The 142856-nt window shown below is 49.1% G+C and overlaps 2 protein-coding genes across 7 annotated transcripts; one reads left to right on the forward strand and one right to left on the reverse strand.

Moving 5' to 3' along the window:
• The first annotated feature begins 1852 nt into the window (after positions 1-1852).
• LOC143834851 (uncharacterized) lies at positions 1853-11248 on the forward strand. Of its 2 annotated transcripts, none has more exons than XM_077331709.1 (5): positions 1853-1889; positions 3208-3401; positions 4537-5347; positions 9408-9621; positions 10686-11248. In XM_077331709.1, the coding sequence occupies exons 3-5, from the start codon at positions 4558-4560 to the stop codon at positions 10891-10893; spliced, it is 1212 nt and encodes a 403-aa protein (XP_077187824.1). In that variant the 5' UTR covers positions 1853-1889; positions 3208-3401; positions 4537-4557; the 3' UTR covers positions 10894-11248. The 2 variants fall into 2 exon arrangements, with proteins under 2 accessions (XP_077187824.1, XP_077187823.1); XM_077331708.1 differs by lacking the exon at positions 1853-1889 and adding an exon at positions 2014-2221.
• Positions 11249-14948: 3700 nt separating this feature from the next.
• CERS4 (ceramide synthase 4) lies at positions 14949-92117 on the reverse strand. 5 transcript variants are annotated; one of them, XM_077331712.1, is made up of 11 exons: positions 92019-92117; positions 44499-44672; positions 40010-40127; positions 35076-35194; positions 32670-32727; positions 31973-32023; positions 30188-30280; positions 26048-26176; positions 21912-22018; positions 20250-20406; positions 14949-16876 (listed from the first exon to the last, which is right to left on the reverse strand). In XM_077331712.1, the coding sequence occupies exons 2-11, from the start codon at positions 44669-44671 to the stop codon at positions 16670-16672; spliced, it is 1212 nt and encodes a 403-aa protein (XP_077187827.1). In that variant the 5' UTR covers position 44672; positions 92019-92117; the 3' UTR covers positions 14949-16669. The 5 variants fall into 5 exon arrangements, with proteins under 5 accessions (XP_077187827.1, XP_077187828.1, XP_077187825.1 ...); XM_077331713.1 differs by lacking the exon at positions 92019-92117 and adding an exon at positions 86087-86236; XM_077331710.1 differs by lacking the exon at positions 92019-92117 and adding an exon at positions 77612-78156.
• Between the last annotated feature and the right edge of the window lie 50739 nt (positions 92118-142856).

Here is a 142856-nt window from a genome sequence, read left to right on the forward strand (position 1 = left end):
GAAATAAATTACTATTTCTCTTTTTTTAATAAGGAGTTATGTATCTGCTTGCATTTGTTTCTTATCATTCTCAAACAGGGTTTTGTGAAACCTTAGGGTTTCTTGACTGCCCTGGAAGGGTTTCCTGAATGGGCGGGAGTTTTTTAAAAATATTTTTAAATCTGTTAAACATTTATCATGATATGACCATATATCACACTGACCCCCCTCCCAAAATGGCCAATGATGGGCCTGGAGGGGGTGGGAAGGGGAGGGGCCCCAGGTGGGCGTGTCCACAGCTCTGCTTCCCAACCATAGCCTGCCCCATCATGCCACTTCTGGGGTTTCTCAGAGCCTAAAGGATGTTTCAGGAGTTTCTCAGTGATAAAAAAAAAGTTGAGAAATGCTGGTATAATGCCTTAAAAATAATTCTGAAAAATTGAATATCTTCCTTCCCATCCCTTCCCTAGCCCCAAAAGATGTGCCAGTTTCATGAAGACACACAGAAAATAAAATTTCCCACATGCCACCCCATGAGCCCTGGAGAAGAAATTAAGAGAACTGTCTTCTCTTGCAGGGAACCCCCACCTCTTTCTGATGAGACACCCCCCCCCCACCTCCAATGAAAAAGCCCTCAATGTGGTTGTCAGTAAACCTGGATCTATGTGGGTGGCAACCCATTTACAGATGCTTCCAGGAAGTGACCACAAGCAAGGCTCAGAGGCAAGAGCACTCTCAGGTAGACTGCCTCTGAACATGCAAGTTCCCTTTAATTATGATGGCATTGTGCTCTGTGGGAGAGAGGGGCCCCTGCTGAATTAGGCCAAGGGTCTTATTGATTAATTATATTTGTATACCGCCTTCCCCTGAGGCAAAAAGCTCCAGTATGTGGGGCTTAGTTTTTCAGAACATCGGATATCCTGCTTGCAATAGTGGCTAAAGCTTCTGTGGGTTGCAGGAACTGGGCACATCTGGGGAAGCAGCTTCAGGCAGGATGGAGCTTTCTTGCATTCTCTGACCCCTCGCAGCTCCTCTTTGGAGGTAGACTGTCTCTGAACTTGGAGGCTCCATTTAACTGGGGTGGCAGACAGCTGCAGATAGCTCTGCTTCCATTCGGTTTGAACCTTTACAAAAAAAAAAAAGCTTGCTGGCTCAGTCCTGAAGGCTCCCCTTCATTAGGGGAGGGAGGGGTCTCATTGTGATGCTTTTGAGAAACTGGCCAGTGGGAAGGGGCCCATTTCACCGAAGCAATGATGGCGGCAGAAAGGGGAGGGTTTGAGGAAGGGAGGGAGGGCTCCCCCAGCGCCTTTCCAAAGCGGCCTTTCTCTCCAGTGCCCGTTCTGCGCACGTTGAAAAGCACTTTAGAAACCGCTGATCCTGCTCCGCACAGGAAAACCCCGCTGCAAAAGTGCATTGACAGCGCATGGTCCAAGACGTGCAGGAGGGGCCCCGGAGAAGGGATTTCTGCTGCTGGCTGGAGCGCAGACCTAATGGGGCTCCAGTCCGACCCCTCCACTCTGGCCTTTCCTCCTAGGGCAAGACTCCCAGCCCCCCTCGAGCCCCTTCTTCGTGCTCCCAAGGCCCCCGCCCAGGGACGATGCTCCGGAGCCGCGCTGGGAAAGCCCACCGGGGGCTCCGCGGGGTCGAGGTTGAGCTGGTCCCCGAAGAAGGGGGCCGCCCACCGAAGCTTCTCCCCTGCATCAGACTGGAGGGGGGGGGTCTTTGCACCCATGCATGCACTCAGCCCCCCTCCCCCTGCCCGGGCTCTAGACGGACTTGGGGGGTGGGGTGGTGGTCGTGGGGTGGGCATGCCAGGCCGGAGCCGTGGGTTGGCCGCTTGTGGGGCGGGGGCGGGGCGGGGCGGGGCGAGGGGCGGGCCGTGGGATCCGGAGCCGGGCAGCGCTGCGGAGGTGCGTGGGGGGGGGGGGTGAAGAGGGAGGGGGCGCCCGACGCCCAAAGGGGGTCTCGGTAGTCTTGGCGGGGCAGGGAGGGGGCAGAGGAAGAAATGGGGGTGGGAAACGAGGACCACTTTGGGAAGGGGGGAAGGTATGGTTGCCAGCTCCAGTTTGGGAAACACCTGGAGCTCGGAGGGGCGGGCCCAAAGAATCCGTGTTCTCCGAGGGAGCCGGTCTCTCCTCTTCGGAGATGAGCTGTCATTCCGGGAGATCCCCAGGTCCCTCCTGGAGGATGGCATCCCTGGCGGTGGAGCGGCGAAGCGGGGGCACCTTTGGCCAGGTCGAAGGTGGGAGTTCTTGTGGGGGGCCCGCTGTGGTGGGAGGGGGAGCAGGTGAAGGGCAGAGGGGGACTCGGGGGCGGGGAGGTCAGTGGGGGCGAGCCAACGGGGGGGGGCGTGGGGCAGGTCTCATGTGGGGCCCAAAGAAGGCCCATCGTCTTGGAGGGGGCGACAGGGGCAAGCAGGTGCAGTGGATGGGGCTGGCCAGGGACGGGGACCCACTCCCTGTGGGGCTGGGAAGGGAATGGGCACAAGCAACGAAGAAATGCAGAGAATTGTTTTTTTTGGGGGGGCAGTTTATAGGGTTGCCAGATCCAGGTTGGGAAACTCCTGGAGATTTGGGGTTGGAGCCTGAGGAGGACGTGGGCCTCAGTGGGGTCTCATCCCATAGAGTCCCCCCTCCAACTCATCCATGTTGTCCGGGGGAACGGGAGACGAGCTTCGATTCCAGGGGATCCCCAGGTCCCGCCTGGAGGCTGGCATCCCTCGTGCTAGAGGATGGGGGGCAGGCGAGGGAGGGGGGCTTTGGGGAGCATTTGTGATATTGATTGGGAGATCTGGGGCAGAACTGCAGGGGGGGGTGTATCCCAGGAATGCTTGGGATGAAGGGGGTGCTGGGAATAGAACCAAGATAGTTTGGGGGCAAAATGGGGAAAGGAAAGGGGAGAAGACAGGGATGGGAAGAGCTATGGGTTGGGAGCTCAGAATGGGGCCAGTGAAAAGGAGCTGATTGGCAGCGAGGGAAGGGTCGGTTTCGTGACTGAGATGTTTGAGGGGCTTAGCTTGGAGTCTGCTGCTGAGTGGGGCTAAGTTGGATTTTGGGGTGGGCTAGGAAATGGCAAATGCTGTCCCCCCCCCAGCCTCTGTTAGCGCCCCCCAGAAGCAATGATTCCTTTGAAGATGAAGAAGAGGTGTTTTTTTAATGTCACTTTTGACTATCCAAAGAGACCTCAAAGCGGCTTACAAACGCCTTTCCCTACCGCTCCCTACAACAGACACTGTGTGAAGCAGGTGGGGCTGAGAGAGCTCTGAAAGAACTGTGACAGGCTCAAGGTCACCCATCTGGCTGCCTGCGGAGGAGAAGTGGGGGATCAGACCTGGCTCTCCAGATTAGAGGCTGCCTCTCTTCACCACGACACCCAGCTGGCTCTCAAGAGACGGTTCTTGAGCCATCGTGCAAGGTTACCGGGTAGGTCACTGAAAGGACGAAATACCCTTTTTGGCACTAATTGCTAGAAAGTTCAACCTTCTTCAAGGGAAAGAAAAAAAAAATTACCTAAGCCATTCTTTTGTGTGCACTTAAATAAATAATAGATAAATAGATAAATAGATAATACAAAGAATGCATACACTTGTTTTTTGTCGAATATTCTAGAAATGAAATTCAACCCCTCCAAGGCGGAAGTCCTCTTTGTGGGTAGAAGGGGGGCAGGACCAGGAAGCGTGCCTACCCTGCCTGGATGGCTGTGCCTGAGGCAAGGAATTTTGGGGTGATTTTTCGGCCAGCTGGGTTTTTTAGCCTTGGTTGGGTATTGTTTTATGTAGGGTTTAAATCTATGTAAACTGGCACGAGCTGGCTGTGTCAGGAGTGGCAGTCAAGAAATGTAATAAATAAAGAAATCTGTCTTGCCTAGATCTAAGAAGAGTTAGGTTGAGTATAGTTAGCTTACTCTTAGCCTAGGCCTTTTTGAGCCTCGCTCTTTGCCCAAATGGCCAGCCTCTTGCCAGGGGGCTGGAGAATCTGAGAAGACCTCCTGAAAGGCCCGCGGCCAACCCCCCCCCTCCCTGAGAATAGCTGCCCCAGAATGCCGACAAACAGCGTATTTTGTGGTTCAGCAAATAAATGGTACATTTGGGGTGTTTTGGGGTGGGGAGGGATATGACTGGGATATTTAACATTGGTTTGGCAATATATATTAATACTTTTATAGAGGTTTAAAATGGATATTTAAAAGGAGGCAAAGGCAGCTCTAAGGCAGCCTTTCTCAACTTCTTCACCACCAAGAAACCCCTGAAACTTTCTTCAGGCTTCAAGAAACCCCAGAAGTGGCACAATCATGCAGGATATAGTTAGGAAGCAGAGCTGTGGACACGCCCACTCAGAGGCCCCTCCCCTTCCCACCCCCTGCAGGCCCATTATTGGCCACTTTGGGAGGGAGGGAGGGTTAACATGACCATATATGGCCGAATGGAGCCGAAGCGTACAACCCTTGTAGAAACTCCACTTGATGGATGATTCAGCCCAATATTTGGCCAGCAAGGCTCTAGTCCTCTTTAAGGGCCAGGTTCTCCAGACACCCTCATGAGTTTCTTTTCTTCTTCAGCTCTCTCAGGTCCCAGCCACGATGACGGAAAAGCGTCCCGTCGGCCGGCATCCTCTCAAAGAGCTCAATGGCGTCCGCAGCTCCTTCACGGACCTCACGGGCCAGCTCCATGACATCGACCCCGGCCGCCTCTCGCTCTCGCCCTTCCTCGACCTGGACACCCTCATCTCCTTGTCCCCCATCTCCGACAGCCCCGAATCTTCGGTGGAAGAGCTGCACTCTACGGAGGACGAGGATGTCCAAGAGGAGAGTGCTTGCAGTCTGGTCACCGTGGAGGTTCCGGAAGCGGTAGCCGTGGACCTGACGGGTCGGCCTCAGATTTCGGTGGTGCAGGAGAACTCTGGGCCGCCAGAAAGAGTGGAAGGAACCAGCCACGTGGTGCAAGGGGCTGTTTTTCATGATGGGATCCAGGCTACAGCTATCTCCATGCCTGATGAGACGTCATTTCTGGATACCATCCAGCCACCATCGGGAAGCCCACGGAAGTCCATGGGGCAGCCGGGGCGACTGGAGGCCCGAGATGAGCTTGACCGCTCCGAGCATCAGCCCTTCCTGGAAACGACAGCCGCAAACCCCATTTCCCACCACGGTTTGGGGGGTCTGTCCCCTCCTTCCAATTGTTGTCACGGCTGCTCCAGTGACCACATGAAGGCCGTGGCTTCTGCCTTCGTGGCCCTGCTGCTCGCACCTTGGTTCCTCTACGGGTTGTACTCCTGCCTGCCTCTCGAAGCTCCTGCCTGTCCGGATCTCAGCAGCCGCATCACCTTTGCCGTGCGCTCCCTCTTGATTGCTGGCATTCCTATCCTACTCGGTAAAAGAGGGAGGGGAGCAGGCCAGATGTGGACTGGATAGCTGGGGGGGGAGTCCTAAGGGGGGGGAAACTTCGGTGCTTTCCAGTTGGTGAATTCCCAACACTGTTCTTGATGCTGTCATTTGTTTTCACGCCTGGGAAAGATTCTCTGGTCTGTTTGTGTGCCCTTTCCGCATAACTGGTGCACAAGAAGGTGAGAAAAGACCACCTGATTCATGGGAACAATTCACCTCGAGGAAATGCAAAAATCAAGAACTTGTTTCTCCTGAGACCATTCCATCCAGCCGGACAGCTTGGAAAATTTGCTTTCTTTTTTTTAATTTTTCTTGCCGCTCTTCGATGGGCGTTTCTCAAGGTGTGAACAGATCCTGCATCAGGATGGAGGGTCCTGATCCCTGCGATTCTTGGGATTCACTTGGCTGACCAAGTTGGTTGCGTCGATTATAATGTTAGTGGTGTACCTAGCCTATTTGGCAACCCTAAATACAATATAGGAAATATAAGTTGGCAGCCATGAGGATGTGCCAAATAGCTCAAGCAGCCAATCCCAGAAGCTCTAGGGTACTGATGGCCACTCCATGATTTGGCCACTCCTGCTCTAGGATCTCACAGCTTGCGTATATATGAGTATTTTCAAGGTTGCTAACTAGCAAGGAAGAGGGAATAGCTGGTCTTCTCAGGCATGTAATTCTGATGCAAGTCCTAAATACAGTATTTGCTGGCGTATAAGACTACTTTTTCCCCCTGAAAAACATGCCTCCAAGTGGGGGGGTCGTCCTATACGCCAGGTGCACTTCAGTTGGGATAGACATAGCTGCCCATAGTGGCCCATAGTACTGTAATGTAATGTCACAAACTCTATATTTTGAGTGGAAATGTTGGGGGGTTCGTCTTATACGCCCAGTCGTCTTATACGCCGGCAAATACGGTAGTTCAATAAGAATTGTAGCATATTGCCTTGCCCTTCCGTACTCTCGGGTTCGATTCTGCGCTCCCCCACATGCAACCAGCTGGGTGAACTTGGGCTCACCACGGCACTGATAAAACCGTTCTGACCGAGCAGGAATATCAGGGCTCTCTCCACAGGGTGTCTGTTATGGGGAGAGGAAATGGTAAGTGATTGGAAGCCGCTTTGAGGCTCCTTCGGGTAGGGAAAAGCAGCATCTAAGAACCAACTCTTCTTCTTCTTCTTCTTCTTCTTCTTCTTCTTCTTCTTCTTCTTCTTCTTCTTCTTCTTCTTCTTCTTCTTCTTCTTCTTCTTCTTCTTCTTCTTCTTCTTCTTCTTCTTCTTCTTCTCAGCCCTGCTGGACGTTAGCACTTTCTCTGGAGCAACCGGTACACGATCCAGGGGCACAGATTGTTTGGTTCCCATGCGCTCAGCTCTCTTACTGGGATATACAGTTTCCAGCACTGGGTTACTGGAGATCTCCAAAGCAGCCATTTTATCCAGGGGATCTGATCTCCGTTACTGGAGATCAAGTGGTAATTCCAGGCTAATCTCACGGTCCCAGCTGGAGGTTAGGGACCCTACTGGCAAAGTACGGGGTGGGGGTGGGTCGGGAAGCAGTCCGGATTCAGTAATGCGTACGCTTGGCACAATTCACCCGTGAGCAGAGACCCAAACATGATTTGGACGCAAGGGACTAAAAAAAGAAAAGGAAAAAAAAAGATTGCGTCGAGTTCAATTTTGGAACCCAGTTGGTCATTCCAGGCTTCGAAACCTGCCATCGAATTCGCATGAGGAGTCTTTGGGAAGGGTTCTTGCTCGGGTTCAGCAATTAACCTCCATCTCTGAGAGTTCCCTGTGCTTTTTGGCCGTGCATTCTTCGACCTCTTCCTTTCGTCCGGCTGGGCAGCTTGAATTCTTCCCCTCCCCCTTTGCCCTCCTCCGTTTTAATTAGACAGATGCCATTCTTTTGTTATTCCTCAACGGCACAGACAGGGAAGAGCAGGCATTGGAGAGGCCGTTGAACTCCCGGAGAACTTTCGTCAAGCGGAGCGTTCCGTTCTGGTTTGAAGGGAACGTGTGCAAGAGCAGATTCAGAATATTCTGAAAGTTTGGCCTTGTTCCTGGTGGGGGGGGGGCTTTCTTTTGTTCATTAGATGCTTGTGTGGGGAGCAGCAAGAAAACCTCCCAGCATCTTTTATCTCACCCCCGTGGAGCTTTTGCTGTTTGCATATTCTAATTCATCCCTGGACGTTGATGTTGTGAACAGGGTCATCGGCTCTGGGTAGGCAAATATGCAGAGACCTGGGTGAAGGGGCCCGAGGAGCGTGTAGGTTGGGGAGAGACACCTTTGGAATAGAGTGCTGTGGGGGCTACCCTCCAAAGCAGCCATCTTCTCCAGGGGACTGATTTCGGCCAAACAAAAAACAAAAGGTGGGGAAAAAACCTAGAACTGGAACCATAAAAACCCAACTGATGACCGTTAGGGCCTTCAAAAGCTGAATGTCTGTATTAATGTTAAAATTATATCACTTTTATTGTACACAATTTAAAAACCTTTAGGAAGTAAAAACATATAGGCAGCCCATAGGCAAAACAGTGCACTATGCACTATTCAGGGGTAGTCAAACTGTGGCCCTCCAGATGTCCATGGAGTACAATTCCCAGGAGCCCCTGCCAGCGAACGCTGGCAGGGGCTCCTAGGAATTGTAGTCCATGGACATCTGGAGGGCCGCAGTTTGACTACCCCTGCACTATATGAACCAATAGACCGATGGGTTTCGGCCCTTATAGGACCTTCTTTGAAGGTCTGGTTTTAATACACCCCAGTTCATTACATATATGTATAGAAGCCAATAAGAGCTCCAAGGTAAGAGCTGTAAAGTATCAGAGTCATTTAATGAATTAAGATGTCTATTTATCGGTCATTAGCTCTCTTCCAGAGGCTGCCAGAAATGTCAATGGTGTGATCTCTTATTGCATTGCAATGGAAGAGAGCTCTTGGGAGCACTGGGAAAACACTGTCAAAAGAAAGCCGTCTCAATATGCCTTATAAAGATTCCTTTAGTGCTGGGGTCTGTGGGCAGGAGCATGTATGCATGTTGGTGAAACACTGCACAGTTGTGCGTGCAATTACTTCAGGTCAGTCGCCATGTTGTTCCGAAGCAGCAGAACAAAGTTTTCATCCAGGGACATGTTTAAAACCAACAAGAGAGCCGGTATGGTGTAATTGTGAAGAGCAGCAGCTTCTACGCTGGCGAGCTGGGCTTGATGGAGTGTGGTGGGTGATCTTGGTCTTGTCACAGCCCTGATAGGGCTGTTCTCACCAAGCAGTAATATCAGGTGTCTCTCAGCCCCATGTCCCTCACAGGGTGTCTGTTGTGGGGAGAGGAAAGGGAAGGGAAGCCACTTTGAGACTCCTTTGGGTAGAGAAAAGCGGCATATAAGAACCAACTCTTCTTCTTCAGTAATATCAGGGCTCTCTCAGCCTCCCCTCCCTCACAGGGTGTCTGTTGTGGGGAGAGGAAAGGGAAGGTGATTGGAAGCCACTTTGAGACTCCTTTGGGAAGAGAAAAGCGGCATATCAAAGCTTATGTCATGATTAAGACCTCTTGTTTACCTTGGTAATTTAGGAAGCCAGAAACTCTAGCAAAATGTACACTATGCCATTCCAGAAGAAATTTCAGATATCCTCCAAGGTAAACCAGAATTCAGGAGGAGCGGAACACTTGGTGGAGCAAAAGTACCCTATGAAAAATGCCACAAATGATATCACAGAGTTTGGCGCAACAACTACAAAAAGGCGTCTGACAACAGCCTCCAAAGGCTAAAAGGCCCCACTGATACACCCCTAATCAATAAAAACCTCCACGGATAACATGTAAATACAATGTAGCAGAAAGCCGTGGCCCAAGAAGGAAGGAATAGGGGGACAGATGCAAGAACTTGTTCTGTGGATCCCGAGATTCTATGCTCCTCCCACAAATATTCCGGTTTCATTTTTTAAAGTAAGTTTCTAGTCCCTTGCACTTCTTCATCAGTCAACATGCTGCTGCTTTTAGTAGGGAGTTGACAGCTGTCCCAAAGAGTGATTCTTCTCTTCTCACTCTGCAGGTATCACCTTCAGGTCCCTTTCTGCCTTGTGTCGGGAGAGCCTTGACCCGCTGTGTGCCGACTCCCGATCCGTCCTGCTCCACCAGGTGTTTGTCGCCGCCTCCGTGGATCAGTTTGCCATCTTCAGCCTCAACCTGCTAGTGACGGCCACCTTCCTCCCTCAGGAGCACCTCCGCCTCATCCCCATCTTGTCAGGGCTGTTCTGCCTCAGCAGGTGAACCACCAGCTCTCTTGGCTCTCCAGCCTGATTTCCCACTGCGGAGCCTGCAGGGACAACCCAGCACTCAGTGGCCCATCAAAGTCCGCCCTCAATTGCTGCCTCTCTTTGCCACTGGTACCCTGAGCTCCCGAGATGGATGGGCCAATGGCCTGTGTTCAAACCTTGTGTGGGTGGGCGGAGCCTAACAGGGTTGGGCGGAGCTGATAGAAGACACACCGAAGTGGGGCAAAAGTAGCCCCCCATTTTTATGAACCTGCAATCTCTGCTCAACATAAAGCTCTTTCACGCGGTCCTTGTGGAAGTTGTGGAAGCTGGGGGGGGGGGGCGCCATAGTTTTGTTGCTGGACAGGAAATCCCTGCCCATTGTCTCTTCTTTACTGCCGATCCTCTTTTAATGCAAGAGGGCGGATTATTTTACCTCCATGTTGTGTTAATGTTCATTTTAATGGGTTTTTAATTGGGGTTTTATCGTCTGCGGAGGTTTTATCGCTTAACCCACCATGAGCCGGCGGGTCGGGAGCAGCAGGAAACAAGTCTAATAAATAATATTAATAGAATAATTAAAAAAAAATTAAAATGGGCGTCGGGTACCGGAGTGTCATCACTGGTGGGGAAACCCAGAAGTCCTAGCGATTCACTCTAGGGATTCCCAGAAACTCTGTGGTTAAGCTAGAAAATTTCTAGAGAGGTGTGATGTGGGATCAGAGGAGACCCAGCAGCTTGGCGGTTGGGGTCTTGCATGGCATGCAGACAGTGCTGTGTTCAAACCCCCAAATAAAAAGATCTCTGGTGACAGGAGTTGGGCCCTGGAGAACTGCTAACCAGAGGACACCTTACAGCAGGGGTAGTCAAACTGCGGCCCTCCAGATGTCCATGGACTACAATTCCCATGAGCCCCTGCCAGCGAACGCTCACAGGAATTGTAGTCCATGGACATCTGGAGGGCCGCAGTTTGACTACCCCTGCCTTACAGGGCTGACCACAGCAAGGCTTCTGGAGTGATCTGCTGTCGTCCCAATTCACCCCTTCCTCTCCTTCCTGTCTCCTCTGCCCCACAGGTTCTGCTACTGGGTGGCCTTGCTTCTTTGCAGCTCCTACCGAAGCTTTGGATTTGGACTGGCCTTCTTCCCCAGCCTCTGCCTGACCATCTACAATCTCTACTGCCTCTATGCTATGGGTTTTGGTTTCCTTTTCATGCCTGCCCCATCAGGTCACGGACACCCCACTGCTGCCCCGACTCTACCCCAAGAGGCAGTTTCCAATTAGCTCTGTGTGTGTGTGTGTGTGTGTGTGTGTATGGGGGGTGATTTAGCCAGAGTGAACTGCTTGAGAGGAGGCGACTGGGATCTGAACACCAGCGTCTACAGGGATAAGTCTTTGAGAAGTCTCAAAATAAACAGGCGGTTTGTTCAGATTAACAAGTCTTTTTATTAACAAGGAAAATAGAGGGAAAGAATGGTCCGTACAGCAAGAAAGGCAATATTCAAGAGCCAAGGGGGTGGCAGGTTACAGAGGATGAGCGAGAGGGTTGTGAGTGTCTTGCACAGTGCAGGGGGTTGGACTAGATGACCCAGGAGGTCCCTTCCAACTCTATGATTCTAACTGGAAACGGCAGGGAGGAACGGGGAAATGGCGTTTTAGGAATAGGGTGATATCAAGCAGTTTTGTCTGCAGAAGCACCAGTGCTAGAAACGGCCAGCGTTTTATTCTTTGATGGAGAGAAAGAGACGCCTGCAGAGTGCGTCTGTATGTGGTCAGCACCAGGAATGCACACACAGAGCAGGTTTTTAGGGCTTATTTTTCTAGGAAAATTGTGCCCTGAGGCGGTGGCAAGGCATTTGCGCCCCTCTTGGTGAGGAACTTTTCAAATCTATCGGGACAATCGCTTTGCTGGGGTGGAACAAATGTTAACAGAGAAGAGACTGGGAGGGACAGTCCTGGGGGGCAGCAGCAGTGTCCCTAAAGATGTCCACAGCCTAGAAGCTGCCACAGCTAAAGAGAATCATGTGGTGGAAAAGTCACTTCATCAGCTCTATACTTAGCATAGAGAAGGCAGGAACTTCATGATGATTTTCAAATTCTCTCCTCCAGATGCGATGGGCTCAACAGGAAACTTCCTGTCTTTTTTAGCACACTCCCTCCCTGCTTGCCTCCAGACCAGCAGTTGAGCAGAAGAATGTCTATAGCTAGCTAGCGATGACACACAGGATGCACACCGTAGAAATCAACCGCTGACTTGGTGTCGCGGTTAAGAGCAGTGGCTTCTAATCTGGAGAACTGGATTCCCCACTCCTCCTCCACATGCAGCCAGCTGGGTGACCTTGAGTCAGTCCCAGTTCTCCCAGCGCTCTCTCAGCCTCCCCTGCTTCACAGGGTGTCTGTTGTGGGGAGAGGAAGGGTAGGCCGCTTTGAGACTCAACGATGACAACAATAAAGCCTTTATTGTCGTTACAGAAGGAAAGAATAAACAGAAATAAAATACTGTACAAGCATGGTGTGAACCAGGTTGGCCAAACAAAACAATGACAGACCATCAAGTTCGGTTACAGCAGTTTTCAGACTCCTTCGGGCAGTAAAAAAACAGGATACAAAAGATCATCTTAGATCATGGGTGGGCAAACTGCGGCCCTCCAGATGTCCATGGACTGCAATTCCCAAGAGCCCCTGCCAGCGAACGCTGGCAGGGGCTCCTGGGAATTGTAGTCCATGGACATCTGGAGGGCCGCAGTTTGACTACCCCTGTTCTAAATGATTGTGCCGGGTGAGACCTTGCAGGGGCGATTTCCGCGGCGTAGAAGTCTTTTTTTTTGCTGCTTTCACCGCATTCTCATACGCCTTCATAAGCGTGCAATGAAATAGCCTAGCCGCCTCCTCACAACTGTTCCTCCACACCCACTCTAGCCGTCTCACTTCCTTCTTCCTCTCCTGGAGCTCCTGGGAATCCCAGGGACCTTCTTGGACGCTTAGGAGCAATCTCGTCAACGGCAGTCTCATCTGAGGACCCCTGACTTTAAGGGGATCTTGCAGCAAGGAAATAAACCATTTTCTCCCTTTCAAACCTAACAGATCAGGGGTGGCCAAACTGTGTCTCTCCAGATATCAATGGACTACAATTCCCATGAGCCCCTGACAACTTCAGGGGATCATGGGAATTGTAGTCCATGGGTATATGGAAAGCCACTTTGGCCATCCCTGCTATTTCTGTATCTGATTCCTTTCCATTCGCCACTTTATTCCCAAATCACCTTTTCTTTGCCCACTTCCCCTGAATTATTCCCAAACACTCCTCAGTATACCACCCTCTCAGATCCTAAAGACCCCTTCTAGGTATTCTCAGGCAACACCATAAATATTACAACAGAGGCTGCCCCATACTAGTCCCGTCCTTGAAAACCAGCTTGGTGCAGTGGTTAAGAGTGAGTTTGATTCCCCAATCCTCCAAATGCAGCCAGCTGGGTGATTTTTGGCCAGTCACAGTTCTCTCGGAGCTCTCTTAGCCTCACATATCTCACAGGGTGTCTGTTGTGGGGAAGTGGGGGGAAACTGATTGTTTAAGCCACTTTGAGGCTCTTTCAGGTAATAAAAAGCAGGGTACAAAAAAATACTACTTCTTCTTCTCCTAGCCTCCCCCATCTCTTCATGTTCCCATCATTCAACTACTTTCTCACCCTCACACCGTGTTTAACCAGCTAGTATCTCTAAGACCCAGGTTCAAATTCTGCCTCATTCCCTGGATGCTTTCTGAGTGATCTTGGACTCTTTAGGCTAACTTGACTTCTAGGGTTGTTGTGAGGTCAAAATGGAGAAAGGAGAAGGAGGTAAGCTGCTTTGAGAAATGCAAAGAATCAATAAATAAAATGATTGATAACATTGAAAACAGAATCTGGTCATTCGTAAATCCAGAACACTTAGCCTTTCTCAACTTTTTTACCATCGAGAAACTCCTGAAACCTTCTTCAGGCTTGGAAAAAGGCCAGAAATGGCATAATCGGACAGAAAAGGGTTGGGAAGCAGAGTTGTGGACACGCCCACTTGGGGCCCCTCCCCTTCCCACCCCCTCCAGGCCCACCATTGGCCATTTGGGGAGGGGAGGCAAGTTAACATGACCATATAGGGCAGGGGTAGTCAAACTGCAGCCCTTCAGATGTCCATGGACTACGATTCCCATGAGCCACTGCCAGCATTCGCCGCAGTTTGACTACCCCTGATATAGGGTCATATCACCTAATAAATGTTTAACACATTTTAAACAATACTTTAAAAAATTAACTCCCACCCCTGCCGTTAACCCTTCCAAGGCCATCAAGAAATCCTGTTTGAGAAAGCCTATCATAGAGGGTTGGGTCCCCCAGCCCATCAGCAGAAGGGTCTGATGGTTGCCAACTTTTCCCGTGTCCCTCTCCTCACGGCGACCATTCCGCATGATCTGAGAGTTATGTAGGCCCGAGGCTGCAGTAGAGCATGAGAAAAGAACAAAATCTCCCTTCCTGCTTCTTACATCTACACAGAGGGTAATTTTTGCCAGCTGCTCCACCCACAGGCCCAGGAAGAAACTTGAATCTGTGGACAGCAGAATCTTGGCCATGCCCTGTGCTTGTCACTCAGAGGAGTCGCTGTAGGGTGTGGGTGTCAACATGGCAGCTCTCCAGATATCCACTGGCTACAATTACCATGGGCCCCTGCCAGCATGACCAATTGGCAGGGGCACATGGTAAATGTAGTCCATGGACATCGAGAGAGCCACAGTTCAGCTACCCCTGCAGTTAGGCGACCCTGCTCTCTTTTATCTTATGTTTAGGACAGGGGTAGTCAAACTGCGGCCCTCCAGATGTCCATGGACTACAATTCCCAGGAGCCCCCTGCCAGCGATGCTGGCAGGGGGCTCCTGGGAATTGTAGTCCATGGACATCTGGAGGGCCGCAGTTTGACTACCCCTGGTTTAGGATGTCTGTGAGGGCAGCAATAAGAGACAAGCAGTTTCCGACCAACTCTACTGATCAAGGGTACCCAGTGGGAAATTAAAATGAGGATTGTGTGTACAGAATTTTGGGTCTGGTAGACCCCCCCTCCCCAAACTTGGGTTGAAAACAGAGTGGTCATGCAGTAATGTGCCTCAAGAACACCTTTTCTCAAGCAGGTTTATAGCTACACTGCACATGATTATTGTTTGTACTGTACCATGATCCTGTGTACACCCTCCACGTTTTATGTAAACTGCCCTGAGCTTCACGGGAGGGCGGTATAGAAATATAATAAAATAAAAACAAATAATAAAAAGGCGGATGATCGAAGACTTACAACGGAACTGCAGTTTTGCTACGATGAAGTTTCGGGGAGGGGGAGTCCCTGTGTTCGTGAAACCCTGGGCTTTCTTGAATGGGTGAATTAATTTTAAATATATTTTTTAAAAATTGTTAAATAGCTATCAGGTGATATGACTATATATGGACATGTTGACTCACCCAACCCTCCCAAAAACGGCCAATGAGGGGCCTGGAGGGGGTGGGAAGGGGAGGGGCCCCAGGTGGGCGTGTCCACAGCTCTGCTTCCCAACCTTATTCTGCACAATCATGCCACTCTTGAGGTTTCTTGAAGCCTGGAGGAGGTTTTAGGGGTTTCTCAACGGTAAAAAAAAGTTGAGATAGGCTGTTCTATGAAGTTTACATTATTGCACATGCATCTGCTGTTGAGGGGGTTGGTGGTATTTGAGCCCCTGCCTCTGTTGATAGAAGGTGAAGGACTTCTCTTGCTCGGGAAAAGATTGTGAAGGGGAGGCAAGAAAACGGAAAGCTGCTCTTTGTCTTCTGAAACGAGTTTATTGACCAGAAGCGCTCGAGGCGTCCCAGAAACGTGGAGTCACGTGACACAGGAAACAAGACAAAAAACACAGCCATTTTCCCCCACCCTCTGAAGGTCAAGACAATAAACTGGCAGGCTCAGCCTGAGACTCCTGCCAAAGGAGAGTTTGGAAGACCCACAACTGGATCCCCAGTGGTCAAGGACCGGACTTGGGGTGGTCCTGATTTGGGCGGGGGAGGCCAGGAGGGAGGTGACGCCAACTCTTTCCCCAGTGGCAAATGATGGCCACACAGCTTTCCTGCCCCACTGCTGGAGGAACAGGTAGGCTCTATAGTCTCCCAAACAGAGATGTGTGTGTGTGTGTGTTTGAGGTGTGGACCATGGCACAAAGGAACGGATGAAGGTCTCCCTTCCCAAGTGTTTCTATGACTGCCAATGACTCTGAAGATTAAATCCTGGCTCTTCCAGGGCTTCACCTGGCCTGGACGCAAGGCCCCTTCTTCCGGGGGCAGAGGCAGAACATACCAGCTTTCTTCCCAGCCAGCCATTTTCCCGCCGCTCGCTCAGAATAAACTGCCCAATTTCTTGTCTCCTTTCTCCTCCAACTTTGCCAACTCTTGTCCCAGAGACAAGATGCCCTTCTGGCACGTGTCCCCGCAAGGGGAAAGTGATGATCCGAACTAGCCTTTCGACACCATTATCAGCCCACCCTGCATTTGCATCTGACGTTCTCTCCCTGTCCTGCCACTTCCCATTCCCCACACCCCCGCAGCCCAGCAAGGCACTGGATCCCTGGCCTCGCCCGCGGGGTTTCTGACTTGTGCGCTTGTAGAAGGAGATTCTGCCGCTTCTCAGAGCATCACCATCTCCCAGCTCCGGCCATTTTTGATTGGAGATCACTTTGCGTCTTCTCCACGCCGTCGGGGAACAAGCTGGCTATTTACAAGGTGAGTTAGAAGCTTCTAATAGCTGCTGCGCGTCAGCCGTCCCGATCCACCACCAGGATCGGCTGAAGAAAGCAAGCAAGACTGACTCCATCTCTAATCCCTTTTTTACTCCTCTGGCTATTGCAAGCTTATGAAAGAAAACATGGGACAAACAACTGTGCACAGTTCTGGAGAAGCAGAGATCGGGCTATCACGCTAAGGCGATGTCCTCCCAGGCCTATGAAGAACGAGGGCAAGCTGAGAAGGGCGTGGAGCACAATCGATCAGGGCTGGTCAGTTATTCGAGCTGGCTCTGGCTATCTGATTTTGGGATGGCTGTTAGTGGGATGGCTGCTGCCGTTCAGTTGCAAGGGGGTCTCTTTGCTAATGAAGTTACCACCACTGTTCAGGCTCGAGAGCACAGACCCGTTCTCCTTGCCATCCTTCTCTGGCACTGCCTCTTCTGCGCCGTTCTCTTCGCTGTTCTCACTGTCTTCCGAGTCACTCCTCACGTCTTTTCCCATCTGCAAGAGAACCAGACTTCTCGTTACCAGCCTAGGCTATCCTGCCTTCCCTTTTGTCCGGACGGATGCCTCCGCAAATCAGACCCACAGACAGACTCTCGGGCCATTTTGCCAAGATTTTGGAATCTGGAAGCAGTGGTTCTCACACTTTTTGGCTCCCAAGCAATATCCCCAGTCCGCCCCCCTCCCCACCCCGAGACATACAAATACACACCTCTTTCCTAGTGCTTGGTCTACTGCAAATTCAAAACACACTACATTGCCTGCCCCTCTTTTCTGATTGTTGTTCAGTGGCCATATTTTAGTCTGGGGGAAAATATCTTTCTCAAATTCATTTATAAAAGCCACTGTGGGTCCTCAGTTGGGAGAGAGACAGGTGGTGGTGGGGAGACAGAGTGGGAGAGAAAAGCAAGCAGTGGAAAATCCCGTGGCCAGGAACAAGCAGGAGAAGACTTTTCCAGCCTCCCAAAGATGGAGACTTTTGGGGAAGGGTTGCCAGCCCTGGGCGAAGGAATTCCTGGAGATCAGAGGTGGAGCATGGGAAGGACGCAGCCTGATGAGGGGAAGGAGCTGACCAGGGATATGATCCCCTTCGGTGTTCCTTCTGAAGCTGTCACTTTCTCTAGGAAGCTAAGCAGGGTTGACCCCGGTCAGCAGTGGGATGGGAGACCAGCCTCAACCAGCAAGGAATTCCAGGGTCACTAGCTACTACCCAGAGTCAGGCCATGGCAAGCCACCTTGGAACATCTCTCACTAGGAAAGTGCAGCTGCAACTGGAAGAGCCCCTCTCCTGCCCCCAAATTCCTCACTGCCCTCCTGGATCCTCCCACCACCACCAAGGGGGGGCATACCGCCCACTTTGGGAGCCCCTAGATTAAAGCAATCCACTAAATGCACACTCAGTGGTCCTGCTAAGATTTGTTGCATATATTACAAAGCTTCTGGCATGCGGGGGTTGCTCAACACACCATAGAGAAGGCTTGGGAGAACACAAGGAGAGCTTAGTTCAGCTGAAAGCATGTGAGACTGCATCCCAGGTGTCCAAAGAGTGCGCACGTATCAGCCACAGTGGCTTCAGCCACATTCGGAAAGGGCCACATCACTTACAGTCTGATGACTCAGGCCCTAGAAAAGTGGGTGCTGTCACTGGTGCCCCCCCAACACTGCCAGAGACATCTAGGCATGGAGGGGGTCGAGCCAGTATATGGGTCACAACGCAGAACTGGGATGGCCTGGGTTCAAATCCCAGCCCTGCCAGGCAACTCATGGTTGAACTTGGTTCCGCCATTTTCTTTCAGCATATGCTGCTTCTTCATAAGTTAAGGTGCTGTGAGTTCACCACAGGACAGGTGAAATACCGGGATGGGCCTGTAGACCACCATGAACTGTCAGCTCTGTGGTCCATTCTAGGTGGAACACATGGTTCTAATTTAAGGGGAACGGATGTTCAAGAAGAGATGTTCAAGGGGAGAGCAGTCGATGTACCCCAGCAGCCCCAGCCTCAACCATAGACCTGGCGGAAGAGCTCCGTCTTGCAGGCCCTGCGGAACATTGAAAGGTCCCGCAGGGCCCGCAGCTCTCCCGGGAGCTCATTCCACCAGGTGGGGGCCAGGACCAAAAAGGCCCTGGCCCTGGTCGAGGCTAGGCGTGCTTCCCTAGGGCCGGGAACAACCAGAAGATTCTCACTCGCAGAGCGCAGAGCCCTGAGGGGGGCATAGGGCGCTAGTCTGGGTGCATGCTATAATTAATCCCGAAGCACCTTCTGTCTTCTGCATCTGGCAGCGAATGGCTGCTTAAGGCTGCCCAATAAAGATAACTTTGAAAATACCAGAATGGCCAGAGTTGTGTTTGCTAGGCAGTCTTAAGCAGCCATTCACTCTAAGATGCAAAACGCAGAGGAAGCTCCAAGGAAACCTGTGAGCGTATTGGTTGGGATTGCTTTCAAGTGTCTGAAAGGAAAAAAGAAGGGCAGAGAGCGTTTTCACCTCACGCCAACGGGGAAGAACAGAATGTTCCTCTTGTGAAAGGTGGGAATGCCGCTTGGAGACAGAAGGAGCACTGGGGAAGGAACAGCTCAAGTTAGACAGGTAGAAATCTGCAGAATACGGTTTTGGGAAAGTTGTGAATGAGGTAAGGGGAGGTCAGAAGTGACAGAAGGTGTCAGAAACTAATGGGCCAATAGGCCTGAATTGAATCCTCCCTCCAAGAACCAGCGTGAGACAATTGAAAGTGGCAGGATATAAAATCATAGAATCATAGAGTTGGAAGGGCCCTCCTGGGTCATCTAGTCCAACCCCCTGCACGATGCAGGACACTCATAACCTTCTCGCTCATCCACTGTCACCTCCCACACCCCCGATGAGCAAAGATTTATTCAAGGCGTCAGCCTTCGAGTGCAGGCACTCTTCCTCGGACTAAATGAACAACCATCGTAAGTGTAGAGATATAAGGCAAAATAATTTTTGGCAAATTAGTAAACTGTGTCATAATGCAAAACTGAAAGTGATTGTTTCACTTCTGAAACAAAGGGACCCCCCCTTCTGTCATCCACATTTGCAAACAGCTGGTTTGCAGTTTGGCAGGGCTCTCTGTGTCTCTGTCTCTCTCTTACACGCTGGCTCCTGCAGCACCTGAGAGCAAAGTGGCTAGCCACTAGGGAGGGAGGGAGCTGTAGGTGCAGGGCCAATCAGGGTGAGGCCAGCTTTGCTGGCTGTACCCTGATTGGCCCTATTCCAACTCGGACAGCCAGGACACTCTCCACCCCTAGAGCTGTTTCACAAATATTAAGAGGAACAATGGATAAGCACAACCATGGAAAATGTTCTTTTCTTTGTTTGTTGTTTTCTGACCTCATGCACTTTGCCTATTAGCCAAACAAGGTACTCTGTTAACTTTCAGGATATTAAGACTTTCCCACAAGTCTACCAGAATTGAATATCCTTTGATTTCAAGGTCCCCAGCTCAGGCTTTTTATTATTTTAACCTCACTGACTTTTACAACTGGCCTGGATGATAGTTTATATCAGGGGTAGTCAAATTACTGCCCTCCAGATGTCCATGGACAACAATTCCCAGGAGCCCCTGCCAGCATTTGCTGGCAGGGGCTCCTGGGAATTGTAGTCCATGGACATCTGGAGGGCCGCAGATTGACTACCCATGGTTTATAAGATGAAGCAATTGTAGTGTTTTAAATTGAACTTTAAGGTTCTAAATTTTTCATTGTAAAATTCTTCCCTATGTTGTAAGCTGCTCCAAGATCTTTTCGGAGAGGGGCGGTCTAGAAATATAAATACAAACAAACACAAACAAATATTTTTTGGGGGGGGGACACTTTGCTGAGCATAATGCTCCCGTGACCACTTTCTGTACCTACCGTGCCTCGCACAAAGAATTTGCACACCATGCGGATGATAAGGTAAGACCAGAATATGTGCAGTAGCTGCAGGACTATCAGGGAACCATTCATTAAGTAGTAGCCCAAAAAGGGTTGGTAGAGTTCCATGGAGTAATAGTATGTGTTGTAGAGCACTCTGTGGGGAAAGAAGGAGCGAAATCATCATGAGAAGATGAAGCACTCTGTGCCTTTAGTCTGTCAGCTCTTTGGGGGAGGATCTGCACTGACTGTTGAATTACTACTATATGAAGTTCTGTGGTAGTGCTCAATTTGAGGACCTCTCCAACCATCTCTTCCTCAGCTGAATTGCCCCCAAACTGTGGCACCAACATATTCGGAACCTCAGTTGTTCCCATTTTTTATAATTTGTACATGTACTGCATGAGCACCATTTGCCACTAGCACTGATTCCTTCCGTTGACTTGCATCTCGTGCCCAACACATTATCAGTGCTCCTTTGTGCTCAGACAAAGCACTGCAGGAAAGCCATGTTGATGTGATTCTACGTGCAAAGGCGTCGAGATCCCTTTAGTGCACTATTTCAGGGCTAGTCAACCTGTGGTCCTCCCGATGTTCATGGACTACAATTCTCATGAGCCCCTGCCAGCAAATGCTGGCAGGGGCTTATGGGAATTGTAGTCCATGAACATCGGGAGGACCACAGGTTGACTACCCCTGCACTATTTGATCCATGTGCAAGGGAAGAAGTGCACATCGGTAAAACACTGCACACAAGAACCTCAGATGTTGTCACATGTATCAATGCATAGATTTGCTTGTTTGCAGTGTTTCAATTTTCAACTTTAAAATCAGAGTCCAGCAGCACCTTTAAGACCAACCTTTAAGATTTATTCAGGGCGTGAGCATTCGAGTGCAAGCACTCTTTGTCAGACTATGAACTGACCGTCATAACAGTAGGAATATATAAGCAAAAGTTAATCCTGTTACATTAGTAAACTGTGTCACAACATCCAAATACAGCCACATGATAACTCTCTGCCAAACCAGCCTAGCAGACCCCTCGATCAATGGCTGTAATCCATGGCTCACACCCTACTATTTACAGCTGGCATTGACAGTTTTATTTCTGTGTTGGTCTTAAAGGTGTCTTTGTGAACTACAAATGGGTTCGAGGGGTCTGATTGGCTGGTTTGGCAGAGAGTTCTAATGTGGCTGTGTTTGGTTGCTGTGAGACAGTTTATTAATGCAACAAGATCCACATGTGCTTATATATGCCCACAGTTATAATGGTCAGTTCTTAGTTTGACGAAGAGTGCTTGCACTCGAAAGCTCACGCCTTGAATACATCTTTGTTGGTCTTAAAGGTGCTACCGGACTCTGATTTTATTGTGCTACTTCAGACCAACACGGCCACCCATTTGAAATTTTCAACTTTGCACATGTGCAAATCAGTAACGTCGAGAGGGAAATTTGCATGTGTGCTGAACGTGTGGCATGTTTGCTCTTAAAACAGGATGCTCACATTATAGATATGTGTGACTGGAGCAGGACTATAAGCTGCCCCACAGTGGCTTATAACCACGTATGATCCTTCCCACCTCCATTAATTTGTCTGAAACCAACGTAAGGCAGCAGTTTGACAGAAGGTGCTCAGTGATGCCACCCAGAACTGAAACTTACTTTTGGGGGAAAATCACCAGGCGGACATAGAGGAAAACGAAGGAGAACATAAGGAAGAGAGTGTCAGAAATCCTGGACCATTTCACGTAATAGAACATCTTGGTAGGCTGGGGAAAGAGGACATAAAAAAAAGCATAAAACTTTATTCAATTGCCTGGAAGCAGTGGAGAGGTGTTTGAAACATATGGATTGGGTCTGTATTCTTGCTTTATTGAGTCAATTGTGGATTATTTAATATGCGAGTATCAAAGCCCATTTTAAAAATGGGCTTTGAAACAGGGGGCAGGCAGGAGGGTGTGAGAGGGTGGCTGAAGCTCCCTTTGGTCCGCAAAGTGGGCTAAAGGCAGTGGAAAGACCCCCCACCCGCCAGCGGCAACAGGGCTTTGCGGCCCGCAGGGAGGCTGCAAATTCTCCCCTCCCTGGCTCCCTCCCAGCAGGAGTGTACCCGCAGGCCGCAAAGCCCTGTCGCTGCCTCTGTCCTTGTGGGGGACAATGGAGGCCGCAGCCACAAGGCTTCTAGCAGGCAAGGAGGGAGGGAGGGAGCTGGAGGGCGAGGGCCAATCAGGGTGGACCTGGACAGACAGGGCCCTGGACAGTCTCCTCCCAGGAGGCTGTTTCCCTAATATATAAGAGAGCAAAATAATGTTAAGGATATTTTGTATGAGAAGCCCTTCCACCCTCCCCCCATGTATTTTTAACCCAGCAGGGGCGTTCTAGTTGTCTTTCAGTTTGGTGTATTGGTTAGGAGTGCGGACTTCTAATCTGGCTTGCCAGGTTCAATTCTGCGCTTTGCCACAAGCAGCCAGCTGGGTGACCTTGGGCTCGCCACGGCACTGATAAAGCTGTTCTGACCGAGCAGGAATACCAGTGCTCTCTCAGCCTCACCCACCCCACAGGGTGTCTGTTGTGGGGAGAGGAAAGGGAAGGCGACTGTAAAAGGCAGCATATAAGAACCAACTCTTCTTCTTCAGTAATCTCAGGGCTCTCTCAGCCTCACCCACCTCACAAGGTGTCTGTTGTGGGGAGAGGAGATCAGGGCCCTGATGGAATTCGAACAGTTCCACCAGGCATTTGGTTGAGGTTGATCTGAACTACTGCTTCCCACCGGCCCCCCAAGCCTCCGAGAATCATTACAGATCTGCCCAAACCACTGGGCCTCAGGACGAGTTAATCAGTGTTCCAGTATTCTGCTGTTCTACAAAGTTTATCACTATCATTATCTTGTTCTTATTGTTACTGTTGTTACCATATCATTATAAATGGAGTTAATTGTATTGTTCCCGTTTCGTGCAAACCGCCCTGAGCCTTCGGAGAGGGCGGCCTATAAATTAAATAAATAAATAAGGGTGGTGGCCTCTAACCTGGAGACTTTCCCGACATCGATCAGCTATTTGGAGTGAATTTAAGATATGCACTAAGGAGCAAGGTACCCCAAGAAATTTGGTTTGTTTCTTGCACAAGAAATCATTAGACTCAGTCTTAAAGAAACAAGAACCCCACTCCAAGTAGCAGAAGTACAGTTCATTCAGGATTTCCCAATGAGCACATTAAGAGAAAGGAAAGATTTTGATTTTTTTTAGAAGATCCTAGAAGAAGAAGAAGAAAGAAGAAGAAGAAGAAGAAGAAGAAGAAGAAGAAGAAGAAGAAGAAGAAGAAGAAGAAGAAGAGTTGGTTCTTATATGTTGCTTTTCTTTACCCGAAGGAGTCTCAAAGCGGCTTACAGTCGCCTTCCCTTTCCTCTCCTCATAACAGACACCCTGTGAAGTGGGTGAGACTGAGAGAGCCCTGATATCACTGCAGAACAGTTTTATCAGTGCCGTGGCGAGCCCAAGGTCACCCAGCTGGCTGCACGTGGGGGAGTGCAGAATCAAACCCGGAATGCCAGATTAGAAGTCCGCACTCCTAACCACTGCCCCAAACTGGCTCCATAAGAAAAAGAAATAAGATACCACTGGAAGATATCATTTGCAACAGTATACTTACCAAAAAGCAGGAAAGTAATTAAAGCAGAAGAACGGGTTAAAATATTAGCTGAAAATGGCATGCAGAAAATTCGCAAGGAACCAGAGGAAAACCCTCAAGCAACACAAAAACAAAGCTCATTTAAGAGCTCAGAAGAACAACCGGCATCGACATTAGGTCAAAATTGCTCGTGAAGGGCCCATGCAGAGGGTAAGAGTGCCGGCCCTTGGCCTCAATCAGATGCCTGGCGGAAGAGCACTGTCTCTCCAGCTATTAAGTCTGCGGTTCAGTGAACACAGACTCCAGTTCTTCAGAACAGCTCTTTTTAGTTAGCAACTCCAGCAACAGACTACAACTACTGAACAGAGAAAAACAGGCAAACTCATGCGCTTTTATACCTTTCAGGCGGCCCGCTGCTGCCTCTGATTGGCCCTAAACAGATTAATCCAATTGGTCCTAAGAGCAATCGGATTGGTCTTAAGCAGAGCAATTGGATTGGCTCTAAGCAGAGCGATCTGGTTGGACCTTAACAGGTTCTTTTGATTGGTTAGTTCCTTGGCTGGCAGAAGCCCTCATCTGCATCAGTGGCCAAATGCCCACAGACATAACACCTGCCCTTTGTAATTTTGTAGGGGCCTGGGTCTCCACTGGCAGCTCATTCCACCAGGCTGGAGCCAGGGCTGAAAAGGCCGTGGCTCTGGGGGAGGTCAAGCGCACTCCCCTGGGGCCGGGGACCATCAGGAAGTTGGAATTTGCTGAGCAAAGTTATCTTTGGGGGCGCATATGGAGACATAGTCTCTCAGGCATGCAGGTCCCACACAGCGTATTATAGTCGATGTAACTGTACTAAGGTTGAGATGCAGACATGGTAAGATGTTTAATATGGGATGAGTATTCATGATGAAAATTAAGAATATATAAATAGATTAGTTATAACACATTTGAACTATTAAATACCGATAATTATTAACGATTGTTAAGATTGTGATGAGGAAAAGATGGGAGAATTCTTTTCACTTTTTTAAATTTATTATATACAATCTGGAATCATCTTTAAACATTACGATTTCCTATATCTAATAAACATATATAATAAATAAATATCTAATTAATAAATCTATAAATAAATAAAAGCTAAAAATAAATAAATATATATAATCCTTTTCTTTCTATATCTTTCTTAATATTTATCCTTTTTATTCAAAAATAAAAGTATCTATACCAAAAAGTTTTTTTTAATACCCTTGATTTGAGCAGGGTCCTTTTTTTGTTGACATTTGTATCCAGCCAGTTTCCCCAAAGGGGACCCAAGTTACTTTACATTATTTTTCTCTCTTCCACTTTATCCTTATCAACTGGTGGAATTCCCTGCTGTAAGAAATAATGTTTAAACTGCTTGATGTGGGGACTGGACACATTTATGTATGAGAGATATACCAATAAAGTAATGGCACCTCCATGTATAAGGTATCCCCTGTGCAAGCACTGAGTCACGTCTGACCCTTGGGGTGACGCCCTCTAGCGTTTTCATGGCAGACTCAATACGGGGTGGTTTGCCAGTGCCTTCCCCAGTCATTACCGTTTACCCTCTAGCAAGCTGGGTACTCATTTTACCGACCTCGGAAGGATGGAAGGCTGAGTCGACCTTGAGCCGGCTGCTGGGATTGAACTCCCAGCCTCATGGGCAGTCAGCTTCAGACAGCATTTCTGGTGCCTTACCACCCTGCGCCACAAGAGGTTCTACCTCCATGTATCGAAGCAGTATATCTCTGAAGGTTAGTTGCTGGTAAGGGTTGACAACAGGAGAAATCTTGGGCCTTTGCATCCCTATTTAAGGAACTCCTCGCGCACCTGGTTGGCCACTGGGGTTTCCAGCCAAGAGCAAAGGAAAGGGGGAAGGGGAGAGAACAAAATAAACACTTTATTTGTCTGACCTACCTTTCCAATGCTTCTCAGGGTGGGTAAACAACATTTAGAGTGCCCCATGATGCCCTCTCTGATGGCATAACCGGAAGTGACTTCACTGAGTTACGGGACGCTCTAGGATTCCCTGAAGCAGGAAATCCGTAGTGCCCCATCCTGCAGGGATGTCAATTCCTGCTGCGTAGCCAGCCCATTACATTTCCCAATAAGCATAGGGGGACCCATTTACATCGGCCATGGGCCTCACTCACCTCCAGTAAAACGTCAGAAGCATCATGTATAAGTACGATCAGGCAGCCGATGCGGATGCAGTTGGTACAGTACGAGAACCAGAGAAGGAAGATGGTGGCCACGTGGTGGATAATTTGCATTTCATGGTCCTGCAGGAGGGGGGAGGGGAGACAGCTGAGGGACTGCTGGAGACACAAAGGAGCCCCTCCCCCTCCCCAACGCAAAAGGAAAAATACAGAGTTCAAAACCCACCCTGATGCATTAATACTTCTCGTGATACGGCTTGACAATGCCTGCTTCTGCCCCTGCATGCCATTTTGCAAAGCACCAGCCTCCATGCACATTTCATTTTCATAAACATTTACATCCCATCTTTCCTCGGGGCTCTAGGCAGCTGTGCGCATGTGAAAGGCCATCAAATCACTTCCAACTTATGGCTGTTCCTGTCCTCCACTTCCGACTTAGGGCAGTTACTGACTGATGAACTGTGGTCCTCCGAATCGTCCTGGCTCAAGTCTTGCAAACAAAAGGCCAGGGCTTCCTCGAATGAGTCAGTCTGCCTCGTATTGGGTCTCCCTCTTTTCCCGCTGCCTTCAGCTTCCACCATTCATGTCTTTCCCAATGAGTCTCGCCTTCGCGTAAAGGGATCGGAGTGCAAAAGGCTCCGTCTGGTAGTGGTTTTAGCTTCTACAAGGAGTTCAGGCACGATTTGATCTAGAACCCGCTTACTTGTCTTTTGGGCGGTCCACGGTGTCCCTAATACCCTCACCCACCGTAACGTTTCAAAGGAGGCGCCTCCTTCCTGTCCGTTTTCTTCACCGTCCAACTTTCACACTCATACACAGTAATGGGGAATACCATTATTACGGAACACATCAATGGGAATTATCTTGATCTTCGGTGCCAGAGACACACCCTGACACTTTAGGATCTTTTCTAGCTCCTTCACTGCTGTCCTTTCCAGTCTCAATCTCCCCCTGATTTCTTGGGGAGCTACAAACTACAATTTAAGACAGGGGTAGTCAAACGGGTTTGCTGGCAGGGGCTCATGGGAATTGTAGTCCATGGACATCTGGAGGACCACAGGTTGACTACCCCTAATTTAAGATATGCAGGATAAAAATACTTAAAAGCCCTCAAAAAGGTCTATATTGTATAAAAAGACCTAACAAGGACTTTGAAGAGCACACAGCTTCCATTCCCTAGGACGGAAGCAAGGACGGAAAAGGGCAATGCCACGCGAGCTAGCTTGAGTGGAGAAATCACCACTAGGTGGCAGCCTGAGGACTACAGTTGGCACATGGGGAGATATGGGCAAAGACTTTAGATATTTAGATATTTAAATATCTCTATCTAAATATCTAAAGTTGTCATCACACAATCCCAAGTCAAGACCTTGGTAATACCTGTTGGGGTTTCAGGTAGTGGAGGGAATGTCAAGGGAGGGAGTGAACAGATGAGATTTAGCTTTTACTGCAGATGCGGCAGACCACCAATTAGAGCAGTCAGATAAGGGAACGAGAGGAGTTGCCAGATGAGTGGATCCAGGGTGTCGTCTGCATGGGGCTTTTTACCCAGTCCCAGTTCGAAGGAATCCCTCCTGTCTACACTGAATTAAATTTGCATTTTGATTTTGGGTGCTTTTAACTTTTCCCTCTGCAACAAGCTTGATTGATTCGTGGTGACCCTACCTTTCTCTCGCAATATCCTGGAGTGGATATAAGCCTCGATACTTCAAAATGGCCATGATTAAATGTGCAACACTTTGCTTTTTGCAAATTAACTTGCTGCCACATATCTCCAACCCTGTAGCAAAGCAGTCTTCCCTGATTGGTCAGGGTGTCAGTTCAAAGTCTTCCTGGTTCCCGGTTAAAAGGCTTGTCTTAGAGTGACTGCAGAAGCCCTAACTTCTCTCACCAGAGGGTTGTCTCTTGGCTTTATTCCCCCTCCTCTGCTGTCTCCAATCCTCTCCCCCCCACACCCCTTCAAGAAAAGAAAGAAAGAGGCTCCTGCAGCACTTGGCTCCCCTCCCTGCTCTGAGCTTCCCCAATCAAGGGCAGAACTCTTTCTGTTTCAATTGTGGGGGGGGGGGAGGATAGAGGAAGACCAGAATTCAAATCTATCTGAATTCAGGAGGATCCACCATGGAATAAACAAATAGTGCAGAAATCAGCCCTGGTTAATGTTCGCCCGTCCTTCTGAGAAACAGGCAGTGTTTGTTCCGGTTGCATCATCTGATACAGAGAAGACTGGGCATCTTGAGATTCCTTAAGCAAGGCCAGTGAGAGAGGAAGCTGATACTGAGAAGGAAGGACCAGATAAGCCACACGTTTAGGGATTTATGAAGTACCAGACGGAATGGGTAGCCCATTCTACTATATCATTATAAAGTACTGAAATCTAAACCAACTCCCAGCAAGCTAAATTCTCCCTTTTTCCAAACGAGAAAATTGAAGAGTTTTTACATTAAATTTCTGCTTTCTTTGAACTACCAATATATCTGGCAAGGTCTTTAATATTAATATGTCTTTTATACTCTTCACATTTCCCAACAGAGTGTAAAAGGAGTTAAATCCTGCAGACAGCATTACAGAATACTTTGCAATTAAGATAATCCAACGCACCACAGACCGGAACATTAGTCATAAATAAGAGACAGAACAGATGATGGTCCATCACAAAGTGTCAGGGCCCTCCTGTCAGCACTGAGAGTTCCTCATTAAGAAGATTTGGAAGTGTCTGCAGACAAAGTGCAAGCACCTGACATTAATTAGCTTCCGGCCCAGCTAGAAACAAGCCACAAATCGTTGGAGATGGAGATGAGACCGTTTAGCCGGAAGCAATTAGTGAGGTTTTGGACACTGACAGCTCTGACCCCACTCCCTCATAGGTGCAGAGAGAGACACAGAGCAGTGCTAAAGGAGAGGCGTAGATCTGCTCACCTGCAAAACCAGTGCTGTTTGCAAGACGTGGGCTCTGGGTGGTTGCGGAAGCAATACCCAGGCAAACTGCAAATTGGATTTAAGGCATACCCAGGAAGAACGTGGTGTGGAAGCAAATCAACCTGTGTCAGTCTCACCCCACCCGCATGCCTTGAATCTTCTGACGAACCTGGACGGGAACCCCGACCTTGAACTTGGAAATTCCCTGACTGGCATCTTGATTGCACAGCTAGATGGCCCAGGAGGTCCCTTCCAACTCTATGATTCTATGATTCTAGCTCTGACTTCTCGGCTTGCTTTTGGACACTCCTGGCTCTGCTAAGGCTTGTTTACGACTCTGCTAATTTGGACCTTCCTTTCCATGCAGCCCGTGGCTGCAGGAACTCCAGTTGCAGACAGCATTCAGCAGCAGCTTCCAGCTCAAGATCTCTCATCTGAATCAGCACTGCTGCTGTAGTAGCAGAATACCTGAGCTGCCTGCCTAGCACACAAGAGGCTTTAATGGACAAAAGGAGCAGCACCTTGAACTGAATTTAGAAACAAATTGGCAGCCAACACAGCTTGTTTAAAACAAGCGAGACACATCCCCCTCTAACAACAATCGAGCTGAACCAGTTGGAACTTCCAGATAGTCTCCCAGGGGAGGCCCATCTAGAGTGCATTACAGTAATCCACCTGAAAGGCTTCAGAAGCATGGATTAGCCCAGCCAATTGAGTCTAGGAAGAGAGGGAAGCCAGTGAACAAAAGCTGCTTTTAAAAGGCACCTCTTTGCCATGATACCAACCTGCTTTCCATACATGAGGGCCCCCTCAGCTCTTAACCTGTCCTGCAAAATGCCAGCCCCACCCCATCTACCCGCTGTGACTCCAGCCCTCCAAGGCACCAGCCTTCTTTGCCACCATTATTTCCATTCCAGCAGCAAGGTGAAGTCCTTCAGCCAGGACATAGGGAGACCACCCCACTGGGAGCATAGTAAAGAGCCCAACATTGCCCCACAGATGCTGGGAGTGGCCTTCTACTTGCACGTGTTCACGTCCGAAAAATCCTCATTAAAACCAAATTTTATTGCTGGTTATTCAAGGCATGGTCATCATTCCTTGCAATGGCCCATCTCATCTCATAACCCAGGAAGGGGGGGGGCAGGGGGGAGGATATTGGAAAGATCTTTCAAGATGGGCATTCCTTCGACCCCGTCTGACACACACCCCCACACTCACCTTCCTCTTCACGTCAAAAGGGAGGGTGATGGCCAGGGAGCAGTAGAAAGTCAGCTGCATGATGTAGTAGAAATAGATGGAGGGCACGAGGGGCTGGGGAGGAAGCAAAGGAGAGAAAAAAGGGGTGAGTCTGATTATCCCACCAGCCCCAAAAGTCTGACTCAAGGGATCACATGAGTGCCCCCAGTCCAATGGCCATGGCTTCTTCCAGTGGGGAAACTGAGGTGAATTATTTTTTGGGGGGGACCAATAGCCAGAGGCCCATAGCTTTAATGACCACCCCCACCCCAAACTAGAAATGCCATGCCAGCCACAACAGGCTTAAACATTATCACAAAGGAAAAGGTTCAACTGTACAAGGCTCTCTTGGGGGGGGGGGGGGAGCCAGCGTACTCCATGTCCCGCTTCCAGTGCTTCTGGATGGCCCACAAGCAGCATTTGACTAGCTGGCGATACTGTCTCTGTACCTGGCAGTTCTGCTTAACAATACGCTCGAGAAGTGGGCTCAGTTGAATAAAATGAATAGGGACAAATGTCAATTTCTGCATTGAGGCAGGAAAAATCAAATACACCAGTATAAGATGGGGGAGGCTTGTCTTGGCAGTAGCATGTGTGAAAAGGATCTAGGAATCTTAGTAGAGCATACATTGAACATGAGTCAGCAGTGTGACTCGGTGACTAAAAAGGCAAATGGGAACTTGGGCTGTATCAAACGGAGTATCGTGTCCAGATCACGGGAGGTGATGGTACCGCTTTACTCTGCTTTTGTTCGGCCTCACTTGGAGTACTGTGTTCAGTTTTGGGCACCCAATTGAAGAGGGATGTAGACAAACTGGAATGTGTCCAGAGGAGGGCAACAAAGATGGTGAGGGGTTTGGAGACCAAGGTGTATGAAGAAAGGTTGGGGGAGCTTGATCTGTTTAGCCTAGAGAGGAGACGACTGAGAGGTGGTCTGATAACCATTTTCAAGTATTTAAAAGGGTGCCATATGGAGGATGGAGCAGAGTTGTTCCCTCTTGCCCCAGAGGGACAGACCAGATCCAATGGGATGAAATTAATTCAAAAGAAATTCAATCTAAACATCTGGAAGAAGTTCCTGACAGTTAGAGTGGTTTCTCAGTGGAAAAGGCTTCCTCGGGAGGTGGTGGGTTCTTTGGAAATTTTAGCAAAATCTTTGGAAATTTTAAAACAGAGGCTAGACAGCCATCTGACAGAGAGGCTGATTCTGTGAAGGCAAAGGGGTGGCAGGTTACAGTGGATGAGCGATTGAGATGTGAGTGTCCTGCATTGTGCAGGGGGGTGGACTAGACGGCCCAGGAGGTCCCTATTATTATATTATTCTAATCATGGCTTCTAAACACCTACGTCCCCCCCCTTAGAATGTCCTAAGTAATCAGTGCAATCCCGGCAGGGAAAGGGGCCAGATGCAGACTTCTTGAAAGGCCATTCTGGAGCTGTGGTGCCACTTTGGCAATAGACCTCCTCTTTGTGGCCACTCACTGTACCACCGATGAGAGGGGACATGCAGAGGAAGGCCCCCAAAGAGGCCAGCCAGTCACAATGAGCCACAAGGGCAAAAATGGAACCTCCACTGCTTTGAGAGAGGATGTAGAACACTTGCAGGGGAGGGTGAGGCATGGCATTGTGGGACTTAATGGGTCAAAGGTCATGAATGGGGGTCAGGAAGCCGTGACGCCAAGGCGGATGGAGCAGCCCTTTCCTTGCAGCCGTGCTCTGGAACTGCTGCCGTCTTATTTCCAACTTGAGGGTTCCTTGGCCGCTTACCTGCTGAGGGTACTCAGTCCAGCACTCTCGGGGGTCCCACAGCCAGGGTTTCTGCAATGAGACAGAACACCACTCTGGACATTCGGCACGAGAGAACTTGACCCCAAGAGGAGGAGTCATCAAGATTGGAAAGTGGGATGTCCACCCTTCACCCACCATTGACCTGAACTCTCTGGATCAGGGATAGTCAAACTGCGGCCCTCCAGATGTCTATGGACTACAATTCCCATGAGCCCCTGCCAGTAAACGCTGGCAGGGGCTCATGGGAATTGTAGTCCATGGACATCTGGAGGGCCGCAGTTTGACTACCCCTGCTCTAAATCAAAGGCACAGGAAGCACCTTCATACAGATCACAGGAATACATTAACTATTGGCCCTTGGGCTAAGGCGGAGGGACCGGACCATGGTCACCCAGCATGGTTGAAGACCCCCAGTACGCTCACCCAAGCTGCAACCCAAACATCCCATGCTTAACTCTCTCGACTACAAGCTCTTCCCCCCACCCCCTTCCCATCATGTAACCCTAATTGTGGGGATCACCCAAAACCCAGCTGGCGGCTATTTTAAAAACGGTTCCAGATATTTCTGAGACTCCTCTTCAGTGACTCCTGTTCAGGGAGTCTGACAATTAAAGACGACAGTACACTAAAAAAATATAAAATTAAGAGAACTGGGCAGGGCCGTCTGCATACTCACATTATACATGATAGCCAGGCCTGTGAAGAAGGAAATTACGTAATAGATGCTCCGCCAACTACAAAACAAGCAGAGAGATAGATGTTGGGACTCAGCGGAGTAGAAGGAGCCAGGGGAAGGGAACTGTATGTTCTTGCCGGGGACCTCCTATCATAATTCAATCAATCGCAAAACCGCTCAGCGGTGGAACGATTTTTCTTGTTAACACAAGAATTCAAAGGCTCACCCCGTGAAACTCAGTAGTGCTAGATTTAGGACAAAAAGAAAGTCATTATTTGCACATGAAATTATTTTTTTCAGAACTCTCTGCTGCAAAGCACGGTGCCCACAAGTTTTAAAGTGCAACCAGACCTCCTTATAACAAAGTTATAACAACCAAGTTTTATTTAAGGCTGGGGTGGGCAAACTGTGGCCCTCCAGAGGTCCATGGACTATAATTCCCATGAGCCCCTGCCAGCATTCGCTGGCAGGGGCTCATGGGAATTGTAGTCCATGGACCTCTGGAGGGCCACAGTTTGCCCACCCCTGATTTAAGGTATGAGCTTTAAACTTTGCTCTGCCCCAGCAGACCAACGTACCCACCGGAAACCAAAACACTTCATGACAGTGTGTCTTCACCCTGCTCAACAGAGCTGCCATGTTCAGAGTGGTTTATCTTTCTGACTGCCAGGGGCATATTCAGCAAGGGAAGGCTGCTGACAGATGTACTTGGCTGGCCGCTGGGAAAAGGCCGCTTCACGACTTGTTCTAACCTGTAGGCCTACCTGCAGCTACTCTACTAGCCAAAGAGAGCTGATAGTGCCCCCGAGCACCTGCCCGTCTATGTCTGACGTCCAGCTGCTCGTGCAAACAACAAAAGGAGAGTTACAGAATTAATGTTCTGCTTGAGGACCTGGTTTAATGAGCCAGGAGGCCCTTTTGGTCTGATCGGATGCAATTAATCTAACCACAGAAATAATCCAATGCTCAAGGGCCCCCAAATTTACAAAACTATTTACAATCAGGGACACCAAAGCGGCCAACAGAGATTGAAAATGCATAATAAAAATACGGTGTGCCTTAGAAACCTACTAAAATCAAACACACATGATCAAAACAAAACTACAGCTAACAATAACCATGTAAGAACCATGTAAGCGAATGAGGGTAATGGTTAAGAGCAGCAGGCTCTAATCCGGGTTTGATTTCCCCCCCACTCTTCTTCCACCTGAAGCCAGCCGGGTGACCTTGGGCCAGTCACAGTTCTTGCAGAGCTCTCAGAGCCCCCACCTACCTCACAAAGTGTCTGCTGTGGGGAGAGGAAGAGTAGGTGATTGTAAGCTGCTTTGAGACTCCTTTGGGTAGAGAGAAGCAGAGTATAAAAAATGACTCTTCTTCAATAAAAAGAGCAATTAAAACACCAGCTTACATAAAAAGCTGGCCACGGAAGGGGGGAAAGTATCAGAAGTTTTGGTGCCAGCACTAAGAAGTCCCTTTCCTGAGTTGCCATCTGCCTAGTCTCAGTTGGAAGGGCCAGCAAAAGAAGTCCGTCGAAGATGATTGTAACGGTCAGCTTGCTTCATAAGAAAGTAGATCAGGTATGCTGGTCCCAAGCCATGGATGGTTTTAAAAATCAGCACCAGGACCTTGAATTGTGCCTGGAAACTGTTTGCAAACCAGCAGAGGAGGAGAGTTGGTTTTTATATGCAGCTTTTCTCTGCCTGGAGGAGTCTCAAAGCGGCTTACAGTCGCCTTCCCTTCCTCTCCCCACAACAGACACTCTGTGATGGAGGGGAGGCTGAGAGAGCCCTGAGATTACTTAAGAAGAAGAAGAGTTGGTTCTTATATGCCGCTTTTCTCTACCCGAAGGAGCCTCAAAGCGGCTTCCAATTGCCTTTCCTTTCCACACAACAGACACCCTGTGAGGTGGGTGAGGCTGAGAGAGCCCTGAGATTCCTGCTTGGTCAGAACAGCTTTATCAGTGCTGTGACGAGCCCAAGGTCACCCAGGTGGCTGCATGTGGAGGAGTGGGGAATCAAACCTGGCTCCCCAGATTAGAAGTCCGTGCTTCTAACCACTACACCAAGCTGGCTCTCGAGAGTGATATGGCCCCAACCAACCACCCCAGTCAATAGCCTGGCTAAAGCACTCTGTACCAACTGTGCCTTTTGAACAATCTTCAAGGGTAGCTTCACATAGAGCAGGGGTAGTCAACCTGTGGTCCTCCAGATGTTCATGGACCACAATTCCCATGAGCCCCTGCCAGCAACCGCTGGCAGGGGCTCATGCGAATTGTAGTCCATGCACATCTGGAGGACCACAGGTTGACTACCCCTGACATAGAGTACGTTGCAGCAAAAGAGAGCTGCCCTCCTCCTGAATTCATTTCTGCTAGCATTCAAAAGCACAGCATCCTTTCTGACTTACCAGGCTTCACAGAATTTCTTTGTCAGGCTGGCCTGGTCTTGTCTAATTCGGGCTCGAAACCATCTCTCCACTTGTCGGGGCTGCATGTCACATTGCTTGGCTAGACCACTCAGTTCCCTCTAGGAAAAGAAGGCCCCAAAACTACAGTGAGAAGAAGCCACATCCGTTCCATGAGAAACTAGTTTTGGATACCCCCAGAATCTCAATGCCCCATTTCCAACGGTTCCCCTGCATACAGGGGAAAAAAACCCCTAACATATCAGGAAGAAAATGGAAGGATCATTTGACTTACCATGAATCACCCTTCTCAGGGGTTGTGGGGTGGGACAGTCTGAACCTGTGGGAATTGGCCCCAGCCTGGAGGCAGGTGGGACCCCTGAGAATTTTGATGCCATCGGGGAGGGGCTTCTCCCCTAAGCTCCCAGGGAGGTTCCCGAACAGTCCATCTCTCATGCACAAGTATCACAACAGAGAAAACCCCAAATGAACAGCCAAACAAAAATAATTCCACACTCAACTAGGTGAAAAACCACATGTCAAGACTGAACAGAGGACCTACGGGGGAGTTTTCAGAAATATGTTCTGATTTCCTGGAGTTGAGGAGCATACTTTATCCATGGCACCCCTAGAAACAGACTGGCTTCTGCTCCCCTAGGAGCACCAAGAAGGGAGATTCATGGTAGGCTAAACAAACCTTCCATTTTCCAGTTGTCCAGGGTGGGGCACTTTGAACAGGTGGGACACAGAAAATAGGATACGTAAAGTAAAGGAGGCAATAGGCCCACTGTGGGGTGCGGATGGACAAACTCTAAGGGAAGATGCAGAGAAAGCAGAAAGGCTTAGTGCCTATTTTACATCTGTTTTTCCCCACAGGTCAAAGTGTTAAGGCACATCTAGAGATGGCCGTAGACAAAGGATAGTGTCTGGGTGGCAGGTTAACATGGATAGAGAGGTTGTCGAGAGGCATTTAGCTGCACTGGATGAGTTCAAATCCCCTGGGCCGGATGAAATGCACCCGAGAGTGCTCAAAGAACTTTCCAGAGAACTTGCACAACCCTTGTCCATCATCTTCGGGACCTCTTTAAGGACTGGAGATGTCCCAGAGGACTGGAAGAGAGCAAACGTTATTCCCATTTTCAAAAAAGGGAAGAAGGATGACCCGGGAAACTACAGACCAGTGAGTGTGACCTCTGTTGTGGGGAAGATAATGGAGCAGATATTAAAGGGAGCGATCTGCAAACATCTGGAGGACAATTTGGTGATCCAAGGAAGTCAGCATGGATTTGTCTCCAACAGGTTCTGCCAGACCAACCTGGTTTCCTTTTTTGACCAAGTAACAGGTTTGCTGGATCGTGGAAATTCGGTTGATGTCATTTACTTGGATTTTAGTAAAGCTTTTGACAAGGTTCCCCATGATGTTCTGATGGCTAAGTTGAAGGACTGCAATCTGGATTTTCAGATAGTTAAGTGGATAGGGAATTGGTTAGGGAACCGCACTCAAAGCGTTCTTGTCAATGGTGTTTCATCAGACTGGAGAGAGGTGAGTAGCGGGGTACCTCAGGGCTCGGTGCTCGGCCCGGTACTTTTTAACATATTTATTAATGATCTAGATGAGGGGGTGGAGGGACTACTCATCAAGTTTGCAGATGACCCCAAATTGGGAGGACTAGCAAATACTCCGGAAGATAGAGACAGAGTTCAACGAGATCTGAACACAATGGGAAAATGGGCAAATGAGAACAAGATGCAATTTAATAAAGATAAGTGTAAAGTTCTGCATCTGGGTCAGAAAAATGAAAAGCATGCCTACTGGATGGGGGATACGCTTCTAGGTAACACTGTGTGTGAACGAGACGTTGGAGTACTTGTGGATTGTAAACTAAACATGAGCAGGCAGTGTGATGCAGCGGTAAAAAAGGCGAATGCCATTTTGGGCTGTATCAACAGAGGCATCACATCAAAATCACAAGATGTCATAGTCCCATGGTATACGGCAGTGGTCAGACCACACCTGGAGTACTGTGTGCAGTTCTGGAGGCCTCACTTCAAGAAGGACGTAGATAAAATTGAAAGGGTACAGAGGAGAGCGACGAAGATGATCTGGGGCTAAGGGACCAAGCCCTATGAAGATAGGTTGAGGGACTTGGGAATGTTCAGCCTGGAGAAAAGGAGGTTGAGAGGGGACATGAAAGCCCTCTTTAAGTATTTGAAAGGTTGTCACTTGGAGGAGGGCAGGATGCTGTTTCCGTTGGCTGCTGTTTCCGTCCCCCATATGCAGCCAGCTGGATGAACTTGGGCTCCCACAGCACTGAGAAAACTGCTCTGACCAAGCAGGAATATCAGGGCTCTTTCAGCCTCCCCTCCCTCACAGGGTGTCTGTTGTGGGGAGAGGAAAGGGAAGGCAATTTGAGACTCCTTCAGGTAGAGAAAAGCGGCATTGAAGAACAAACTCTTCTTCTTCTTCAGTAATATCAGGGCTGTGGAGGCCCTCAGGGCAGCTGAAGAGGCCTCAAAATTCTTGCACAAGGATTGATCTACCCTTCAATCACATAGCTTCCTAGGGAGGCCATCTGACTCTGCTGGGATGACCAAGTTTGAACAGAGGCTAGCAACTGGGGCATCCACCACTGAAAGCTGAACATGCTCTGCTGCCTACGGTACCAATGAATAGAAGTGTATGATTATGGGATGGTTGGTCTCGGTTCTTGCTGGCGCCTCCCACTCAGTCTTGAGCACCTTGGTGAAGACAGATTGGAAAGGAATCTGAAGGGAGGGAGACACCTCTCCCTTGGGGGAATGCCCTGGCTAACCCTGATAGTCCAGTTGGATTGGGTTCCTCTATTTCCTTCTTGCTACGAGGGATCTCCAGGATGACTAGGACCTTGGGAAACTTTGGGGAAACTTTCTGCATAAAGAGACTGCTTTGCCATGGTAATTACTAAGGACTCTTCCTCATCCGACTTTCCTTGAATAGGGGAAGTCTAAGGAATCAGATTCATCAGACTCATGGCCCTTCAAGAAGCTTCAGTCTCTAGAGCAGGGGTAGTCAAACTGCGGCCCTCCAGATGTCCATGGACTACAATTCCCATGAGCATTCGCTGGCAGGGGCTCATGGGAATTATAGTCCATGGACATCTGGAGGGCCTCAGTTTGGCTTCTCCTGCTCTAGAAGAATAGTTAGAAGGTGGAACCTCACTGTACTTCTTAGGGCAACAAGGAGAATAAAAGTCTAGCTTCTCCTCACAAGTATGATAACGGGGAGGGGGTCCCACCCGGACGATCTGCCCTGTCAAGCCACTGAGGAACTACTGTTCCTTTTAGGATGGACTTCTCCTCCCAAGGAGAATTGAGGATGGCGAGGTCTCGCCAGGACAAGATTCCCCACCCATTCGGCTGCATGGTAGCTGCCTCCTTGGGATCCCAATAAAACTACCACTCCAAGGAAAAAAAGGGAGCCGACAGGGAGTGGGAGGGAGACTGACCACAGGGGAAAAAACAAACTAATTTTTAAAAGGCTGCTCATCCAGCAGCTTTTAACTGTCCTGCAGGCAGGGCTGAAAGTGGAAGCTTGGGAAAGAAGCCCCCCCCCCCCCTGGCATCAAACTTCTCAGCCATCCTGGCAGCCTCCAGGGAGGGGCTACATGTTCACCCTGAATCTTGGGAGAACTGGAACAAAACCTTCCCCTCTACTCGGACATGCTACTTTTCTGCATGGAGAAAATCACAGATCCGCCCAAACCGCTGGGCCTCCCTACGAGTTAATCAATGTTCTAGCATCCTGCTGTTCTACATTGTTTATTACTGTCATTATCTTGTTGTCGTTGTTACGCCTCTTACCACATCATTGTTACGCCTCTTACCACAACTGAGTTAATTGCATGGTTCCCATTTTAAGTAAACCGCCCTGAGCCCTTGGGGAAGGCAGCATTTTAATAAATGAATGGATGGATAAACAATAGCCCATATTTAAAAATTCCTACTGGTAGAAAACAAAAATGTCAGAGTGAGAGAAAAACCTAGCTTGCTTTCTTGGGATGTTCTCCAAGACTGTAGGATACGTTTGCCTGGAAACAGAGCACCCAATTATTTTGTCCCCTGGGAAATTTCTCAGGATTCCTTAATCAGGTACCTACAAAAGACTACAATCCACCTCATCACAGCACAGCTGTTCTGGATTGCTCTAAAAGGGCTGTCGATCTTGTCTGCGACCAAATTAGCTCAGCCTTTATTGACGTAACTAGGTCTGGATGATAAAAGGGAACTCTATTATTACCTGGATGCCGCAGTCACATGCAGCTGTTTAAGACTTAAAAAAAACACAACAACACCACCTTTGTTTTGTTTGGATGCTCAATGGTGAAGTCAGTCCTTTCCTTCATCTAAATCAGGGGTAGTCAACCTGTGGTCCTCCGGATGTCCATGGACTACAATTCCCATGAGCCCCTGCCAGCAAATGCTGGCAGGGGCTCATGGGAATGGTAGTCCATGGACATCCGGAGGACCACAGGTTGACTACCCCTGATCTAAATGGTGAAGGGGAGCCAGATATGCTGCCTTTGAGAAAGGGCAGGACCAAAACGTGAGGGGAACTGGACTGCCATCAACATACTCTGAGGTGGGGCCAGGGCTCCGGGCTTTTGGAGGGCCCACTACCACCTACACCCCCCTCCACATGCCTCTGCCACTGCTCACCTGCTCCCCTCGCTCCTAGGCAAACACACTGTCCGGCATTGATGAGGGCTGCCCCGGAATCATCAGGAAAAAGCATGCAGGCCGTGGGGGTGGTGAGCGGGGGGTGAGCACAAGGAAGATGGGGAGGGAGGGTGGATAGGGAGGTGTGACCATGGGTGGTAGGCAGAGCCAGTCCCAGGGGACCCCTCTGCCTGCCAAACCAGCAACCAGCTGTAGTTGGGAGAGAGCGTAGGTAACCTCACCTCTTTTGGTCCCTTCTGATGCTTGCTGTAAAAGGCTTCCAGGACGGCATTTGGAGAAGGTTTCCGCAGCACTTTCTCCTGTAGTCCCAGTTTTCTGCCCAGGGGCATGATGAAGACTCTGTGTGTGTGACAGGGTAAACAGGGGGTGAGGTTGGGCACCCATTTTTCACAGTCTGCTGCCTGGGCTGGCATCGAGCACAGGAATTTGACTCCAGGATCAGTTTGTGCTCTTGATAATCATGGAGATTCCCTCTCCCCCCCCCCCCCCCGCATTTAATTCTCTGATTATCCCTTAATTTCTCTCAGTGACACATTACGCAAAATCCAGTTAAATGCAGGATTTTCTTTTTTAGATTGCTAGCAGGAACTCTCTTGCACATTCAACAGCAACCCCCCCACCCCCACCCCCGGGCAATTTAATTATCTGATTATCCCTTAATTTCTCTCTCAATTCCTGATATACACTTAAATGTAGGGTTGGTTTTTTTAAAACTCTCTCGCATGGGACACTAGCTTCCCATCTCCTTCCCATCTCCTTCATTTACAACTTTTGTCCTCTCTACAATACCAACAAAGAGTCTCTTGTGGCGCAGAGTGGTAAGGCAGCAGACATGCAGTCTGAAGCTCAGCCCATGAGGCTGGGAGTTCGATCCCAGCAGCCGGCTCAAGGTTGACTCAGCCTTCCATCCTTCCAAGGTCGGTAAAATGAGTACCCAGCTTGCTGGGGGGTAAACGGTCATGACTGGGGAAGGCACTGGCAAACCACCCCGTATTGAGTCTGCCAAGAAAACGCTGGAGGGCGTCACCCCAAGGGTCAGACATGACTCGGTGCTTGCACAGGGGATACCTTTACCTTTACCTTACAATACCAACAATGTGTGTAACAAAAAAAAAAACTGACTTACACACTGGGCATGTTCCAAGACTGAGGAAGTAGAATTCTCTTAATTCAATCTTGTATCTTGGATTTCTTTGTATAGGTAATTGTGGATTGTATATTGTTTTTAGGAGAAATTTTATTGGGGATATTATATGCTTGTAACCCGCCACAAGTCTTTTTGGGAGTGGCGGGCTAATAACTGAATAAATAAATTAAATCGAATGAAATAAAGTGGAAGCTCACGGAACCTTTAAGACCAACGAACCTTGACACTGAGCATAAGCTTTCATGTGCATGTTCGTTTCATCAAATTCCTGATAGCTAGGGATGGTTTGGGCTTGATACCTGGGATGTGAAGAGGTGTGCACACACACGATAGCTCATACCCAGAATTAATCTTTGTTGGCGTTCAGGTGGCCCCTGGACTCAAACGTTGCCCTGTCGCTTCAGACCAACACAGCGACCCGCCATAATTAACCAGGGGTTTGTGTAACCCTGGGGTTTTTTGACGACCCTGGAAAGGTTTTCCAAATGGGCGGGAGTTAATTATTATTTTTTTAATTTGTTAAACACTTATTTGGTGATATGACCATATATGGTCATAATGTCCAGCCAACCCCTCCTAAAATCGGCAGTGATGGGCCTGGAAGGGGCGGGGCCCCAGGTGGGCATGTCCACAGCTCTGCATCCCAACCCTATTCTGCACGATTGAGCCACTTCTGGGGTTTCTCGAGGCCTGAAGAAGGTTCCAGGGGTTTCTTAACAGTAGGAAAGTGGAGAAACGCTGATCAAATGAAATCAGAGTTTAGGGGAGGTGGGGCTCAGTAAAAAGAACAGGAATGATCAGGGAACAGTAGGCAGGATCTGTGTGAAATTCTCTTCACCCTCACCTCTACGTCTGTGGTCTGGGCCTGCATTATTTAAATCAGGGGTAGTCAACCTGTGGTCCTCCAGATGTCCATGGACTACAACTCCCATGAGCCCCTGCCAGCATTTGACTACCCCTGATTTAAAGGCAAAGCTATAGTATTGGCTTTAGAACTGTACACTTTTATTGCCAATATAATCTATTGAAGAAATGATGCGCTTGGGTGTTCAGTGACATCAAGTCATTTCTGACTTCTGCTGACCTTGGGAATTAGCAGGCTCCCAAACATTCTGCCCTTCACAGTCTTGCTTCCCTACGTGTGGCAAGTCTTCCCATGTCTGGTTTTTCTGCTGCCTTCAACGTTTCCCAGCCTTATCGTCTTTTCTGGTGACGCTTGTCTTCTCCTAATGCGGCCCAAGTACAATAGCCTCAGTGTGGGCATTTGAGCATCAAGGGATGGTTCAAGCTTAAATTGATCCAGAACCCTCTTATTTGTATTTTTGGTGATCCATGATAGGTTCACAGGTTTGATTGGTTAATTCTGAATCTACGGCCCATCAGCTTTGTTGGGTGCACTGGAGTTTTAGAGTTAGGGAAGCTTCTCCAACCCACCTCTCTCTCTCTCTCTCTCTCTCTCTCTTTGTATAGCACAACCTCTCTCTTCCGCTCTCATAATATTAGAACTTACAAACACCCAAAGACACTGATGGGCAGGACATTCAGGACAGACAAAAGAATTTCTTCATTTACAAACTTTTCAAAGAAGATTATGCAATTTTCTGCAGGATGACAATGGCTACTAGTCACTAGGACCAAGTGGAACCTCCGTGCTCAAAAATATCTCTGAATGCCAGTTACTGAGGGAAAACAAGAGAGTAGGGTTTTGTTACTGCAAGATATAGGATGCCGGAGTAGATGGACCTTTGGCCTGTTCTAACACGACTGCTCTTATGATCCCACATGGTGTTGGCGGAACGTGCTGTCCCGTTTCAGCCGACTTAATGGTGATCCTGCAGGGTTTTCAAGCAAGAGACGTGCAGAGGCATTTATTGTGCCCTGCCTCTGCAGAGCAACCCTTGTGTTCCTGGATTTTCTCCCTTCCAAACACCAACCAGGGCCAACCCCACTTAGCTTCTGAGATCTGACGAGCTCGGGCTGGCCTGGGCTGCCCAGGACAGGGTATGATCTCACTTCCAGAGTCTGGAATGATTTTAATTGTTGAATGGGACAGTCGCTTAGTTATTTTGCATTATTTATCAGTGTCAGGAGCCTGCTCATGTTTAGTTTACAAGCCACTTTCTCGTAGGAGACCAGACAACTGAGACATTCTTTATAAAAAAGATTTCCGAGCTTTTGACTGCATCCAAGAGGGTACATCTGAAAACTTCATGATGGAAAGTGTATTGCTAAGAACAGGTGGTTTCACCAGTCTTAGGTTTCACCACAGCATTGTTTTCCTGACAGTCAAAACAAAGCAAAATCTACATAGCCAAAAGGCGTCCAGAACTACTCACTAGAGACTGGATGATGAGAGAATTTTGATTCTGACCGGCATTCAGGGAAGACCATACTGTACTTTAGCTGCTGAATATCTCCTCTGAGGAGATTTTAGTTAGAAAACACAGTTTTGACTACAGTGTCTGGGTTCAGCTTAAGCTACAAAGACAGGAGAACTGGGAATAATATTTGGCAGAGTGATTTGGGGTAGTGGACTGAAACTCACAGTCAGGCTAAAGGAAAGGGGATATATCTTCTAGGGAGAGGAGAATCCCTGCCCAGTTCAAAAGGAAAATTTGCTCTGAAGATTTCCCTTGTCTAGTGTGAAACACCTTCAGATACTTTAGGGGTTAGAGGGAAATTCAAAGGTAGGGAGATTGGGTACTGACAGAGGGTACTAGCCTTCATAAAACTAGTGGAGTTTAAGGAAACTCGTAGAAGAATAGTGTTTGGGAAATCACAAAAGCCTCTCTCTGTTAAGAACTAAGAAACTAAGGGAATAAACTTCCATAATTCTCAATAGCCTGTATTTAAAACTAAAGACTACATAACCACAGGTTTTTTTTACCTTGAAGTTTTTGTCTCCTCATTCCTGTGTGTTAAACAAAATATTTTATTGTGTTTGACTTTAATGACTCAAGTGCCATTCCGAAGGGATTTTGGTAAAGAAGGCTCTTGCTGTACCTTCCCTGCATGTTCCAGTGCTGAATTTAAAGCCAAATTATCTTTCAGTAACAGGTTGGGACAGCCTGGCTTATAACTCTCAGTAAATAAACAGCGTCACTTGGGCAGCTAGGGCGGAAAGGAAACAGAATTTAGGAGGGAACATCTGCCTCAGAGTGGGGAAGAGCAGAAGGGGCCATCATACGCTCCAATCCAGTTAGTGCTGTTTCTAGCAACTCGTTATCAATGCTCGTTTCCCCCTGTGGGCTGCTGCTGCTGCTATTGTGACTTGTGCGGTTGGTTTCGAGTACAGCGAGAGATAGGACTATCTTCCCTTTGGAGACCATCAGGTTATTAGAGCGGGTGACGCAAAGCGTGCTGAAACCCGACACCTCCCTGGAAGCAATGAGACTTCACAGCAAAATGGGAAAGGTCTGCTTGGGACACGGTTTTCCATTTGAACAGCTGCCCGCAGCTTTTGTCAAGGCTGCGGCGGGGGGGGCACGCTGCCCGAAAGGAGGCCCCTCTGACCAAGGTGCCTGACCGAGGAAGGCCCGATGCATTGGCAGGAAGTTACTCGCCTTTCAGTGACCAGCCGCAGAGCAATGAGGAGGAACGCCAAAGGGATGCAGGCGAAGAGGTGGTGGGGGTGAGGGTAGGAGACCTCATCGGTGTCTCTCATGTCCTCCCAGGTGAATCCCGGAGGAAGCCAAAATTCATCCTTCCATAGCCACTTGGTCACAGGAAGCAGCATCCTGGAGGCAGAAAAGAGAGAGAGAGAGAAATTATGAGAATCAGAATACCTCCTTCAAAGTGCGATAAAACGTTCCTGGACTGCTGGAGTTGGGAGGAGGGAGGGGATGCTGCTATCGCCAAGGAATTTTGGGATATTCCATGTATGGTTCGCCTCTTCTGCAAAGCGACCCTGGATTTCTCTCCCATCAAAAGGCTAACCAGGCTGACCCAGGTGTGGATCAAGGCAGGTAAGGGTACAGCAGTGCAAAAAGGCCGCCTCTCTTCCATGACATTGTTTCCCAGATGTGTGTCCTTCCCTATTTCGCCAGGCGCATTGCCCTTCAGGGACGTGCTTGCTCAGAATACAAGACAACCACAGACGCCATCGCCCTCAAAAGAAGTTGCCTGTTGTTCCTATGACGAGTCCCTGTTCTGTGCTGGTTTCTTTGCTATCAGGAAAAATATTCAGGACTGTGACTGTGGAAGGAATAAGGAGGGTGGGTCGTGCTAACTGTTTCAGGTTCATAAAAATAACCCCTTGGGGGCCAAAAAGGTGTTTCCCAAGCGAATTCAAAATGAAAGGAGGCTCGGCCCGCCCCAGCTGAATGGGAATGTTCAAGTGTCATTTGCATCTCCTTTTGAAGTGGATTTCAAAGCCTTGAATCATACTCTCTGGCCCCCCTCCAAATTTCCAGCTATATTTTGGAACGACTCGGCGCATCAGCGGCATAGAGGCCACGCACAAAAGCATTCCCTCCTCCATGACAACCTCCCCCCTGCACAACTTGCACAAACAAAACTTTGTCTGGGGGCACCCAGCGTGATAATTTTGGACGCCGCGCCCTCCCCCCCACCCCCAACCTGCCTCTTTCTCTGCTTCCACAGGGGCGTTTTTTCTTACCAACATCCCCTTGTTCCGTGCATCTGACTTCTGGCTCAGAATCCGAGAATGTGCCTGGCAGGCTGCCTTGCCTGACGAACCAAGCTTGGAGAGGACAGCTGGCGGATCTGTCACTTCCCTCCCGCCCAAAGGTTTTACAGCAAGCTCAAGACGCCCTTGCAGTTACAAAAGGCCCTCTCTGGGGTTTGCCCTCCCCCGGGGAAAAGTATGTAGCAACCCCACCTTCGTAGGAACACCCCCCCCCCCGCCCCTGCAAAGTAGGCTTGGGACAGAATGCTCAGTTTCAAAGCCTACATGACGTTGCTTCCTTCTTTCAAGCTTCAGCATGCTCAACACTATCTTTAGAGTCTAGGGCAGGGATCCCTAAGCAGGGCTCTGGGGAACCCCAGGGTTCTGAAAGGGCTCCCCCGGGGTCCCACTTTCCTAGCAGTTTGGATGGCCACTAACGTCACTGGAGCCCACTTCTCCTGTTGCTCTACAGTCCTAGTCCCTTTCTCCACCATGGAAATGGAAAATGATTGATTGATTGATTGGTTGGTTGGTTGGTTGGTTGGCTGGCTGGCTGGCTGGCTGGCTGGCTGGTGGGGTCCCACATCATGCTTTTGAAGGGGCCTGTCACAACTTCCGGGGTTCCTCAAAGCCTGAAAAATATTTCAGGGGTTTCTGCATGGTCAAAAGGTTGAATAAGGCTGACCTAGAGATTCACGGATTGGCCCTGTGATTTCTGATTCAGAAATCCCACTGCGCTTTGATCCTGGTTTATCCAGAAGAATTCCTGAACTTACTTCTGAAACTGGTACACACACATGTCCACGTCAGCCACGAGCACAAGCGCATGGATAAAATCATAGAATCATAGAATAATAGACTTGGAAGGTACCTCATGGGTCATCTAGTCCAACCCCCTGCCCTGTGCAGGACACGCACAACCCTCTCGCTCCTCCACTGTCACCTGCCACCCCCTTGAGCCTTCACAGAATCAGCCTCTCTGTCAGATGGCTCTCCAACCTCTGTCAAAAATCTCCAACGATGGAGAACCCACCACCTCCCGAGGAAGCTTGTTCCACTGAGAAACCGCTCTGACTGTCAGGAACTTTTTCCGGGTGTTTAGACGGAATTTCTTTTGAATTAATTTCATCCCATTGGTTCTGGTCCGTCCCTCCGGGGTAAGAGAGAACAATTCTGCTCCATCCTCTCTATGGCAGCCTTTTAAATACTTAAAGATGGTTATCAGGTCCCCTCTCGTCTCCTCTCCAGGATAAACAGACCAAGTGCAGTTCTACGGTGATCTCAGAGTTGCTTGTATGCAAGACTATCTTTTTTTTTTTCCTGTCTGGGGCTTTGACTTATGCGCTTCTGTACTCCTGTGCATTGATTAACCCCTACACAAGACAGCATCGATACAATCCGCTTAGACTCAAGCTGGCTTTCCTGTAGTGCTGTATGAACACACACGTGCACATTAGTCATAAGGGAAGATGAGAAGCAGGAAGCACCGGCCACTGTGGTGAGCAGAGCAGCATGCCTCACAAAACCGGAAAATTATGAACAAACCAACAGAGGGTTCCTAATTCATTGGTTCTGCTTTGGAAATGTGAGAGAGTGCTTTGGAATGGGAAAATCATCCGAGAAATTGAGAGAGAAGGGATTTCAGAAGTATTCAAGATTCCACAGCTCGGGATACGTACTTGCATTTGAGGCCTCAAATGTTTACCTTCTGACAAGTGTTTATGAACCGTCGGCAACTGCCTGGCAGGCCCTTTTCACCTGTCCCCTCCTGCGAAAAGTCTTTGGGGGGGGGGGGAAATGAGCTTATGGATCAGATTCCTGCACTTGTGGGGAGATACAAATGGAATGAGGTCTAACCACAAAGCCAGTCTGTTCTTCTACCAAAAGCCAAAGGATTTACAGAGCAATTCTAAGTAGAATCAAACCCTGCTCAACCCAATGATTTCCTTGAATTTATGGTATCCCTCCTCTTAGGATAAACTGATCAAGTGCTGGCCTCGGACAAGAAAGACCTGGGTTCTAATCCTCACTTAGTCACAAGCGCACTGAGTGACCTCTGACTCTCACCAATCCCACAGGGTTGTTGTGAGGACCTGGGGAAAGTGCCACATATGCTGCAGTGAGCTCTTTGCAGAAAGGGCAATGGGGTTGCCACCAGAAGTGCTAGTTTAAAACTATGTTTAAAGTTACCCGTCCTGAGCTTCTTGGGATGAGCGGCTAATAAGGATAAAGATTTGTTCGTTTTACTTTTAAAAAATTATTTTTCAACTGCTTTTTTTTGTGCCAAATTTGGATCTTTCCAAGGTGCATTAAATCCAAAAGAAGGGATTCAAAGGAGCAGATGGGACCAAAAAAACCCCCCCTCTAATATTAAAAACCCCAAAACACTTAGAAGTCAAGCAAGTTGGAAAACTCAACTGTTTGAGACAAAGGGCAACTTCAAATCAGATTTGACAAGTCATTTCTTGATGGTCAGGACTGGTTTGTTCAGGAATGAAATGGCTTAAAATAATCACAGTTGTAAGGAGGATCATGGTATTTTGTGTGTGCCTGTGTATGTGTGTGTGTGTGGGGGGGAGTTGTTAATTGATCGCTCATTTCCCCCACTGGTTTTATTATCCTGATCATCTCTGATTATCTGCCCCTTTCCTTCGGAATGGAAAACTTGGACGTCTGACATTTTTAGAATTGAGTTGAAATTCTTCGGCCTAAGGATACACTGAAGTTCAGCAACCTTGCTTCTCAGAATGTCCTGCCTGGCTGCCCCTAATTGCTCACCCAGATGGCCTCTGAGCTAGGGTTGCCAGCCCTGCCACAAAGTTCTGCCCCCACCACTGATCAGCTGGCCGGAAAGGACTGACCAGGAGAAAGAAGAAAGCCCAAGCAACGGTACCATGACACTGGCTGCTTCTGGGTGACACCCGGAAAACACTATGGGCAAAATTCTATGATAGAAACCACTTTAACCATAAAGTTTTCCTCCAAATACCAGAATGTCACTCGAACGTCAGTGGCATGATGAGTGTGGCAGCAAGAAACCTCAGTGAGGTACAATGCCACAAAGCACCACCTCTGTAGCAGCCCTTTCTGCCTGGGGAGCTGATCTTTATGGTCTGGAGACGAGCTGTAATTCCAGGAGCTCTCCAGGACCCACCTGGAGGTTGGCTTCTCCTGGGTTCAAACTAGTCCTTGAAGTTTGAGGGTGGGGCCTCAAAAGAGTACAATGCCTTAGGGTAGCAGTCCCCAACCATTCTGTGGTCAGGGGCCGCCTCCGGGATAAGGAGAGAGCCAACGGCCAGGGCGCCGCACGGCAGCTCCGCACAAACGTGCACGTGCAGTTGCCGCGCATGCGCACTTTTGCCACCAGGGGGCACAAACGCGCATGTGCTGCTGCACATGCGCGTTTGTGCCCCCTGGTGGCAAAAGTGCACATGCGCGGCAACTGCACGTGCACGTTTGTGCGGAGCTGCACGTGTGCGTTTGTGTTGCCGGCGTGCCGGCGGGTGGGCCTGCCTCTTCCCTGAGCTTCTCGCTGTGGGGGAGGGAGGCAGGTGCGGCTGCCAGCGGCCCGGTACCATGGCCTTCGGGCTGCGGACTGGGGGTTGATGACCCCCGCCTTAGGGGATTTCTGCACCCGTTAAATGTAGGGAAATGCTTACCTTTTGAGTCATATTCTGGCCCCTCCATATAACATGCAGTGTCTGGGCAGTAACCAGCTGGCTACGTCCTCCATTTTAAAGCTCTACTATCTACGGGTATGAAAGTTGAACTCAAAAGAAATCTGACAGGATGAAAGTGGATTCCTTTGTAATGTGGTGTTGGAGGAGACTTTTACAGATACGGAGGACTGCCAAAAAGACAAGCAAGTGAGATTAAATCGAGCCTGAACTCTCCATAGAAGCTAAAATGACCAAACAAGGGCTATTGAACTTCAGTCATATTATGTAAATGAAGACGAAGTGACCAATGCGTCACTGGCAACTAAGATCAGGATAATTAATACAGTATGAAGAAAGCTGACAGGAAGAAAGTTAATTTGAAATGTGGGGCTGGGCAAGAGCTTCACAGGGATCGTGAACCACCAAAAAGACAAGTCAGTGTGGTTTAGATTAATTCTAGTGTGAACAATCTCCCCTAGAAGCTAAAAGGACTAAACCGACACTAGTGTACTTTGGTCACATTATGAAGATGAAGAGGCAAACTCTGCCGAGGGAATAATCCCTACACGTTTCGTGTGCAGTTTCGTCAGAGGGAATCTAATTAGATAAATAATGAAATGCTTCTAAACACCGTCTTGTCTAGTACTGCATTTCCCAAAGTAGTCGATCAGATTTGACTCCACTGGAAACCCACCAGATGTATTATTATTATTATTATTATTATTATTATTATTATTATTATTATTATTATTATTATTATTATTATTATTATTATTATTAAACTTTTATACCGCCGTTCCCTTAGGCTCACGGCGGTTTACAAGATAAAAATTACAATAAAACCCATAGTTAAAACCATTAAAACCAATCCACACTATCAACATTATCAACGTTAGGCAACAGGCGAGCACTAACTAACCCCACTAAAGCCCCCCCCCCTCAAACCGCCTCGCGTTAGCCGAGGGACATCAGGTTGCTAATATGGGAGTGAGGCGATCAGATCATTCAGATGAACCCAGGAAGCCCAGATCTAATGTCGGGATCGCCCGCCCTGGCCTCAACCATATGCCTGGCAGAAGAGCTCCGTCTTACAGGCCCTGCGGAAAGCTGTTAACTCCGACAGGGCCCTTAGTTCTTCCGGGAGCTTATTCCACCAGGTTGGGGCCGGGGCCGAAAAAGCCCTGGCCCGGGTCGAGGCCAGGTGAACATCCCGAGGGCCCAGAACTACCAGTAGGTTTGTACCCGCAGAGCGAAGGGCCCTGCGGGGGGCATAAGCAACCAAACGGTCCCATAGGTAGGCAGGACCCAGGCCGCATGTAGCCTTAAAGGTTAAAACCAAAACCTTGAACTTGATCCGGAAACAAATTGGCAACCAGTGCAGATGTTGGAGTACCGGCTGAATTTGGGCCCTCCAAGGTGTTCTAGTGAAGACCCTAGCAGCCGCATTCTGTACCAATGGTAACTTCCGGGTCAAAGACAAGGGTGGGCCCGCGTAGAGCGAGTTAGAGTAGTCTAGTCTGGAGGTGACCGTTGCATGGATCACTTCTTGCACACTGTCTCTCCAACATCCGAGGTTCATACGTACACAGCCTCTGACCAGGAAAGCTCCATCAAGCTATCCAGGCAAACTCAGCATGGTGTAGTGATTAAGTGCAGCAGCCTCTAATCTGGAAAATTTGGGACATTTCTGCACCCGTTAAATGTAGTGTAATGTTCGCCAATAGAAGTCGCTATATTCCAGCCCCTCCATACGTTAGGAACATCCAGCGTCTGGGCAGTAACCGGCCGGCTACATCCTCCATTTTAAAACGCTACTTGGGGAATTGCATAAAGTGGATTCCCCAACCTATTTAGCGCGAGCGAAGGAAGAGCAACCAGCAGGCCACCAGCCAAAGAAAGATACGAAGGTGAAGAAGCGCTATCTCAGCCTCCAATGTCCCGCCCTTGCACCCGCCTCCCTCTCCCTTGTTCCCGGGGTCGGGAATTTCTTTTTTAAAATGGCTAACTTCCTGGAGCAACTAATAGGTGGACAAGCGTGCAGGCGATACCAGAAATAAAAGATTTTTTTTCAAAGTTGTAACACAAAGCGTGCCTCTCTAAAGCCCCCCCACCCCCAAAATCAGGAACGAGATTAATATTTAGATGTCTCAAAGGACTCATAATCCCATAAGGATTCAAAAAACACTATGCATAGGCCTTTCAATGGAGAAGTATGATTTTAAAAAACAATTTGTGGGCCTCATGGGACCTTTAAAACATGGAGAAAGGGGATTGGTTGCTTGGATGGATTGATAGGTGGGTGCGCGATGTGTATAAGGCACATTGCTCTCTTCCAGCAGCAGACGTGGAGGATGAGACACACGGAAAAGTGGCGGACAAAAATGAGACAGCAGAAAAGGTGAGGAGGGGCTGGGAAGGGCGATAAAATTTAGCGTTTTGCCATTCAGCTGATGGAACACCGTTTTTACTGATGTGCCGAAATTGCCCAGGTTTGATTCCCCACTCCTCCACATACCCTGGGCCACTCAGTTCTCTCAGAGCTCTCTCAGCCCCACCTACTTCACAGTGTCTGTTGTAGGGAGAAGAAAGGAAGGCGATCATAAGTCGCCTTGTGTGTCCTTTGGGCAGTGAAAGGTGAGATATAAAAATCAGCTCCTCTTCCTTCATAAATCTGTATCATCGCCTTCCAAAGCTCACAGCCATTATCACACCTTCAGGCAGTCAATTTCAAATGCTAATGAGAAGCCCTAATTTCACCTGTCTCAACTATATTGCCAAGGACTTCAGCTTTGATGTTGTTGGATGACAATTTCTTGCTCTATCCACTTTCTGTCCCCCAAGGAGAATCTGTGGGCTCATTAACACATTGTTTCACAGCAAATTGCATTAATTAGTTATATTTGCTTACATAGGCTGCTTGGCATAGCAGCCTATGGCTAGTCTATAGAAAAAGCATATAGAAAAAGTCTATAGAAAAGCATATCCTGATCCCTCTACTTTATTATACTCATGTGTAAGGCTAATGCTGCAACAGATTGCTAGGCATAGCTCAGAGGTATAAATGTCAAGGAGACAGGATAACTTGGGATTAAGAATTTTTCTTCTGGACTAAAGACTGACCTAGCCCCTTTCTCTTATACATTACTAGCGTTGTCATTAAATGTAATGTTTTATGAACCTGGATCTCATCTCCAATATACATAGACAGCAAGACTTGGATATCTGTTCCACTTAATATTTTTGGTAAGGGCTTGGAGGAGGAGCTGATCTCACAGCTTAAGTGCCACTCAGCGGCTATCCCGCCCCTGAGGGCCTCCTCCTCCAACCAGCTGGTCTGTCTGTCCAGTGGCCAACCAATTGCCTTCCATCCCCCACCCCTGACCACCCCCTTCCTCCTTCCACTTCCCTCCGAGGCTCCTGAGAGCTGCCCCTGCCAGTGAGTTCCCTAACAGCTGCATGCAGCCTTTCTGGCATATAAAAATGAACTCTTCTTCTTCTTCTTAATCTCAGGGCTCTCTCAGCCTCACTTCCCTCACAGGGTGTCTGTTGTGGGGAGAGGAAAGGGAAGGCGACTGTAAGCCGCTTTGAGACTCCTTCAGGTAGGGAAAGGGGGGGGGGTATGAAAACCAACTCCTCTTTTATACATAGCTGTTTCTCTTCCGAATAAAAACTACTTGATTCTAAAAGCACCCATCTCTGCATAGTCAAACTTCACCATCGTTGCAAATGTCTCTAGCTTGACTGATAAACAATAACCTCCTCCCCAGATCCGTCACCTGCTGCAATTTCTACACCTACATCCCAAGCCTTTGCAGCCATGAAATCCATGTGCTCTGCAGGTTGCCCCAGTCAGGTCTCCACTGGAGCAGGGCCCACAGGCCTATAAGTGAGATTCGGGATCATCGCCAGACCCTGGCAGCCAAGAGGTGGGACTGGAGGCACAAAAATGTAGCCGTCGCACCAGCTTGCTCCTAATGGACCCTTTGATCCAGTAAGGATGCTTTCCTCGAGTCTCAGCTGGGACAGGTTGGAAATCACCTCTCAATATACATAGGCTGCATGCTCATGTGTTTCTTGGGAGATTCCTCTCCCATTTATCCGTCTCTCGTTAATTGCACTTTGAAAGAATTGATATTGATTGTAGTGAATAATGATGTTTAGAGAGGGAATAGCCACTGAAGAAAACCTTCCTACCTTGAAAACGGGCAAATCATAAGCCGGTCGCTCTTTTGGCTCCTGTAAGAGCTAGGGGAAAGCTGTCGGAGCTTTCAGCATTCCACAGGGCCTGCAATACAGAGCTCTTCTCCCTGTGCAGGTCTCATATACCCCTGGGGCATATCTATAGCTGCACTCTGGGGAATTTGCGGTTGTTAATTGTGGGGGCCGGGGATGGGTACGGTCTAGTGGTTTCATCCTGCTGTTGTTTTTACCACCATCTTGGGTTTTTTATTGGGATTTTATTTTTTATGTAGGACCTTTCCGCACGCCATAAATTTAGCATGATATTTACCCCCTGAAGATGCTATATTTCAGGTGCTCTGCATGACACCACCAACCTCCTGCATCCGGCCAGCAAACTTCATGCTAAATCTGCCATTTTAAAGCTCAAGTTGGTGAATCCCAAAAAGTGGATTCACCAGACTAAAAAGCACTTTCCCCCAGTGGACAACCAGCACACTACATGCCAAAGAAATGTATGGAGGCAAAGAAGAGCTCTCTCCACTGCCAATGACCCACCCCCGTACCCACCTCCCTCTTCCTTCTTCTGGGGGATTTTTTTTTTAAAGCAAGCTGCCTGGAGCAACGAATAAGCATAGAAGCGTGCAGGCAAGGCCAAAAATAATTTCCCCCCATAGTTGTCACACAAACCATGCCTCTCTAAAGTCCCCCCCCCCAAAAAAAATCAGGAATGAGATTAATTTTTAAAAGATTCAAGAATCATGAATGAAAAAAAATATATAAAAAGCACAATGCATCTATGAATAGATGCATAGGCATTTCAGCTAAGTACTATTAGTTTTTTAAAAAAAACATTGGCAGCTATCGCAGGACCTTTAAAAAAAGGAGAAAGAGGATTGGCTGCCTGGCTTGATTGACAGGCGGAAGAGAGTTGCATATAAACCGCATTGTGCTCTTCCGCCATTTCCAGCAGCACTTATGGAGGGTGAGAAATGCAAAAAGGTGGCAGACTACAGCGAGATGGCAAGAAGGTGAGGAATGGCTGGAGGTGTGATAATATTTAGTGCCAAGCCATTCAGCTAGTGTAACGCTATTTTTTATGATGTGTGGAAATGCCCTTAGATTTCTGTAAACTGCCATGAGCTGGCATTCTTTGGCATTCTGGATGCTTAGGGCTGATCCTGCGTTGAGCAGGGGGTTGGACTAGATGGCCTGTATGGCCCCTTCCAACTCTATGATTCTATGATCTCAGGACTGGCGATATAAATATTTGAAAATAAATAAAAATAAAAAATAAGTTTAATCATAATAATAGAAAATATGTTGAAAAGAAACCACTTATTTTTTATTATAAGCAAATTTACCGCAACAAAATATTGAATTTAATAAACTGTTTTTTGCCTCATACCACTTAATTTTCTTGCTGGCATTCGTCAGCCAATTTTCTTTCACTTAGCCAGGTGGTATAATGTGACAGCAATGGCTGAATTATACTATTCCTGATGCTGGTATAATAGGGACAATATGACCATTATTACAGGGGCATAAGTGTGACTTCAGCTGACATTTGTGGGACCTGCCCTCAAGAAGAGCTGGACGAAACGTGTTAAAATGTGCTGTAGAGAACGCCTAACGATATTTTACTAAGGAAATATAAATATGGAACGGGGGTATTTCCTGGTCAACTTTTCAGGGTGCTATATCTTCTGGGAAGTACCACAGCATCCTGTGTACCAACAGCTTTAGCCATTTTGAATCCAAGGTCGACTAGTTATACTTGATCAAGGCCCAGGGTGATGCTGGAAAGCATGGTCACTGGCCAGTAGGTGCTGACACAGAGATTGATTTCCCTTGGTACGAAGCTGCATTACTGGAAGCTCTCAGGCCTTGTTCCTCGTAACGGAGAGGACAAAAAGCAGAGGAGGCCTTCCAAACGGCCTTTTCTTTCTCGCTCTAAATTCTAGCCTCGTCTGGAGACTGGCAGTCTCTTCTCTCTCGCTGTCTGGCGGAGCCATGAGAGGTTTGCAAATGTCTGAATCCCAGGCCGGGGGGGAGGGGAGAGCACCGAAGCCTGGATTTGTCTCCTGCCTGCCCTTCTCCAATCTCACAAAGCTATTTATTCTACAACTTAGCCATTCTACATTTTCCCACAGTGTCTTCATTGCAGCAATTCATGGCACTGAGGTTTCAGCCAGGGGGTTGGCCAGTGAATACCAATCAGGTCAGCTCCTTCACCTTTCTGCTCCTCCTCCCGCTCTTAAAAGTGCCACCTCATTCCTCCCTCATTCCCATCCTTCCCATCTGGCCCTGCATTTTCCCACTTAGTAAAGACCAAGCATTTTGCTTTTCTTAGAACTCTAAGGCGGTGGCCCCCAACCTGGTGGAGGGAGAGGGTGGCCCAAATGTTTGCGCCCGCCGGCAGGGACGCAAACACGCATGTGGTTGCTCCGCGCAAACGTATATGCACACAGACTTCATGCATGCGCATTTGTACCTGCTGGGGGCGCAAACGTGCATGCGCGGCAGTTCCATGCATGTGCGGCAGCTCCGCGCATGCACGTTTGCGCCTGCCAGCATGTCGGCAGCCGCAGTCGTCGGCGGCCCAGTGCTGAGGCTTTCGCTCTAAGGAACCTGCTTGCCAACCATCTATTAGTGGAAAGCTCTGGGACCAGTGTATCTATGGGACTGCCTTTTCCACGACCCCCTGCAAAGGGCGTTCAGATCGTCTGACCAAGACCTCCTTAGGATTCCTGACCCAAGGGAGGTGAGAATGGCATCAACCAAGGGCAGGGCCTTTTTGGTCTCGACCCCAGCCTGGAGGAACTGTTGAAGGAGATCAGGGCCTGCATGGCCTTAACCAGTTCCGCAGAGCCTGCAAGAAAGATGTTCCACCAGGCCCACGGCTGAAGCCCTGAGGGACCTTCAAAAAGTGTTCGCCTCACTGCTGAAACAGTATTGTCACCCACCACGAGCTGGCTAGCCCGGGTGTGGTGGGTAATTAATTGATTGATCAATTGATAAAAAGCAGGGAGATCTGCCCTCCGAGAATTTAAAACCTGCTACTGAAATATAAAATGGTTTTATTTGTAATATTTATGTGATTTTATAGTCCAACTGACTGTATCATTCACATTGTCACGCACCCTGTTTAAAACAGCTTCCAATGGACTTCCCTTTCCTCTCCCCACAACAGACACCCTGTGAGGGAAGTGAGGCCTCACCTACCTAAAGGCAACATTCAAAATTTGTTTGTTTGTTTGTTATCTGTCTATCCATCAGTCCCTCCCTCCCTCCAATTTCTATGCCACCCTTCTCCGAGGGCTCACGGTGGCTTACAACATCTGTAATAACATCTGAAACATTTGCACATTAAAATTTAAAAAGAAACATTAATCATTAAAACAGTTAATATTAAAAACTTCAGAGCATGTCAAATTCATTTCCATTTCTTAGGTCAATGGGTTATAGGCTATGTAGCTGTCAGTAGGTGGCATCTAGATGTTATTTCTGCGTGTTCCTATTTTTGGTTTGAGGCGGCAGCCCTCACACCCACCCAAGGCTCCCCTCCAGCCTCTCCACAAATGTCAAGCCACCTCGCCCCACCCCCAGCCCCCCCAGCCCCCCCCTCTGCCTCCCCACATTAGCGGTGCTCACTTGCGGAGGCGAAGCTGGCACTTGCCCCCCCCCCGCCCCCGTCGGTCAGCCCTCCTCAAGGGAGTCCAGTACCTGGCTGGACAAGGTGGGCAGCTGAGTGCACAGCTCGGAGGCAGCCTGGGACCATGTGCGGGCGGTCAGGCAGGCAAGTGGCAAGGCTGGCAGGCCATGCCACCACTGCAGGCCCCCCGCCTCCCTATTGAAAGCCAGGCCAGTTCACAAAGCTGATGACGGGGCTTCCCTCCCCCACCGACCTCCTGCCAGCTGGGCGGCCTCCTCGCTGGAAGCCAGCAGCCACCCACATGGTGCAACTGGCAAAGTGAGCAGCTCAGAGGCAGGCTGACCAGTGGCTCAGCATGTGGCAGCGAGGGCTTGCGTCACAGCCCTCCCCCCTGCTCTTCTTTGTGGATATTGGTGACAGTGGGGCACCCTATGCGGTGGAGGCCAGGGCTGTGTTCTTCTCCCTGGCTGGCCCCTGCCCTCACCTGGCCGACTCCCCACACACACGGTGGGCTGGGCCCATCAGCCAGCTCACCTGCACAGTAGAGCGGGCTGGCACTTCTTCCACGTGGAAGAAGTTGGAGGGGATGCGGCCAGGGGTGGGACAGGCCACCTGATTGGCTGTTTACTGGACGGACAGCCAATCTGTTGTGCGATGAGTTCAACTCCCCCCATGACCCCTTACCAGTTTTATTTATGGTACAGATACATATATTCAAAGAGCCTCTCGTGGCGCAGTGTTAAGGCAGCAGTCATGCTGTCTGAAGCTGTCTGCCCAAGAGGCTGGGAGTTCGATCCCAGCAGCCGGCTCAAGGTTGACTCAGCCTTCCATCCTTCTGAGGTTGGTAAAATGAGGACCCAGCTTGCTGGGGGGTAAAACGGTAATGACTGGGGAAGGCACTGGCAAACCACCCCGTATTGAGTCTGCCAAGAAAACCCTGGAGGGCGTCACCCCAAGGGTCAGACATGACTCGGTGCTTGCACAGGGGATACCTTTACCTTTACCTTTACATATATTCAAACCACATGATTAATTGTTGATGGCATGTTTTTGGACATTTTTCATATTTATACATCAGATTCCTTTATTATATCATCAAATTTGAGAACTAACAGAAAACATACAAAAGATGACAAAACATACAACTTGAGCCAAAAGCTTTAAATTTCAATTGAATTATACTAAACCACTCGAATTGAGTCTCATTGACATTCTATTTCTTTGAAATGCTATAAGCTTTAAGATGAACATCCTTGACTTTAGCCACATACCCACTAATTTCTAGAGCCTTTTTTGATTTCCAGTACCGTGAAGAGATTAAACATATGGCGGTGATCAAGTTTGAAACTTGAACATGAATTATATACTTCAGCAATTAATTTTGGCATTTGATAAAGCTGGTGTACCATCTTATATAAACTTTCTCTAAAACTTAAACACACCTTAGTCTTATCATTAATACCAATTCCCAAACTTCAGCTGATATTTCATATCCTAAATTCCACATCTTTAAACTGTGACATCTCTGGTATTTCTTGCCTGATTACTTGTCTGTAAAGCTCAGAAACTAAATGCTTTGGATATTTAATCGGTTTTTTTTTTAATCAGTTGTCTTAAATTGGTATGCTTATGAATCAGACTCATCAAATCGTCATGTGACATTAGTCGTACCATAGTATCTGACCATCAATTTCCTATGAACAGTAATGACTCTACAAGAGAGTATTGTAAGAGTCCATGAGGACCCTTACAACTATGAGTCTATGATTCCACGATCCAATGTACTCCACCTATAGACAAAGATGGCAACTTAAAATTCTGAAGCAAATCCACATCTTCCGTAGCTGAAGCTAACAGTAAAATCACTGGAGATAATCTTATATCTATCCCAAATTATTCAAAGGCTAACTATTGCTGGATTCTCTTTAATGCATCCAGTGAGGCTGTACAAAAGTTCTTCCAAAGTTCTTAATGGCATTTTTATCTGAGTATTAATTATAGGGGCTTCATTCTTCAAGAGTTTATTAACAACTTTTTAAATCTAGCTCATACATAGGCTGGTTTGAGGCGGCTTTATCTTCCTCTGATACTTTAGTTCTCTTCAAGTTTGAGATAAAACTATTAATTTTGCTCCACTGAAGAGTTTTGGAGAGTATAAATTAATATAAAAATCTTCAAAGTCTTTTTATAATCACAGTTCTATACCTGCCTTGCCTATTAATTATTATTATTATTATTAATTTGATATATTTCCCGCCACTCCCCAGCAGGCTCATGGCAGGTAACAACAGTCTTAAAAAATCTCAATAAAAACACCTATTAAAAGACTCCAAAACTCCCAACATGGCGGAAATAATATCCCACTCACACCCCTACTGCCGAGGCGACGGTAAAATGGAGCAGGCGCATTGTACACTTCAAGCCCCGGGGAGGGGGGGGGGCAATAGACCTGCTTCACCGACCCCAGCCTCAACCATAGACCTGGCGGAAGAGCTCCGTTTTACAGGCCCTGCAGAACATTACCAAATCCCACAGGGCCTGCGGCTCACCCAGGAGCTCATTCCACCAGGTAGGGGCCAGGACAGAAAAAGCCCTGGCCCTGGTTGAGGCTAGGTGCGCTTCCCTGGGGCCAGGAACAACCAATAGGTTTTCCCCCGCAGAGCCCTCCAAGGTGTGCTCCAAGGGTAGGCCCGTGTAGAGCAAGTTACAGACATCTATTCTGGAGGTGACCGTCACACGGATCACTGTGGCCAAGTGATCGGAGGACAGGTAGGGCGCTAGTAGCCAAGCCTGGCGAAGATGGAAGAACGCCTGGCCCACTACTCTCTTGACCTGTGCCTCCATAGTCTGGGAGGCATCGATGGTCACACCCAGATTCCTAGCCTGGGACGTGATGGAAAGTTGTGCCCCTGTCAGGGTGGGTAAGCACGCTTCCTGATCCCACTCCCTACCTCCCAGCCACAGGACCTCCGTCTTGGAGGGGTTGAGTTTCAGGCGACTCTGCTCGAACCATTCAGTCACTGCTTCCAAACATCTTAAGACAGTATCATACCATTTTCTCCTATGTAATAATAATTGTTTTGCAAGCTGGTTTTTCTTTCTTCTTTTACTTTTCTGTAAACGCTTTATTATATATAACAAAACAAAAACCAGGGGGAGAGTCCGGGTGGCCATCCACAAGGAGATAGAGCTGGGTGTCATCAGCATACTGATGGCAACTCAGCCCAAAGCCTTGTACCAGCTGGGCCGGAAGGTGCATAAAGATGTTAAACAATGTGGGAGAGAGAACCACGTCCTGTGGGACTCCACAAGGGACTCTATAGGGACACGAGAACTCATCCCCCACTGCCACCCTCTAGGTCCGGTTCTGGAGAAAGGAGCGTATCCAGCACTAGGCTGTATTCTCTATCCCCGTGCCGGCAAGGCGGTGGACCAATAGTTCATGGTCCACGATGTCAAAGGCCGCCGACAGGTCCAAAAGTACCAGCCTCTATCCAGACGGCTATTTGTAACAGCCATGATGATATTACTCTCTCTCCTCTCCCCACCCTTTTAACTTAAAATGCAAGAAATTGATTAGCCTTATTACCCAACTCAGAAAGCCCTGGAAATTAAAAATCCAATTCAGATGCACCCTTCCAGCTACATACTCCTCTAAAGCTGTTTTACCTTATTTAACCTCTTTCCGTGTTTTACAGCTATAGAAATTTATTAAAAATGAATAAAAATGTAACATAGATTACTAAGTGCGTGCCTGGACCAGCCTCAGCCTCTGTTCTACCCCACCCACCCAGCAGCAATGGAAAAATAATTGCACAATGCACCAATATCTGCAGATCAAAGCAATAGGAATGGGGGATGGGATAGTAGACTTATTGGAAATGCCTACATTTGTTCTCTCGCTTCTGTAGAACAAGAAGAGTTACTCAGCACCAGAGAGGAAGCATGAGTAACCAGATGTCAGTCCAGGAGAAGCAGTAGGAGTGAGATTCAGACATATAGCCCAAGTCAGCTGCACAGGAACTGAAGTTCTAAAACTATAATTGGTCCCTTTCCACTTCGCTTAATGCAACTTGGGCATGCTATCCACCAAATAATGTTTCTCGCTTCAAGCATCATCACACGCAGTGTGGAAGAAGTTGGTCTGCCCAGATGGTGGCCAATGCTCCCCTCTGATTGGATTTGGGAGTGGCTCAGTTAGGGCACAGGGAAACGGTGGCAAGGAGCGGAGGGACTGTCAGGGACTGAGGTTATTAGCAATATTTGGCTGCCATCTGTGGACAACTAAATCTGCAGATCAGGGCCACACGGACGCTCAACAGATTTTTCAACAAACTTGGGAGCAGAAAAATCTGGACATTGCAAAAATATACAGCCGGATTTTTTTTTTAAATCCCCCCCCCCAAAAAAAAAGAAAAGAAAAGTAGAATGCAGTTATCTCTTAGCTCTGTGCAAGCTTAGGTCTCACATTGGGCCTGGCAAGAAAGTAGAGGCAACTCTTCAGTATTTCAGGCAGAAGCTCAGTAACAAGGATGCCTTTTGAACTGCACCGTCAATCAGATGCCTTGCTGGAGAAAATCTCTACCTAGCCACATCCGCTCCCTAGAAACTCTTGGTGGACAAAAAAATTGTTGGCGGATGCCACAGCCCCCACAGGCACCACATGCTGGGGTATCTCTGCTCTACTGTGTCTTTATGGATTGTTTCTTAGGAATCAATGTGCTGGTATTCAGCACTGACAGCATACATGCCTTCTAAAAGCACACACTAAGGAAATCAACACAGTTGATTTTGCCCATGAGGGAGGTGTGGAGCTGACCAGGACAGCAGCCATGCTGCAGAAGCCGGTGATCCTCAGAAAGGAAGAACAAGCTGAAATGGAAATAAGAACCATTCCCAAATCAAGGCCTAGAAAAACCGCTCCATTTTGCTACAAATCAGAGATGGGGAAGGAGCCCCAAATCCCTGACACTCAGGGGTCATACTTGATTCCTAGACAGCAACAACAACCCTGCAAGGTAGCCTGTGAGTGTCAAAACCAAGCAGCTACCTAAACCCGGATTTAATTCTTCAGCTCTATCTACTACTATTCCATGCTGTGCAAAACAACACATTAACACATTAGCACGTTAACGGGGCTACTTACACTGTTCTGATGACCAGCACTACCCAGGAGAAAGAGCTTTAAAACAAAATCTAAAGCAGCTTGCCAGCAGAAGGAATGAGTCTGTCGGTTGTGTCAGGCACAGGACAATGGGGACTTTTATGCCAGAGTTTTCCCCAAAGGGGGCAGCTACAAAACGGGTGCAATTAGCACCTCCCCAAAGCCTTCCCTTGAAGCTCTGTCTAGGTTAGCAATCCCCATCCACATTCGGCTGCTGCCGGCTCTTCTCTGGAGGTAGTCAATTAGCCAGGAACATTTGTACCCCACCCACAACACTTGCTGTTCTTCCCATGGGCAGATTATTTGTTTGTTTATTTAGTTACTTTTCATACTTCTCTGTGCCAGGGAAAGAAGCTGAATGGGCGAGAGATTATTTGAGGCCTCGGTGAATAGCGTAGGCAGGTGCATGGGGGGAAAATGTGGACCATTTCGGATTCGGCCTTAGTGGATTCGGATGAATTTGAACGGGTCCAAAGCATCCTACTCTGGTTCGGATTCAGTTGAATCAATTCAAACAAATCTTAGAAGCTTAGAAACCAACCAGCTCTTTAGACTTTGGGGAGGGCAGGCACAGAATTCCCTGCACCTCCTGTCCCTGATGCAAGCCAGCTCTCTGTTTGTGGCAAGGTCAGCGGGAGGGGACAGAGCCTGCAAAACAGCTGATCTCAACAAAGTGCGCCATTTAAATGCGCCATTTAAATGCCTTCCCCCACCTTCTCGGGCAACATTGCTGTCTTAGAAGGGGGGGACATTTAGGAGTGTGCAAGGCAGCTGATCTCTCATGATCAGTTACTTTGTATGCTCTTTAAATGGCTCACTCCTGCTTTCCCAGGCAGTGCTTGAGTAGGTAGGGGAGAAAGAGAGCCCACTAAGCAGCTGATGTGTCAGCATCAGCCGCTTGGAGGGCCCTTAAAATGCCCCCCCCCCTCCTTGCAGCTTTCTCCGGCAGCAGAGAACCTCTCCAGAGAAGGCTGGGGGGAGGCATTTAAAGATCCCACCTAGCAGCTGATGCCATCACATCAGCTGTTTAGCACACCCTTTAAATGTCTTCCCTTCCCTCCCCTGTGCCTGGCTGTGCCTGAGGAGGGGGGGAGAGAACCCTCCAAGCAGGCTGTGCCCGAGAAAGCAGTGGAGAAGGGAGGCATTTAAACTGAACAAATCATGGCTAAATCGCGACTTGGCCACCACTAATTTGGCCTGTTTAAATTGCAGGAATGAGTCAGCTCAGATAGGTCCAAAAAGTACCAAAATCAATGCTGATTTGGGTACTTTTGGAATTTTCGGCTTATCTGAACCAAATGGCCCATCCCTAGCCGTATGTTAAATCAGAAGCTTATGCCTTCTCCCGAATCAGATCTCTGGTCCGTCAAGTTCAGTATTGTCTACTCAGACTGGCATCAGCTCAAGTTGCAGACATGTAAATGAGTGGACGGAACCAGAAACCACAGTAAAGTAGATGTGCATGATACAACATCAGGAAATTTAAAAAAAACCCAAAAACCCAGAGGATTCTGAAGCCAGTGGGTCAGTTTTGGAAATGAGATCAGACTTTACTTGATTCCCAAACTGAAAAAACAATAACCCCACAAGATATGGAGGTAGAGAGACTGAGAGCATCGCAATTGAGCAGGGATCTCAACCTCCCCCCCCCCAGGAAAAGGAGAATTAAACAGATTCATGGCTATCAGGGGCTACTAGCTTTGGTGACTGATGGGAACCTCCATGTTCAGTGGAAGTCAGCCTCTGAATCCCAGTGGCAGGAAGCAACATCAGGGAAAAGGCCTTGACCTCTATATCTTGTGATTGGACTTCCAGAAGAACTGATCATCCACTAAGTCAAGATGCTGGACCAGATAGACCACTGGTCTGACCTAGCAGGTCTCTTCTTTCAGTTCCCCATGGGACACAATAACATGGAATTAAAAATACCCAAAGCTGGTGGGACTTCAAACAAGCCACTCAAAACAATTTTTAAAAGGTGTTGCAAAAGTGATCCTTGTTTCTGGAACAGTTTGCTGGAGAAAATAGTGCAGGAAATGCTTTGCGGAATCTTTAGAAAATCCAGCTCAACAAGAAAGGTGATACACTTCCAGCACAAGCCACCTACCCATAAATTAATCTCTAAATTTGATAAGAAGCCAAATCTCTGCTCCTCAAGGCAATACTTTAATGCAGGTAAACTGATAAAAGATCTCTCTCTCTCTCTCTCTCTCTCTCTCTCTCTCTCTCTCTCTCTCTTTGGTTGTTGTTGTTAGGTGTGAAGTCGTGTCCGACCCATCGCGACCCCATGGACAATGATCCTCCAGGCCTTCCTGTCCTCTTCCCAGAGTCCATTTAAATGGCTAACCATTTCTTTGGTTAGCCTGAGTCAAAACTGAAGTCAAGAGTCAGAGCCAGTTAAAGCCAAAGTGAGAAATCATGGACAGTCAGAAGTCAAACTGAAATCAGAAGTCAAGCCGAAATCAGAAGTCAAAGCTGAAGTCAGATTTCAAGCCTTTTGATGGTGTTTGGCCACCGGAGACCTATCTGGGGGAGCATTGCTTGTGCATTGGGCTACCTAGTTTGAAACCTCGTTTGCCTTAGCCTAAAGACAGACTGGCATGGCAGCTGAGGGGAACCTCCACATTCAGAGACACTAATCCTCTGATGCCCAGAGCCAGAAGGGAACATCAGAGGAAGGCCTCGGCTTCTATGCCCTATTGGAACAAGCTCTCGTGCCCCACACCTTTCCATCAGGTCAGGCCATCGCTTCCAACGCCCGCTCTGCCAGTTGCATGTACATGCTTTGATTAAAAATACCAAAGTGGCAATCTTGATGAGAATGTGTCTTTAATGGCACCGAAACTCTTCACATGTACCCCTGCAAGGGGGGTCCAAAGCCGCATACAATAATGTGGAAATAACCTTACACAGGAACGACCACAAGAATAGGCAGCTTTAAATGGGGTGAGAGAGATTAGTGGAGGATGGATGGCTCCTAGGCATGGCAACTGAGGGGAACCTCCATGTTCAATGGCAGTCTACCTCTGAATCCCAGGGCCAAGAAGCAATATCATGGAAGGGTCTTGAACTTTGTGCCCTGTTGCTGGCTGGACCAGAGGAAGTGGTTGGCCCCTGTGTGAGACAGGAGGCTGGACCAGATGGACCCTCACTGGTCTGATCCAGCAGGGCTCTCCTGATGTTCCTCTCAGGGGAAGGCCTCGGCCTCTCTGCCCTGTTGTTGGCCCTCCAGAGGAACTGGCTGGCCCCTGTGTGAGACAGGAGGCTGGACTAGATGGACCACTGCTCTGATCGAGCAGGGTTCTTCTGCTCTTCTTAGGAAGGTCTCGGCCTCTCTGCCCTGCTGTTCACCCTCCAGAGGGACTGGCTGGCCACTGAGTCAGGTGGGATGCTGGACTAGATGGACCACTGGTCTGATCCAGCAGGGCTCTTCTGATGTTCCTCTCAGGGGAAGGCCCCGGCCTCTCAGCCCTGTTGCTGGGCCACAAGAGTAGCAGGTTGGCCACTGTGTGAGACAGGATGCTGAACTAGATGGACCCCTGGTCTGATTCAGCAAGGCTCTTCTTTGCAAAATCCAGAGACAACATTGGAAGATGAAAAGTTTAGAAGCACCCCTTTCCCTCTCTTCAGCAGGAGAACAGCAGGTCACCATCATCTGGGGGACCTCACTCCAATTGTGAGGAACCCCTTTTGCTCTGCGGCGCGCACACTGTGTGCAAGAGCTGGGCAAGACATCTGAGATTAAACAGACAAGGCAAACTCCCGATTCTGCTACCTCCCACAAAGTATCTCAGGAGCAACGCTTGCCATCATATACGCAACATCCAGTCTCATGTCGTCCACGGAACAGTCCCCACCCACCCCTTGTGAATCTTGGAGATGCCTGGGGAAAACATGCCGAAAGCAACGTCTCCCCCTACCCCCGGTCTATTTTTTCCCAGGCAATCCGCTTTGCCAGCCAACCTTTTAAGTCTCTGCGGCTCTGCGTGCAAATTGGGTGCAACACCAAGGAAAGAGGCTTAAGAGCTTTCAAGCGCGGGGCAGGGGGGGGGGAGCCATCCTGCAAGAACAGCCGGCAATTAATCTCACTTAGCTTATGGGGGGAGGGGGAAGCTCTCAAGCGGGGGGGGGGAGCTTTGAGAAAAGCAAACCTTAATGGAAGATGGCGCAGCTTTTACCCCATGCCCAGATGCCCCTCCTGCACATGGAGGAAACACCATGCACCAAAAAAACACCCACCTAGAGGACAAGAGACAGACTGGCATCAAGACCAGTGTGTGTGTATGTGTGTGTGTGTGTGTGGTTCAGTTGCATTTTTATCAGTGCGCTCCTGGAGCATTATTGCACAAACAAAAGCCACGGGAAAGCACCCGCAAATTCATTTTGCAACGAAGCCTGAGTGTTCTGTGGAATTCAAGCAACAGTGGAAGGCGGAAAAGAGCAACCCACCAATGCAACACAAGGAACGGAGTGCGCACTGTTGGGACATCTCGCTGCACATAATTTTAAATCCAAAAAGACTCCGAGGGATCAGACCAGAGGCCCATCAAGTCCTGTGCCTTGTTTCCAGCAGGCAGACAATTAGTAATCGACCGACATCGTCCTTCAGAGGGACCCTGTGCTGTATATGGAGGTTCCATCCTGTTCGCTGGAGATCCACCACAGATATCTCTAAAACCATTTTCTTGTAAAAAGGAGATCTGACGGATCAGGTCAATAGCTGGCTTAAATCCAACATTGTGGGCATTTCCGCACATCAGAAAAAATAGCATTACGCCAGCTGAATGCTGTAGAACCAAATATTATCGCACCTCCAAGCCCCTCTGCATCTTTCTCCTGTCTCATGCTTGTCTGCTGCTTTTCCACGCTTCTCACCCTCCACATCGGCTGCTGGAAATGGCGGAAGAGAGCAACACATTTTACATGAAACTTCCGCCTGTCAATCAATCCAGGCAGCCAATCCCCTTTCTCCCTGTTTTAAAGGTCCTACAATGCCTGTTATTTTTTAATTCATATTTCTCCATCTAAACGCATAGTGCTTGTTGAATGCCACCCCTTATAGAATCACAAGTCTTGATACTTTCAAAAATTAATCTTGTTCCTGATTTTTTTTGGGGGGGGGACTTTAGAGAGGCATGCTTTGTGTCAAACTTTGGGGGGAAATTATTTCTGGCATTGCCTGCATGCTTGTCCACCTATTTGTTACTCAAGGAAGTTAGCCGTTTTTTAAAAAGACATCCCCATCCCCAGGAACAAGGGAGAGGGAGGTGGGCGTGAGGGTGGGATGAAGCAGGCGCCTTTAGTGCATTTGAGCATCCATACCTTCCCTCTGTTGGTTGTTCTCCTGTAGCTTGCGCTAAATAGGTTGGGGAATCCACTATGCGATTCCTCAACTAGCACTTTAGAATGTAGGATGTAGCCGGCCAGTTACTGCCCAGACCAGGGGTAGTCAAACTGCGCCCCTCCAGATGTCCATGGACTACGTCCCATGAGCCCCTACCAGCATTTGCTGTCAGGGGCTCATGGGAATTGTAGTCCTTGGACATCTGCAGGGCCGCAGATTGACTACCCCTGGCCCAGACGCTGGATGTTAACAACATCATATGGAGGGACTGGAATATAACAACTAAGTAAGGTAAGCATTTCACTACATTTAATCGGTGCAGAAATCCTCTGTCTTCTCCCTGCAGTGACCCATCAGATGCTGTCTGGAATTTATTCATTCCGCGGTAGACTGCCTCAGAACCTGGAGGTTTTAGCTGACCATCCTGGCTAGCAGCCTTCAACAGCCCTCTCCTATTTTGCAGACTCATCAATAACTACCATTTCAGAAGCCATCCATCTGACGCCAGGCAAATCCCCAGAGGAGGGAGGAGTGGAAATGATTCTCCTCTGGCATGATTGCCATTGTGTTTAATATTCATTTGTGATGTTGGCAAAATGCAAAGGGGCGGAGGAGATCGTAAGGTACACAGTGGTATATTCATAAAGTCTGGTGCTCGTCCTGCTGCCACAACACTGCACTGCAGCCAAACTATATCGGAGACGTATTATTTGGTTCAACAAAGCTGTCACCGTGCTGGGGAGGCCTATACAGGTCAGGGCCAACCCTCCCTCCACACCCTTCCCAACTGCAACCCAACGTCTTAACCCCAATCGAGTAAAATATTCTCTTACTCCACATTTATGCAATCAGACGCTCTGCTCCTCAGGATCGGTGTTGTCTACTCAGACTGCCAGGCGCTGTCCAAGGTTTCCCATCCCCTATTGCCTGATCCTTTAACTCAGGGGTAGTCAAACTGCGGCCCTCCAGATGTCCATGGACCACAATTCCCAGAAGCCCCTGCCAGCGAATGCTGGCAGGGGCTTCTGGGAATTGTAGTCCATGGACATCTGGAGGGCCGCAGTTTGACTACCCCTGCTTTAACTGGAGCTTCCGCGGATAGAACCTGGGAGCTTCTGCTTGCAAAGTACAAACTCTTCCACTAAGCTACAGCTCCACTGAGGGTTGCCTCCCCAGCTGCCCAGTATCCTGGCTCTGATCTAGCACAGCCCGCTGCTCCCTGGCCTACTTTTCCAGTCTGAGAAGCCAGCACTGTTTGATAGCACTTAAAGACCCAGGCACAGTTCTCCCATCGAGTACAAGGAGCCACAAAATAACATCCACCAAGGAAAACTGGCCTCACCGCTGGGAGGAAAAGGAGAGCCCAAAAGGTCATCTCCTGAAGAGCCAGCTGGGTGTAGTAGTTAAGAGTGGTGGCTTCTAAGCCGGCAATCTAGGTATGATTCCCAGCTCCTCCGCAGGCAGCCAGTTGGGTAACCTTGGGCTAGTCACAGCCCGGATCATGCTGTTCTCAGAGCAGTTCTGTCAAGAGCTCCCTCAGCCTCACCTACCTCAAAGGGTGTCTGTTGCTGGGCGAGGAAGGGAAAGCAATTGACCGTTTATGCACTGGAGGTTTCATGCCGGGCTGCAGGCTGGAGTTTTAGTCGTGGCAGGTTGCCCCACCTCTTCCTGCACCCACACGGGGGAGCCTTTGGCCTGGTGCACCTCATCTGCCCCTGATTTGAGATCCTGCATGGGAGCTGGGGCAGAGAAGTTCCCAGTGCATAAACGGTCCTGGAGAGCCACTTTGAGACTCCTTCAGGCAATGAAAAGTGTATAAAAACCAACTCTTCTTCTTCCTTGCCCCCCGCCCCCCCCCCCAAACCTATCTGGAATTTTAGCTGAGGGGGCAATAGTAATAACATAAAATGTTTAAATCTTTTAACTTTGTGTTTTACTGTTGTTACCCACTCTGAGCGATATGGACGGGCGGGATAGAAATCATAATTATTATAAAGCTCATGGGGAGATCATTAGCCACCTCCTCCCCACCTACATTGCACTTCCTATTTGTTACAATGTGCTAGCCTTGCAATGATCCTTTAAGGCAGTAGTTCCCAACCTTTTAATCACCGGGGATCGGTCAATGCTTGACAATTTTACAGAGGCCCGGGGGGGGGGGTAGTCTTTTGCCGAGGGACGTCGCCACCTCCTGAGCCCCTGCTCCACTGGCTTTCCCGCCGGTGCCCCTGACTCCCACCGCCCTCTGGGGGGCGCTGACAGCAGCAACTGCGCAGTGCCACGCCAAGGGAGAGCCCCAGCCATGGTGGCCACTGGAGAGCACCAAAGGTGAGCTGGTGGCAGAGTGGCAGGGCAGCCCCCGAGGCAGAAGCTGGGGAGGAGGACGAGAAGGATCCGCGGCCCGGTACCGACTGATCTACGGACCGGCACCGGTCTCCGGACCGGGGATTGGGGACCACTGCTTTAGGGTAGGCCAGTATTGTCACCCCATGTTACAGATGTGGGGACTGAGGTCGAGAGCTCACCTTAGCTTGCCAAGCAAGTTTTGTGTGACAAAGGTAAGATTTAAACTGGCAAACTTATGGAATGGGGTTCACGGCCTCAAGGCACTGCCAGGCAAAAGGCCCCTGTTTCAATCTATGCTTGCATTTTTGACTCTTTGTTAGTCCCACTGAGAACCTGGAAATCTAAACTTTTTCATAAAAATCCACGACATGAAGGAAAGGGCTACTGACCATTACCTGCCATGACCGCTTGACAGAACCTTCACGTGCAGAAGCAGCATATCTTTGAATACCAGCGGGTGAGCAATGCCAGAAGCCCTAACTTCTCTCGGTAGAGATTTGCCTCTTGGTTTTTTTCTCCCTCTGCTGCTGTCTCCAGTCCTCTTCCTGCCCCCCTTCAAGAAAAGAAAGAGGCTGCGCGTGGCTCCCCCCCTTCTGAGCTTCCCTAATCACGTGCAGAACACTTTTCTGTTTCAATGGGTGGGGGGAAGACCCGAGTTCAAATCCATCTGGATTCAGCAGGATCCATAACAGAATAAACAACGAAAGTGCAGATTCAGCCCTGGTAGGCCACTTCCTGAGACATGGAAAAAAATGGCTTTTTCTTTGCTACAGAACTAGCACTTAAGTGTTTTCATTATTGCTGTTCAATGTCACTAGTCTTGAGGGAGTTATATGCCATCTATTAATCATTTTAAATAAATTTCCCCTTCATTCATTCCCTTCATTTCCCTACATTCAGAGGGAAAGCAATACCTGGATTAAATCTCCCATCTGCATCTTCTATGTTTTTGCCTAAATATTCCCCCCTCTATCAGAAAAGTTCTTACTACGTTTAAGGAATGTTTTCAACACGCCCGTCTTACCCCTCTGGAAATTGGCATTTCCTCTGTTAAGGAACCTGAGGTACCCACTGGGGGTCGGGACCCCTTTGGGGGTCGAATGACCCTTTCACAGGAGTTGCAGCAGGACATGCAGCTTGGCCGGGGGAGGGGGAGGAGGAGCCATCTACACAACAGCCTTGCAGGGTAGATCGAGATAGAGCGTTTGTCGGTTTGGAAAAGCAGTAAAGAGCAAGATCGGTATGGTGGGACAAGAGGCAAAACCAAACTGAGAAACCCTAGGGCAGGGGTAGTCAAACTGCGGCCCTCCAGATGTCCGTGGACTACAATTCCCAGGAGCCCCTGCCAGCATTTGCTGGCAGGGGCTCCTGGGAATTGTAGTCCACGGACATCTGGAGGGCCGCAGTTTGACTACCCCTGCCCTAGGGGGAAAAAACAAATTATACACAATCATGAAACATGGATCTTCATGCCATTGGTCAGTTTCCATTTAATTTCTGTGAAAGAACACTTGCGTCATTTTATGGTTGGGGGTCACCACAACGTGAGGAACTGCATTAAAGGGTCGTGACCTCAAGAAGGTTGAGAACCAATGATGTGGAAGAAACAACCTGTTTGCATCCACCTATTTTGTCCAAAGACGCTCTCCATCAACAGAGGCAAAGAGAACTCTCAAAACTGCAAAGGCCACGTACAAAGATCTAGCAAAGATCTTTGTTGGTCTTAAAGGTGCACCTGGACTCTGATTTTATTGTGCTACTTCAGACCAACACGGCGACCCATTTGAAGACTTCAGAACTAGTTGGTGAAGAATCTGACAGCAATGGATGGTTGATTGGGACTTTTTTGAAGTCTGCTTGCTCAAGGTGCAGTTGCCATTGGCCCGTTGCCCCCAGACTGACAATCGAAGAGGCCAATCGGAAGGTGCAAAGCGCCTTCCGATTGGCTCCTTGGCCCCGCACTGACAAAGGAGGGGCCAATCGGAAGGCGCTTGCCATTCAAAACCGTCAGATGGGCCAAACTTTGTAGATGGACACAGGCGAGCTGTGGAGGCCAGTCCCTTGGCCTTTATTCGGGGACTGTGGTAAAATGAGGAGAACGGAGGATTCCTTGCGGGGTTGAGAAGCATGCAAGGAAGCAAGTAATGTTCCGGTAAAGGGCACATCCCTTAAGCGAAGGAGCCTCCTGTGGCAAAGGGCGAAAGGGACCTCTAAGACTGCAGAGCGGCTGCAGGGGATCCACTCTGAAAGCCTGTGTTGTGCCAACCCCCAAACGGGAGCCGCGATGGGAACCCATGATGGCCGCTCCCCGCCACTACCCAGGGCCCCGCAAATGGGGAGGGGGACTCCCCCTCCCTGCCCCGCCCTCCCCCCTTCACTTTGCCACCTGGACTACAGGTGGGCAGGGGGCGGGCAGGGGGCGGGCAGGGGGTGCCCCGGCCCCTTCAAAGATCGTCCTTACGGACGGGCTTTGAAGCCTAGTCACTCAATAAATGTTTAACAATTTTAAAAAATATATTAAAAATTAATTAACCCCCACCCCTTCGGACACATTTCCACAGCTGTCAAGAAACCCCCGGGTTTTCCAAAACCCTGGCTGGAAAAGCCTGCCCTAAGTGGTTGGCACACCAGCACTCTCCAACGGGAGGAAAACAATAACAAATCCCAGCTCCCCACCCTTGTCTTCACGTTATCTCGCCGCTCCAGGGAAACCCGCACCGATAAGAAAGAAGCCACGACAAATTCCATGCTGCCTCCTTATCTTTACAGCCCCACCACCAGGGAGGCGAGGCCAAGAAAACGTGCTTGGCCAGAGGTCACCCAAAGACCTCCGGGGCACTGTGGTGAACCCGGATCCCGGTATGATTCCCTACAGGGGAGCTTCAAAACAGTCCCTTATCACAGTTACTTTCCGCCTCCTTCAACAGCCAACAGCAAGGAGCGAAAAGGCCTTGAGATCCTGCCGGCATGGATAACCCTCCTCGTGCCCCACTGAAACGCCATTGGCAGGACATTGCCGGTTTGCAACGCCAGCATAAAGGGATCTGTGTATCCTTCAGATGCTGTTTAAATATTAGATTTCTAGAGGAGCCTTTGTTTGTAATAGAAGGTGCTCTGCAAAGTTGCTCTTTTGTTGCAAGGAAGCCTGGGAGGCCAGCCCCTTCTCTGCTGAGGATGCCCCCCCGGACTGGCAGGGTTGCCTGCAACGCCTCCTCCAACAGGAAGACGCCCCCCCCCCCCAGCACACAGGGTGTGCATCTGAGTTAGGGAATCCTCCAGCCTAAGCTAAGTGCTGTGAGGACGTCCGTTGTGGTACTAAAGGGCTCTGGATGATTTCAGTGGGTGACCAGTTTCCTAGACAGAAGGGATTTGGCTGCAGTGACTCAAAGAACCAGCCTGAACAATCAAATTAGACCCCTTCGGCTGCATCCCTACATTGTCGCAAGACGAGGTTCCCCCCTTCCGAACGCTGACATTTCAGGCTGCCAACCTCCAGGTGCGAAAACAAACAGGTGACCACTCAAGTTGTAGGATAATCAAACTCAAGAACAAAACGCTTCACAGAAGATGTTCTGTCCAGGGCTGAATCTGCTTTTATTCCAATCTCAGGTTGATTCAGTCCCTGCCGTCTACATTGAATGCGATTTCCATTTTGATTTTGGGCAATATAAATTTTTCATCTACAACAAGCAGGATTGATCCGGACTGATCCTACCTTTCCCCTGCAATATCTTGGAGTGGCTATAACCCTCGATATTTGAAAAATTCACATGAGTACGCATGCAGCTGTCTGCTTTCCCCAAAATAAATTACTCCTGAGCCTCTAACACTGCAAAAAAACCCTGATTGGCCAGGGCATCAGTTCAAAGGCTTCCTCATTCCCAGGTTGCAAAGCTTCCCTTAAAGGGGAAGCCTAACTTCTCTCGGCAGAGATTTGCCTCTTGGATTTATTCCCCCTCCTCTGTTGTCTCCAATCCTCCCCCCCCCTTCAAGAAAAGAAAGAAGCTCCTGCTGTACTTGGCTCCCCTAACCACTCTGAGCTTTCCCAATCAAGTGTAGAGCACTTTCTGTTCCAATGGGGAGGGGGTGGGATAGAGGAAGACCCAAGTTCAAATCGATCTGAATTCAGCAAGATCCACAATGGAATAAACAAAGTAAGTGCAGTATCAGCCCAGGTCCCCCAGAAGAGATTTCAAACTGCATAATTGTATCCGACTCTGGGATTGTGTTTTCAATACTTTGGGGTATTGGTTGCTGAGTCAGTTTGGTGTAGTGGGTAGGAGTGCGGACTTCTAATCTGGCATGCCGGGTTCGATTCTGCGCTCCCTCATATGCAACCAGCTGGGTGACCTTGGGCTCGCCACAGCACTGATAGAGCTGTTCTGACCGAGCAGTAATATCAGGGCTCTCTCAGCCTCACCCACCCCACAGGGTGTCTGTTGTGGGGAGAGGAAAGGGAAGGTGACTGTAAGCCGCGTTTGAGCCTCTTTCAGGTAGGGAAAAGCAGCAAATAAGAACCAATTATTCGTCTTCTCCTTCTCCTTCTCCTTCTCCTCCTCCTCCTCCTCCTCCTTCTTCTCCTCCTCCTCCTCCTCCTCACTAAAGTAGAGATTATATGCTGCTGAGGACGCTCCCCTGTCCAAACCACAGGGGCAAAATCTCACCCCTACACCGTTGGAAGGCATTCGTCTTCACAAAGACAGCCATCGGTCCCTTGGCCAGGTGCAATCATAGATGTACGTGGCACATCTTCAGGGGCACCGCTGTCTATCATCACCTTTTCTATCCCGGTTGGAAACTCGCTCTGGAACACGGAACTTGCCACTGGAATAAGTTTCCCTTTTGTGCCGGGCAAAGTCAACGGATGCTGACAAGCCAAACACTCGCGGTCTCCTTCTCACCCATGCAAGGAACAACTTCCTTGTTTCGTCCCAGCATGCAAACATACCCTGTTCGACAGCAAAGTGACATTTATTCCGTGGGTAATCTTCTGCAAATACCAGATTGTGTGTGTTTAGGTGTCCAGGTCCGCCATGGGAGGCCTCACTGCTTAAGTTCTAAAAACAGTCGTGGCCGAATGGCAGGAATTGCTGAGAGCCACACCCTGCGGCCACTCGGAACCTGACAGAGCGGGCTCCCCTGGCAGCTCCGGCCTAGCAGGACTTCAGCCTCCCAACTGCATGAACACTCGAGCCGGGATGGAATTAGCATCCGTGGCCACTCCAGGCTCCTTGGTGTAAGAGTCACCGATCGCTCCCAATAACCAGGCCTCGTTTCAGAAAAGAAAGCACTTTACTGAAGAGAATATGATGATGTGGGAGAGGTAGAGGTGGAAGAAGAAGAGGTAGGAGGAGGAGGAAGAGGAGGAGGAAGAAGAAGAGGTAGAAGAGGAGGAGGAGGAGGAGGAGGAGGAGGAGGAGGAGGAGGAGGAGAAGAAGACAACGACAAAGAGTTGGTTCTACCCGAAGGAGTCTCAAAATGGCTTCCAGTCGCCTTCCCTTTCCTCTCCCCACCACAGACACCCTGTGAGGTGGGTGAGGCTGAGGGAGCCCTGAGATTCCTGCTGGATCAGAACAGCTTCATCAGTGCTGTGACTGGCCCAAGGTCACCCAGCTGGCTGCAGGTGGAGGAGGAGCGGGGAATCAGAGGTCCACGCTCCTTATCACCACACCAAGCTGGCACTCAACCTCCAGGGGATTCTATGCAGGCGCCCCCTTATGCAAGTCCCCAAAGCCCTCAACCCCTCCCAGTGCCAAATGGATTGGCCACGCATGGCTCATGCTGACGGATCGGCCGCCCTGGCGCTGAGACCTCGAGCTTGTTCCCAGGGCAACGGAGCCTTGGAGACACCCCAGGGCCACCATCTTACCTATAACCGCTAAAGCAGGGGGAGTCAACCTGTGGTCCTCCAGATGTATATGGAATACAATTCCCATGAGCCCCTGCCAGCAAATGCTGGCAGGGGCTCATGGGAATTGTAGTCCACGAACATCTGGAGGACCACAGGTTGACTATCCCTGCGCTAAAGCAATGTCAGGCCTCAGATCCTATGGCAGCTCAATCCTGAGCACTCAAGCGCACAAGACCAACAGAAATTATCAGACGCAAAAGTTCTTTCCGTTGAAAACTCACGGGGAGGAGAGAGGCTGTGTTTGTCGGACAACCAAAAGCCCTTCCCGCCAATTACTGGGAAAGAGCTTGGTACTACGAGCATCTACTCAGATGCAGAAAAGTCCCAGGCTCGACCCCCACCCAGCATCCCCAGTTAAAACGATCAGGTAGCAGGGGATGGGAAAGACCTCTGCCCAAAACCTTGGAGGGCCACTCTGGGTCTGGGAAGACACAGCATTGACCTTGATGGACCGAGGGCCCGACAGAAGGCAAATTCATGCTGTCTTCCTGTCCATTCTCACACTTCAGCCTGCACCTGGTGCAAACCAGGAAGCATTTCTAAAGCTTTTGTTTTCTGAGAGAGAGGAGCAGCTGTCAAAATTACAGTAACCTCAGAGCACCCATTATCAAAAGAGAACGATTTTATCTGGGCCCTGCTAGGCTGTAATCAGCTACATCCTGGAACAAAACCACCACAGAAAAGTGAAATTGTTTTTCTTTTGACACCTTAAGGGGACCGTGTTAAAATAATTATCCCATTCCACATGCCAAGTTCAAAGCCTAGAGCAATGTCCATGCATGTTTAAAAGGTAGATACAATTTATTGAAATGCAACAAAACAGGCAACTGTGGAAAACCCTCCCACAGATATTACTGGTTCAGTAATTGTTCCGGAGCAGAGTCCTACAAACAACTCACTTCGGAGAAAAGCCAGACAGCTCACTGCGTGTCCTTCCCGAGGCCAAGCCTGGAGCAAAGTCCCAAATGTCAAGATGGCCTTCTTGCAGCGTCAGGATCTCTTCCAGCGAAAATACCGGACAGGCCTTCAGGTTTTCTCACTGCCCGAGGAGCTGTTTCCCTTTTCCTCCTGGCAAGGTGCTGCCTTTTCAAAGGAGTCCATGCGGAGCTCAGCTGCCAGCAATTCCCGCTCCTCAGCTCTTCCCAGAGAGGACAGACACCAAATAGCAGCATCAGCTCTTCCTCCTCCATCCTTTCCGGGAACAAAGCTTTCAAAACAAGCCTTCCAAGAGTGGGAAACCTACCCTCCTGTGGCTCACAACAGAATTCCCCCCTGACGCCCTGGCTCCAGATTGGAGAGCAAATCCAAGTCAAGGTTCTGACTTTTAACATTTAAAACCTGGAATGATCCGCAACCCCTGTATCTACAGGGCTGCACAATCAGCTATTGCCTCCCCAAAGCGCTCTTAGATCAAAAGACCAGGGGGATTTCCGCACAGTGGTCGAAATGGTGGGACGCTTTCTGCCTGCAATAGCGTGATAGTTAATCATGCAATTCCCCCCCCCTACACACACACACACATTACACTATCCCTGCCTCATCTTCCCCTCCTCATGTGCCTCACAAGCAGCAAACGCACGAAGGAAACCACGGCTGGCCAACGAAGGGCGCGGCGAAGGCAGCTGGAAGCATTGCAAAGCATAATTCTCTAAAACCAGAGTTCAGTAGCACCTTTAAGACCAACAAAGATTTATTTATTTAACGCCTACTGGACTCTGATTTTATTGTGCTACTTCAGACCAACACGGCATCCCACTTGAATCTAGCATAATTCTCGTTCGGCGGTCCTACCTTCGTGCAGCCTTCCCGTACTCTTCAGTCTGCAGACCCCCGTCCCGTCCACTGCTCTCTTCCCCCACCACCCCACTGCTCCTTCCCCACTCTGAGAGTCCATCCCAATCCAGCTGCCCAGACACCTTCTCTCCCTGCCCAGCATGTCGTAAGCCGGGTACTGCCTCCACAGCAGGAGGGGGGGGGGGGGAAGCGGTGGACGGGATGGGGGGTCTGCAGACTGAAGAAAACAGGAAGGCTGCACGGAGGTAGGAACGTCTAACAAGAAGGATGCCGTTTGCAATGCTGGGGTGGGGGTGGGGGGCTGCTACCTTTGCTCGGCAGGAAATGGAGGACGAGGGCAGGGGCGGGACGTAGGCTAAAGTGCGTTTCCCCCTCCGAACCTTCTTCCCACGGTTTGCGGGCGGGTTGTTTGTTGGGGTATCATGCTGTTCCAGGGGGTGAATCCACTTTTTGGGATTCACCCTGTGGCTTAAAATGGCGGACACAGCCAGCCACTGGAGCCAGCCACTGGAGCTAAGTGACGTCATCTGGAGGGGCCGGAATATGCTGCCTACCTTCGGCGGCTGGCATGCCACATTCCCCATGTGCAGAAATGCCCCAGATTTCGCTCAGGAACCCCGGCCTGAGAGGTGAGATTGGCCTCAACCAGGGCTTTTTCAACCCCAGACCCAGCCAGGTGGAACACTCTTCCTAGGGAGATCAGAAGCCTTCCAAGAAGAAGAGGTGATTTTTGTACTCCACTTTTCACTAATCCCCGAAGGAGTCTCAAAGCAGCTTCCAATCGCCTTCCCTTTCCTCTCCCCACAACAGACACCCTGTGAGGTGGGTGAGGCTGAGAGAGCGCTGAGATTACTGAAGAACAAGAAGAGTTGGTTCTTCTATGCCGCTTTTCTCTACCCGAAGGAGGCTCAAAGCGGCTTCCAGTTGCCTTCCCTTTCCTCTCCCCACAACAGACACCCTGTAAGGCAAGTGGGACTGAGAGAGCTCTGACAGAATTGTTCTATGAGAACTGGACTGTGACTCGCCCAAGGCCACCCAGCTACCTACACGTGGAGGAGCAGGGCATCAAACCCAGTTCTCCATATTAGGGGCCACCACTTTTAACTACTACACCAAGCAGGCTCTCAGAAAGGGGCTTAAGGCTGAAGCCAGCAATTTAACATCAAAGACTGCCGGCCTCCCTGTGAAAAAAAAATTCCAATCTGCTGCCACAGCCTCCTCACCTCCAGTGATGCTTTAATAGGCAGCTTTTAAATCATGTACGATTATATATTTTATTCTGCACATCTGAATTGCATTGTGACTCTCCCTGTGCCAACCCGGGAAGGGTGGTTAAAAAAAATCAAGACATCTTTTACTTATTTACTGAATTTGAATAAAACTGTGTTGCTCTTCCAAGGTACCACAAGGGTCTCACACCAACACGGCTGGCTGCCCTTTGGAACACCTCTTTTTGTTTTGTTGACTCTTTCAGCACCCAGAACTGGGCACGATACTCCAAACGAGTCCTAACCAAAAGGGAATAGAGTGGTATAATATCTTAGAAGCCGCCAGGGAAAACTGGTTTCTAACCTACTGGAAGATCCCTTTGTGGTAAGGTGACCAGATTGCGAGGAACCTAAGGCGGGACACCGGAGTCGGGGGGGGGGGGAGGCGCCGGCGAGGGGGGCGGCTACTGCTTGGTGGCGGGGGGGGCAGCGGGGGTGCTCTCCTCCTCTCCCCACCACTCCCAGCTTGCTCACCTGCTGGCCACCGGCTTCAGGGCAGGGCAGGTAGAGGCCGTGCCACGCCAGACTTCCTCCTCGATCCTGGTGTCCGGCAGGGGACTCCTCTCTCGCCAGAAGCGAGACAGATGGGCACCTCACTTTTGTGGCCAACAGGTCAGCGTCAGTCCAACAGAAAACAGCAACAATGGGATTAGATCTATCATTTCTGATTGGGCATGATGAGAAACCAATAATGCCACAGATTATCCATAGACTGGAGGGTCAGGAAATTCAATGTTTGAGATCTGAGGCAGTTCGTTCGTGTTTGCCAAAGCACTGGGGGAGAACAGCCTTCTATCAAGAAATACAGCCCTATCTTTGTGCATTAGACAATTCACTTTCAAGAAGAGCTTTCTTGCTAAGCCGACAGCTTTCCTTCTAATTTAGCAAAAGACAGATTTAATAAGATCCCTGATTCCCAAAGGATTCCCAATCCAGAGTCACGGAATCATTTAACCCAGGTGTAGTCAAACTGCAGCACCTCCAGATGTGGGCACACATGGTAGTAGTGACTATGTGACCTTGGACTTCATGATCTTGGGCAGGGGTAGTCAAACTGCGGCCCTCCAGATGTCCATGAACTACAATTCCCATGAGCCCCCTGCCAGCATTCGCTGGCAGGGGGCTCATGGGAATTGTAGTCCATGGACATCTGGAGGGTCGCAGTTTGACTACCCCTGACCTTGGGGAAGAGAAAAAATGTCCACAGCCACACATACAGGCTGGACTTTAGGAGAGCAAATTTTAACAAAGTCATGTCCGGTGGAATCCTGTGGTCAGAAAAGCTTGAGGAGACAGAAATCCAAGTAGGTTGGGACTTTCTCAAAAGTGAAATACTGAAGGCACAATCGCAGACAATTCCCTTGAAAAGGAAAACTGGAACCTAAAGAAACCTAAAGGAACCTCTATAAAGAGCTTTCCAAAGAATTGAGCAATAAAAAAGGCTCTTTGGGAATTGGAAGGAGGGCCTTATAAGCAAGGAGGAATATAAACACATAACCAAGGCTTCTAGGGAGAGTGTTAGAAAAGCTAAAGGGATCTTTTGTTATATTCAAAGTAAGAAAAAGAATAGGGACATGGTAGGACCATTGCGGGGACAGGGAAGTGACATTATAACAGATGATGAAGAGAGGGCTGAACTGCTTAACTCCTATTCCTCCTCAGTCTTCTCTTGTGGGGGGGATAATGCTCAATGAGGCAAAATCATTTCACGTAATGAGGGATGGGAGTCCATAAACACCTAGTTTCTATAATGAAATCAAGTCCTCTGGCCAAATGAATTGCATCCAAGGGTTCTAAAAGAACTTGCACATGTAATTTCTGAGCCTCTGTCCTTATTTTTCACAATTCTTGGAGAACAAATGAAGTACCAAAAGATTGGAGGTAGGTAAATATTGTCCCCATCTTCAGCTTGATGTCTATAGCTGGCAAAATTTTAGAACCAATCAAGCAGTTGTCCTTGAGCAGCTAGAGCAGATGGCTGTAATTACCAAGAGTCAGCATGGCTTTCTCAAGAACAAATCATGTCAGACTAAACTTATCTCTTTTTTTTTGAGAAAGTTACTACTTTGCTAGATCAGGGGAGTGCTGTGGACATAGTTTACCATGGTTTTAGTAAGGCTTTTGATAAATTTCCGCATGAAATTCTTATTGACAAGTTGGTAAAATGCAGTATGGATCCTATTAGGTGGATCAAGAACTGGTTGACAGATCACACCCAAAGATAAATGGTTTGTCACTTTCTTGGAGAAGAGTGCCTCAGGGATCTATCCTGGGCCCTGAGTTATTCAACATATATTTATAAATAATTTGGATGAATGAATAAAGGGGGTACTTATTAAATTTGCAGAAGACACTAGACTGGGAGGGGTAGCAAACACACCAAAAGACAGAGTCAGAATATAGGATGATCTTGACAGGCTAGAAAAATGGGCTAAAATGAATAACATGAATTTCAATGGTGATAAATGTAAAGTTCTTCATTTAGATAGGAAAAAGCATACGCATCACTATAGGATTGTGAAAACATGTTGTTATTCATGTTGTGTTGTAATTGTTTCCGATAGATTGTTGTGATGTTCTGTTGTGTAATGTTATAGATCGTTATAATGTTCCATGTAAATTTATGCATGTAAATTTATGCAATGTTCCATGTAAACCACCCAGAGCCATAAAAATGGGTGGTATAAAACTCCAAATAAATAAACAAACAAATAAATAAAAGGTCTTAGTAAACCATGCACCAAACATGAGTCAGCAGTGTGACTTGGTGGCTAAACAGTCAAACAGGACTTTGGACTGTATTAAAAGAAGTATAGTGTCCAGACCTCTCTTGGAGTCCTTTGTTCAGTTTTGGGCACCCCAGTCGAAGAGGGATGTAGACAAACTGGAGCGTGTCCAGAGGAGGGCTATGAAGAGGGTGAGAAGTTTGGAGACCATGTCACATGTGCAAAGGCTGAGGGAGACTGGTTTGTTTGGTTTGTTTAGCCTGGAGAGAAGACAACTAAGAAGTGATATGCTAACTTGATGGAGCAAAAGTGTTTTCTGTTGCCTCAGAAGGGCAGATCAGAACCAATGGGTTGAAATTAATTCAAACAAATTTTCGGCTAAACATCCAGAAGAAGTTCCTGACAGAGCAGTTCCTCAACGGAACAGGCTTCCTTGGGAGGTGGTGGGTTCTCCTTCTTCGGTAGTTTTAAGCAGAAGCTGGATAGTCATCTGACAAAAATGCTGATTTTATGAACTTAGGCAGGTTGTGAGTGGGTGGGCAGGAAGGGATGTGCCAGTGTCTGTCTCTTATGACCCTTCCTTGCATACCCAGGGAATTGCTGATCGCCACTGTGGGATTTCCTCCAGGCCAGGCTGGATTCTGGAAACATTTTGGTCAAGGGATCGCTTAGGCATGAAACTGGGGTCACTGTGGGTGAGTTCCGGCATAGTGCAGGGGGTTGGACTAGATAACCCCGGAGGTCCCTTGCGACTCTATGATCCTAGGATTCTATGAATAAATGGCAATACAGCCTCCTCCTGAAGCCTCCCCGGCCACCCACTCTGCACCCATCCCAAAAAGGCTGCCAGCTCCACATCTCTGCGTGTCTCCTCCTGATGCCCTCAGTGGCCACAGCTGTCCGTCCCTCTGAGGAATTCCACAAGTGAGATCAGATCTCACATGATGCAACAAAAATGGTTGATGCTTCCTGATTATAATTTCTGCTGTCTATCTTCATGCCCTGGAGTAACCACAGTGGAGCAAAAACTGAACATCAGAGGACCAGGAATGAAGAGGAAATGCCGAGGGAATTGCGTGTGTGCAAACCCTTGTGCATTTCCTGCTTCTGTCCGTGTTCTGGCACTCAGATGCTCCCTAGGTTATCTCTCTCTGCTCTCCGCTGCAGCCTTTACAGTCCCAGTTACCCAGCCTCATATCCAAAACGAATTCTGCTGGGGTTTTCTTTCTGAATTTTGCCCTGGTGCTTGCTATGCTCCATTTGCAGAGTGGAGGTTCTCTGCGGGTTCTCTGTACTCATAAGAAGTGCCCTGCCAGACCAGGCCAGGGCCCATCTAGTCCAGCATCCCATCTCAGGCAGGGGCCAACTCATTCCTGTAGATGTCCAGCAACAGGGCATGGAGGCCAAGGCCTTCCCCTGATGTTGCCCCCTGGCTCTTTCTTTTTGTCCGTCCTCAACCTCCTGGCCATCCGCTCCACTGGATGCTTTCCTGTCCTGTTCTTACTGCAGTGTGTTGAGTTGCCATCTGCCTTGAAATCTCAGCAAGGAAGGTGGACTACAAATGAATCAACACTGTTCTTTCCTGACCAGCAAGATATACCCATGAGAGCATTGCTCTTGAGAGGATGCAGCTGCCAAGGCTTCTGGCTACTCTGCACTCCCTCCAAGTTTCCACACAAAGCAAATACTTTCTCAGAACTTATCAAATATGGATGCAAACAAAGCATGCCGCTTTCAGAGAGCAGACCAGAAAGGCCGCTGGGCGAACATCTCTGGAAGCAGAAAACTAGCAGCACAGGGAGAAAGAACCTAGCTCCATCTGGTTCCTGTAGTACTAGATGTCTCCTTGCAGGGGGAGTTCTGTTTTATGCACGCAGAAGTGGGACAGCCCACTCTGTCGTCTCACAGCTGGTTGTGCGTGGGCATGGTTGTGTGTTTGAAGCCAGGCCTCCCCCCCGGACTGAGAGATCAAAAGCAATCAGCTCAGCACGTTAATGAGTTATCAAGTGTAGCAGCTCGGCAGACGCTAATGAATGCCCCTTGCCTAGGAATAAAGAGCATAGGGAGAGGCCCTTCTGACTGCCCCGTCAATAAAAGTATCCTATTTGGCTGCCTTTTTAGTGGCAGCCACCAGGGGTAGTCAAACAGCTGCCCTCCAGATGTCCATGGACTACAATTCCCATGAGCCCCTACCAGCATTCGCAGTTTGACTACCCCTGCCAAGATTATAGAACAGCCTCCCTAGTGGAGGCAGGGGTCCCACACCACCTGGTCCCTCTCCCCAGCTGGCCAGCAGGAGGGCTTACCAGTAGAAAGAGGAAGGCCCAGGCCATGTCGTTGGCCTTGCACAGGAAGTGATATCATACCAGCCACTTCTGGGTGATGCTCTGGGCAAGAACTCTATGGTGGAAGCCAGTTTTACCACAGAGTCTTTGCCCAAATACCAGAGCATCGGCCTGAAGTCACTGGCACCATGACGTCGCTTCTGTTGATGCTGGCAATGTGGCCCTTCTTTTTCTCCTGCAAGTCCTTCTCATGCCCCGCTGGTGACAGGAGGGACCTTTCAGCCCTACCCGGGTTGAGCCATGCCTGGTCCCCTCACTTTCAGTCTTCGGAGCCAGCTGGAGACATCTTCATTCTGGGCTGCATTTGGGTTAGGTTTAGTGGCCGTCCCAAATAACTCTTTGAAATTTGAGTCATGTAGCTTTTAATGTATTTCGTTCTCTGTGTTTTATGTCTGTTTGTAAGCCACCATGAGCTCTGTAAAGAAGAAAGGCATGAAGGTTTTAAATAAAATAAAATAACAGGCAGTAAGGGGGCAAATCTAAGCAGGTCCAGCCAAAGATAAGTGCAACTTTATTTACTGGGGTTAATTCCCAGGACAGTGCCCTTTGGATTCCCACCTAATTCCCAGGACATTGCCCTTTGGATCCCCCCCCTTGTTGGCACCCCCCCCCTTTCCAGCATTTGTAGTGTTACTCAACACTACAGGGCAGGCAATCTGTGCCCATGCAAATGCAGCAGCCCTAAGGAAACAGATACTCCGAAGGTCTTTCCAATGATAAAGCATCCCCCATTCCAGCTTAGGCCTCCAAGCCCACACTCCAATTCCGAGATAACACTGCAATTCAGATAATCCAATGGGGGAGATAAGGGGGGAACCTTGCAGGATGAGTCCAAAGGTTCGTTTAGGTCAGTATCCCAGCCCTGGCCAGGTACATTTCTCGGAAGCCCAGAAACAGGACAGACCTCCACGCATGGCCTCTGCTATCCAGATATACTGCCTTGAAACAAAGAAGCTCCATTTAGCAGTTTTGTGCAACAACAGCCGACAGACCTCTCTGCCGTAACATGCACTCAAAGTGCCGTCCTTTTTTCCCCTTTTCTTTCTTGTACAGTGGCCAGAAACTTGGCCAAGAAATGTACAAGCGGGGCACTAAAGCAGCAGCCTCCCCCTGCGGCAGCACAGGACCGACTTTCCAAGGTAGACTGCCTCTGACCATGGACGGTCCATTTATCCGTCCTTGTTAATGACTCTCGGCAGAGATCTCCTCCTTGGTTCACTTATCCGGCTTCCGCTTTTTCCAGCCCTCCCTGCCAGAGATCGTCAACACATCTTGTGGCCAGCAGTTCCACGTGCCGCGTGACAGAAAGACTCTCTTCTGCTTGTCTGTCCTAAAGTTACCCGTCTGTTTCCATCAAGTGACTCCCTGGCACACGGAGTAAAAGATCTCTCTGTCTCCTGTCTCCGCCCAGGCACCGCTTTACAAAACTCATTCACATTTCCGCCTCCTTTGTTAACTCTTCTCTAAGCTGAAAAGCTCCCAACCGTCTTAGCCTCTCCTTGCAGGGAATATTCCTCCCATCCTGCCCTGACTGCTTGGAATTGCCTTTCCCCCACCTTCTGCAGTTCTACGTATTTCTGTTTGAGACGCAGTGACTGGAACAGCATTCCAAATTCAGCGGCATCCTGATATGGGCTGCTTTGCTTGCCACAATTTTCCAAATTAATCTTGGCCTGGAATTCGCCTCTTTTTTGTTTGTTTGTTTGTTTGTTTACCTTGTCACACTTCAGAACTAAGTTAGCTTTAAAAAAACACAAGCAAACCAGGGACCATATTTGTGTTTACCCTGAAAGTAAGAATCACACAACCCTCAGACAATAACTGCCACCTTTCCCCTCTGCCAAGGCCACCTGGGGCTTTTACTTCTGCACTACAAGACAAACTTCAGAGTTTCGGGTAGAACAAACAGAGAAGAGGCACTTCCGGTTCTGAATTGCTACTCGTCCTAGGTTAAAAGCATGGGAGGCCAGTGAGGGGTGATAACCTGGCAACACCATTACCCAGCCCCTTCCGAAAAGCAAAAAGTTCACAAAACACAAGTGCGTTCTTACCGGGGAAGGAAAAGAGACCCGGAGGGCAAAGCATCTGCCAAACAGAACGGCTAATACAAATTTATGATTTGGAAACGCCTACCTTTGTTGGCTACCTACAGTGAAGGAAGGCTCGAACAGGGAGCTCAAGGGCTGCTCCTGGGCTACCAACCCAACCAGGACAGAAATGGGGCACTCGTTCACAGCTGCTTGCAATACAGCAGTCACCTGACACGGGATATTGTCAGGGCCCTTGCAGATTAAGCTCCTAATTTGCTACCCTGAACCAGCTGTCAGACATCAGAGAAAGATGGGTTCATCCCACTTCAGCTCAGCTTCTTCCTGATTTTGGAGCTGGAGGTCTGAGGCATTCAGATCAGCCTTCTAGCCAGAAGATGCCTTCCCCATCCTGTGAGAAGTCTGGTTTCTTCAGCTGCTGAGACTTCCAAATCTCACCTCTTTCTGGGACCATTCTCAAGGCTGCTGATCTCTCCCAGCCTAGCCTAATTCTCTCCGGGTTGTTGCAAGGACTTAAAGGGCCAAGAGCATTTTCGCACCCTTTAATTACAGTGAAATGTTTACTTTAGGTAGCGTTATATTCCATATGACGCGCCAACATCCAGCATCTGGGCAGTAACTGGCCGGCTACATCCCCAATTTTAAAGCGCTAGTTGGAGAATCACATTCAAAAGTTGGCTTGAAACTCAACATCAAGAAAACAAAGATCATGGCATCCGGCCCTCTCAATTCCTGGCAAATAGATGGGGAAGAAATGGAGATAGTGACAGATTTTATTTTCCTGGGCTCCAGGATCACTGCAGATGGTGACTGCAGCAAAGAAATTAAAAGACGCTTGCTGCTGGGGAGGAAAGCTATGGCAAATCTAGACAGCATCCTAAAAAGCAGAGACATCACCCTGCCAACAAAAGTGCGTTTAGTCAAGGCTATGGTATTCCCAGTTGCAATGTATGGCTGCGAGAGTTGGACCATAAGGAAGGCCGAGCGTCAAAGAATTGAGGCTTTTGAACTCTGGTGCTGGAGTCCCTTGGACTGCAAGTCCCTTGGACTGCAAGGCGAACAAACCGGTCAGTCCTAGAGGAGATCAGCCCTGACTGCTCTTTAGAAGGCCAGATCCTGAAGATGAAACTCAAATACTTTGGCCACCTCATGAGAAGGAAGGACTCCCTGGAGAAGAGCCTAATGCTGGGAGCAATCGAGGGCAAAAGAAGAAGGGGACGACAGAGAATGAGGTGGCTGGATGGAGTCACTGAAGCAGTAGGAGCAAACTTAAATGGACTCCGGGGAATGGTAGAGGACAGGAAGGCCTGGAGGATCATTGTCCATGGGGTCGCAATGGGTCGGACATGACTTCGCACATAACCACAACAACAACAACAACAACAACAACATAAAGTGGATTCCCCAACCTATTTAGCACGAGCTACAGGAGAGCCTCTTGTGGCTCAGAGTGGTAAGCGGCAGAAATGCTGTCTGAAGCTGTCTGCCCATGAGGTTGGGAGTTCGATTCCAGCAGCCGGCTGAAGGTTGACTCAGCCTTCCATCCTTGTGATGTTGGTAAAATGAGTACCCAGTTTGCTACTGGGGGGGTTAAATGGTAATGCTGGGGAAGGCAGTGGAAAGGCCACCCCGTATTGAGTCTGCCATGAAAACGCTAGAGTGTGTCACCCCAAGGGTCAGACATGACCCGGTGCTTGCACAGGGGATACCTTTACCTTACAGGAGAGCAACCAGCAGAGGGAAGGTATGGAAGCTCAAACGCGCTAAAGACACCCGCCTCATCCCGACCTTGCACCCGCCACCCTCTCCCTTGTTCCCAGGGGCGGGGAATTCTTTTTAAAAAGGTCTAACTTCCTGGAGCAACGAATAGGCGGACAAGCGTGCAGGCGATGCCAGAAATAATTTTTTCCCAATGTTGTAGCACAAAGCGTGCTCTCTACCCCCACCCCACCCCCCCAAAAATCAGGAACTAGATTAATGTTTTTTAATTATCAAGACTCGTGAGTCTATAAGTAGTAGTGTTCAAAATGCATTTATGATTAGATGCATAGGCATAGCAACGGAGAAGTATGCATTAAAAAAAAATAGCCAGCGATTATATTTAGCGTTTCACCATTCAGCTGGCAATTTTTACCAATGTGCAGAAATGCCCCAAATGACACCCTTAGGTCCTTAGAAGAACGGTGGGATTAAAATGGGATGGGCAGTCAGAGAACAGCACAGGCCTGTCTCTCAGGGCAGTCATGGGGGTCACTGCAACAGTCTCTGTAGATTTTGAATATCTCACCGCATCTGTAGATATTCAAAATTCAGTCCACAGTATGGTTAATTACTCCAACAACAGTACCGGGAGGCTCAAAAATGGAAGCAAATGGCAAGCTTTTTCCCAGAATTCCACATGCCGAGGGATGCTGAGCTGCACTTCGTACACGCTCAGAGGTTTCTTCATCTTGTTTTCTCCAGTGGGAATCATTTCCGGGCACTGGAAACAGCCACCCAGATCCAAACAATGCCAGGCCCAGGAAGCTCCCTAAACAGATTGCTCACATCAGCGAGCCAAGCCACAAACATGCACCAGGAAGCTCCCAACACCCCTCTAATGCCCTACTGTGGCTCTGAGTCCCAATCCAAATGGAGAGAAACCCGGCGCAGTCCTTCAGAGATCTGAGATTTCTCTGCCTGACCTTCTGCCCCTGTTCCGTTTGGCTTTAAGAGAATTCAGAAAATACACCGTTTTTATGCTTAATTCCCCCCCCCCTCCACTTTCTTCCCCTCTACTTTTGCCTCTGTTGGGTTACCACTAGGGTTGTGTGCTTTGGCCACCTAAGTACCCGTTCCAGCCTGAAGCAGCCAGCGCCGTGGCACGGGGGGGGGGGCGGAGGGGTGGACAGAGGGCAGCATTAGGAGAGAGCTCATCAAGCTGTCACCAACCGGCTTGCAGAGTCCCCCAAGGGGCAATTCTCTCTCTAACCTTATTTAACATCTTTATGCGCCCTCTTGCCCAACTGGTGCGGAGGTTTGGGCTGGGTTGCCACCAATATGCAGATGACGCCCAGCTCTTCCTCCTGGTGGATGGCCGCCCTGACTCTCCCCCAGAAGCATTAGCCAGATGCCTGGAAGCTTTCTCCATTCTGGCCCCCACCTGGTGGAACGAGCTCCCAGAGGAGATCAGGGCCCTGACAGAACTAAAGCAGTTCTGCAGGGCCTGCAAAAGGGAGCTCCTCCGCCAGGCATTTGGTTGAGGTCGACCCAAACCACCACATCCAGTTGGCCCCCAAGCTCCCCCCCCTCTACGTCCAACATTAATCGGTTGCCCACAGGGTCCAGTAAGAGTTAAGCCGAGGCTCTTTTGTAGTTCCATTTTCTAATGTTATTGTTATGATCACGTTAGGTTATTGTTGTTATAATGTTATTACTGTTATTACTGTTAACACCTGTTGTTACCATATGTTATCTGTATCTTTTCTTGTTCCCTGTAAACCGCCCTGAGCCTTTGGGGAGGGCGGTATAGAAATAGAAATAATAATAATAATATTAATAATAATATTAATGATGATGATGATGATGATGATGATGATAATGATGATGATGATGATAATAATAATGTGACCCAGCGCCTGCACGCAGGCCGCGGTGTGGCTCTGGCTGTTCCGGGCTGGAACGGCCGCTTTGGTGGCTGAAGCGCAGAGCCCTGGTTACCCCCTTTTCCCGCCAGTCCTGCACATCTCCCTGCACATCTCTCTGGCTGGCAAGCACGTGCCAGGATGCCAGGGCATTTTCTTGAGCCCTGCCCTGCCCTGCCCCCATGCCTTCCACTGCAACCTCACGTAATGCTGCCCCTAGCAGGGGGCTGCCGTTGGAGTCGCCCTTGAAGGCACCGGAGCGGGCCCCGTTTTTGTTATTTTGCTTTTTAAGCTGTTGACAACCTTGCAGGGATGAGTCACGACGCTGGACATGCAAACACAAAACTGTTTGGGGTTCTTTTTAAGCTCAAGCGGCTCATCTTGACTCAGGACTGAGAGCTCCTCTTGGGGCCAAGGGAGGTGGTTTGAGGCAGGAAGAAAGAGAAACTTGGCACGGCAGAGGTTGGTTGCGGAGAGCATGAATGCCAAGGAAATGTGGCAGAGGGAAGGGGGGAATGGAGCTGATGGCTGGGGGAGAGGCTGGTTCACTTTGGGGCATCTCCAGCAAAAAAAGAGCTAGGAGAGACCCTCTTCTGCCCTAAACCTGCCTCTGCCAAGAGTGTGGAGAGAATCCAGGGCTGGCTGGACGAACCCCTTGACTCATGCAAGCTGTGGCTTCCAGTGATCTTTTAGCCAGAGGTCCAGAGGTCAGTGGCTATGCGCACAGCTGGCATAAAGTTCCAGGTTCAACCGCCAGGACAAGAAGGCCAGCTAGCAGGGCTAGGCGAGACCCCAAAGCAGCTGGGCAGCAGTCAGAAGACCCCAGGCTCAGGTGCCAGCACTTAAAACAGCTCTGGAGAGTCAGACGAGACAGGGTTTCAAGAGAGGGCCTCGACCACACTGCAGCCGGGGAAGGGTTCTGCAAGAGGGAACTTTGCCCGGTCCTACTCCATTGGCTGTCTTTTTCCCCCAACTCCCAGAGACAAAACGCCAACTTCCCATCCATGACTAACTCCCCAGCGGGTTATGAAATTTCCAACCTGTCCCAGTTGGGAGCAATTTGGCCCTCCCTGCCACCTTGTGGTCCCGTCTCACTATTCAGCTGATTTCTGACTCACTTTTGTGACGTGGTTGTTCCCCTCCCGCCCGCCCGCTTTCAGGAATTTTTGACCACTTGTCTGGCACAACTTAATACCCTCGTCCCAAACAACCTGCCCGGAGCCGGAGCAATAATACGGACCTCTTGGAAAGAAGCCCCCATCCCGATACCTGCTGGAACCGGCAGATTCCCACACCCCTTTTCCTCCTGGAATCCTTTGGACTGGCAGGTCTGCGCCCTCAAGGAGCTTACATCTTCCAGCAGGCAACTGGTATATGTCGGGGGAGGGGGGGGGGCAGGAACACCCAGTGGCAATGAAAGACGCAGCGGAAACGGGGCTTTTAAGGACGGCGTGGATTGCTAAGGAGGGTTTTGAAAAGAGCTCTGAAAGAAGGGCTCTTTTCACTCTGCCTTCCCCCCTTGTCTTTTGCCCAATATTGCCCAGAAAGAAAGAAAGAAAGAAAGAAAGAAAGAAAGAAAGAAAGAAAGAAAGAAAGAAAGAAAGAAAGAAAGAAAACCAGGGAGAAGAAAGGAGTTGCATCCCTGCCAAACTGGGCACTGCTGGCCAGTCTCCGGCCAAATGTCAGTTCACAGCTTAGGGGAGGGGGAGGGGAGGCCTCCGCCATGCCCTCCCTCTCCTCCCAGCACCGCCCTGACTTGGCACTGCCAACTTGTGCCACGAACTCAATTAGGGTCTGAGCTGCACCCCCCCCCCAAGCATGTGCAGGGGGTCCGTGACCCCCTGCCAACCCCCCCCCCCATTGCTCCAGCCCTGCCACTCTGCCAGGGCGCCACAGACCCATCCCAGCAGACCTGTGGGCGCCGGGCGGTGGGAGGGGGGGGGCTTGCCTTGCTCTGGGTGCCCCTGCCCATTCCCCCCGGGCACTGCCCCAGGCGCTTCCCGGCTCCGACAGCCTCATGGATGCCCTCCGGCTCCCGGGCCGGCCCCGTCCTCCCGGCCCCTCTGGGGCTGGCACCATCTTGTGCCCATCGAGCCCTTCTCCCCGCCCCCGCCCTGCCCTGCCCTGCCCTGCCCAGCCCACATGTGCCCGCCAAGGCGACGCGTAGAGCTGCCCTCGCCGGGAAGGCAGGGGCGGGCAGAGCAGGCAGGGCAGGGCAAGGGGGCGCCGTGCCCAGCCAGATGCCCACCCCACTCCCGCGCGCCCTCCGCGCTCGCCGCCGCCGCCGCTCGGCCCCCGGCCGGGATGAGCTCCTGGGGGGGGAGGGCTGGCCGCCCCCACGACCCCCCCCGCCCGCCCCCCGTTAACCCCCTCCTGCCCGCCGCGCCACCCGACCTGCTTCTGCTGACGGCGCTCCGGGCTCGGCTGCGCTCCGGCGCGGGGAGGGGAGGGGGAGGCGGGGAGGAGCCCGGCGGGGAGGGGGAGGGGCGGGAGGAGGAGGAGGAGGCGGGGAGGGGCCAGGCGGACCGCCCCCTCGGGCGGGGCCAGCGCGCGACAGCCCCAGCCCCGGACCCCGAGGCTCCGAGGCATGTGCAGACGGCCCCGCCCGGACTAGGGACCGGCGGCTGCACTTTGCGTGGCGCTCGGCGATTCAGTCGCGCGCATCGGGAAGAGTGCCTCTGGGCGTGTGCAGACGGCCGCTCCCCGCCGGGAGTTCGGTCGGCTCTTTGTTAGGATCTCAGCCCGGGGTTGCAAGAGGCAAAACTGAGCCGGCGAAAAAAAAAACCCAGACGCCCCCCCCCCCCCCCACATACACAGTGGCAAGCCATGGATCTCCCCAGCAGTGCGCACGATTGGTCGGTTTCAGTTGAAAGGGACGAGATCTATGGTAGAGGGAGGCCTATTCCCTCCAAAGACGCTGATCCGGAATATTTTGGGTTGCTGTAGAACTGTTAATCTCCAGGTGGTGCCTGGAGATCTGGAATATAACCAGTGCTCTGCAAGTGACAGAGATCTGTTCCTCTGGAGAAAATGGCTGTTTTGCAAGGTGGACGTGCTGGCATCAGACCCCCATTGACGTCCCAGCCCTCTTCGAACCCTGCCCTCTTCAAGTTTCATAGAAACACAGAATTGGGAGGGACCTCCAGGGTCATCTAGTCCAACCCCCTGCACATTGCAGGAACTCACAACTACTTGCCTACCCACAGTGACTGCAATTTCATGCCCCAGTGATCAAAAATCTCCGGAATCCAGCCTGGCCTGGAGGAAATTCACCTGCCATCCCACAGTGGCAATCAGCAATTCCCTGGGCATGCAAGGAAGGGCCACAAGAGACAAACGCTGGCACATCCTTTCCTGCCCACCCACTCACAACCTGCCTGAGTTCATAAAATCAGCATTTCTGACAGATGGCAATCCAGCTCTGCAGCCTGTGACCCAGGGTGACCCAATTGGATCAGTGACCTGGAGCTGTACTCTGTGGCTTTCTTTTCTTGTGGCTGGTTCCTTGCCTGATTAATTATTTTCATTGGGTGGGGACTCTGAGCTGTTTTGGGTCCCCCACGAGAGAAGAGTGGGATGCGAGAGGCAGCGGAAGAATGATTCCCACAGCTCTAACTTATGGCTACCGTGAGCATATTTCTTGTTGCACAGATTAGCCACAGGTGGGTCTTGAAATTATCCCGGGGTCTTGCTGCAATCGTGTACATGGTGGTGCCACTGAGCCATGTGGCTCATGTTTAACCGTTGTATGGTGACTGATATGCTACCGGGGCATTCTTGTGAATGAGAAAGTAAACATGTGCTGCCTTTTTATGCGGTCTACCTGTTTTTCTATCACAGCGGTGGTCAAACTGTCATGGGAATTGTAGTCCATGGACATCTGGAGAGCCACAGTTTGTTGCCTTCATGTGCATAATAAATCACCACGTATGAGAGCCAACATGGCGTAGTGCTTAAGAGCAGCGGACTCTAATCTGGAGAACCACTCCACCACATGCAGCCAACTGGGAGACCTTGGGCCAGTCACAGTCCTCTTAAGAGCTGTTCTCACAGGGCAGTTCTCACAGAGCTCTCTCAGCCCCACCCACCTCACAGGGTGTCTGTTTGTCTGGAGCGGACGGGAAGGCGACTGTAAGCCTCTTTGGGACTCCTTTGAGTAGTGAAAAGTAAGGTATTAAAAGGTATTAAAAACTCAGCTCTTCGCTTCTTCTCTTACGTATTAATTGGAAGAAGAAGAATATCGCAACCGTGTGTGTGATCCTGTAATGTAAATTAAGCAAAGTTGTAGTCTTCTGACAGAGCGTCTTGCCAGTTCTTGTTAGAACAAGAAAGCTTTGTACCAGAATAAGAAAAAGACTCAAAGACTGGCTTGCTTCCTGTATAAGCACTCTGTTATAAATAAGAGGGAGAAACTCATAGTAAAGATAAACCCAGAGGAAGATCAGCTGCGAAATGGGCTTACATTTAGACGCTCACTTCTGCTTGCCTATGGACTATTGGTCTGTCTCTCTACAGCAGCCTTTCTCAACTCAGAGAACCCCCTGAAACATTCTTCAGGCTTCAAGAAATCCCAGAAGTGGCACAATCATGCAGAATAGGGTTGGGAAGCAGAGCTGAGGACACGTCCACTCAGAGGCCCCTCCCCTTCCCACTCCCTCCAGGCCCATTATTGGCCATTGGGGGGGGCAACATAGCCATATATGGTCATATCACCCAATAAATGTTTAACCAATTAAAAATGTATTAAAAATTAATTTCCACCCATTCGAGAAACCCTTCCAGGGCCATCATGAAACCCCATTATTCTTCTCATTAATATGTAAGGGCCATATGCAAATATGTACATCCTTATCCATGGTTCCTCTATATATTTGTGAAACAGACAGGGGGGTGGAACATCTGGCTGTCCAAGCTGGAATAGGGCCAATCAGGGTACAGCCAGCAAAGCTGCCTGCACTCTGATTTGCCCTGCCCCTGCAGCTCCCACCCTGTGTCCCTGGACTCTAGCTTCTTTGCTCTCAGACACACCTCAGTGCCTGGAGCCAGCAGCAGGTAAGGGGAGAGGCCCAGGCAAAGGGTCGTGGTGGAGGGCCTGCTAAAGAGCGCCTCCCAGCCTGGTAAGCAGGGCCTGCTAATGAGGGCCTCCAGGCCTGCTGACTACCTGCTAAGGAGCTCTGTCTTGGGTGGGCTAATGACACCCCAGCCCCTGCCCGCCCCATGTGATCCAGTTGCAAGCTGTAGCCCAAAGCCTCTTTAGGCTGCCTGGCCGGGGGCCAGGGGAGGGGACCCTTTCAAGGCCCGTTCTTAGGAACAGGCTTTGAAGCTAGTTTATTATAATACACAGTAGCCATGATTCCTAGGGTTTTTCCCCCTGTATTCTTGTTAATAATTGTGTTTATTAAAAAAATACACATATTACAAAACTATTATTTCTTAAAGGTGTAAGCTACTATTTAGATCGTTTTCTGGAAAATGAATTCTAGAAAGAAACAAGGAAAAGAGGAAAAAGACTCACTGACTTATTTCTCTCCCACCCCTCACGCAGCATCTCGGGGCGGCTAACAGCATCAATTAAATACAACATAGGTCCATTAGTGCCTTTTGAAAACCGTAAAATACCAGTCAGTCAGTCAGTCAGTCAGTCAGTCAGTAACCTTTTATTGGCATAAAATGTATAAGACATATAAAAATAGGGTTTAAAATTTCAACAAAATAGTAAAATGGGGTTACATAACCAAACAGATCTTAAAATGATTAAATAAACTATAAGAGATAAAATACAAGGTAGGCAGCATATTATAAAAGCATCTTAGTTAAAACTCTGGCAACTAAAATGGTTATCTCTGGGTCTTTGTCAGAGAGCAGAAATTGCAAGGTCATCGATTTACTTACAGAAGGCTTGTTTCCCAGCAAGGCAACAAAGCTGTCATCCCGACACTGCTCATATAAGGGGCAATCTAACAAAATGTGTGAGACAGAGTCAGGGCAACCAGAAGCACACGGACAGAGTCTCGCATGGTATGGGATATGGTGGGATCTTCCCTCTAAGACCTTTGAGGGGAAAGCATTCATTCGTGCCAGGAGAAAAGCTGTAAAATACAAGTATACAGAATCGACAAAAGTAGGAGTAAACCCCCCCCATTCGTGATTCAATTCCATACTTGTCCGGGCAGTTCCCAATGAATGGTAAAAAGGGGAGTGTGTATTTAGGAGGCAGCTCGTATTTGTTTATTTATGTCTGTGCTGGCCTCAACCAAAGGCTTGGCGGAAGTGTTCCATTTTACAGGCCCTGCGGAACTGTGGGAGTTCTGACACGGCCCTGATCTCACGTGGGAGCTCCTTCCACCAGATCGGGGGCATCACAATATCACACGATGCCGCACTGCAAACAACCTACCAAATTCCGCATGTTTTCCAAATGGTAAACACACAGTTTATGAAGCAATTATTTCTCTCCATCTTATTTTTTACTGCTGCCACCTTGAAACTATATTGTGTTCTGGGAAGGAGACAGACGGAAATGCTGAGAGACCGGAGAGCATTGCCGTTCAGCTCCGTCCCATGTTTTCCGGTCTCAGTGCATCAATGCTCAGCCCTAAAAGGTGGAAAGGGAAGATGAAGGGGGAAATTGCCTCTGAGGGCACGTTGAGAATAACTCTTTTGTCACGGGGAAATCCAGAACGGCATTTCATCTGGAGTCAAGAGGCCTGCGTCTCCAGCCATCTACGGAGCCAGCGTGATGTAGGGGGTACAGTGCTGAATTAGGATCTGGGAAACTTAGGCTCGAATCCCCACTCATCCCATGGAAATTTGCTGGGTGATCTTTGATCAGTCGCGCACTCTTGGCCTAACCCACCTCACAGGGTTTTGGGGAGGAAGAAAGAGAGGAGAAGGGAGAAGGCTCCCAATATAGTTTTTAAAAAGATACAGGGAGGTGGAGGATTTAGGAAACATATTATGTGAGCCCAGTCTTGAGCCAAATTGTGTGAAAAGGCTGTGTTTCTGAGCATGCACCGAGTGCAATTTCCACACTCCTCAATAATCTCCCTGAATTTTGGAGTACCACAAGTGTTAATTGAGGGGGTGGGGGCTCCAGCTCAGATTTTCCTGTGTCAAGGGAGAAAATGCACTGTTGATGCTCAACAGCACTGCCTTCGTCCTCAAGGCCACACAGAAATGAGCGTTAGATGGGAGCCTGAGTGAAATCCTTGTCTCCTTTTATCTGCAACTGGACTGGAAGATTTTAATGTTGGACCTATTTTGGCAGAACGAAACAGCTGGGGGAGGGAGAAGAGCAACTCTAGCATTGGTCTTTGAGAGCCATTGTGGGGTAACATTTAAAAAAACAGCAGCCTCTAACCAGGTTTGATTTCCCACAGGCAGCCAGCTGAGTGACCTTGGGACAGTCCAAATTCTCTCAGAGCTCTCTCAGCCCCACCTCTGTTATGGGGAGAGGAAGGGAAGGCGATTGTAAACCTCCTTGAGACACCTGAGGCCTTCTGGATGACTGCAGACCATTCCCAGTTCTCTTAGAGCTCTCTCAGCCCGACCTTTCTTATGGGGTGTCTGCTATGAGGAGGGGAAGGGCAAAGGTGTTTGTAAACCACTTTGAGATTCCTTTGGGTAGTAAACAGTAGGGTACAGAAATCCAGCTCTTCTTTTTCTAAGAGGCAACAGTGAAATCAGCATGTGGGCACATAACATTTTATCAACAGCAAAAAAAAAAGAGAGATAGGAAGAACAGGGTGGACATCTGTGTACTGTGACTACTCCATGTTTATTAGGGCAGGGGGACATTTCAGTATCTGTGGCCTAATTCACACGAGAAGGGAAATGAGGTTGAAAGCAGAATGGGGAGGAATTGGGTGCCATGTAATCTCCCCCCAAGAAGAATCTCTATTCTGATTTTCCCTTCACGTATCTGAAGACAAAAGCCTCTTGTGGTGCAGAGTGGTAAGGCAGCAGACATGCAGTCTGAGGCTGGGAGTTCAATCCCAGCAGCCAGCTCAAGGTTGACTCAGCCTTCCATCCTTCCGAGGTCGGTAAAATGAGTACCCAGCTTGCTGGGGGGTAAACAGTAATGACTGGGGTAATGACCCCGTATTGAGTCTGCCATGAAAACGCTAGAGGGCGTCACCCCAAGGGTCAGACATGACCTGGTGTTTGCACAGGGGGTACCTTTACCTTTATCTGAAGACATGGCTCTGGAAAGCTCATCTGTAACCACTGTTCCACAATTCCCAAAGATCAGTCCTCTCCCACACTGAATGAACATCTTGATACCCATCTGTCCACACCCATAGCCTCATTTGTCCCCATGCTACCACAACCTGCCACACAAAACACACGTTCAACCTGCTTGAGACACCTGAGGCCTGCTGGGTGATTTAGACTGGCCAACTCCTCCCCTTCCTCTTCCCACTGCCAAGCTCTAACACCCATTGTTCTAAACCAGGGGTAGTCAAACTGCGGCCCTCCAGATGTCCGTGGACTACAATTCCCAGGAGCCTCTGCCAGCATTCGCTGGCAGGGGCTCCTGGGAATTGTAGTCCACGGACATCTGGAGGGCTGCAGTTTGACTACCCCTGTTCTAAACCTTACAAAGTATCCTGAGTGCCTGTCTGTGCCACAACCCTCTACAATCACACACATGTCATTCCCCGCAACTCTAGCACCCGTTGGATTCCTGGATTCAACGGGCTTTGCCCCTAGTTTAATTATATTACATATATCTGAGGTGATGAGGCTGCTCATGTGAAGAAAATGGAAGTGTGAATGGCAGCCAGCCCAGGGTGTTACTTCCAGGCACAAGTAGAAACATTTCCACAATCCTCGGTTTTTTTTCATCTGTGGCACCAATTTTATTTTAAGAACTAGCTGGCTGGGAGCAGAGGAATACAGAAAAACAGAGATTGTTCCCTGTGAAATCCAGGTTGGCACCTTAGAAGCTTGAAGAAAACAAGATTGGCAGTCAAGAAGATGGGGGAAATACCTTTACAGAGTCACAGTTGTTTTCCCTTCAAGCATGGGAACTGACTTTTGGGGATGGGTTCATGGAATGGGAGTTCAGCCACAAGTTATATGGGACTTGCCCTCCTGCTGGGAGAAGAAGATTCAAGCCCTGCACAGATTAGGAGTTAAGCGTCAGCAATAGTTTAGAGCCAGTTTGGTGTAGTGGTTAGGAGTGTGGACTTCTAATCTGGCATGCCGGGTTCAATTCTGCGCTCTCCCACATGCAGCCAGCTGGGTGACCTTGGGCTCACCATGGCACTGATAAAACTGTTCTGACCAAGCAGTAATATCAGGGCTCTCTCAGCCTCACCTCCCTTGTAGGGTGTCTGTTGTGGAGAGAGGAAAGGGAAGGTGATTGGAAGCTGCTTTGAGAGTTCTTGGGGTAGAGAAAAGTGGCATATAAGAACCAACTCTTCTTCAGTAATATCAGAGCTCTCTCAGTCTCCCACCTCACAAGGAGGTTCTTCTTCTTCTTCTTCTTCTTCTTCTTCTTCTTCTTCTTCTTCTTCTTCTTCTTCTTCTTCTTCTTCTTGACGGGCCTGAGAACAATCCTGCAAGGTACCCCAGTGTCCTGTGTTGAGGCTCATGAGCACTCAACAAGAATCAAACCTGTGTCTTCCTGATCTGTTGCTCTGACAGTGTATGAATTCAGAGAAATTCATGAGAAGGAACAAACATTCCCTGTGTATAGCCATAAACAGAAATGCGATTGAAATGCAAAAGGTTAGTGTAGCCCAAGGCTACTCAAAGCCCATATCTAAATATTTTCCTTCCTTCCTTCCTTCCTTCCTTCCTTCCTTCCTTCCTTCCTTCCTTCCTTCCTTCCTTCCTTCCTTCCTTCCTTCCTTCCCGTTTGCCTGCCTACTTCCTTCCTTCCCATTTGCCTGCCTACTTCCTTCCTTTCTGCCTTCCTGCCTACTTCCTTCCTGCCTGCCTACTTCCTTCCTTCCTTCCTTCCCGTTTGCCTGCCTACTTCCTTCCTTCCCATTTGCCTGCCTACTTCCTTCCTTCCTGCCTTCCTGCCTACTTCCTTCCTGCCTGCCTACTTCCTTCCTTTCTGCCATCCTGCCTACTTCCTTCCTGCCTGCCTACTTCCTTCCTTTCTGCCTTCCTGCCTACTTCCTGCCTGCCTGCCTACTTCCTTCCTTCCTGCCTTCCTGCCTACTTCCTTCCTGCCTGCCTACTTCCTTCCTTTCTGCCTTCCTGCCTACTTCCTTCCTGCCTGCCTACTTCCTTCCTTCCTGCCTTCCTGCCTACTTCCTTCCTGCCTGCCTACTTCCATCCTTCCTTCCTTCCTTCCTTCCTTCCTGCCTGCCTGCCTGCCTACTTCCATCCTTCCTCCTTCCTTCCTTTAACTTTTATTCCACCCTCCCAGGGAGCTGGCCGGACCAGCAGGGCTCTACTGATGTTCTTTTGAGGGGAAGGCCTAGGCCTTTATGCCCTGCTGTGAGCAATTTAGAGGAACGGGTTGGCCACTGTGTGAGACAGGCTGCTGGACCTCTTGTCTGACCCACCAGGGCTCTTCTTACGTCCTCAACTTCTTTCTCTCGGCAGCAGAACAACAGAAGTCCCCATGTGGCCGTCCTGTAACATCCTCTCAGAATTCAATCCCTCGGTCATCCTGACCCACGCAAATCATTAAACAAACACCATGTACTAAAACAGGCCCTCCTTTTATTTGCTCCATCGGGAACAAACCTAGTTCACCTGGGGCCGCGATGGGCTGCTAGAGCTTTCTTTTCCTGCCTGCGTGTAGAGGAACGGATCCTCCGGCCCCGAGGCAAACCTCCTCAGAATCTGATCATTCCCACACAGCTGTGACCGTCACTTTGCCAACAAACCCCTTTGTGATCTTGTTCTGGAGCACACTGGAACCACATCTCTGGCGCCACTGTGTGGCTTCCTGTGTACATTTTGCAGCCAAAACTGCCCCTTTTCTTAGCAGCCCTCCACCCCCCCCCCCAGATCCCCAAATTCTTCCCACTCCATATTAGGAATACTGTGTACTAAGAAGCTCTCCCAGATTCGCTTCCCTTTGCATGGGCAAGTTAACTTGTGACATTCCACGGAGGCCTCTTTTGAGTGGGAAGGAGTGGCCGGTTGGTGGCTGGTCATACAAACAGGGCTGAAAGGAAGGCTTTACTTCAAAGTCTGCTAGTAGTTCGGTTCCTCAACACAGAGGAATTGTGGATTGGGAGGGGGAGTCCCCCACTGGGTTAAAGGTGGCAGATTTCCCCCACATGGTTTATGATTGATTCAAATGGGTCGCCGTTTTGATCTGAAGTAGCACAATAAAATCAGAGTCCAGTAGGACCTTTAAGACCAACAAAGATTTATTCAAGGTGTGAGCTATCGAGTGCTTGCACTTCAAAGCTCCTGTCCTGAATGAATCTTTGTTAGTCTTAAAGGGGCTACTGGACTCTGATTTTATGGTTTATGTTTGTCACTCCTGTAAGAGCCATGGGTCAAGGAACTGGGGTCATCCAGCCCCTTATTATTGAAAGGTTGTCACTTGGAGGAGGGCAGGATGCTGTTTCTGCTGGCTGCAGAGGAGAGGACATGCAGTAATGGGTTTAAACTACAAGTACAACGATATAGGCTAGATATCAGGGGAAAGTTTTTCACAGTCAGAGTAGTTCAGCAGTGGAATAGGCTGCCTAAGGAGGTGGTGAGCTCCCCCTCACTGGCAGTCTTCAAGCAAAGGTTGGATACACACTTTTCTTGGATGCTTTAGGATGCTTAGGGCTGATCCTGCGTTGAGCAGGGGGTTGGACTAGATGGCCTGTATGGCCCCTTCCAACTCTATGATTCTATGATTCTATGATTCTATGATTATGAGTTCAGCTCATGGCACAAAACTGGACCGAAAACCCCAGAACAGCCCCCCTCCGATCTATACACAGTGGAACAAACAGACCTCCCCACGGTTGCAGGAGATTGGCTACATGCTGCTTGCAAACCTGTAGGATTCCTAGTGGATCCTGCCATGAGCCGTCCAGTCTGGCTGCAGCAAACACCTTTGAATCTACTGGCTCCTACGGGGAGACTAGCCAGGCCCAAGCCAAGCGGAGGCTGGGGATTACGATCCCGCCTCAGACCTCAAGTTTGGTCCTTGGCAGATCCACATCCAGAACCGCTAATCCCCTTGTCTTCTCTTCTTCCTGTGCCACAGACTCACTGATGGTGATGCTGTCACCCTTCTCGGTGGTGGGAGTCTTTAACACGTATAAGAGGCGCATGTGAACTGTTCCCTTGTTGGAGCTCTCTTTGAAACCTACATCAGCACCTTCATGACATAGCCCCTCAGGCCTATTTGCATAGGGAGCAACCAAAACTCCCTTCCGCTCTGAATCCCTGTACCTTTCGAAAGGAAAATCCTTTTGTTACCGAAGGGCTCGGGAAACATGGCGGCATTACCACGTGGGCAACCCATTTGATGATGAGATGATCTCATCCATTCAGTCGTGTCTGACCCTCTGCGATTCTATAGGAAAGTCTTCTCCATATGCCCCTGTCTCTGACCGCTTCTTTCAGTTGGTTCATGGTCATCCCTGTGTCGGCTTTGATCGTGATCCTTGGGCGACCACGGTTCCTTTTGCTGCTGACCATGCCGAGCATTAATGATTTCTCCAACGAGTTTGATCGCATGATGTGTCCAAAGTAAGTGAGCTTTAGCCGTAATATCTTGCCTTCTAATGACATAGTTGGTTTGCTCCTCTCTAGAACTATCTTGTTGGTAACTTTGGCTGTCCATGGGATTCGCAGCATTCGTCTCCGACACCATAACCCGAAAGCATCTATTCTCCTCCTGTCTTCCTTCTTCAGGGTCCAGCTTTCGCATCCATAGGTTGTTATGGGGAAGACAACGGCGTTGACTAGCCGGCACTTTGTATTAAGGCTGATATCCTTACTCTTCCATATTCGGTTCATGCCTATCATTGCGTTCCGGCCCAGTGTTATTTGCCGTTTGGTTTCACGGCTGCATCCACCACTTGGATTATTTAATGGTCATCAATGCCCTGGACAGCTATACTGCGAAATATGAAGGGATTGGGAACACGGGGGGGGGGAAGCTAACTCTTTACAGTCTCACCAGAAAAGCCAAATGTCCTCTGTATTTTAATTTCTCTCTGATTTGGAATAATTGATTTGAACAAGTCGGTTGTAACGTCATTACGGCTAGTCTAATGCAATGTAGTCTGGAATGGTAGACGGAAATGTTTTCCTCTGGTCTGCGAACAGAGGAGGCAGCCAAATGCTCGGCTTCAAAGAAGAAGATGCCCCAAGATGCTTCCATGCTTGGGAGGAGAGGAAGGGGGCATAAAGGCAAGGTCTCAGCTAGTGGCTGCCAGCTATTTTTTCTGTATTTTGCTCATTACTCTCCTGTGTTGACACCTGTATTGAACCCATGCAGTTCAGTCACCAGTGAATACAAACAAATCCAGATTGCCGGTTTTTCTTATTTATTTCTGGAACCTGTTGACCATTTCCATGGTGTGGTGATGTTCCTGTACCTGCTTCTTCTTCCCCCTCTTCCCTTCCTTCCTTCCTTCTCCCTGAACCTGTTTTTCCTTCCTTCCTTCCTTCCTTCCTTCCTTCCTTCCTTCCTTCCTTCCTTCCTTCCTTCCTTCCTTCCTTCCTTCCTTCCTTCCTTCCTTCCTTGTCTGACTCTTGGCACTTCTATGGGCCAGTTGTCTCCATGTCTTCTGATCTTGCATCGCCTCTTTGAGTTGTGTAATGCTCTGGCCGGTATCCATTTTGATCCTCTCCAATCACCGTGTTCTTTGTTGGCCTGGTTTCCATCTGCCACAGACCAGCCCTAGCACGATCGCGTTCTCCATGCAGTAGGATCACATGATGCAGCCAGAGTTTCATGTGCTTGCCTTCCAGCTTTATGTGTTCAAGTATTTCCTTGTCTGTGACTTTTGCTGTCATGGGATCCTCAGGAGCCTTCTCTGGCGGCAGAGTTCGAATGAATCTGCTCTCCTTTTGTCCAATTTCTTCCTCATCTGGCTTTCACAGTCATAAGTGACTACTGAAAATATAAGAGATCAAACTGAACTACGTTTGGTAATCAGGTTTATGTTCTTGCTTTCCCATGCTCTGTTCAAGCTTATCATTGCTGAGCTGCCAAGAGCAATTTGACTTTGAATTTCCATAGTGCAACCATCTTTCTTTTCCATTTGTGACCCAAGAAAAATGAATTCTTGCACACCTGGGCATACCGGTCCCAAGCTCAGATGAGTGGGGAGGGTGAAGGAAAGACCTGGCAAACTACCTTGTGAAAATTTTGGCAAGAAAACCCTGTGGAACAGCCATTAAGCCATATATGGATTCATTCTCATTCTGTGCCACAAGAGGCTCTTTTTATCCTCATACTTTGCTTTTTAGTATGGACTGATTTGTTTTATTTATTTGCTAGAAAGTAAGCCCGCTGTAGAAACAATACAGCGGGTGCTAGGGAGGGAGGGAGGGAAGAGGGGGAAGGAAGAAGAAGCAGGTACAGGAAGGGAGGGAGGGAGAGATGGAGGAAGGAAGGAAGGCAGGAAGGAAGGAAGGAAGGAAGGAAGGAAGGAAGGAAGGAAGGAAGGAAGGAAGGAAGGAGAATATGAATTGGAAGGAAGGAAGGAAGGAAGGAAGGAAGGAAGGAAGGAAGGAAGGAAGGAAGGAAGGAAGGAAGGAAGGAAGGAAGGAAGGAAGGAAGGAAGGAAGGAAGGAAGGAAGGAAGGAAGGAGAAACAGGCACAGGGAAAAGGAAAGTGCAATGAAAGGGATCAGGGCACAGGGGTAGGAGAGGGGTGAAGGGTTAGGTGAGCAGGTGAGGGGGGGCGAGTGATGAGGGAGGGCAAGGGGGAAGAGGTCAAGGTAGAGATGGGTGAGTGTTTGGGGGGCAGCAGCAGCGGAGTGCAGGGGGGAGAGAGAGAGACAGAAGGTGGGGGGAGAGAGAGAAAGGGGGGAAGTGAGGAGAGGTGGCAGCGGGGTAGGAAGGGGGAAGCTGAAGGGGCTGTGTGGGGAGGAGGGCGCCCATCCCCCGGCTGCCTCCCAGGGGTGTGGGCCCCCCCAGCAGGCACAGTGCTGGGTCCAGAGCTTCCAGGCTGGCAAAGGGACAATCCCGCCGCAGTGCGGCCACGGTGGGGCTGTCCCTTTGGCAGGGCAGAAGCTCCAGACCCCGCACCCAGCTTCCCCCCACCCATGCCCAGGGCCAGGCTACCAGGCCAGGGGCTACGGGCCTACCTGCCCTCTCGGCGGCCAACAGAGGAATGGCCGCCATGGGGCGAAGGTTTGGCCATGTGGGGGGTTGGGCGGGTTGGGAGGCACAAAGCGCCTCCCAACTGGTCCATCCTGGGGCAAGGAGCCAATCAGCAGCCGCGCGGTTGGCACCTTGGCCCCGGGCTGACAAGCGGAGGGCCCAATCGGGAGGCGCAAAGCGCCTCCCGATTGGGCCCTCCACTTGTCAGTCCGGAGGAAGGGGCCAATGGGCACCCTTCCTCATCTCGGACAGGGCCCACCCTAAGGGCCCTTACCCTTTTATCTATACCGCTCCCGCGGAGCGGTTTAAAGATTTATTTATGGCATTTATATACCACCCTCCCCTGATGCTCAGGGCAGTTTACAAAAAAACTGGGGGGGGGGGATCTGGTCAACATGACCATATGTGGTCATACCACTCAATAAATGTTTTACAAATATTTAAAGATTTCCCATTGGGGAAATCTTTCCAGGGCCGTCAAGAACCCAGGGTTTCACAAAAACATGGTTAAAAAAAGCCTCTTCTACGTAGGCATCTTTACTGAACCCAGAATGTTTCCCTTGCAATTCAATTTCAAGTGAATACAAACAAATCCAAATTGCTGTTCCTTTCCATTTATCTCTGGAATCTGTGAATCATTTTCATTATGCTGTATGCCAATTTTCCCTCACACTTTCACACATGAGCTGGTTGCTTCCATTCCATTATATGGCAGGTGACAGTGGATGAGCGATAGGGTTGTGAGTGTCCTGCATAGTGCAGGGGGTTGGACTAGATGACCCAGGAGGTCCCTTCCAACTCTATGATTCTATGATTCTAAGATTTGAGGACTCCTGTGTACAAACGAAAGCTCATCCCTTGAATAGAACTTGGTTGGTTCTAAAGGTGCCCCTGGACTCAAACTTGGTTCTTTCCAGTCTGCTGCCTCCTGGATCTGGGCTAGTTATTTTCAAAGGAATGGATCACCCGCCTTCCCAGAAAGCGGCTGTTTCACAAGGCCAGAGATGTTGTTACCCGCTTTGCCCCACCCCTCCAGCACCTGGAACTATAAAGGGAAGAGCTGTTGCAACCTGCTCTAGCTTTTGAACGGTAGGCAGCAAGCTATTGCATTAGTCCGCATGATAAGGCCTAGAAGACAGCTCAGCAAGGTAGGCCAATGTCTTGCTGATGAGGGCAATCGACAGCCACTTGCCGAAGGCTACCCCGTAAGCAGCAGCAAGATTTGAACCCAGATCATCCTAGTTGTGGCTCTGAGTTGTGACACAGCAACGCATGTGCAAAACATGTTAAGGGCTAACCAAATTCATTCATTCATTCATTCATTCATTCATTCATTCATTCATTCATTCATTCATTCATTCATTCATTCATTCATTCATTATTTTATTGATAGTGCACCCCTATCAATAAACCCCCGGGCAGGGGGTGTTTACATTTATAGATAAAAGAATTCATAAACAGACACTTAAAAATATCCTTTAAATAAATCACATCCACGTTCCCCCTAAGAAATCTGGCAGCATTTCTAGTCTCTCTTCCAGTGTTATGACTGTACCATTTTGAAAGCCTCTGAGGCAGACATGAAGCAGGGTGGATTTATATTTTCTCTCTTCCCCTCCCACCCCGTCCTACTGGTCCTGACTTGATCTCCTCCTCCTCACAGAGGGCCTGCAGCAACAGATTTCTTTGTCAGGGTGCCTGGGCACCCTGCAAGGAGAAGGCATCGCCCACTCGGCACTGGGACACAAGATCATCATCCCCGGGTTGGCTGCAGAAATTGTTTGGCTCGGGGGCGTCAAGGGCTGGGGGGGGGGAGTTGGGGGCGGTCTAGGGAGGGTGGGAGCGACTTTTTACCGATGTTTTATTTATGTTATATTGGACTGGATTTTTAATGACCGGGGTTTGCCACTGTGAACTAGCTGGCTAGGAGTGGCAGGCAAATAATAATAACAGTAATAACTCTGAGATTTGGATTTCTTTTTTTAAGTTGTGTGCATTGTAAGCCACTTTCAGTCCTCATTGCATGAAGAGAAACGGGCCGAATGAAATGTATGAGCATGGGAGGGGGCAGAGATTTCGAGTAGAAAGTAAAGAACAAGATAAAGAGAAATCTATAACGTCAGGGAATTTGTGTTAGAAGATGGCAAATACTCCAGAAGATAGAGACAGAGTTCAACGAGATCTGAACACAATGGAAAAATGGGCAAATGAGAACAAGATGCAATTTAATAAAGATAAGTGTAAAGTTCTGCATCTGGGTCAGAAAAATGAAAAGCATGCCTACTGGATGGGGAATACGCTTCTAGGTAACACTGTGTGTGAACGAGACCTTGGGGTACTTGTGGATTGTAAACTAAACATGAGCAGGCAGTGTGATGCAGCGGTAAAAAAGGCAAATGCCATTTTGGGCTGTATCAACAGGGGCATCACATCAAAATCACAAGATGTCATAGTCCCATTGTATACGGCACTGGTCAGACCACACCTGGAGTACTGTGTGCAGTTCTGGAGGCCTCACTTCAAGAAGGACGTAGATAAAATTGAAAGGGTACAGAGGAGAGCGACAAAGATGATCTGGGGCCAAGGGACCAAGCCCTATGAAGATAGGTTGAGGGACTTGGGAATGTTCAGCCTGGAGAAAAGGAGGTTGAGAGGGGACATGATAGCCCTCTTTAAGTATTTGAAAGGTTGTCACTTGGAGGAGGGCAGGATGCTGTTTCTGTTGGCTGCAGAGGAGAGGACACGTAGTAATGGGTTTAAACTACAAGTACAACGATATAGGCTAGATATCAGGAAAAAGATTTTCACAGTCAGAGTAGTTCAGCAGTGGAATAGGCTGCCTAAGGAGGTGGTGAGCTCCCCCTCACTGGCAGTCTTCAAGCAAAGGTTGGATACACACTGTTCTTGGATGCTTTAGGATGCTTAGGGCTGATCCTGCGTTGAGCAGGGGGTTGGACTAGATGGCCTGTATGGCCCCTTCCAACTCTATGATTCTATAGCTGTCCGTGCGATGCCTCCTGGCTTTGACTCTATCTTCAAGCTGGAACTCTCTTTACCATAGAGTCTGTGAGACAGATAGGAACACTGACCGCTCACCTTTCTGATCTCACTGACCTGTCCCTAGAGGGCAAAGTTCCCGCTTCCTGATTCCTCCCTCTCTTCTCCTCCATCTCTTGAGCCTACAATGGGGGGGGGGGTCAAAGATACCTCCAGCATCTCTCCTCATCCAACTATTGAGATTAGAATAGGAACCTTCTTTTTTACTTTTTGAGGTGCGGAATTAAGCTTACTACTAAACAATCTCTGTATTAGTTAAGTATAAACTTGGAGGATGTGGGGGTTTTGTTTGTTGTTTTCTGGCCACATTCACTTAGCTTACTAGGACAACCAGGCACCCCACTAACTTTCAGGATATTAAGACTTTACCACAAATCTACCAATTAATATCTTCCAGTTGGCATACCTAGCAACCAACTCTTCCTTCAGGCTAATGAAAGGGGCAAAAGCTGCTATGCTTAACAACCTTGGACAGGACAAGGGGAAAATTCGTGGAGAGAAAAGAAGCCAATCCTCAGTCATATGATGGACAATAAAATCAGAGTCCAGTAAGACCTTTAAGACCAGCAAAGATTTATTCAAGGTGGGAGCTTTTGAGTGCAAGCACTCTTCGTCAGATGAAAGCTCACGCCTTGGATAAATATTTGTTGGTCTTAAGGGTGCTACTGGAGACCAACACGGCTACCCATTTGAATCTGTCATATGATGGGTATGTGTTTTAGTTATGGGTAAAGAAAAGGGTATCGATCTGCATTGCGTACCAAAACTAACATTTTTATCCATATAGGGGCCATGTATTCTTTTTATCGATAGATGAAAAATCAATACATTTTCCCTACACTTATCGAATGATGAGCCATAGAAAAGTTTTGAGAAAATGGTTCTGTTAATGGGTAAACTGAAACAGGAAAAAAGATGTTACGAAAAACGAAGCACTTTGGTACCAGGATAAAAGAACAAGAGTCCTGCAGCACATAAAAGAACGACAGAATTTGTGGCAGGGTAGGAGCTTTGGTGAGTCACTCCTCACTTCTTCAGAATCAATTCCGGTTTGCATTGAATTACCAAGTCCCTTTTGATGTGTTCCTTCGTTTAGGCTGTGGGCGTGAGTGATTGTTCATTAACACCAGGAGCCCTGCTCAGCAGCAGTCTGGAGCTGCTAAAGGACTTGCTCTACCCTTTGCCCATTTTAAAAATACAGCAGTTCTGCACAAGATCTGGACAGCTCTGCTCAGTCGGGGGAAATTTAGAGGGAACATTGATTCCAACTCCTAGATTCTCCAGCGTTTCCCAGGTGCAACATGTGCCGGGGTTGTAACACCCCATTTTCCTTGAGGTTTGAGTCTTTCCAGCCCAGACAAAAAGCTCAGGAAGTCTTCCTCCGTATTTCAGTGCGCTGAATTCACATGCTCCCCCACTGCCGTTTTTCGCTGATTTAAAAGCCAGATGGATGTTTTGTTCTGGTTTAAAAATAGCCTTTTCCAAAAACAAAATGTATTGTCCCACAATAGGTTAGCAACTGTTCAAAACTGACTTCGGCAAGAGCAGGGCATGAAACAGCAGATCTGAGCCACATGGTCCATCGGTGCTCCTCTATTGCACATCTGGCGCCCACTCAAATTGAACTTCTAGGGTCCCCAGTGAGACAACTGAACTCTCCAGACCAGGGGTAGTCAAACTGCGGCCCTCCAGATGTCCATGGACTACAATCCCCATGAGCCCCTGCCAGCGAATGCTGGCAGGGGCTCATGGGAATTGTAGTCCATGGACATCTGGAGGGCCGCAGTTTGACTACTCCTGCTCCAGACAACAAATACTTAGAATTTACATAGGGAACCCAATATTCAAAGCACTTCACCACTTGAAATAATCCTTAAACTGCCCAGCAATTTAGGATGATAAGGCCAAAAGACAGTCCTGCAAGGTAGGATATTATCTTGCTACTAAGGCCAAGACACAGCCACACACCGTAGGCCCACATACTGCTGACAAGGATGAGAAGACAGCCTAGCAAGGTAGGCCAACCTATAGCTGATGAGGTCAATGGATAGCAACTTGGCAAAGGCTGCCTAATCAGTGTATACCAGCAGCAAGATTTGAACCCAGACCATTCCAGCTGTGGTTCTGAGATGTGACACAGCAACAGGTGTGCAAAACATGTTAAGGGTCACATATTTATTTATATTTCGTTGATGGACTACCCCTCTTGTCAAGAATGAGGAGAAGAAGAGTTGGTTCTTATATGCTGCTTTTCTCTACTCGAAGAAGTCTCAAAGCAGCTTACATTGGCCTTCCCTTCCTCTCCCCACAACAGACACCCTGTGAGGGAGGGGAGGCTGAGAGAGCCCTGAGATTACTGAAGAAGAAGAAGAAGAGTTGGTTCTTATATGCTGCTTTTCCCTACCCGAAGGAGGCTCAAAGCGGCTTACAGTCACCTTCCCTTTCCTCTCCCCACAACAGACGCCCTGTGAGGGTGGGGAGGCTGAGAGAGCCCTGATATTCCTGCTCGGTCAGAACAGTTTTATCAGTGCTGTGACTAGCCCAAGGTCACCCAGCTGGCTGCATGTGGGGGAGTGGGGGATCAAACCCGGGTCGCCAGATTAGAGGTCCATACTCCTAACCACTGCACCAAGCTTTTAACAGAATCATATCCACGCTCCCCCTGGGAAATCTGGGGCGGCGTTCCTAGCCTTTCTTCCTCTGTTGTGACTGGACTGTTTTGAAGGCTTCTGATGCAGACATGAAGCAGAGCAGATATATCTTTTCTCCCCCCCCCCCCCCCACTGGTCCTGACTTGATCACCTGCAGCGACTGATTTCTTTGCCACGGCGCCCATGTCCTTTGCAAGGAGACGGCATCGCCCACTTGGCATGGGACTCCCGCTTTTGGCCTGACCTGGAACACAAGAGCATTTTGGAATGACAGACTAGCGCAAGAATGCTTGGCGTTTTCTCCGACTTGTTGGCACATGACATGGAGAGAAAGAGAGAGAGAGATCTGGGAGCGAGCCTCTGTTACTGGGTCTCCAGAACGGATGACGTCTCTTATCAACAGGGCTGACACCAGATCTCAGTCCCAGAATTCTTGGAAAGGAAATCGAGGGGTGAGCGCCAGGGCAGGCCAATGGAAAACGGTGCTCTTGGAAACAATCAGGGCCTTTTTCTGCTGCAATGAATGTACTCCTAGGACTCCCAGGAGGAAAACTTTGCTAAAGGCTCAAAAGCAACTCAGTTTATACTCCTGAACCACCCCCAAGTCTATCCTGCAATCCTAGATCGGCAAGGAGGAGACTGCCCTCTGTGCAGGCTCAGAGGCAACCTTGTTTATTGCTGAAATGTTGATTAATGGTTCGCAAATAATAACCCAGACCAAGGCGTTTAACAAACGTGCCATATTGTAAGCTATTAAATTGTGCTTGGTGGCAGACCATGGTGGTTTATCCCTAACTAGAGGGGAAATAATATTTAATGTTTTTGGTCCTTTACATTTCCCTACACTAGTCTTTCTCAGTTTTTTTTGTTGAGGGTGTGCTGTAAACACAGCTGAAGTCAACCACAACTCTCGGTTCCTTCCACATAATCACTGTTAACCAGAGCATATGTGGGCCCTGCAAAGAAAGAGAGCCATCTTAACATGCACACAATTGTGTTGTGTTTTTCTTGGAGGAGGGATGAGACATAGGGGCATATTGGGCCTGAAGTATCAGAAGAGCTGACTCTTTCAAAGCTAGTAAGGTTTTCTCTTCCTCCAGAGGGCCAAAAAAGCCGTAGTGACAGGGGTAGTCAAACTGCGGCGCTCCAGATGTCCACGGGCTACAATTCCCATGAGCCCCTGCCAGCATTCGCTGGCAGGGGCTCATGGGAATTGTAGTCCGCGGACATCTGGAGCGCTGCAGTTTGACTACCCCTGAATTAGGCAAATTGTGCTTGTTCCCCCTGGGAGAGCGTTTCTGATTCGTCGCGTCTCTTGGAGCATCCCTGGCCTCTGCTTGCTTCACCAACTCAAACACGTAAGCTTAATAAGTCTCCTAAAAGCAGATCTGTGTGCTTATGTAAATTAGGGGAGGGAGCACAGCTGGGAAGAGAAGTGAAAAAGATTTCTAAGAATAGGCATGGGTGGAGGAAGTGGTTAGAGAGAGTCCTCCCTCCACTCAAAATAGCCGTGGCGCTCAATAAAGCGAACGGGCGGGAGAGACAACGGCAGAGCTAGAAGGCATCCCCAAGGATCATCTAGGTTCATCCACCCCCTGCATGACGCAAGAAATTCATAACTGTCCAGAGGGAGGCAGAATCCTGCAGGGTCCCTGGGAAAGGGTGCCAAACCCCCCCCCCCCGGTGGGTCCCTAGGAAAAGATTCCATCTCTCCATCACCACGAGACCCTGCTGAAACCCAAATATAATTGGCCTGCTTCTACCACACATGAATAGAACAATAATTGTTCATTAGGCAAGAAGGATCATTAAAGAACAGGCTTTACATAAATTCAGCACAGTAAAATTCAAGATTTTATTTGACTTGGCTTAAATTCGGCCATGTTCGTCTGAAGCAATAGAACAAAACTTGAGTCCACTGGCCCTTTAAGACCAACAACGATTAACGTCATCAGATTTCTGCATGCAGGGCTGGCCCCTAGTCTAGTGATCTAGCCCCTGGTCATCTACCCAGGACCTAGGCTGGAATAGTGACTGGTTTTAAGAGGTTCAAATATTATGATGTCGCTGTCTAAATACAAAGGATGCTTTGTATTTATATACTGCTTTATTTATATACTGCTTTATATACTGTCTATTGCTTTAGGATGCTTTGGGCTGATCCTGCGTTGAGCAGGGGGTTGGACTAGATGGCCTGTATGGCCCAACTCTATGATTCTATGATTCTATGATTTCTATTTCTTAAGGGGTTTTATGGGCTTTTATATTGTAATTTTACAGTTTTTATAGTGTAATCCGCCACTGTTGTGAGTTACGGTATAAAAATCCAAATATAAACAAACAAACAAATAAATGTCCGTGGATTACAATTCCCATGAGCCCCTGCCAGCAACTGGCAGGGGCTCATGAGAATTGTAGTCCCTGGACAGCCAAAGAGCCACAGGCTGGCCACCCCTGCATACATGCATGCACATGAACCCTTCCACCTAGAATTAAACGTTCTTGGTCTTAAAGGTGCTACCGGACTCAGATTTGGCTTATTTACACAGTGCACATAGCAATGAGCACTGGACCTTCGGGAAGGGCAGTATATAAATACAATAAATAAACAAACAAAAAGAAATAAATAAATGTCATGGTGCAACCCCCTCCACTTCAAACAGGATACACTGAGCACATGTCAACATTAAACAGGATGAGATGAACTCTATCGCATAGTATCCTGCGCGTTCTCACCCTTTCTGCTTCCCTGACTTGCTTTGGACAAGGCGGAGAAGATGATTAGAACTAAGAGAGAGGCAGCCCAGGAAGGTCAAAGGTGAACCCAAACCAATGGCCAGGAAGCCATGGAAGATGACCAGAGACCACGGAGCAATGGCGAGAGGTGGGGAGGACCTCAGGGCCCCTGAGGTCACTGGGAAAGGTGGCAGAACTCCCTCTACCATTGTCTTGGACAGCTCCCCGCCCCGGATATCTCAGTTTGCCAGGCTTTGCAAGGACTGGTTGATGCAGCAATACCCAAAGAGGGGGGGGGGCAACCCCACCCTGACTGGCCCTGCTGCAGCTCTGTCCTGGCACACCCCATGCTGAGGGGCAGAATAGTTTGGGGGGAGAATCTCACAGCCCCAGAGGCATTGGCAGGCTAATACCCCCAAACTAACTCTGATGGGCAGGGGGCAGCATTAATAGTGTGGCCAGAGGAGGGTGTTATATGGGGAGGCCTAAAAGGAGGATAACACCCGGCGACATGCTGGCATGGAGGAGAAGGGCACGGGTGCGAGAAACCCTCCCCACCCCTTGGTCTGAGGCCTGAGGAGAGTCCTACAAGGGCAGTGCACAGCAGCGGATGACATCCCAAGGCAGGCAGGCTGGGCATGGCAAAGTGGTGTAGAATGTGGGCATGGCCCTGCCCCTAGGGGAAAAAAAAAAGAAGTCATGTAATCTGTGCTTTTGGGTTTCCTCGGTCGTATGTCCGAGAAACCTGTCTCTCATATGCAACACGAGGTGTGTTGAGTATAGTTGGTTCATTCTTAGCTTAGGCCTTTTTTTAGCCTTGCTCAGTGAGAAAGCAGCCAGCCTATTGTAGGGGCTCTGGAACCGGAGAAGAGCTCCGAAAACGGCTGTGGCCCAAAAAATGGTTGAGAATGGCTGGCCCAGAAGACAACGGTTCTTCATTCTAGGGTGTCGTCTGCACGGGGCTTTTTACCCACTGTCAGTTCAAATAAATACCTCCTGTCTACACTGAATTTGATTTCCATTTCCATTTTGGGCGCTTTAAATTTTCCCTCTGCAACATGCATGATTGATCTGGAGTGACACCATTTTCCCCCTGCAATATCCAGAAGTGGCTATGAATATCCAGAAGTGGCTATATCGCCATCAGTAAGTGTGCAAATTAACTTCTTTCTCCGTCCCCCATAGCAAAGCAGTCTTCCCTGATTGGCCAGGGCGTCAGTTCAAAGACTTCCTGGTTCCCTGTTGCAAGGCTTGTCTTAAAATGACTGTGCTCCACAAGCTGTAACTTCTCTCAGAAAAAAATTGCCTCCTGGATTTATTCCCCCTCCTCTGCTGCCTCCAATCCTCCCCCCCCTTCAAGAAAAGAAAGACAGAGACCCCTGCTTCATTTGGCTGCCCTCCCTGCTCTGAGCTTCCCCAATTGAGTGCAGAACACTTTCTATTTCAATTGAGGGGGGTAGAGGAAGACCCGAGTTCAAATCAATCTGAATTCAGCGGGATCCTCAATGGGAAAAACAAAAGTGCAGAATCAGCCTAGGTCTGATGGACTACACCAAGGGTAGTCAAACTGTGGCCCTCCAGATGCCCATGGACTACAATTCCCATGAGCCCCTGCCAGAGAATGCTGGCAGGGGCTCATGGGAATTGTAGTCCATGGACATCTGGGGGGCTGCAGTTTGACTACCCCTGGACTACAACATTTGGTATCCTGAGGCCATTCCCCTTCAAAATATGAAGAATGAAGGCTGCAAAAGATCCCAACAGTCAGAGAGACCCTGTTTAAGGCAACTGTGATGCAACAGGTATGTTAAGCATCACAAACCCAGTATATTTTCATGCCTCCCAATAGACAGAGTGGTCGAGCACTTAAGCTAAACTACAAAGACCATCCTCTGGAAACTAGCCCACAATTGACTCACAGTCTTGGATCATTCGTGTTCGCAATTTGGGAGGTTTTGCAAGCCCCCACAAGGTTTGCCCCATTTCGCACTTGTGCATGGGAGGAAACCAAGAGGGATTTTTCCTTGTAAGCGAAGGGCGGGTGACGAACCAGCCACCCCTGGGAGAACTCAAAGGTTGTATATGCAGCAATGGAAAGAACAGTTCAAGAATATCCCCCAGGGCAGAAACAAGACAGAACTTTGGAAAGGCTCAATGTGCTCAGACCATGGCACCTGAGAGAGAAGGTCCCTGGTAAGCTGTGAGAAGAAGAAGAAGGAGAAGAAGAAGAAGAAGAAGAAGAAGAAGAAGAAGGAGTTGGTTCTTATATGCCGCTTTTCTCTCCCCAAAGGAGTCTCAAAGGGGCTTCCAGTCGCCTTCCTCTCCCCACAACAGAACACCCTGTGAGGTGGGTGAGGCTGAGAGAGCCCTGATATCACTGCTCAGTCAGAACAGCTTTATCAGTGCCGTGGCGAGCCCAAGGTCACTCAGTTGGCTGCACGTGGGGGAGTGGGGAATCAAACCTGGCTTGCCAGATTAGAGGTCTGCACTCCTAACCACTACGCCAAGCTGGCGATAGCTCCTCCACAATGTGCCAGCTGGGTCACCTTGGGCTAGTCACAGTCCTGTTAGAGCTGTTCTCACAGAGCAGTTCTGCCAGAGCACTCTCAACCTGACCTACCTCACAGGGTATCTATTGTAGGGAGAGGAATGGGAGGTGATTGTAAGCTGCCATGAGACTCCTACAGGTAGTGAAAAGCAGGGTATAAAAACCAAATATTCTTCCAATCTACCAACGGGACCTCTCAATACCCCACTGCCCTTGATCTCCCAAGAAGATACTGGCAGGCCACTGTGAATCCTGTGGACTGGAAGGAAACTGCCTTTGCTGCTGCCAAGAACAATTCCAAATTTGGATAATGCCTTTCGGGCTCCACAGGGCAGCACCACTCCAGCAGCTAGTCAACTGGGCCTTCACTCAGCATTCAGGGCTCGCCGTGGCCTATAGCACTGACGTCATCATGTTCAGCTCAACCTGGCCTACACACATTCTGGCCAGCTGCAGAAATGCCATGTGGGATTTCATGGAATTTGGTACTTGGCTTTCCTGGCTAGAAGGGTGCAGTTGCAACTGCTTCCAGATAACGTGACCATGCTGGAGCACTATCTAATGGAGAGCACCCAGCAGTCCACCAGCCAAAGAAAGGTATGGAGGTGAAGAAGCGCTATCTCTGCCTCCAGTGTCCCTCACACCCGCCTCCGCCTTCCTTCTCACGGTTTGCCTGGAGCAACGAATAGGCATACAAGCATGCAGGCAAATCCAAAAAATTATTTTCCCCAAAAGTTCTCATGCCAAGCATGCCACTCTAAAGTCCCCGCCCCCAAATCAGGAACGAGATTTTTTTTAAGTATCAAGACTCGTGATTCCATAAGGGGTGGCAATTAAAAAAGCACTATGCATCTTAGATTAGATGGAGAATTAGATGAAGAATTTAATAAAAAAAATAGCGGGCATTGCGGGCCCTTTAAAACATTGAGAAAGGGGATTGGCTGCCTGGTTTGACGGACAGGCGGAAGAGAGTCACGAATAAACCACGTTGCTGTCTTCCACCATTTCCAGCAGGCACATGGAGGGTGAGAAGCACGAAAACGCGGCAGAGAAGAGGGAGATAGGGAAAAGGTGAGGAGGGGCCAGGAAGCGCGATTATATTTAGCGTTACGCCATTCAGCTGGCGTAAAGCTATTTTTACAGATGTGTGGAAATGACCAGAGAGTTTGAATCAGCTTGAAAGTAACTGGAGGATGCTAGGGTTGCCAATAGCCAAAGGGGGGGGGAGCTATCCTGTCACTTTAATAGAAGCTTAATAGGATTTTATTGACCAGATGATATTGTCTCCAAGCCATGAACAAAGCTTTTCACTTCCATGCATTAAAGGAAAAGGACATTTTCCTCCAAGCCTCTTGGTGACCGGATGTGTAAAAAAACCCAAAAAAACTTTTTACATGTGGTCAAACAGGATGCAGAGGTCTTTGTAAAAACCTGCCAAATCTGTTGAGCCAGAAGCAATGGCCAGCTATGAGAACAATGCCCAGATGTCATGAAGTGACACCTTTTATAGGACACACTTCTGGGAAGAAGGGATTGTGTTTCTCCCACATTCCCGATTCCTTCCCCTTGCCCAGGCAAGCTGGATCCTGTCAGATCTTGGAAGCTAAGGAGAGTTAGTCTCTGTATTTGGTCAGTATTTGGATGGGAGACCTCCAAGGATTTGGATCGAGCTCCTCCAAGGAACAGTAGGGCTCATAATGCAGAGGCAAACCGCCTCTGAACGTCCCTTGCATGGCTGCCAGACTAGCCCCGTATCTCCTGGCACAACTATGTGTGCCATATATGATAAATAAATAAAATAATAAATCGCTTCCATGCAGAATTTCAGTTTATTTGGGGACTTGGCCTGTCCTCTAGTGGCCATTTCAGGATTTGCATGAATACAATCTGTATTTGTACAATTCCATGCACACTGGAACAAAGTCAGAGTCCAGCGGTGCTTTTAAGCCCGACAAACTTTAATTCTGGCTATGAGATTTCATCTGCATCAGGGAGTTTTCCATGGTGCAGGGCTCCCTCAGACTCCCCTCCCTCACAGGCATACAAGAATCAACATCTAGCTTTCGTCATAACTGTTATCATCACTTGAGTGATATCCCACCTTTCTCCCCCATGGGCACCCAAAGCGGCTCACGTCATTCTCCTTTCCTCTGCTTTATCCTCACCACAACCCTGGGAGGTAGGTCAGGCCGAGAGTGCGTGGTAGCCCAAGATCGTCCAGCGAGCTTCTGTGGGTGGGTGGGGACTCCAACCTGGGTCTGGAGCTTCATAGTGGTGTGTGCATCTGAGCCCACTTATCCCAGAGAATAGCCCACCAACCACACTACACAGGCCTCCATGTGGCCATGGTCCCCCCCGTCCCTCACCCCTGATGGTTTGCATCACTGCTGCACTAAGATGTTGATATTCTGAGCACCGGTTCACATTGTCTGCTCTCTCTGTGTTGCTCCCTGCAGAGCTCTCTTCCTTTGCTTTGGAGAATCATACAGTGACAACGCTAGAACCCAACCCAGGCTACGATGAGGGAGAGGAAGGGCTGAAGGAGAAGACAGACTCAGCTGTGGAAGAGGCAAGCATGTAAAACAGCCTTTCTCAACTTTTTTACTGTAGAGAAACTCCCGTAACATTCTTCAGGCTTCGAGAAACCCCAGAAGTGGCACGATTGTGCAGAATTTGTTTGGGAAGCAGAGCTGTGGACACGCCCACACGGGGCCCCTCCCCTTCCCACCCCCTCCATGGGGGGGCAGCTTGATATGACTTTATATGGTCATAACACCCAATAAATGTTTCACACATTTAAAAATATATTAAAATTTATTAACTCCCATCCATTCGAGAAACGTTTCCTGGGCCATCAAGAAATCCCAGGGCATAGAGATCCAGGCCTTCCCCTGAGAAGAACATCGGAAGAGCCCTGCTGGGTCAGACCAGGGAAGGTCCATCTAGTCCAACATCCTGCCTCACACAGGGGCCATCCAGATCCTATGGAGGGCCAACTACAGTGTGTAGAGGCCAAGATAAAGAACTGTGCACAGTATTCCAAGAGGCCACTCCACAAAAGTTGTGCTATTTTTTGTACCCTGCTTTTTATTCCCTGGAGGAGTCTCAAAGTGGCTTACAATCGCCTGCCCTTCCTCTCCCTCACAACAAGCGCCCTGGGAAGTAGTTGGGGCTGAGAGAGCTCAGAGAGAACTGAGACTGGCCCAAGGTCACCCAGTTGGCTGCAGCTGGAGGAAGAGTAGGGAATCGAACTCCACTCTTAACCACAACACCAAACTAATTCTCACTTAGGTATATACCACTGCCCTGTACCCTTTATCCAAATTTCCCCGTGAACAATTCTGTTTTGCACATTTTGTGAAATGGCAGATGTACCACAGAGCTCTCCTGACCTTCACAGGCAGCCCATTCCACAAAACGGGAGCTGCCACAGACAACGTGGTGCTGACCAGCTGCTGCCAATCTTACTCACCACCAGGGTAAGACTGAATGCCTTTTTGTTTGTTTTTTTTAACAGTGCTACGTAAAATGCCCCTGTGTGTTTTTGTAAATAGCGGGGATCTAGCTCTGAGATTTTTGAAAATTAAAAAACAAAACAAAACGAAGCAATGGGCCAACAAATGAATAGCTCGTGCATCCATTCAGGTTTGGAGACCACACCAGATCCTGAGGTGGTATTCCAAGAAGAGCTTTAGACGAGAACTTTTTCAGCATGTGCAGAGTGCCCGTTCTGCCATCATGGAGAAAACCCTGCCCATTCTGACTGATTTTGGAGACAGAATTTCACGATCAGGATCAGCATTGGAAGCTCAGTTTCAAGAGCCAAAGAAAAACATCGGACTTCAAAAAGGGCCAGAGCCTTCTCTGTCCTGGCCCCCACCTGGTGGAACGAGCTCCCTGAAGAGATCAGGGCCCTCCTCAAATTCTCACAATTCCGCTGACGGCCTCAAAACATCTACAGGTCCCTCCCCGCCCCCCCGCACCCCCCCCCCCCCGCTCAAACTGAGAGGTCCAGCCTACCCAGGGATTTTCAATGTTATTGTTCTCTTGAAATGCTGTTCTGGTTGCCCTGTTATATCATGACTGTTGTCTCTTATATTGCTATATTTTCTATGGAAATGTTCTACAATGTTTTATGTAAACCGCCCAGAGCCGTAGGGAAGGGCGGTATAAAGATCTAAATAAATAAATAAATACAAATTATTGTGAGCACCTAGACCAGGGGTAGGCAAACTGTGGCCCTCCAGATGTCCATGGACTACAATTCCCATGAGCCCCTGCCAGCGAATGCTGACCTAGACATTGTAGTTCAGGGGAACTGCTTCCAACAGTCTGCTCTTCTCCGAGGCTGCACCCCGCAGTTCCCAAGGGTGCCACAGCAGGGCCGAAGGACAGGAGGGAAAATCCATTTGGTTCTCCCAAGCTCCCGATCCGTTCCCAAGCTTTCTTTGCAGAAACACTGTAGGCCAGTGTTTAGCTCCCTCTAGCCATGACTCATGTCCCCCACCCCGCATAAGTTATTTCCTGAATTAGGGGAGGGGTCTTTTTCCCCAAAAAAAATGCCCCTGGAGGGGAGAATCAAACCAAAGTGAAAGACCGTTCTGACGTCGACTTTGGCAACGGTGTCTTATAAGAAAACAGTCTTGCGGCTGTGAAGCGGCCCCTTCCCAGCCCACTCCCCCAGTAACAGACACAACAGGAAAGAAGCCTGGGGCAAGCCAGACGCCAGCTGCCCCTCTTCAGTGGTAGGGGGGCTCACTGTCCGTCCCACCCCTTTCACCGATTCACACGCAGGGTGGAGATGGAGAAAACACACGAGACCGCCGTGCCCAGTGGGTGAGACCGTGCTTCCCTCCATCTTCAGAGGGCCAGACAGGAAGTGATGTCATCTTTCCTCATCCACCCACCCCTCTCCCTTGACGCATGACATCACTCTTATGATTCCCAGACCCTCCGGCTGCACATTTTAATGAACCGCTTTGAAATGTCCAGGCTCCTTCCAGCCAAAGCTTAAGCAAAACCTCACCGTCGGCTGATTTGGAACGTGTGAATCTTTCCTCTTTCTGCTTTCTTTTTCGAGCCCCGTCCTTGCAATCCTGTTTTGGGGTGGCCCGTAGTATCTGCAGCGTTCTTGACCTGGATCTTTGCTCCTAATCTGCTACCTTTTATTCCTCATTTTGACATTTAGGTGGATGTACAGGCAAATTACGCAGACGCTGTGTCTGTTCCAATGGGGGGAATTCGGCGGGCAGAAACAAAGAAGCAACACGACGAACAGGGAAGTGGCTAAATCCCAGCAGATCTGGTGGGCACATCTTGCCAGGGTGTCCCTGTTCACAAGTTACGAGGGAGGCAGGCATTATCTGTGTCCATCACTTACTTGCTATATGGCGTTTATGGAGTGTAGCCGGGTAGCTGCGGCTTGTCAGGCAGCCAGACAAGGACCATTTAGAGGTGCTTTGATATTTCCTGTCTCTGCATCTCCAAGTTCCTTGGAGAAACTACCTCCCAAATCCTTGGAGGTCTCCCATCCAAATACTAGCCAGGGTTAGCCCTGCTTAGCTTCCAAGATCTATCGGGTTCGGTCTTGCCTGGGCTATTCAGAACAGAGATATCCACAAAGTATACACTTGATCCCATGTATAGTGCATACCTGATTCATATGTGCATTGAGCAATTCTCCCATTATGTTCAATGCCCTTTCTGCTGTCATGGAGGAAACCAAGGGCATTTCCACACATCAGTAAAAATAGTATTACGCCAGCCAAATGGAAAAGTGCTAAATGTTGTTGTACTTCATAGAATCATAGAATCATAGAATCATAGAGTTGGAAGGGGCCATACAGGCAATCTAGTCCAACCCCCTGCTAAATGCAGGATCAGCCCTAAGCATCCTAAAGCATCCAAGAAAAGTGTGTATCCAACCTTTGCTTGAACACTGCCAGTTAGGGGGCGCTCACCACCTCCTTAGGCAGCCTATTCCACTGCTGAACTACTCTGACTGTGAAAATTCTTTTCCTGATATCTAGCCTATATCGTTTTACTTGAAGTTTAAACCCATTACTGCGCATCCTCTCCTCTGCAGCCAACAGAAACAGCATCCTGCCCTCCTCCAAGTGACAACCTTTCAAATACTTAAAGAGGGCTATCATGTCCCCTCTCAACCTCCTTTTCTCCAGGCTGAACATTCCCAAGTCCCTCAACCTATCTTCATAGGGATTGGTCCCTTGGCTCCAGATCATCCTCGTCGCTCTCCTCTGTACCCTTTCAATTTTATCTACATCCTTCTTGAAGTGAGGCCTCCAGAACTGCACACAGTACTCCAGGGATGGTCTGACCAGTGCGATATACAATGGGACTATGACATCTTGTGATTTTGATGTGATGCCCCTGTTGATACAGCCCAAAATGGCATTTGCCTTTTTTACCGCTGCATCACACTGCCTGCTCATGTTTAGTTTACAATCCACAAATATCCCAAGTTCTCGTTCACACACAGTGTTACCTAGAAGCGTATCCCCCATCCAGTAGGCATGCTTTGCATTTTTCTGACCCAGATGCAGAACTTTATACTTATCTTTATTAAATTGCATCTTGTTCTCATTTGCCCATTTTTCCATTGTGTTCAGATCTCGTTGAACTCTGTCTCTATCTTCCGGAGTATTTGCCAGTCCTCCCAATTTGGTGTCATCTGCAAACTTGATGAGTAGTCCCTCCACCCCCTCATCTAGATCATTAATAAATATGTTAAAAAGTACCAGGCCGAGCACCGAGCCCTGAGGAACCCCGCTACTCACCTCTCTCCAGTCTGATGAAACACCATTGACAACAACTCTTTGAGTGCGGTTCTCTAACCAATTCCCTATCCACCTAACGATCTGAAAATCCAGATTGCAGTCCTTCAACTTATCCATCAGAACATCATGGGGAACCTTGTCAAAAGCTTTACTAAAATCCAAGTAAATGACATCAACCGAATTTCCCCGATCCAGCAAACCTGTTACTTGGTCAAAAAAGGAAACCAGGTTGGTCTGGCAGGACCTGTTGGAGACAAATCCATGCTGACTTCCTTGGATCACGAAATTGCCCTCCAGATGTTTGCAGATCGCTCCCTTTAATATCTGCTCCATTATCTTCCCCACAACAGAGGTCAGACTCACTGGTCTGTAGTTTCCCGGGGCATCCTTCCTCCCTTTTTTGAAAATGGGAATAATGTTTGCATAACTTCCCAGCCCCTCCTCACCTTTTCTGCTGTCTCACTCTTGCCTGCCGCCTTTTTGTGTGTCTCACTCTCAACAAGTGCTGCTGGAAATGGCGGAAGAGAGCAATGCGCCTTATACGTATGGTGCTTCCACCTGTCAATCAATCCAGGCAACCAATCCCCTTTCTCCATGCTTTAAAGGTCCCGCGATGCCTTCTATTTTTTTTTAATCATATTTCTACGTTCCAGTGGCTATGCATGGAATCATAGATGCATAGTGCTTTTTTAACATCACCCCTTATGGGATCACGAGTGAGACATTTAAAAATTAATATTGTTCCTGATTTTTGAGGGGGAGGAGAAAACTTTCAAGAGGCACACATTGTGTTACAACTTTGAAAAAAAAAATTATTTCTGGCATTGCCTGCACACATGTCTGCTTATTTGTTGCTCCAGGAAGTTAGCCATTTTTAAAAAAACATTCCCATCCCTGGAAACAAGGGAGAGGGAGGCAGGTGTGAGGGTGGGACGAGGCAGGCACATTTAGCACATTTGAGCCTCCATGCCTTCCCTCTGCTGGTTACCTGTGGTTGCTCTCCCTTAGCTAGCGCTAAATAGGTTAGTAAATCCTCTTTATGTGATTCCCCAACTCGCACCTTAAAATGGAGGATGTAGCAAACTGTCATCTGGCCAGATGCTGGATGTGGGTGACATCATGTGGAGCGGACAGAACATAATGCCTACATTAGGTAAGCATTTCACTTTATTTATGGCATGCAGAAAAGCCCCAAGCCTGCCCATCCTGACTCATTTTGGGAGTAGAGTTTGTCTGAATTTGTGTGATACAGATCTCACAAAATAAAAATAGATATTTATCCAGGTACTGGTATCTCCCATTTGTAAAGCAGATTTCCTCTGGCTACTCCTGACCAACAGATGTAAACACATATATGCTGGTTGTTACATTCATTCACTGCAACCTGTAAACAGGGGTGGAGAGAACCCCATTGGTCAAGAAGCTGAGTCTGGCCTAGGCACAGGGGAGGCAAGGCTGAATTGTTCTGGTTGGCTTTGGGAACATAACTACATGTTTGGGTTGTTTTTGTCAGTGGTATGGCACTAGCAGGGCCGGATTTTCCTTTAGGCTAATTAGGCTTCAGCCTAGGGCCTCAAGATCAAGAGGGGCCTGCATTCCACATTTTTTATAAAGGTTAGTACCAATCACAACATGTTTCATTTAACATATTGATATATATCACAGTAATGATGTATTTTATTATCTCTCGAGTAATTTACAAACTTAAAAATGGGAGGTGAAAGGGCATTCGCTGACAGGGGCTCATGGGAATTGTAGTGCCTGGACATCTGGAGGGCCACAGTTTGCCCACCCCTGCTCTAGGGCATGCAATTGAAGAAGAGCTGTATTTTAATGCCCCACTTTTCACTACCCGAAGGGGACCCAAAACAGCTTACAAAACCCTTTCCCTTCATGTTCCACAACAGGTAGATGGGGCTGAAAGAGCTCTGGGAGAACTGTGCAGGGATCCGCTCTAAGAGAGCTGTAACAGGCCCAAGGTCACCCAGCGGGCTGCCTGTGGAGGAGTGGGGAATCAAACCCAGTTCTTCAGAGTGGAGTCTGCTGGTCTAGACCTCTCTTGTGCACAAATCGATGAGAGTGTACACGAGAGACAAGTACTGCCGATAACAGAAACCAAGAAAGGGAGAAACAAAATTGGGGGGGGGGGCTCTGCGCATCCCAGCGTCTTTGAAGGCCTGCGGCTGGAGGAGCTGGAAGGGACAGGGGGGGGGAGGCCGAGTCTCTGTCCTGAGAGTGGTGGATCGTGTCCAGAGGCAGAGCAACCTCTTGGCTGGCATCCCCGTGGGCTCCAGGGAAATTTCCACTGGCCCCTCGCAAGCGCTCTCCCCGCTTTCAGCCGGAAAGGAGAAATAATCCCACGAGCGACAGGGCTGCCTGCAGACGGCCTCTTTCCAACTGGCCAAGCAGGGCCCTCATGTGAGATTAATGTGGGAGCAACCTGGGCTGGCGGGGAATGAGAGAGGCCGGCCGGGAGGAGGAGAGCTTGCCACAGACGCAGCAAGAGACTGTGTGTCTCTCCGAGTGCATGCATGTGTGCGTGTGAGAGAGAGAAAGATCCAAGATCTCTGGCAGAGCTGCAAAAAGTGCTACTCAGATGTTCCGCTGGGGAAGGGCTTGAGGCTTTGGGGGTCTCCTGGTGATTGGGGCACCTGAAAGGCTTGTACAGAAAGGACGGAAAGGGCGCTTTCTCCTGTACAGATGAGATGCCTGAACATGGGGATCCCCCAGAATGACAGCTCCACTCCAAACTACAGATATCAGCTCCCCTTCCGTTTTGGAGGTTGGGCTTAGTGGCATTGTATCCCACTGAGATCCCAGTCCTCCACAAGCGACATCCTCAAATCTTCAGCAGTTTTCCAGCCTGGAGGGGCTGTGATTCAGGGGCAGAGCATCTGCTCAGTATGCAGAAGGTCCCAGGTTCAATCCCGGGCATCTCCAGTTAAAAAGACCGGGCAGTAGGGGGTGTGAAAGGCCTCTACCTGAGACCCTGGAGAGCTGTGCCTAGTCTGAATAGATGATGCTGACTGGAATGGACCAGCTTCTTGTGGGTTTTTCTGGCAACCCCATTCTTCTGCATCCCTATCAGTGGCCAGGGGGGACCCCAGCAAGGCTGATGCTTTCTTTCTTTCTTTCTTTCTTTCTTTCTTTCTTTCTTTCTTTCTTTCTTTCTTTCTTTCTTTCTTTCTTTCTTTCTTTCTTTCTTTCTTTCTTTCTTTCTGGGCTGTCAGGAAACCACGGGGTTTTACAAAACCCTGGCTGAGAAAGACTGCTTTAAATGCAGAGACGCAGAGCCAAGCCTGTGCCCGTTCCGCACATATAGGGTAATGCACTTTCAGTGTGCTTTGGCAGCTGGACCTTCCTGTGCAGAACAGGAAAATCTACTTCTAAAGGGCATTGAAAGTGCATTATCTATTGTGTGCAGAATAGGCCCTGGTTTTCTTTTTGAGCGGCATTATATTTTCCAGTGCTTCATTGCCCATGCTTTCCTGGGACTTGATTTTTCTAGAACTGATAACTGTGGTGTTCGTTAAAATCAGAGTCCAGCGACACTTTTAAGACCAACAGAGATTAATTCAAGGCATGAGCTTTCGAGTGCAGGCACTCTTCAACAGACTATGTTCATGTCAATGTAGTATTCTGATAATGTCTTGTACTGTTAGGGACCATGCCTGAGTTTGCTAAATTTCAAACTGGCAGAGTGCAATAAAACCCCACACAGCCCCCTTCCCTGATCCAAAAATGTCTGCAGCCCATGCCCCTTTGAAACCTGTAGGACACCGAACGAAACACCTCTTGCCCTGGGACTGGCTTGATCTTGACTGTTTCCTGATGTTAAAGTTTGGGCTCGCACCCCGGACCCTTTCCAATTTCTACATTGGAAGCCGCTGGCCCCCCTTTCCCTCTGTTTGCCCCTGATTTGAGCCCCTGATTTGTTTCTGCACTGAAGCTGAGGGACAGGAAGTAGAAACTCCCCAGCACTCCCCCCCCCCCACACACACACACGTGTCCACCCTGGTGCAAACAGCCAGATCGGCCGCCTCTGTTTTGCTACCCCTGAAATCATTTGGCCTCTCTCTTTTTTAAAAATTCAACCCCCATTGCGTTATAACGAAATCCCACTGTCACAGACTCATTTGTACCAGACTCATCATGTATACAACTGCCCAGTGCGGCATCACATGCACAGTTTTGGCTGAATTAATTTGTTTCTCCAACAATACTGAAGAGAGGGAACACATTATCACAACACCGGCCACTATCAAAGGGGGGGGGACATGCAGCCAGCTGGGTGACCGTGGGCTAGTAACAGATCTCTCAGAGCTTTCTACCTCACAGGGTGTCTGTTGTGAGGAGAGGAATGGAAGCCACTTTGATTCCCCTTCAAGTAGAGATAAACGGGGTATAAAAACCATCTCTTCTTCTTCTTCTTCATCATCTTGGTCTGAAGCAGCAAAACCAAGCTTAAGCCCAGAGGCACCCTGAAGAGCGACCAGGGCAGAGTCTGCACTTACTTGGTTTATTCCATTGTCAATCCTGTTGAATTCAGATCGCTTTGAACTCGGGTCTTCTTCCCTCCCCCCCCCTTGAAAAGGAAAAGTCTTCTGCACGTGGTTAGGGAGGCTCCGAAGAGGGGGGGGGAGGCAAGCCTCTTTCTTTCTTTTCTTGAAGGGGGGGGGAGAGGAGCCTAGTAGGGAGCCTCTTTCTTTTCTTGGAGAGGGGCTGGGTGGGACAGGATCGAAAAAGGCAGAGAAGGGAGAAAAAATCCAGGACTGACAGAAGTTGAGAGAAATTAGGGGCTTCTCCTTTAAGGCAAGCTTGTCACCTGACCAGGTGCAGCCTATCAGAGGTTCTCTACGGAGCTTTCTTTCCCAATCCGGATTTGAAAAATATTGAGGGTTAAAAGCACTCCCAAGATATCGCACAATAAAGGTAGGGTCACTCCGGATCAATCCTTCTTGCTGCAGAAGGAAAATTTTAATCGCCCCAAATCCAAAAGGAAATCGCATTCTGTGTAGAGGACAGGGACTGAATCGACCTGGGATCGGAGTAAAAGCTCCGTGAAGTTTACACCCAGGTTTTATTCTAGGGGAAAGCTTTCGTAGCCACGCACACTTCTTCAGGGGGATCGTGCTCCAGACAGCACAGCTCTCCTAAGATTCGCCTACCCGACACTCCAGGCATGTTAAAACAAACCTCTCACATTCCCTCCAATCCCCCTTTCCGGTAAGAAAACGAAGCATGAGGCAAGCCACTCATGATGGGATTGGGAGAATGATTTTGTTGATTACGAAGCAGTCAAGGAATGGGAAGGAGGAAAATAGCAATGTCAAGGTTAAACCTGTTGCCCCACCTCAGCAATGGCAGAGAGGCCTGGAATCACTAGGCATGGGTGGGAAGGGCCGTTAGCCGCTGTTCCCCCTGCTTCCGCCTCTCAGCCCCCGCCTAAATAATTGAGACTCTCCTTGGTGTGGCCTCCACGCTTTCCTTCCCGTGTGCCCTGTTGGACTAACCCCACATAGAAAGGTGGTTTCTTATGAAGGTTGATTCAGGTGGGTCCCCATGGGGGTCAGCTTTATTTCAGTGGGGGCACAACTGTAGTGGTTAGGAGTGGTTAGGACTTCCGATCTGGCGAGCCGGGTTTGATTCCCTGCTCCCCCACATGCAGCCAGCTGGGTGACCTTGGGCCAGTCACAGTCCTGTTAGAGCTGTTCTCACAGAACAATTTCCCTCAGAGCTCTCAGCTTCACCTAGCTCCCCGGGCGACTGTTGTGGGGACAGGAAGGGAAAGGAGTTTGTAGCCCACTTTGTCCTTCGGGCAGTGAAAAGTGGGGTATAAAACATATCTTCTTCTTCTTCTTCTTCTTGGTCTGAAGCAGCAAAACCAAGGTTAAGTCCAGCAGCACCATAAGGACCAACCAAGGTTTATTCAAGGGATAAGCTTTCATGGCCTCACACACTTCTTCGGGGAGAGGGAATGCCAGGAAGAGGTCTTGGGTGGAAAGGGACACCAAGATGCAGCTGTCTTAAAGACATCCGATGGGCCAGTCTCCCAGGCAGGATCGTAGCTTACCGTGTACTTGACCAATGCGTGGCTAGATCCCCCCTGCCGGATCCAGTTGGTTCAAACCGAAACTGACCAATTGCTGACACTGGTGGGAAGATCCATTGTTTATGTATATGTTGGGGGAGTTCTGGGGGGGTTGGGGCTCAGTTCAGTGCTTCCTGTACCAGGCTGGTGTCCTTATAAAGCAGGGGTAGTCAACCTGTGGTCCTCCAGATGTTCATGGACTACAATTCCCATGAGCCCCTGCCAGCAAATGCTGGATGGACGAGAGAGTGCGTCTCCATGCCCTCTGGCTCGAGCGCATCAGTGAGCACCGCCTTCCCCGGCTGCCTTTGCATGGACCCCACGGCAGCCGGCTGCAGGATCTTTCCCCGCGCTGGTTTTGATCCAGACGCGGCTCTGCGGCTGACGGGCCAAGTGTGGAAAAAAAGGAGGGGGGAGTGAAAAGGGCGGGGGAGACCGGAGAAGGTTTGCCTTGGGTCTGAAACAAAAGCCGTGGAATTAGTGCTCTGGCAGCCGCCCTGCATGCTCTCCCTCATGCTCTACCCCCCCCTCCTTTTTCCCAGCCAGATCCCAGACTGAAGTTGTTTGGCTGTGTTTTCCTTCAGCGCTGGAGCCGGATTCCTAGAAATCAAAAGGAATGTTGCAACACGGCAGAGACACGATGGCAAAGGTGCCCCAGAGATGCCCTCTGGCCGAGCAGAATGCCCCTTGCAAAAGAAGCTGGAACCCCCTGATGCCCTGCGTAGGGCCAGAGATTTGGGGGCAGGGGGGGGGCTCTGTCGCTTGGAGAGAGGACAGAGCTGTTGCTTGGAGGAGGGGGTGGCTGTGTTCCTTCGGAGTTCATCTGGACATTGTAGCTTCTGGTTCTATCTGTGGCCAATGGCTCCAGCCTTTGTTCTCTTCCCGTTGCTGCCAGCGTCGGCCCCTTTTAAGCCCAAGATATGCTGTTAAGATGTGTGCCCTGATTTTACACCATTGGGCATGGGGAACACTGGAGGGGGAAATGTGTATTTTTACAGGGAAACAATCTACATAAAGGAACTCTGACCAAGGGAAAGGGCAATTGAAATGGTAGCAATAAAAGAGCTGTGGTTTTTAAATATATATATACTCTGCTTTTCACTACCCAAAGGAGTCCCTTCCTCTCCCCACAACAGATGCCCAGTGAGGTAGGCAGGGCTGGGAGAGCTCTGAGAGAACTGCTGTACGGGAGCAGCTCTGAGAGAACTGTGACTAGCCAAATGTCACACAGCTGGCTGCACGCAAAGGAGTGAGGAATCCAACCACGTTCTCCAGATTAGAGTCTTTAACCACTACACTACTCTGATACCGAAATTCTGACTCTAGAATTCCCATTTAAAGACTTCCCCCACTTTGTCTACTGGGGAGCATTGGGAAGTACAGTTGTCCATAGGCATGTCTCGGGTTTTTAAGTCTGAGCTCAACATTGCGCTCCCTGCCTTTTTTGTGGAGCATCTATGAATAGGTGCAGTCTATCTGATATGTGTCCTTAGTGTTCCTTCCCATCTGTCATTTTGGTCAGGGTATACATTTGATCCAAATGCAGGGGGTATAGTGGTTAAGAGTGACAGCCTCTAACCAGCAGAGATGGGTTTGATTCCCTACTCCTCCTCCATGTGCAGTCAGCTGGGAGGCCTTGGGCCTGTCGCAGTCATGTTAGAGCTGTTCTCACAGAGTACTTCTGTCAAAGTAGTTCTCACAGAATAGTTCTGTCAGAACTCACTCAGCGCCCCCTACCTCACAGGATGTCTGTTGTGGGGCGAGGAACGGAAGGCGACTGTAAGTCGCTTTGTGACTCATGAGGTCGGCTGGGTGACCTTGGGCCTGTCACAGTTCTCCCAGAGCTCTCTCAGCCCCACCAACCCTACAGAGTGTCTGTTGTGGGGAGAGGAACAGAAGGTGAATGTAAGTCACTTTGAGATTCAGGAGGTTGGCTGGGTGACCTTGGTGGACAGTTCTCCCAGAGCTCTCTCAGTCAACCCCACAGGGTGTCTGTTGTGGGGAAAGGAAGGGAATGTGATTGTAAGCCACTCTGAAACTGCTTTGGTTAGTAACAACATGAGTTAAGGGTAAAGGTAAAGGTACCCCCTGTGCAAGCACCAAGTCATGTCTGACCCTTGGGGTGACGCCCTCCAGCGTTTTCATGGCAGACTCAGTACGGGGTGGTTTGCCAGTGCCTTCCCCAGTCATTATCGTTTACCCCCCAGCAAACTGGGTATTCATTTTACCGACCTCAGAAGGATGGAAGGCTGAGTCAACTTTCAGCCGGCTTCTGGGATTGAACTCCCAGCCTCCCAGCCTCATGGGCATAGCTTTCAGACTGCATGTCTGCTGCTTTGCCACTCTGTGCCACAAGAAGCTCATAACAACATGTTTGTCAAATTTTTAAAAAAACAGTAGAGCCCTACCCTCAAAGCACCACTGACCAGCTAGCCTTTCTTTACTTTCCTGTATGGGGAAGCTCAGGAGGAAGGGAAATGCGGGGGAGGGGGGGCAACAACCTTGTCTTTTTCCAGCCATTACAGAATTCCCCAATAACCCCCCTCCTGTCCTGTCTGGAGAAACAAGGGAAAGGAAAGCGTTGTCAGGTTGGGAGTTTTTCTCCCTGTTGGTTTTGGAAACCTGCAAAGCTTTCTATTAGCCTGGTCTGTTCCACTAGAAAGGAAAGACCGAAGACCCAGAAAGAGAGAGAAGGGCTCTTGGTGGTTGCCGGGCGGGTCTGGTTGGGTAATGCCTGGAGATGTGGGGCACAGTGCCCCAAAGAGGGTGAAGCTGGGAGAGTTGAGAGACCCCCTTCCAAAGCAGCCCTTTTCTGCAGGGGGAAATGCAGTCCGGTGATTGCGAAATACTATGTACAGAAGTGGAGACTCTCCTTCAAAACACAGAGCATGTCTTAACAAATAACGTTATGCTATGTTAACAGCCATCAATTATAAGCCCCCCCCCAAAAAAATCCTTAGTCCACTCCACACACGGCACAAAACGCCCCCATGAGATTCTTTCTTTGCGGTTATCTTCTCTTGCCTGGCGGAATTTTTCCATGGAGTCACAATCTCTGGCTGTTCCAAAAAGAGTCCTCTTGTAAACAAATAAAGAGCAACAGAACTCCGGGTATGTTTACCATTTCAAATATCTTCTTCCAGGGTCTGATGCTGCATGTAACACCTTCTTAAGCGGCCATTTCTGATCTCTATGGTCCAGGGAACAGCTGCAATTCCAGTTCTCCAGCCACTACCTAGAGCAGGGGGAGCCAAACTGTGGCCCTCCAGATGTCCATGGACTACAATTCCCATGAGCCCCTGCCAGTGGGCTCATGGGAATGGTAGTTCATGGACATCTGGAGGGCCGCAGTTAGACTACCCGTGACCTAGAGGTTACTAGCACAATAGCGACTTCTGCGCATAAACTTCCCAGTACAATGCTACAAACTATGCATTTCCTTAAATATCATAAACATACATTTATAAATAGTAGTGTCTTGTTTGCTAATCGATACAACAAATTTCAACAATGAATTTTGGCCCACGAGGACAACCGCATCCCAGCCACCTGTTAACTCTGGGCCATTCCGCACTCGTTCAAAATTGCACAATGGTTGCAAATTGAAATCGCTACTGTTTTGCTGTTATGCACAACGTCATTGACAATCTGCAACACTCCTGAAACTGATCCGCAAAAAGCGCTTCGTTGTAGCGCTTTCAGGGAAATCCCAAAAAGTGGATTCACCCTCCGGAAAGCGCTACACTCTTGCAACCAATCTGCAACACTAGCGGGAAAGTTCTGTGCGTTACCATTGTTGCGGTTTCTGCAAAGTCCCTCCCCCTAGCTCTCTCCTCTGATCTTCCGGCGAAGCGATCACCATTTTTTTTTCTCCGAGCGAGTGGAGATTAACGCACCGGCAAGCCTTCGTTTACCCAGCGAGGCTTCCCTGGCTGCAGTCCTTCCCCAGAGCTGTTTTAATTCACCAGGCACCAAACAACACACAGCTCCGTTTGCTGGTTTATTTTCCCTTTATTTTTCCCTCTATTTTCTGCCGAAAATCGTGCCCGTGCGGGGGGGTATTTTTTTTTTCACTCGGGGGGAGTGTGGCAACGATGAAACGGCAGCTCAAACACCACCTGCTTGCTAGATGGGTCTCTCCGTTGCAACGAATCAACGCAGATTCGTTGCAACGTGTTTTTTTTTAAAACCTTCCTTAAAGGGAAAGGGGCTTTTTGGGAGCATGATAACGGCCGCCCATTGGCTGCTTGATGGCCAGGGGCGGGACAAAGCTCGGCAATATTGCTTCCTGGCTAGCAATTTTTGCCGAGACCGGAAACCTGTGGGAAACGATAGAAACGCAACTGGAGTGCTTTAGGATGCTTAGGGCTAATCCTGCGTTGAGCAGGGGGTTGGACTAGATGGCCTGTATGGCCCCTTCCAACTCTATGATTCTATGATTCCACTACAAAGCCAGGTATGCATAATGACGAATTCCACTATTTAAAATGGCGTTTTTTCGTTCCACAACCAATTTGCTACATAGATCCTGGTGCGGAATGGCCCTCTGTGTTTTGAAGTGCGTGTCGCATTAGAGAGAGTTTGGTTGTTCTAATACATTTTGGAGCTAGTGGAGGTTTTTCGATTGTGAAGAGCTCTGCATTTTTAATTTGGGAATTTACTATCGCTGAAGAAGAACACTTCGAAACACAGCGTTAACCGGTGGCTTGTCTGATATTGTCCTCGTGTACCAATATCCCATGTTGAGATTTGTAGTCCTGTTTAGAAATGTATGCTTACGATATTTAAGCAAAGAGATAGTTTGTGGCGTTGCATTGGGAAGTTTAGGATTTTCTGCTGGAAATCTACTGCACCCATTACGACTGTGGCTCTGTTTATTTGATAGTTGGCTCTTATATGCCACTTTTCTCTACCCAAAGGAGTCTCAACGCAGCTTCCAATCCCCTTCCCTTTCTCTCCCGACAACAGACACCCTATGAGGGAGGGAAGGCTAAGAGAGCCCTGAGATTACTGAAGAAGAAGAGTTGGCTCTTATATGCCACTTTTTTCTACCCAAAGGAGTCTCAAAGCAGCTTTCAATCACCTTCCCTTTCCTCTCCCCACAACAGACGCCCTGTGAGGGAGGGGAGCCTGAGAGAGCCCTAAAATTACTGAAGAAGAAGAAGAGTTGGTTTTTATATGCCGCTTTTCTCTACCCAAAGGAGGCTCAAAGCAGCTTCCAATCCCCTTCCCTTTCCTCTCCCCAAAATAGACACCCTGTGAGGTGGGTGAGGCTGAGCCCTGATATTCCTGCTTGGTCAGAAGAGCCATATCAGTTCTCTGGTGAGCCCAAGGTCACCCACCTGGCTGCATGCGGAGGAGGAGCGGGGAATCAAACCCAGCTCGCCAGATTAGAAGTCCACACTCCTAACCACTGTACCAAGCTGGCTCTCTGGAGGTTGGCATCCATACAACCTGGAGACATCTGTGGGAGGGCTTGACTGCTTCAAAGTCTAGATGTGGGCAGGGGGGATATCTCTTATATGGGTGATGACTTATAGGTAGTTTTACACTTCTTTTGTTGAAATCCGTCCATTCACAGAGGTTTTCGCAAGCAAAAGGGAAATCGTGTGATTTATTTCTCTTGCAAAAGTGTAACTGACTTCAAAGTATGCCTCCAGTGTGCCACCGCTTTGTGTTTCACAGATGTTCAGAACATCTTAAGAAGATCTAAGGGGTGCCGTGGTTAGAAAATGAGGGCCAAATGCCCTCTGAAGTGGTCAGACAGCATCTGGGCTGCTGTACTCATTTAGACAGGAGCGGAGGGCTAGTTGGTGTGACCGAATGCTCCTTTTGAAAATCCCTGCAGTGTGAAAGATAACATGCAGCCCTAGCCTTCTCCTGGGAAAAGCGTCCTAGCCCGATCCCGTTTCTTGAAAGCTAGCTTTCTAGAAGCAGAGAACTTTAAAGGGGGGAGTGTTTGCAGGTGACTCCTCATACGTAACCGGAAGTGATGTAGCCCAGGCAAGGACTACAACTGATTCAAGCAAGACACAGGAAACCCACTCTTGAATCTTCAAATGCATTTTGCAAGATGAACAAGCAGGTGCGGGGAAGGGGAATTATTTTGAGCTGGAGTAGAAAGAAAGGAGAGGCTAGAGAGAGGTTAGTCAGGCGAGAGAGATATAATGCACACACAGAAAGCTGCCTGATCCTCAATCAGGCCGCTGGTCTTCAAGCCCTGTATTGTCCACTCAGACTAGGACCCACCCGCCAGGTTCTCAGGCAGGGGGCTTTTGGATCATCACTGGTCCTTTTTACTGGAGGTGCCAGGGATTGAACCTGGGAACCTCTGCAAGCCAAGCAGAGGCTCTGCCACTGAGCCACAGCTAATTCCAGGGAGCCATTTACATTTACGATCCAAACCTTTCCAAGCTTTGAACCATGAAGGAACCCCCAAAATAATTTTCAGACTTTGAGGAACCCCAGAAATAGTGACCTGCACCTTTAGAGAAGGGGTCGTGGAAGATGTAGGAGCCAGCCAATCGATCGATCATTTACCATTTCCATAACGGAGAAAGAGACTGTAGAGCAACAGGGGAAGTGGGGGCCTTTCCGCATCTGTTAAATGTAGTGAAATGCTGACCTTACATAGTCATTATATTCCGCCCCCTCCATATGACGTCGGCAACATCCAGCGTCTAGGCAGTAACCGGCTGGCTCCATCCTCCATTTTAAAGTGCTAGTTGGGGAATTGCATAAAGTGCATTCGCTAACCTATTTAGTGTGAGCTACATGAGAGCAACCAGCAGGCAACCAGCAGAGGGAAGGTATGGAGGCTCAAATATGCTAAATGTGCCTGCCTCAGCCCGCCCTCACACCTGCCTCCTTCTCCCTTGTTCCCGTGGACAGAATTTCTTTTTAAAAATGGCTAACTTCCTGGATCAACGAATAGGCAGACAAGCATGCAGGCAATGCCAGAAATAAAATATTTTTTTTTCAAAGTTATAACACAGAGCGTGCCTTTCTATAGTTTTCTCCCCACTCCCCCAAAAAATCAGGAATGAGATTAATTTTTTAATAGGACTCATGATCCTATAAGGCAGTGGTCCCCAACCTTTCTGAGGTTGGGCGCGCATGGGCGCGGCCGGCCCTTATTCCCTCTCCCTGCCCTCCCACAGTAAGAAGCTTCCCAGGCCGCAAGCTTGCGGCCTGGGAAGTTTTTTACTGCGGGGGGGGGCGGGGAGAGGGAGCCGCGGCCCGGCGCCATGGCCTTCGCGGCCTGGCACCGGGCCGCGGCCCGCAGGTTGGGGACCACTGCTATAACGGGTGGTATTCAAAAAACACTATGCATCTATGATCCTAGGCATAGGCGTTTCAATGGAGAGGTACGAATTAAAAAAAAAAATTAACAGGCATCGCAGGACCTTTAAAAATGGAGAAAAGGGATTGGTTGCCTGGACTGATTGACAGGCGGAAGCGTGACATGTATAAGGGGCGTTGCTCTTTTCCACCATTTCCAGCATCACTTGTGGAGGGTGAGACGCATGAAAAGTCATCAGACAAAAGTGAGACAGCAGAAAAGGTGAAGAGGGGCTGGGAGGCGTGATATGATTTAGCGCTATGCCATTCACCCGGCGTAACGCTATTTTTACTGATGTGCGGAAATTGCCCGGGTTCCAGGGATGTCTAGTGATGTCAGAGGATGTCTGGACTCGTGGGAAAGGTGCTGAACCCCTAGGGATCTCTCACGGAAATCCTGTATACAGGGATAAGAAGGGTTAACCCCCTTTCTCCACTTCACTCTGTAGTTCTCATCTACATCAAACCGCCTTCGAGTCATTCCTCTCCCTTCCCCGTGCACATTTTTAAAAATACATTGCAGACCTGAGGTCCCATCATATGATCCCATCATTTCCAGGCCAAGGGCAACAGCGACTGAGCCAAGAGGAGGCACATGCATAGAGAGGTTTGCCTTTGAGTTGCAACACAAGCTTTGGGGGAAAGAGTGGTGGCCTGTGATTCAAACCCCCCCAGGAGTGTTTCAGGATGTCTTATTAAGCTGGAGTCCGCATTTCAATTTCGAGTGTGGAGTAATTGCAAGGTGCCCTGTTGAGGTCGGCTTGATTGGAGAACTTGATTACAGCACTGAGGCCTCTAATTTGCTCGTTTTCAGAGGGTTGTAATGGGCTTTGGAGTAACCCCCGAGGCAGCTGGAGTTTTGGAGGTGCAGGCCAAGAGGTTCGTGTTGGGTGTTCAGGATGAGTCTCCAACCATTGTAACCTGGAATCACGCAGTTTCAGCCAGATTGGACTTCCTGTCCACTACGCTTCTCTCCTTCCCCCAAGCATCCATCCTCAGAGTGGCAGCTCAGAATGCTCCTCTTTATCCTCACAACAACCCTGCAAGGTACGTTGGGCTAAGAGAGAACGACTAGCACAAGCCCACTCAGAGAACTTCAGGGCAGAATTGTCATGTTCTGTGGCAAATCTCCCCGAAGAAGGCAAACTCAAAAGTTCTCTGAAGAAGCTTAGTAGTTTATTCAGGAGAGTACAAACGGATTCACAAGACTTCTGCGTTGCCAAAGACAAAGGCAGGCAAAAATGTAGAACAATTATGGAAGTAACTCCCCCTTCCTGTACACAATTCCGTTTCCCACAGAACAGTTCTTATCATCAAAGAAGAAGAAGAAGAGTTGGTTCTTATATGCTGCTTTTCTCTCCCGAAAGAGGCTCAAAGCGGCTTACAGTCGCCTTCCCTTTCCTCTCCCCACAACAGACACCCTGTGGGGTGGGTGAGGCTGAGAGAGCACTGATATCACTGCTCGGTCAGAACAGCTTTATCAGTGCCGTGGCGAGCCCAAGGTCACCCAGCTGGCTGCATGTGGGGGAGTGCAGAATCGAACCTGGCATGCCAGATTAGAAGTCTGCACTCCTAACCACTACACCAAACTGGCTCAAAGGGTGGTACTGTTGACACCTCCAGGAGGGAAGAAACAGCCATAACAACTGAGCACATGTTAGGGAGCCAGATGGCCCAGAGCATGGGAACAGAAGGGCGGAGGGGGGGGAGGGGATGTGCAAAGCAACTTCAGGTTAGTTCCTCGCAAAGACTTTGGTCAAGCAAATCATGGCAGGAGCTGGTGACTCCCTGACAAGGTTGAGGATCGGAACCTGCCCCTGCCTCTTAACCATATCACATTGCCTCTCCTTCGCTGATAATGGGCATGCACAGGTTGCAGAGAGGGTATTCACAGCATCCCATTGGGTAACTGAACTGACCCCTAGGACCATGGGCCCCTCTTGCCCCTCCTGAGATCAGCACTCTTTCTTAAATTAACACTGAGATGTCCCTCATGTTTTGTACATGCCTAGAGATAGAGGAGCCTCTTGTGGTGCAAGAGTGGTAAGCAGCAGAAATGCTGTCTGAATCTGTCTGCCCATGAGGCTGGGAGTTCGATCCCAGCAGCCGGCTCAAGGTTGACTCAGCCTTCCGTCCTTCCGAGGTCGGTAAAATGAGAACTCAGTTTGCTGGGGGGTAAACGGTCATGACTGGGGAAGGCACTGGCAAACCACCCCGTATTGAGTCTGCCATGAAAACGCTGGAGGGCGTCACCCCAAGGGTCAGACATGCACAGGGGATGCCTTTACCTTTAGAGATGGAAGGATTCATTTGCTTGGTTTATTGGTGTTCTCTAGCGTCCGAAGACTGAAGACTGAAGGCAGGGGACACGATGCCCATCAATGCCATTTATAGAATGATTATTAATATTTATCCAAGTTCTATCCCACCCTCCGGAAGGACTCCCTGGAGAAGAGCCTAATGCTGGGAGTGATCGAGGGCAAAAGAAGAAGGGGACAACAGAGAATGAGGTGGCTGGATGGAGTCACTGAAGCAGTAGGTGCAAACTTAAATGGACTCCGGGGAATGGTAGAGGACAGGAAGGCCTGGAGGATCATTGTCCATGGGGTCGCGATGGGTCGGATACGACTTCGCACATAACAACAATAACAATCCCACCCTCCAGAAACCCATATGCCTAATAAACAATGCAATAGGACTGGGAATTGCAGAGAGATGGAAGGAACCTGTGGTTTGAACAAACAGAACACCGTAGAAACCATGTGTTTTCCTGGGCCCACGGGTGATAATGCAAGGTGCCATCATGTTTCAGCCGATTGACAGCAACCCTACGTGACTTTTGAGGCCAGAGATGTTTGGAGGTGGCCTGCCGTTGCCTGCCTGGTCTCCCCTCCAAAAACTAGCCAGGGCTGACCCTGCTTAGCTGCTGAGACCGTCCAGCACAAAAGTTAACCTGATAAGTAAAAAACTGGAGCTCCCACTGCAACATGAGAATTCCTTCACGTCCTTTAATGCTGGTGAACAACTAGAAGACTTGACAGAGCGTTCCCCGGTTCTATAAATGCTTTCAGACGTAAATTTCTTCAGTGACAAGTCTGAATGAAAAATAGTGAGCTTAATTAACAAAAATAATTTTTCCTATGCATTACTTGCAATAACAAATGAATAAACCAAACCTACTTGCATTTCTTTTATAATAGCTTTCAAAAGGAGCTGCAGTCCTAATACAAATTATTCTTTCCTGTATAACATTAAGGAGACATTCTTTTTCAGTGAAATGCAACACATTTAAGCATACAAAGGAAAGGACATGGAGAAAAAGGCTTTAGATACCTTTACACACATGACACAATTTTTTTTTTATAAAATCTCTTTTACATAGTGACATTTCCATAGAAAAGCTGGGACTGTGGAAATGTTCACATCCTCTTCCTAAATTCTGATTTGACCAGGAACTTTCCTAAAATTAATTTCAACATAAGAGTATGGAACATTTGCTGTCGCTTGACTCCCACCTTACACGAGAGCCAGTTTAGTGGAGTGGTTAAGAGCGTCAGACTCTCATCTCGAGAGCTGGGTTTGATTCCCCACTCCTCTTCCACCTGCAGCCAGCTGGGCGACCTTGAGCCAGTCCCAGTCCTCTCAGAGTTCTCTCTGCCTCAACTACCTCACCGGGTCTGTTGTGCAGAAAGGAAGGGAAAGGTGTTTGTGAGAGCCAGCTTGGTGTAGTGGTTAAGAGGAGCGGCCTCTAATCAGGAGAGCTGGGTTTGATTCCCCACTCCTCCACGTGCAGCTAACTGGGTGACCTTGGGCCAGTCCCAGTCCTCTCAGAGCTCTCTCAGCCTCACCTACCTCTGTTGTGGGGAGAGGAAAGGGAAGGTGAATGTGAGATAGGTGAGGCCGAGAGACCTCTGAGACGACTGTGACTCTCCCCATAACAGACACCCTGTTGAAGCTGCGAGAGCTCTGGGAGAACTGGGACTGGCTCAAGGTCACCGAGCTGGCTGCATGTGGAGGAGCAGGGAATCAAATCTGACTCTCCAGATTAGAGGCTGCCACTCTTAACCACCACACCACACTGGTTCTTTGACCAGTGTGGTTCTTTGACCAGTGTGCCAGTGAGTGCACATGGGTCAAACACTTGTCCCAAAGAAATGTCAAAGCAATCACATTCAGGCAGCTGTTTTGCACCAACTGCAGATGCCCCCCCCCCTTGCCGGCAATTCAGGTTTCGGTGGGTTTTTTGAAAAGGAAAATGCCTGGCTGCTTGGTGCCAGGGCTTTGGGCTCCAGCTTTGCAGGAGAAATCTGCAAGAGGAGCATTTCTGGACAGGGTGGGAGCCATGGAATATTTGTTGGTAGAAAGCTGCACTTATAGATCCGAGGCCCGAACATGGGTGGGTGTTGTGGGAAGAGGCAGCTAGATCTTGGAGCATCCTGTCCTCCTTCCACAGCATGACCCCAGTGCTGAATGGGCGAGCGGGAGAAACAGAGGACTGGGGAGGGGGTTAGATCTGACACTTTGGGCTGCATTCCTTTTGCCCAAATGCGTCTAGCACAGAGGGAGACGAGGACAGCTGACCACCAGAGTCTCCGTAACATCCCATACGTGACCAAACGCCCCTCTTTGGAGAGAAAGGAGGACCCCCGCAAGCCATAAAGATCATTCCCATTTAGGTTATGAAGCCGATTGGCTATTTGGCCAGAATAAGACTGTAGTATGACAAAAAAGTTTTTGCCTTTCAATAGTCATTCAAAACAAACGGTGTTTGATTGCAGCAACTCTGCATTTGCACACATCTAGCGTTATGCCAAAATCTAGGTCCACCAACAGAGTCATTAAAGGATAGAACAGGCTTTTTCTTCTGATGAGGATCCAAAAATTTTCTTCTCAGATCAGGATGGGTTACACAGAAAGAGAAGAAATCTTCAATAGTTGAGAGCCAGCTTGGTGTCGTGGTTAAGAATGACAGCTTCCAGCCTGGAGAGCCGGGTTTGATTCCCCGCTCTTCCTCCAGATGCAGCCAGCTGGGTGACCTTGGGCTGGTCCCAGTCCTGTTAGAGCTGTTCTTGCAGAGCAGTTATCTCAGAGCTCTCTGCGCCCCACCTCCCTCACAGGGTGTCTGTGGTGGGAAGAGGAAGGGAAGGCGATCGGAAGCCGCTTTGAGACTCCTTTGAGTAGAGAAAAGCGGCATCTAAGAACCAACTCTTATTATTATTTCTACCAAAGACCGGCCTGTGAATCATCCGTGCAAGACAGCAAGAGGAAGTGAATTCATTCTTGCAAGAAACAAATTATCTCCAACAGCCTGTTACCATAAAACTGCAGAAATCACATGGTAACTGGTATTGATTAAAAGACATGGAACCTGATTCTCACCTCAACCTCCTCTGGTTTCCCTCCTGCAGCTGAAGTTTTCTGAAAGAGGGCCAGCCTCCTCCTTGCTTACCGTAGGCACCCACTTGCCACAGGGGAGGAGAGGAAATGCTCAGGGGGGAGGGTGGCGTAACTGGGCCTTGGTTCTGTCCTTGTGCAGAGAAAAGAACAGTGGTGTTGGTCAAGGAACATCTGAAAGGTCATCACTTGGAGGAGGGCAGAGAGCAGATCCTGTCGGCAATAGTGGACAGGATCCGCAGTAATGACTTTAAACTACAATGCTGAATGGTACCAGCTAGATATCAGGGGAGGAAATTTACACAGAGTCGTTCAGCAGTGGAATTAGCTGCCCAAGGAGGTGCTGAACACCCCATTACTGGTGATCTTTAAGCAGTGGCTGGACAGATACTTTATCATGGATGCTGCAGGCTAAGCTTTCTCATCCAGGGTTTCATGAAGGCCCTGGAAGGGTTTCCCCAATTGGGTGGGAGTCAACTAATATTTTATATCTATTTAAAATTTATTAAACATCCATTGGGTGATATGACCATATATGGTCCTGTCTGCCCTCCCTCCCCTCCTAAAATGGCCAAGGGCCTGGAGGGGGTGGGAAGGGGAGGGGCCTCTGAGTGGGCATGTCCACAGCTCTGCTTCCCAATCATATTCTGCACGATTGCGCCACTTCTGGGGTTTCTCAAAGCTTGAAGAATGTTTCAGGGGTTTCTCAGTAGTAAAAACTTAGGCTGTAGGCTGGTCCTGCGTTGAGCAGGGGGTTGGACTAGATGGCCTGTCTGGCCCCTTCCAAGTCTGTTGCCCTCTATGGTTCTAAGGAATCCAGCTTCCCCAGAATTTCCCCTTAAACACATGAAGCTGCCATATAATGAATCTGACCTTTTGTTCTACCATGGTCAGGATTGTCCACTTGTACCAGAAGCACCTCTTCAACGTTATCCACATCACCCACCAATGGATCCTTTAACTGGAGATCCCAGGGATTTAACTTCGGACCTTCTGCATGACAAGCAGATGCCCTGCAGCTGAGCCAGGGCATTTGGCTTTTGTATCCAAAACACATACCTTGTATTTGTCAAAACCATGCTTTTGCCATTTGTTCTTTTATTGCTTTGCTCTGTTCTCTGTCCATATAACTGATTACCTTTCAATGCCTAGGTGTGAACTGTAAAAGTAGGGGATTAGTGGGTGAGTGGGGAATTCCCTGCCCTGCCCTGTTGCCTGGGGCTGCTATCTCCACTGTGGCCTTGAAGGGTGGCTGTGTCTCTCTGGCTAACTGAAGGATGGCATCCTGGAATCTTTGCACCCAAAGGGACTGGCCGGGGAAGCAGGAGGGACTTGGAGGTTAATGGAGGGCAACAG

Source organism: Paroedura picta, chromosome 4, assembly GCF_049243985.1.
Source record: "Paroedura picta isolate Pp20150507F chromosome 4, Ppicta_v3.0, whole genome shotgun sequence".
Taxonomy (NCBI): domain Eukaryota; kingdom Metazoa; phylum Chordata; class Lepidosauria; order Squamata; family Gekkonidae; genus Paroedura; species Paroedura picta.

Bases quoted from the DNA above. Each gene is read 5' to 3' on its own strand.
- CERS4 (XM_077331710.1), bottom strand. From the start codon at position 78,141: ATGACGTCACTTAGCTCCAGTGGCTGGCTCCAGTGGCTGGCTGTGTCC. The intron at 22,019-26,047 runs GTGAGTGAGGCC...CTCTTTCCCCAG, and splicing joins CTTCTGACGTTTTACTGGAG to CCTACCAAGATGTTCTATTA. The intron at 16,877-20,249 runs GTAGGTACAGAA...GTTCTCTTGCAG, and splicing joins AATTCTTTGTGCGAGGCACG to ATGGGAAAAGACGTGAGGAG.
- LOC143834851 (XM_077331709.1), top strand. From the start codon at position 4,558: ATGACGGAAAAGCGTCCCGTCGGCCGGCATCCTCTCAAAGAGCTCAAT. The intron at 5,348-9,407 runs GTAAAAGAGGGA...CTCACTCTGCAG, and splicing joins TGGCATTCCTATCCTACTCG to GTATCACCTTCAGGTCCCTT. The intron at 9,622-10,685 runs GTGAACCACCAG...TCTGCCCCACAG, and splicing joins GGGCTGTTCTGCCTCAGCAG to GTTCTGCTACTGGGTGGCCT.